The 122,370-nt window shown below is 43.1% G+C and overlaps 2 protein-coding genes across 2 annotated transcripts; both read right to left on the bottom strand.

The window, feature by feature from the left end:
- Positions 1-6,733: 6,733 nt before the first annotated feature.
- Positions 6,734-69,668, bottom strand: EP300 (EP300 lysine acetyltransferase). Its single transcript, XM_075078053.1, has 31 exons — positions 69,386-69,668; positions 55,464-56,122; positions 46,410-46,586; positions 43,959-44,220; positions 43,069-43,182; positions 41,906-42,142; positions 39,251-39,344; positions 38,409-38,543; positions 37,894-38,011; positions 37,197-37,371; positions 34,547-34,624; positions 33,577-33,686; positions 32,916-33,071; positions 31,410-31,850; positions 30,697-30,888; positions 29,841-29,997; positions 29,170-29,288; positions 27,699-27,938; positions 27,039-27,127; positions 24,509-24,589; positions 21,873-21,929; positions 20,351-20,428; positions 19,203-19,270; positions 17,449-17,599; positions 16,956-17,102; positions 16,435-16,548; positions 14,532-14,697; positions 13,698-13,862; positions 11,472-11,633; positions 10,757-11,038; positions 6,734-9,449 (listed from the first exon to the last, which is right to left on the bottom strand). The coding sequence occupies exons 1-31, from the start codon at positions 69,477-69,479 to the stop codon at positions 7,209-7,211; spliced, it is 7,359 nt and encodes a 2,452-aa protein (XP_074934154.1). The 5' UTR covers positions 69,480-69,668; the 3' UTR covers positions 6,734-7,208.
- Positions 69,669-101,788: 32,120 nt separating this feature from the next.
- Positions 101,789-114,402, bottom strand: RBX1 (ring-box 1). Its single transcript, XM_075078042.1, has 5 exons — positions 113,921-114,402; positions 111,435-111,513; positions 104,681-104,751; positions 103,308-103,393; positions 101,789-101,956 (listed from the first exon to the last, which is right to left on the bottom strand). The coding sequence occupies exons 1-5, from the start codon at positions 113,996-113,998 to the stop codon at positions 101,944-101,946; spliced, it is 327 nt and encodes a 108-aa protein (XP_074934143.1). The 5' UTR covers positions 113,999-114,402; the 3' UTR covers positions 101,789-101,943.
- Between the last annotated feature and the right edge of the window lie 7,968 nt (positions 114,403-122,370).

The raw sequence follows: 122,370 nt of genomic DNA, 5'->3' as shown, positions 1-122,370 counted from the left end.
TAAGGCAACTCAAGCAAGTCATCAAACCCCCATTTTTCTAAATGAAGTGCCAGACTGAAGTCGGACAGGCAGATTCCAATGCACACAGCATGCCTGTCAAGTCTGACGGAGCAGCTCTGTGGCTTTTCAACCGCAATGTAGGCATAGATCTGCCGAAACCGCTGCAGATGGAGCCCATTGTGCTCTCACACTTTCAGCGGCCAGGCTAGGCTCTGTCTCAGGCTGGCTTCTGTAGCACGTGATCTGTTTTGACAAGCAGAGGGAGGAAATGGCTCCTTGTGCAAACTGACATTTACCCAAGGGTTGTGTTGTATGAAGGCAGCTGCTAAGGGGGTTTGTAAAAACAAACATTCCCCAGCCAGGGCAATGTGTGGCTGTTCTTCAAAGAAAAGCTCATTTTAAGGGTAGGAGGCTGCTTCACACACTTAGGCAGAACCAGTCATTAGGAGCAGATTCTTCTGACCATGGCTGTCTTTCAATACAGGACCAGCTCTAGACTCGTCAGAGAGGCTGGGCCAGAGTCACTGAGTTTGGTTGGAACTGGGAGCAGCACAATCAAGGACATGGTGTGTATAAAAAGGCCATCTTGGAAACAGGAGGTGGTGTTTCTTGCAGAGGAACTAAGTGCGTATCAAACACCGGAAGAAGCACAGGAAAAGGAAGCAGAAGCTGCGATGGCCGTCACCATCATGTCGTGTACCTCAGCCTTGTCATGGTGCTGCTGCCGCCTGTAAGAGGCCACAAGCTCTGCGCTGTGTGAATAACTCGGGCCCTGTCAGGCTCTGTCTGGGCTTGTCTTGGCCTGCCAGGAGCTGTGTTGTAGCTCATTTTGCTGTTACAACAATTGTCTAATGACCAGGTGACTGTTACCAACATTGTTTTAGCTTTTGTACAACTATCTGGTGTGACACTTACTGCATATGTATTATTATAACGAATAGATGGCAGGTACTAGGGAGAAGCCTATGTAACTGCTGGGCCTAGAGCGCAACTCCTGAAGAGCAGCTAACAGACACAGGGGCTTGCACAGCGGGGTGTGCAGAGGGGGTCAGGGTCCCCGTGCTCAGCAATGGCGGTGACATACCACGTGGCGTGGTCTCATGCAGCCACTGGAACAGCTCTGCCTGTAATGTCAGAGCCTCTGCCCAGGCTGAGCTCTCCTGGACAGGGATACGGCTTTACTGATACTGAAGGCAGAGTCTGTGCTCATCCCATGATGATGAAGGCTGGAAGCCTGTGACTTCTGGCACTGGGAGGATATCTCCTGCTCCACCTGCACATGTACAGGACAACAGCTGAATTGGTTTAGTGCCCTCACAGCAGATGAGAGGCTGGGAGCTGTGTCCAGTGAAACATCTGAACTGCCGGAGCCCGAGCCACACAGCAGCACCACGCAGAAGTGGTGGGTGCTAGTAGTGACAGGGACATCCCCTGCTGCAGGGGATGGAGGTCCCCATCTACCAACCTGCCGACGGAGATGTGCTGCTTGCTGGGGTCTCAGATCTGGGATGTTATGGAGAGGCTGCCAAGGCTTGTCCAGCCCTCACACTGTTACCCGCCCTGCTGCTGCTCTTCCACGTAGGCATCAGCAATAATGCCAAGGGAGACCTGGAGCATATCAAGTGTGACTTCATGGCTTTGTATGCAATGGGCTTAAGTATGGGGGATGAGTGGTCTGCTGGTGAGGGTAAAGTACTTGAGGGGGAACGGATGCAGCCTGCAGGTCAACAACCGGTTGTGCAGCTGGTGTCCATGGGGGTTCAGCTTTTATAACCACAGGTCCATCTTCAAGGATCAAGGACTGCTATGAAGAGGCAGGATCCAACTGACCAAGGTGGCAAAAACATTTTTGCTAACAAAGGCTGCCCAACCTGTGGAGAAGAGCTTTAAACTAGGGACAACAGGTGAGGGACAGGAGAACTGACAATCAAGTGAGGACGTGATGGACTAGCTTGGCAAGCAAAGGTTGCAGTGTGATGTGGGCAGGAGAGATCTTGATACATGGCAAACGGGGGCCCAGCCCACATGTATGCATGAAAACAAGGACGTGCTGGGAGGACAGCTTCTGGGAGAGAGCTCTCATAACTTTTCTGGGAAATCAGCACATCTGGGTGCCGCTCTGAAGTTCCCTGCTTTCAGCAATGCCAGCTCTCTGAGACCAGTGGGAATATCTGGAGCAAGGGAGACACTCTCAGTGAAGCAGAATCGTGTTAGAGAACATTTAAACAAACTGGACATGCTCAAATCCACGGGCTTTGATGGCTGCACACCCAAGTGCTGAGGGAGCTGCCTGGTGTCATTACAAGGCCATGATCTGTTATCTCTGAAAGGTCATAGTGGCTGGGGGAATTTCCTGAAGAGTGGAAGAAGGAGACTCCTGTCTCGAGGGAGAATCTCAGGAACTACAGGCCAGTCAATCCCTGGGAAGGTGACAGGGAAAATCTTCCCAGAAGCCATTTCCAAACAAGGGCAAGAAGGTGTATGGGAGAAGTCACCATGGATTTTTGAAGGGGAAATCATCCTTAAGCAACCTTATGGCTTCTATGATTCTATGACTGTCTCAGTGAATGAGAAGAGGGCAGTGAACATAGTTCATCTTTAATTTACTTAAGGCTTTTGGCACCATCTCTGACAACTTCCTCACAAACTGAGGAAGTATGGGCTAGGTAAGTGCATAGCAAGGTGGATTGAAGGGTTGGGATCAGTGGCACAAGGTCCAGCAAGTCACTAGTGACGTACCCCAGGGGTTGGTACTGGGTCCAATACTGTTTAATGTCATCATCATTAGTGACCTGAATGATGGGGTAGAGTACACACACCCTCGGGAAGTTCAGAGATGGTACAAAACTGAGAGGAGTGGCAGATACAACAACGGGTTTTGCGGCCATGCAGAGGGACCTCAACAGGCAGAAGGAATGGGCTGACAGGAACTTCGTGAAGTTCAACAAAGGTAAATTTAACATCTTGCACCTGGAGCGGAACAACCCAATGCACCAGCACATGCTGGACATGCTGCTTGGAAGAAAAGGGCCTGGGGGATCCCAGTGGCAAGCTGAGTATGCCAACAACGTGCCCTTGTGGCAAAGGCAGCCAACAGCCTCCCCACTGCATTAGGAACATCACTGCCAGCAGGTGGAGGAAGGTGATACCCTCAGCACTGGAGAGACACATCTGGAGTGCTGTGTCCAGGTCTGGGCTCCCCAGTAAAAGAGATGGACATAGTGGAGCGAGTCTAGCAAAGGGCCAGGAAGATGATGAGGGGATTGGAGCATCTGTCATATGAGGAGAGGCTGGGAGATCTGGGACACTTCAGCCTGGAGAAGAGAAGGCTCGGGGGATCTTACCCATGTCTATAGATACCTGGTGGGGGGAGTACACAGAGAGGCTGTGTGTACCCCAGAGATACTCATCCGGACACAGCTGTGTGCAACCTGCTTTAGGTGACCCTGCTTTGAGCAGGGAGGGGGACTAGACAATCTCCAGAGTCGCCTGCCCACCTCAGCCATTCTGTTATTCTGTAATAACAACAGACTCTGTAGAATAGGGTGTCAATGATGCTAGAATTTGGAAAAAAAAAAAAAAAGCAGTGCAGACCCACAGAGTCACAGGATGATACTGCAGGCCCAGGGCTAGAAGCAATTCACTGATGGCCAAGTCATCCGAGTAACCAGGAGCTGGGTAAAACCAGTTTTAGGGATACCAAAGAACAAGCATGCAACATATATCAAACACCTCATAAACAGTAAATCTGTACATAGTGTGGAACAATGAACCAGGGGACAGCAAGGTGTAGAGAATTCTTTACAAACAGATGACCCCAAGACTGAGGGAGAAACCACAGTTATGCTCCTCCATGTGACTGTAAGCACTCCCCACCTGCAACTTCAGTCATCAACCCTAGGACGCAGAGGGGCACTGGAAGGAGTAGACATTGGAAAGTTTACTTCACTGAACTGCATATTATTTGGCTATAAGCATCAGCATCATTTTAACTGGACAATAAATCTTTGACTGAACTGCTAAAATGTTGGGTGTGAGTTCTGTTTGCTGGTGTAAGAAGTGAAACAACCTACTCTAACTTGGAAAAAACTAATTGGCAAGAGCACACTGCAGTGATACAAACGACATCCTGATTTTGTTGCCATTCTGAAGTCCTACTACTTCCCCAGTCAGCCACAGTATTTCCCCAACCAGTGCGTTCTGATTCTCCAGTAGAATCAGGGAAAGTAGAGGTGGAGGGATGTAAGGGAATGAAACCCCATGCAAATTCAAAACCCTTGATCACCCACACCACTTCAATAAATTCGGCTCAAGAGACAGCATCTACAAAGAGGGACACAGCAGCTTCTCTGTCACATAAAACGCCTTGTGGCATCTTTTAAGCAAGTCGCTATGCTGGCATTCTAAGTTGGAAGATCTGTAGCTCTTTGAATCCAAGCTGTCCTGCAAGGTCTCAAAGCTTCCCCACTCCAGCATGGACCAGATGGTCCCATGCAGGCAGGACAAATTCAAAACAGAATTTTTTGTGCTAACATAGCAAACAGCTTTCATTCATGCCTCTAAGCTGGGATGCACGAAGCGCATGCAAGCAGAAAGCTGGGTACACTTTACACTTCACTAGCTAGTATGTGGTCAGAAGGAATTTTATTTATACTCCAGCCTGAGAAGCCCCAAGGCTGAAAGTAAAACTAAGCTTTCTTGGGCGGGGGGGGGGGAGGAGGAAAGCTTGCCACAACTGGCACAGAGAATGCAGATCTAAACCATCCCAGCCTGCTGCTCCAGCGTTCAATGTGCGGTTCGTTGTTTTCTGCTCTCCTTTAGAGCAGGTCCTGCCAAAAGCAGCCGAGTAATTGTGGGCTTGGTGCAGAGCTGGTCTGCGCCACACAGGGCGATCGGGATGAGGATTACCTAAGGGAGAATGCCAAAGCACAGGCTGCTTTCCTTAAGCCTCCCAGGGACTTTCCACCATCTTGCTACCAAACACACCCTTTTTTATACAAGATTCACTGTCCTGCTTGTTTATACCCAAATATCAAGCATTTTACTCCCATTCTAACAGCCTTGTCCACGTCTCAATACACCATTACTTCTCTTTGGCACTTGGCCGAGGCTCCCACCTGCCCAGGTTCCCCCCCCTCCATCATCTTCCACCAGCAGTTTCCTGACAGGAGCTTGCTCACGTTATTTGCCTGGGATTTGTGGACATGCTGATGCTCAGAACACAGCTGGTATTACGCAGATGTTGTGCTCTGATCACATCTGGGTCTGCCAGGTGTGTAATGCCCAGGTACAAGTTACTCCCTGGGCTGTAGATACACACGCAGAGAAAGGCTGTATTTTGGGAAGCCCTCAAACAGACCAGCTGCATACATGGTGCCCAGCCAGCCCATGACAGAGAACATGTTCTTATATGATGGGATTAACTCTGTGTGCAGGCAGCTATGGGCAGCACTCAACTGGATTTACTACATAGTTGAAGAATCTCTGTTCAGGAAATCCCCAAAATATATATAATAGTAAGTGCTGCGCACACCCTACGTCTGGCTGATCACCAGATGCAACAGGGGGTGACCCACGCACCGTCTCAGTGCAGCACCTACGGGACGAGCACACAAGCTTACCTCATGCTCACACTTCGGTGCCAAAAGGTGGACAATGTATTCCAAGTGAAAGAGGATCTTTTAATATCGCATATCCAAACAATAGTTCTCATTTCAAAATGCAAAATAGGTCCTTTGAAGATCAGCCGCTCCCCGGCTGCGCGTGCAGGGTGAGGCACAGCCGACCGGCACAACTGCTGAGGTCAGACCTCATTTCTTTGGTAAGGTACATGCCAGGAACAAACACGAACGCAGAGTTGTACCAAAAGCGTCCACTGAGAAGACTAATTATTACTCCACGACCCTCAATAGAGATTTGCATTTTAAAACAGTCACAGAGCAAACACTGTAAGGAAGGAGCGTGTATTCTGCTACCCCCACCATTTTAAGAACAAGCAACACGTGGGTGAGAAGGGAAACATTAAAAACAGGCTGTCTGTCTCACACAGTTTATTTAACAATAGGTAATAAGAAATCAATTTTTAACAGTCTATACAGTGATTGAAAGTTCATATTTATAGGTAATCAACTTTAATTGCATGATTTACAACATTTGAGGGTTTTTTGCTTTCTATTTTCAAGTTTTACAGAAAGTGGAAGAGGGTGGGGAAAGGGGCATGGGAGAAAGCAAGCATAAAGAAGAAACCCCAGGGACTTTTTTTCTTAGTTAAAATCATCCCTTTGGAATTGTTTCTTACCCTCTTTTTTATTGTTTTTTTTTCCTTTGTTAGATGTAAAAATAACGAAAAAAATTCTTTCAAGAAAACAGAAACCACAATATATATACTACATCCATTTGGCAGCTGCCCCTGTGTATTTGCAAAAAATGTTGTCTTCTCTCTACATGTACAAATTATTTTAATACTTGAAGTTTTTTTACTTTTCAAGCTCCGACTCTTGTATAGAAAATTCTTGGAGGACAAAAGTAGACTTCAGGAGGGGAATGAGTTATTTAATATTTTTACATTTTTCAAAGAATTGACATATTTCCAACCAAAGAGGAAGAGATTGGTATTTATTTTAATATATATATATTTATATATGTAATGTATTTTTAAAGCAACATTAACCCCTTTTGTCCTCCGGTTTTAGGAAAAGGTTCTCCTGTGGGTTTGTTTTGTTTCTGTTGTGGTTTTCTTTTTTTTTTTTCAGTGACATGAAGAAAAACCAGAATAGGGAAAATGTTTACCATCTGCCTCAGTAAATAATAACTATCAATATTACATATTTTCATTAATTTAAAAAAAAAATAAAACCTATTGGAGGCATGAGTAGGGCATCCTTTGGTAAACAGCCAAAAGACCACCTGCTTCCCCCAACCTCCCCAACACACACAAGGAAAAAATAACCAAGAAAAAGGACTGGTTATGATTCCAGCCATAACAAAAATATATTCTTTGTACTCTACTGTCCCTCAGGTTCATTGTTGGTTTGTTTTTTAAAACCACAAACTACTGCTGCAGAGTTCAGATGTGTTCCAGGGAAAAATGTTGTTTTAGCTAAGAAAGATTCAAAAAAATTTGTCTTCAGTACAAAAAGTCTTGAGAAAATAAGTTTTTTCCTTTTTTTTTATTTTTTTTTTTTTGCTCCCAAAATGCTACAACGTGTCTAGTGTATGTCTAGTGTACTCTGTGAAAGGTTTGAATTCAAGTCTGAGTTCTCGGAGCTGAGCCCCAGTTCCGTGGCGCTTGTACCATGGAGGCCTGCCATGCCGGGATTGCTAGCAAGCTGGGAAAGCATTGCACTCTGGTCCGGGCCGGCAAAGTGCCCTTGATCCATGGGGTTAGCCTGGGCAGCTACCAGTCCTGGATGGGGGGAGCTGGTCTGCGGGGAGACGTGGTGTGGAGAAGGCTGAGGTTGCATCCGGGGGGACGGGCTGGAATGGGGGGGCTGGGACTGGGGCCGCGGTGAGGGTACGGGCTGCGGGGAACGCACTTGATTGGTGAGCGATGAAGGGAGCTGCTGGCCCTGTAGGTGCGGGGACTGGGCCTGACTGGGGAGCATGTGCTGTTGGGGGCTCATAGGATTGGGCTGAGCTGGGGACCCCATCTGCTGCTGAAGTAGCCTCTGCTGGAAAGCCTGCTGCAGACTGGCTCCTGTCTCTGCACTCATGGCCTGTGGAAGCTGGCTTATTTGTCCCATGTTTCCTTGCTGCAGCTGCTGCATGTGATGCTGCATTCGCTGCTGCTGTTGCTGTTGCTGCTGCTGGGGATACCCAACGCCCTGGGGCTGCTGAAACTGGTTGTGGTTGGCCATCCCCGGCCCCAGTGCTGGTCCTGCTCCCTGCTGCTGCTGTTGCTGCTGGTGGCGCTGCTGCTCAATCATCTGGTGCCGTCTTATCAGGAGGTCTCGGAACTGGGGAGCAATCCCCGAGTGATTCATATTCATCTGCTGCGCCTGAGGATTCATCCCAGCCATGGTCTGCTGCGGCTGCTGCTGCGGCTGCTGCTGGGGCATGCTGGGCCTCTGCACTCCCGCTTGCATGGGATTCATGTTCTGCATGGCCGGGTTGGGGTGCACCCCTCCTTGCTGCCCTTGCATGGCCTGCTGTGGCTGGAGACCCGGCTGACCCTGGGGAATGCCAGGCTGACCCGCCATCCCCTGGGGGTTCTGGGACCCCGCATACTTGGCCGCCCGCTGCTTGATGAAAGCGGCCAGCAGCTGAGGATTGGAGTGAAGGATGTTAAGCACCTGCTGCTGCTGCATGGGTGAGCTGGGAGACCTGAGAGTCCGCAGTAGGTTTTGTAAGGCCGCCTGGGGCAGAGGTGGTTGTTTGGGCTGAGCAGCGCCAGGTACCTGACCCATCCCTGGCTGAGGTGCCATGTTCATCGGCTGGCCTGGCTGGGCTACTGACATCATGGATGGCCTCTGCATTCCCGGCTGCAGCTGAGCTTGGGGTAAGCCCCCCTGCACCCACGGTGGCTGCTGCTGGATTCCTGCTGGCCCCATTCCTTGATCTATGTGACCACCAGGACCCCTGCCTAACTGTGGAGGGTTCATTCCCATAGGTGGCATCTGGGGCATCTGGTGCTGAATGGGCCTTTGGAAGATCTGAACCTGTGCCATCTGACGCTGGGTCTCTGCTGCCCGCTGGATCTGCATGGCCATTTCCACCGCTGCTGGAGGAGGACCCTGCACTGGTGGCTGAGGTGGCTGGGGTGGAGTTGGAGGAGTCACCTGGCCACCTGCCTTGCCCTGGGACACAGCGCTGGGCGGCTGAGTTCTTGCCATGGTGTAGGGTGGCATACTGTTGGGAGGTGCAGGTTGAGGCTGCGAGGCAGGCTGGGGTGGAGGCTGGGGTTGTGGGGTTTGCGGTGTTGTGGGCTGCTGGCCTGTTGGAGTTGTTGGGGTGGCTGGCGTTGGCGAGGGTAATCCTTGCTGCTGGCCTACCACACCGGTCCGCTGCATACTCGCCATCCTCCTTCGGAGCATCTGTGCCTGTTGCAGGCGGTGCTGGAGTTGCTGTTGACGGAGCTTGTGTTTAATGTTGAGGCAGAAGGGCACCGGGCACTTGTTCTCCTGGCAGTGCTTTGCATGGTAGCAGCAGAGAGCAATGAGTTGCTTGCAGATGGGGCACCCTCCGTTGGTTTTGCGTTTGCAGCCTTTGGTGTGTTGGACAACCCGTTTCATCTTCTGACAGGATGGCAGCGAGCAGTTGGCATTACGACACTGGCAGGCGTGGACCAGAGACTGGATACAGCGCTGAATGCTCAGGCGGCGGGAATCCCCAGGGCTCTGGGTAGTTGCAGTCTGCTGGTTGTTGCTCTCGTCATCTAGTCCGAGGCCTAATTTTTCCATCTTATGGTCATGGTTTTTAGTGTTATAGCAGGTGATGCACAGGTCATAATCCTAGAAAGACAATGAAGGAAAAGTTATCAGCGTTCCTGAAACTCCATACAGTAAATAAATGATGTCGTACCACGTCAACAGATTACTCCTAGTCTGCTCCAGACAAATTGTTGCTCTAGGGAAAAATTCAATCTTTCACACCATGTTGAAGTACTAGAGAAGGAATAAATCCAAATTATAGCCAGGGAAAGTGCGTGGGTGCCAGGGTGCCTGAAATCTACACATAAGTATCTTGAAAAACAAGTTTGCTCTGAGCTATGAAGTTAGATATCATTCAGCTGGGCCAGAAAAATCCCTTTCTTTCCTGATAGGAAAGGAGAAAAAGGCAAGGAATAAATCTGCCCATCTGCTGCTGCTTTAAAAGAAGAGGGCAAGAGCGGAAGTAGCACCAATTTTCGGGGGAGGGGAGGGAAGAAAGTATGAAAAATTCATTTTCAGTTTTCAGGCAAGTTAAACAGCAGAGTGTACCAGGCGGAAGAATAGAACAGCATTTACATTCTGTGAAAGCAACAGCACAAGAGCGTGGGCTCAATAATTGATCCAATTCCTCAGGATTCATTAACCCATAGGAAACTTCGAATTTATTTTCTGGTATATATGAGGAAATGGGAGCGTCAGATTTTGATCAGAGCTTTTCAGAACTGAATCTGAGACAGTAATTTACTTCCAGCAGGCTAAAAAATTAAGCTCCAAGCCAGATTCAAGGTTAGTCCAGCTTCTGGAGGGCTCAGCATTGACCCAGACCACTGGACTTGATCTTCAAACACACTGGTACTGCAAACACTTTCTGAAGACAAAAATGCTGTTTGCAGCATTCTACAGAGAGATGACAGGGTAGCAGATGAGTCACCCAAGCACACGAACCTGACTTCCACCACTGCAAAACCTCTATGCCTGTAAACCAGCAGAGAGCCCTATTTACAGGGACAGTGCAGCACAACACTTCTGACTCGAAGAAGAAAGGACGCATTGCTCTTCAGAAAAAGTCAGCTGATCCTACCATTACAGCTCAAGCAATTGCTGCAGTTCCCAACTGCTTAAGCAGCAGTACCTTAAGTGAACTACAAATACAATTCTACTTCAGGTTCTCCACAGCTTCAAAGTAGAAGACAAAAGTGACACCAAGAAGCGGATTAGGAGAATCGCTTGTTATGGAAAACATTTCTTCTCCTTTCTTTCTGAACTGCCAGAGGATGAGCTGTACAGATCTTTTGCTGTCAGTTAATACTGAGAAATTAGTTTAGGTGAAGAGCACTCTGGGCACAGAGGTATGGGGACGGAAGTAGCAAAAACTTCACGAAGCATACCTCACAAACAGTGCAGTGCCATCTGGTCTCCACGTGATGCTTGCACTCGTTGCAGGTGTAAACAAAGCGGTCTTGGCTCTGGGTATGCAGTTCCACCAGCATGCACATGGTTGACCACTGAGCCCTTCGTAGCGAGGAGAACTCCAGGTGCTTGTCTCTAGCAAGGGTTAGGAAAGCATCACGCCCATCCATCAGGTCACACGGAATGAGGGGGTCAGGCTCAACGATGGGGGGCAGGGAGTTGGCTGCAGGGCCAGCAATGAGGCGAATGACAAAGAAGACCTGAAAAGTAAAAAGACTCAATGCCAGCACTTATCAAGATGTGAAATTTGGCGACCAAAACTACACAGAACATGCAATTCCAGGACCAACTAACACTCGAATGATGTTCTGCCAGGGTGGTGGGCTTGTAAGGACTGGGAAGTTTCAAACCTCTGGGTTCCCTGCAGGTTCACCTTCTTCAGAAACATTAGCTAAGAACACTGGACTCAACAGTAACAGTAAAACTGTTTGACAGTCTAGACTGTTAGGAAATTCTGTACGAGCACAGCTGTATTTATCCCCATTGCCTGTGCAATACTGGTACTTGTCTGGTGTGCCACTCAATTCTCCAGCCAAACCTGCATAACTTACAGGGCACAACTTTGATATTTAACAGCTTTGTATACCCCTCTACTTAAGTAAAATATGTATTTCTCATGCTATCGACTCTTACCTCCTTGTGCTTCTCCATAGTGGCATACAGCTTTTGGGAGAGGTCATTGGACACATTGGGCATGCCAGGCTTTTTCTTATTGCCACGACTCAAGCTGCTTTTGTTCTTACTTGTCTTCTTATTGTTCTTCTTTTTGGCATTTTTGCTGTCTCCCTTGCTCACCTATAAATTTTAAAGGCATTTTATGTTGGTTATCCAAGTCACACCACATCAGCATTTTATTACTTTCACATCTTCTGTAACTGTAGGACAAAACACACCTCAATAATTTGCTCCAAAGACACTTACCAGGGTCCCCGAAACACTACTTCCATTAGAATCACTCCAGAAGATAAAGATCAGCAATATATTGTTCTAAAAATATTGTAAGCGTAAATGCTCAGGAGGTACAAGGGAAACGCCTCTACTGAAATCTGTTTGCCTGCTGTAGTTGAACACTGAAGAACCTCTTGGATAATTACAAAAGGGTTCGACAGACTGCTTCTCAATGCAATTCAAAACTAAAAATAACTGAAAACTGCAACTGATATTGCACTAACCAGAGGTAGGAAAGACTTAATTCACTTTCATTTTGTTTGTTACAGTTCTCTGACAGACTTATCTTTTATTTTAATAGACTGCATTAAACTGATTTTGATATAAAGCTGTTCTTCCGAGTCCAAAAGGCATTAGTGGCACAATTTCTAGTATGCACCTTCCTCCTGTCATATGCTACAACAGTCAAACAAAACGGGTCAGCTTAATTTCAACTATAATCAATTAGCAATGAACAGTGCTTCTCAGAGGGTCCCTCAAAACACTACAGCATCTGATGATCAAGGATCAAAGCAATTCTTATCCAAATAAGCATTTTTCCTGAGCTTAAAATAACTTTGTCAGGATGGAAATTTCCAGTGAACATGAATGACTACCACTTCATTTGAGAGTACAGTTTATATTGCCTCATTTTCAAGAGGTGAAACATGGGGCCGATAAAGAGTTGAAATTATTTTTAATAACAAAGGTTAAATAGTAACATGCTGCAAGCTTTCCCTACCACAGGATTTTGGGGCCAAACTGTTGGGAAGGATCAACTAAGTGTTGACCAACCTCACACTCAGAGCTCAGTCAGATTCCTCATGACTGGCTTCTGGTATATCAGAGAGATGGGAACTTGCAGCTATGCCAAGTGGAAAACAAACCTTTAAATAAAACCTTCCAAAGATGTCAGTTAATGTGAATTTGATATCAAGCTGCCTAATTCCTAGGTTACTCTTGCACTACTTAGTTTATTCAAAGTCCTTAGAAGGAGGTATTGCAAAGAGCAGCACAGGAGAACCACAAACTCTAGTTGTAATGTTAAGCTTCACTTTTTTGATCCAAAGGTCTTTTAGGGAAAAAGATTAATGCTAAACCCCAACAAAAATCTAATCTCTAATAAGGTGACGAAAGAGCAGTGTTTGTTTAAACAGAGTTAACTAACAAGTACTACCGTGTGAGAAGAACTACTAACCTAATCCTAGATTCACCACCTCTTCCATAAAAGCTCAGAAGATCCACGAATGGGCACATAAATTCTACATCCATTCATCTTCAAATTTATTGCTGAATTAAGAGGCTTTTTTTTTGTTCTTTAGGGAAAGTGAAAGCACAGTTGTTGCATGTTCTCCAAAAAAAATTGCACAAGGTACCAGCAAGAAATTTCTCTAGTTCAAGTAGCCCAGCAACAGTTCAGCAGTATTTTGTATTTTTGTATTTTGAGGCTTAAGATCCTCAATGCCTTAAAGCTTTCTACTAAAACCACCTATACCGAGTAAATTACTAAATCACACTGTTACCTTCTCAGAATGTTCTGCTAAGATTGGTATTATAACATCTAAGTTGGAGAGAAATGGAGTTAGCCACTGTACAAAATCTAAAGCTTAAGGAAAAAGCTTCCAAGTTAGCAGCAACATTGATAATTGGATTTCAGCAAAATATTTAAATAGCAGCTGTTTCAATCTTATTAACTTTGGTAATTAGTTAGGTATGTAGCCATATGAACAGTCACTGCTCATACAAATGTAGCTTAGTGGTATTTTAACAGCTTTAACTTAGAAAATGGAATATTGAAATATATATTAGAGTGAAGCTAGAAAGGTGAAAAAAGTCAGCTAACCAAAGTACCTGGGCCCTGCCCTTTTTAAAATTAGCCATACATAAGCACAACTTTTACATTACATCATGAAATAGCAGAAGCATTCTTACATCTGTGCTTTCATTACTAGTGTTTTCTTCTCTCTTCCGTTCTTCTTCCTCTTGCTCTAGTTCCTTAATGCTCTCCTCCAGAACGTTAGGCCAGAAATCCCCTTCAAAGTAAGGTAGCTCTTTTGCACTTGTTAGACGATCTTCTGTTGCCTGTTTAAATATATCCTGAAAAAGAGCAAAACACTTGGTTACCGCTATCGCAAGTCACCTAAGTAAAGGCAACTTTTTCAGTAAGTGATAAAAAGCGCAACAACAGATCAAAGGAAGGAGAGCTTACTTCAATATTTGAATTTTATGAGGGCACATTCTAAGTGCAGATTTAACACTGCATCGGTTACAGATGGTTTGTCAAATACATTTCAAATATTCCCACTCTGACGAAATAAATCATTACCATGTGCTAGACTTCAATATGCATACTTACCAAATGGGACAATATAATCACTATATTGGCGACACTAGCTGAAGTCCTGATAATTCCAAAGGTTTTACATACTTTTAACTGTGTCAGCAGCCTAACCCTGCAATTTTATTTAACACAGGAAGATTCCATATATTTTCTCTGTATTAATGAAATGAAATTTGCTCTTTTACAGTATTCCTCACGAATTCAGTTTGTTCTAAGGAATCATTTAATATCTCTTGCTAGAATGATTTCAGAAGCTATGTGCTTTGAAGAGGATATATTTTAACTCTAAGCTTCTAGTGCTCAATTCACTTAAAACGAATACAGTAAATTCCAGGAATCAGGCCTTGCATAAGGCAAGGAAGAAACCAAGATAAGACTGGCCAAGACACCACCCTCCCCACCCCCCAAACATGCACTTCACAAACCTTGTAATCATGGACAATGCGCTCCGACACAGATTTATCCAGCATCTTTTTGTACCACTCTTGCAGTCGTTTGGGTTTGGGTATCTTTTGGTCAGGAGGATGGCAATGGAAGATGTAGTCATCTCCTTCACTAGGTGGGCATGCCCAGATATGTCCAGTAGTATACCTAGCATCATTAGACAAAAACAGTCCATGTGGGCTCTGGCAATTAACACTAGAGCTTGCTCTCCTCTCTGCCACGAGATGGAGCCACCACAAAGTCAGCTGGTGTTAAGAGATTGGACAACAGATAGCTCTGAGATTTTAATTCTAGTGTTTATTCCAGCTTCATTCATGTGATAGCATTACCATCTTTTCACTAATTTTTTTAAAATTCAGTGCTGTATTTGGAGTAGTGTGCACGTTTTCCAGTCTAGGTAGAAATCAAAGCCTGATACAGACCTGCAATTACCACCTCCCAACTAAGTAGTAAGAGAAAGACGGGGACTAGGTATTTCAGTAGTGAAAGGCAGAATTCTTCTTCCTTGAGACAGTGCAGTCATTCATTATCTAGCAACATTTTAAAACCAGATTTACTTAAACACGCAATTCACTTTTCTGCTGCAAATCTTCTGGTTTTTAACTTTAAGGATCTGTTTTAAAAGGTTTCACAATTATATCTGGGCATAAACAGCACTGTCAACCTATGCTATTGGGTGTATGATCTAAGTACTATGAAGACAGATGACATCTAAATAGTAGCAGCTGCAGAGAAAATAATTCCACAAAAGATCACTTCTTCATCCTCAGCTCTTCTCTATTAGTTTTTAAAAAGAACTCCAGTAGGAGGAATAGTCAGATCTCAAGTTAGAGAAAAATAACCATCCTTGCCATGTTGAAAAATGTTTGCAGAACCCTACCCAAACCCTTGGAACTGCAGCCAGTTGTCATTCCTTCTACCCGAGAAGGGAGAGATGATATTGCATGACTGATATTGTTTTCCCAAAATGAGAACCTGATGTTACCCATTAGCACAGAAAACAGCATTAAGTAGAACTGAGCCTTGAGCTCTACGCAGCAATTTTACAGACTCACAGGTTATAAAATACACAAAAAAAGCAGAAAAGTTTAACATATGCCTTTGAAGTACTAAGGAATATATCGTCTCACTGAGGTACTGAAGACAGAATTGCCCACCTCCATTTTGACTCCCCTAATTCTTCTCATGCCAGTACTCTAAACATAGTCCCTAATGATTTCTTCATTAATAACCCTCTGCCAAGCTACACCAGATACATTTGACAGTAGATTGATGTTTACTTCACTGCCTTTTCTATTTCAGTAATCATGCTAATTTAATTTCCACCTCTCTCATTTCTTCAGTTGTTCTGTGTTCTCTTTTGCACTGTCTCAAATATACTCTCCTCATTCTAACTTTTCAGTTTCTCACAATTTCAACTACTAGTTCTAGAAGAGATTTCTTAGTGGCCTTACACAGCTGTTACAGAGTTAATTGGTACAGACAGAATATGCTTACCTTTCTCCTCAAAAACATGGGTAAGAACTTACTTGCCAGACCAAAGGAATGACCTGATTAAAGCAGTGCCGTTACACAAGGACTGCACTATCAACGAGCCCAGCAAAATGTTATAGTCCAGAAGAAAGGCTCACATTTTCTACTCAGACTTAAGAAGTTTTACCTAAGTTCAGAAACCTAAAATATCTGAAGCATAAACCTCTCCTGAAAAGCTTGCGATCCCTTTTTGTCTTTTCTCCTTTTCAACTATACACAGTTGCTGCCAAGTTATTCTATCACCAGTTGATATTTAGGCAACATATTCTGCACAATAGGATGTAGTAAATTGCAATAAGAACTACCTAGCACAAATGCTGCACAAACGAACATGTTAAAAAAAAGACTTACCCTAGTTTCTTGACGTATTCAAGATACCCAATTAGTATTTCATGATAGACAGCAGTCCTCAAGCATTTAGGGCGGAAGAAATGAACACTGTCAAGGTAAGATATATACACTCGCCTAAAAAAAAAAAGGCATGATGAGAAGCAGATATTTCCAAGTAGTTCTACAAGTTTATTCATGTTATTTTACACATTTGAAGCATCCAATACAATATTAATCTTCAGAGCCTCTGATCCTAATTTACCTCTAGAAACTCAGCTTTCTTTTGATATCCTAGCCACATCTCTCTAACTATCCAATCCCTTCCTTGAGAATCCTGACAACAGATCCTTAAGGCAACACTGCCAGCCAGCATCCCCAGTAAGAAGCAACTAACTGACCTATTCCTTACAGAAGCTGCTTTGTTCCTAGAAGCTAACAGCACTAAGAGTCCTATGCAACACTGAAGCTCTACACAGAGCTTCAGAAAGTTCACCCAACTGAGACAGTACCAAAATAAAATTAACTTTCACACAGCTCCTCACCTTTGATTGGGTGGAGGACAGTCTGAGCCATACTCCTGTACGTGCATCCCAAAGAAGCACAAATCCACACCATCGATCTCCTCAAAGGCAAAAAGCGCTTTTGTTCGGTAAGGGAAAGACTCGGCCATCTCTCCGCTGTCTACAAACCTGCGGATTACAGAGGGTGAAGAGGGATACCAAATAAAGTCACATATCAGAGAATACCCATCACTAAGTAAAGGCAACAATAATAAGGGTTATTCTAAGTGTAATTTTAGTGCAATTTTAAAGTTAAATGCTTACAGACTACTCAAAATACCATTCACTTTTTACTATGAAAAAGATGACAACACAACTGATTAATATGCTGCTATAACATCTGTTCGTCAAGAACTGTCAGTGGTAAGGTTTTGACTGCAGCAGTCTATTTTTTTTAAATAGTAACACATAAGTAAATTCAAATAGCTTCCACCTCCCCCAAAAGACAGCAAAATTAGAAATGGAGAGCGCATACCTTGCTTTCATTCCTGGTTTTACTTCGACAGTTTTGTCAGATGCATGTACCACCCTAACTGTAACCTCTCCTGCCTCAGGGTGATTCTGTCGTCTTAGGAAATCATTGACTCTGTTCTCTAAGAAGGTACCAAGTCTTGTAGCCGGTAACCCTTCAGGAAAAAAATAGAGCTCTGAATATATACAAAACTAAACCGTTGAAATGTGATTTCTCTATTCAGATGTTAATAGAACAGTAACTCTTAATGAATGCAGTATGTTACCATGAATTAAAGCTTTATCTTTAAACACTAACAGTTCTAGATGGGGTGAGCTGTATTTCACCTACAGGCATGTTTATGGTTTATACATTATTTAAACAAAGAAAGGATCTGTATTTCCAACCCAATTTCTATCTGTCTTAAAAGTCAATCACAATTCAGGCTCCTCCTGAACAGAAGCTATTAATTACTTAAACTAGATTACAACAAAACACTGCTCTCAGACAGAGCTTCAAGAGCAGACATTGCATTTGAAAGAATATTCTGTCTATAATGGCACACTAGCCAAGTTAGTCTCTCCACATACCAAAATAATATATTTCAATATTGGGAAGAACAATTAAATACAACTGTATCTTCAAGTAACCTACTTAGTTTAGAAGTATGAAGATTGTTTGAAAGTGAGAAACAAAAGTACAAGCATAATCCTAGCTGGCACAAAACCTAGAGCTGAAAGGGAGTTTAAGACTTCTGGTGCAACAGGGCCTGTCTCGTTGCTGTCCATTACTTCTGGTAGAGTTATATATCTGATGGTCGGCTTTTCCTTCTTCCAATTTGAAACCTTTCAGTAAAGCATCACTATGCTATGTTAAGTATGCAATACATAAAGATTGCTAGAAACAAAAGCTGATAAAAACTGTAAAAGAACCCTTGTATTCTTCCTGTATTCTCGGTGAATTGAGGAAGTTTTGATTTTGGAAAAAGACACAGATATTGAAACCATTAAGTGGTTTGCTTTTCGTTTCTTAAGAACAGTTGAAGCGAACGCTTTCTGTGACTGAACTGTAAGCCAACCCCCCCAAATTTCAAGACAATTTACAGTCTTTGATATCTTCCTTCATCTTTTTCCAAAGAAGGATCTTAAGAAGTAACTGCTTAACACTACAATTAACACTTGCTAGAATCTTGATGCTATTGGTTGGCTGGGGATTTTTTTTTTTAAGCAGAAATATACCTATTTTTAAGAAGTACACCAACCTAAGAAGGTTCTGAAAGAGTTATTTTGTCCATAGAACAGACAGACAATGACCACACCAATTTCCTCCTACATTGCCTTCAAATCAGCTGCCTTGATCAAGAGGAAATGTCTAGAGAGAGTTTTGTCACCACCTGATGCAACCTTTATCTCCATCAAAGCTTTTAAGAGCAGCAGCAGTCACGGTGACTTGAACATGTTATCATAAATTTAGGTTAGACTGCAGTCACACAGCAACTATTTCCCAATGCTATTAATACTGCAATTGAGATAAAAGGATGCGTATCTTGCAGTAGCAGTGCTCTAAAACAGTACGTTAACCCTCTACAACAGACTATTAACCAGTGACAACACCTGTGAATGCAAACATTCTGAACATCACAAAACTGATGTTCAGAACTGACCAAAAGTAACCTTTAATTCAAAAAATTGAAATAACTGAAAAGCAAGCAAAAAAAAAACCTCTTCCACATGCTTAACAAATTATTTAAGATTTGTTAGTGCATGTGTCAATCTTACTTTTAGCAGAGAATTTGTTCTCCTTCCTGGTTCGCCCTGTTTTCTTTAGGCAGCCATCACAGACAAAGCTGAAGCAAAAATAGGAGAAAGTGAAAAACCACCCCAAGTCAGACAGTGAAGTTCCTTAGCATCTTACGATTAAAAACAATCATTTACCAGATCTTATCTGGTCTGCAAAGTACCGTAACTGAAATTTTAAATACAAGACAGCACAAAGAACAGCGCCAGCAGAAATGGCTCAGCTGTTTCAGAGCTACAGAGGAGGATCTAAGCTCCAGGGGGCGCATCTCCTGTCAGTCACCCATGTCACCACCTGCAAGCCCAGGAAACAGGGTCTCCACTGGCAGGCCTAACAATATTGGGTTAAAGTGCTCTTGGAAGAAGTAGTCTCAAACTGCTGTCTCTGATGAATATCAGGATACTGCAATACATAAAGCAAGGGGCTGAATTTTTTTCTGACCGCCCAAGTACACTCTAGCATGAAATAACAGGCAGATCCTTTCTCTGTTACAGGATGTCTACCCTCTTTTGCAGCAGTGCAGATGGGACAACAGAATGGTAGACATCATAGCTTTCGTGTCAAGAAAGGGAACACTTGAACCCTTATTGAGCTTTATCTACACATCATTTATCAGCTTCTTTAAAAAGCTTTTCAAGTAATCAGAAAAATAAAAAGCAGTATTTTTATCAAGAACTATGGAGTATCTAAAGACTAGACTGTTTTTCAGATTTAATTTGATCACAGAGATCAAAAAAGTTATTTCACCTGTTAAATTCTTTAGCAGTTACTAATTTTTCTGAAGATGACAAAGTAATATGACTTGTACACAAAATAAACCAGTATGAAATTGTTGCCAGAACCAAAGCATCTTTTCATGAAGAACTAGTACCTTTAAACATAAAAGCTCAAATATAAGGCTGAAAGGCCCAATAAAGGAATGTCAGAAACATTTAAGATTAGAAACAACTCCACACCAAACACTAAGATGTGATGTTTAAATTTTATGTTATCCTATATATTCCATAAAATTTTCAGGTGAAAATGCAACTTTCATTAGACTCTCTTAAATATAACCAATACAAGGAAGTTTATGCACTGACTCTAGTAAATCCGTCATATACTCTCTACTTAAGGAGAAACACCTCACCCAGAAGGCCAGATTATCTCATTATGAAGAACACAGATCTGGTGCATTTTTCTTCCACACTCTATACATTCAACAAATCTGTCAAAGGAAAAAGAGGGAGAATGGAAGCAAGGTTAGTAATATCATTACTTGCTTGTATATCTTGTTACATTTTATTAGAGGAGTTCTAGCATTTAGGCTCTTGAGCCTGTTTAACATAGAGGGCACATCTATGCTGAGAACAGCCTCCAGAACGAGTTAAGAATTTGCCAGCTCAAGTCAGGTAGACTATGCAGGGACACATTATTATTACCATTTGCTTGCCTTACTGCCATCCACTCCACTCATTTTTTTAAAGTGAAGCCCTTCTAAGGATAAAATCTGTAAACTGCTTGTTGCTATAATGAAGAGAGGAAAATGGATTCACAGGTCTCAGAAGCGAAGAACCAGGAGAAATAGTTGGCTGTTAGTTGCCCCACTATGCTTGAAGCCTGGGGTACATTGCAAATATACTGCAGAAAGGTGGGAAGGAAGAAAACAGAAGCAATGTCAAAGTCACTTTCAGAAGACTAGCAGAGATTTAAGGACAACTGAGGTAAGTGATATGGTCTACTTCACAGATGTTGGTGAATGTAATTCCCCAAAATACTTAAGGTATCAGGACAATCCGACTCCTTTTAAACATGTCTGTCTACAAGAGTCTGAGACTTTGAATGAATAGCTGTCATTTATGTAGGGCATATGGTATCATACTGTAAGTTCGGCTTGTATTCTAGTATTAGACTGCATCTTCACTATAACAAAGGGAAAGAACAGTTATGAATCAAGTTACTATTCTCCTTCCCACAGCCCTTGTAAAACAGAAGAACTGGCTGACCCTTATGCCCACAGAAGGATGGTGTGGGAAGAATACATATCCTTTTTGCTCATTCATTTGAGAATGAAGGTAATGTTTGCAGAGTAACAGCATAGGTGTATAATGCAGGAATATGTAAAGTGGTTTCAAAAAACCCACCAAGACTATAAAGAAAAGCAGCTGAGTCACCATCATCTTAATTTTACTGAACATCTACAGTTCTGCTTCCAGAGAAGTGTAGAAGAACTGGCTGATTCAAATTTAACAACTTTCCCTTCTACTACAGCTGCCTGTAAAATATGACAACTAGAAAAGCCAACAGCACCAGAAGAGCTACTGCCAAATGACCCAAATCAGTTCTGAGACTTGAGCATTTGGCACAACAGGGTTTCAAAGCAGAGTTATCTGCATTCATCTTTCTGTTGAATCCACATTCAAGACAAAAAAAGCACTAATTTTGGCCCATATATACACCGTTACATATTTTTCAAGCACAGCTGTGGTGTTTTGGGTTCTCAGGACAGAATGCCAGATATGCTGCTTACTGAGCAGCCCCTGCCAGGTAACAGAGCTACATAAAATTTGAAAAACATCAAAAAACAAAGCTGATGGTGAATGAATAACATGTATTTTACAAAATAGTTATAATGAAATGAGGATTATTCAAAGTGTGACAGCATTACTTACAGTTCAGGGTCCAGTGTATCATTTTTCCTTTTTGAAAACTGTTCTTTGTTTATCGTGCTACAGAGAAACAGGCAATAAAACTCAGTTTTAACACAAGACGACATACATTCACGCCGTATCACACACATCCACACACCAAGACAAAACTTGCAAGCAGATTTTTTTAAACACTCACTGGAACTACAAGGAAAGGAATTGTGCTTCACAAAATGACAGACAACTAAAATACATGCCACCCTTTACTTTGCCCAAGGAAAACATTCTTTTCTATGGGACAATAGCTTATAGAGAACCACATTGCACCCTTATTCAGTTTTACTACAGGAAAAATGGTAAAACTTGCCGACGTTCAAGTTTTGGACCAGTCTGTCAGTATTTCATAGTGAAAGTACTATTTCATAGGCTTCTCTGATATTCTGAGGGCAGAGAATTTCAATTATCTTTGATTACTGAGAAAGGTAGGTGATCTTATTTCAGATTCCCCTAGCCCTCCTCCTAAATTTCAAATGATAAATTTCAGCTTCCAAACCCTACAACCCCAGCCCAGCCATTACTCTACATATCTTTACCTTCCCTACAGCATTTGCAAAGCTAGAAATCCCATATTTTTGACAGTGAGGTCCCAATTACCTTTTACACCAGTCTGGTTCAAAACAGTCAGGAACAATCATACAAGAATACCCAGATCTCTGAGAATTTACCCCAAAGAGGGTGCTGTAAAATGTGAGATGATCGGTATGTACCTCTCTAAGATGCAATGAGACCCCCAATGCAATTTGCATGAGGTGCATTAAACCTTCCTGTCCTTTTCTTTCAGTGTTTATTCTGAATAATGCCACCTGCAGAATACTTCAAGGTCCTTAGCAGACTAATGAGGAAGCTTCACTCAGTTACCTCAAACAACTATAATATGATGACCAGAACTGCAAACAGGACCTAACACACACATTACTGATTTCTTCTTTACTTTTGTTCATTTTAACTATAGGCTGTGGGAAGAAAGGAAGGGAGCAGGATCTCTATGCCCCAGTAAATTGTTCATTTTAACTATAGGTTGTGGGAAGAGAGGAAGGGAGCAGGATCTCTATGCCCCAGTAAAATGAGTTCCTAAGAGGAAGCCTGTAAGCAGGTGAGAGAACATTCAAAAGTGTACTTGCTCCTCATGTGCAGCCTATAGCCTCCATCCTCACTACACACAACCAAGCATTTCAATCAGCTACGAAAAGGAATACCAAGAGCTGGAAGTATATTCTTACCATTGCTTGTGTTCAAAAAACCTTTTTATTATTTTAATTATTGAAAAAGATTTGTATCTAGCACCTGTGTTTGATTTTTACACTAGATTTGAGAGAGTACTCTATGCTGCCTTCTATCCTGACCCAAAGGTTTGTGGCAAACCATTCCAACTTATGTGTATGAGAAAGATCATGCTCTCTCAGCAGCTAAACAAAAATTTATATATAAACATGAATATATCTGATTTTTATTTATACAGAGATTTACATGTATATAGATACTTGCTTCTCATATATAAGTACTTCATATCCTACATTTCATATTAACAAAACTGGACAATACTGATTAAACTTTGAGTCTTTGCTTCTAGTACAGTAGTAATCTGTACTACCCACGGGGGCGTGGCCCATTGTACTGACCAGTACACAAACATTATTTCTTCCCTTTTCCTTCCAGAAAGGCAGATGTACTCTTACATCTTCTCAAGCCCCAAGGGATTCTTTCACTGTTCTAGATATATCCATCAGCATTGCCAGGATTTAGTAACACGCTGCTGAAGACAACCTGTGCTTCCAGTGAAGATAAACTCCATTTGTCCAATTACCAACTTTGACAACTCACCCCCTGGCTTCAGACTTTCCCACGTTCCTCACTTACTTCTACCTGCGGTGTTCCTGCAACGCCCTCCCCCCAAAGAGCTTTCTTCAACAGCTCAAATAGTAACCGCTTGGCACTCATCCGCTCCTCAATGGATTCCTCCAAAAATTCCGTTTCAAGAATTTTTTGGGGAGGTGCGAGGAGGTTACAGCAGAATGAAAGACTGCCCCAACAGTTTGCCACCAGCCTGGAAAGGCAACTAAATCCATGCACTGCCTTTTACTGTGATCTCCTCAACAACTGCACAGTATTTCCTATAAGCAGATGGCACTCCAACAGTAAAATGTTTGTACGGCTTAAGGAAGTTGCCTGCTTCTGATTTGGATGAAAAACAATCTGAAGTTGAATACACGTTTAATAGGATAGCCAGTCTATAAACAGAATGGGGTACGCTTGACTCTTTCAAACTAAGTCTGACACCCACCTGCCTGCAGGCATGGTTGCTTTTCTGCAATAGAACACTTTCACATTTTTCAGGAAAAAAGTGGTTCTCCTTCCCCTCTATTGATATAGTTGTAATTTCAAGCACTAAGTGCTTATTTCTCATTACAGTTCAGTCAGTCCAGATTTAAAAAAATATCTAGAGCACAAGTCCAGGCTTTTATAAAGAATATCTGATCCAACTTCTGCTAGCCTACAAACAGCAAAGGTTACCTAAAACTAAACTCCTTCCCTTTGAGAAAGCACTATAGACCAACACAGAGCTTATGAACACACAGCCCAAGCAAACACAGGCAACTCACGTTTGAGGTTGTGATGGGTCATCTCCCAGAGAAACGCTCTCCCCTTGGATTTCGTTGAAGCACTTCTCACAGAAATGATACCTGTCAGCAAGAAGGCCATATTTGGGTGAACTGCTCCGTCCACACAACATAGCCCAAGCCAAGCAATGGAGCCACCAATCACAGCAGGCCAAGGAAGGGACAGGAGCAGAGAGCAGGTCATCAGCGGCGACAAGGATATTCAGTGATGCAGATTTATGGGCCCCACATTGTGTTTAGTTGGTTTGGTTTTTTGGTTTGTGGTTTTTTTTTGTGCAATCAAAGCCAAGTGCAGACAATGACAAGCATGAAGGGAAAATAAAAAGTAACACACACACAAAGAAATGGGGGTTTACAGGACAAAAACAAAAACATAGAAGCAGGACAAGACAACACAAAGCAGAAAGCCAAGGCAAAGCACAGATTAGCATTAAATCTCAAATGGGTTCACAAGCAGCATATGATTAAAACAAAATAAACAAGAGCATTCCATTTTAGCATACCCATACCCTCTTCATTTTAATAATCCATGCCATGTACAGCAAAGAATTAAAATGAGAAAGGGGAAAGAGCAGAAGGAAGGAAGAACTGCTACTCTGACTTGTGCATCAGCACAGCAGTTCTGCTGGCAGGAGGATCTGCAGGAGATCAATGGAAGAGGGGTAGTCTCCCATCTTAAATGTATAAATGCTGAAAGGCCACAGGATTCTCTCCCAGTTGAAAGGGAAAGCTAAACATCAGAAGCTTAAAGAACAATAAAATCTGTCCTCAAAATCTTACATGCATTAATTATATAACTGTCAAAATGTATGTTAACTAATACCTGACACTAACTACACATATAATGCTTTACATTGATATGACTCTGCCATAGCCCAGTTTGAGTGTAGAACAGTCTGGGTATCAATACAGCAAGCATTACAGAGAAAGATTTCATTTACAGTTGAACAAAATAGCAGTTAATTCAAGATTCTACCCCAGCCCTCACAAATGCACTAAAACTGCAGCCTCTTCATTACTAAGGCATGTTAATTGAGTGCATAAGACATCTAAAAATAAAAAGAAATAAAATTCAAACAAGTTTATTATAAAGCCATGCAAAGCAACACTATAGCAGCTGTTAAGCTAAAAAAATGAAACGCAGGTGTCTCAACCCTCTCAAAATTTTCATCTGAGATGATGCAGAGGATAGTCCTTCTAGAATTGTACATTTCAGTCTATAGATATATATGCTTGTGTGTATATAACAATTTACACATCACATGTATGCATGTGTTATAGTGCAAACATTCCTTTCTAAAGTTTGAAAACATGTAAAGCATGTCAGATTTTTGAACAACAGTCTTTTGGTCCATCTGATGCTTGCCCACATATAAGCATAAGCAGAAGATACTAACTAATGATACCAAAAGCTCTACACTATAGAAGTCTGAAACTACAATAGTTATTATGTGATACTATAAGCTTATTTTCTACTTTACACTCCTAAAAACCTCCATTCACTACTACAAACCTTTATGAAGCCTAAGACAGTTAAAATACAACTCCTGTAGCTCTTTGGTTGCTTTCACCTGACCAGGTGCATAAGCAAGCTACAATTCTTGCAACATCTTCTTGGCTTTCAGGTAAAAGCCTTCACATTTTTGTTGTTTGGGGATTGTTTTGTTTAAGGTGTTGGAAAGAATGGACAGCAGGAACTAAACTGATGGAGGTGACAGCGTTCGGAGGTAACCAGCCCTCTGCTCTAACAGATGCATTATGGTGACAGGCCAGGGGACATAGCCCTGTTATAGCATATATTATGTTATAGCATATATTCCCAATTCTTCCTACCTCACTTCCCCAGTTGACAGAGACACCTAGCAAGAAACCTTTCAGAAGTCAAATAGGTTTAAATCCCTTAATAAACCCAAAGACAAAAAAAAATTTTAAAAAAGCCATAGAAGTGACAGCACTTCACACAGCTGCTGACAGCTACTGCAAAGGAACTCCCTTAAGGAAACTTGGGAGCAAGCATCAATCTACTGAAGATCTGAATACACATATCTTCCAGTGAAGATCTGCACCACAAAAGTAAGTTTACTCTTCAGTGTTAACATCACGAGAAAAACAAAGACTTGCCAAGTATAGTATGTATTATGAGCATTAATATACTTGCTGCATAGTTTACTCAGTGTTCTGCATGAAAAATACTGCTGCATGGTAGGAAGGAAAAGACAAGACATATATATGATTTTTAGATAACTGAAGATTTAATTAACTGCAGGATCAAAGTTTAGTAAAACATCATGTTTCTGCAAACAGAAGAGGAAGAGCAAAAACTGCAGTGAACTTTTGCAGAAAGAAATCATGAACACACAAGGTAAACTATTAAAGAGAAATTCCAGCAAATTTTTATCTTAAAACACAAAGGTGTACACATATAAAGAGGGTGTACAGATAAATACACGCATGCCTTTTAACGGATTAATTGCAGCATGCAAAAAACCACACCAAGCGAGTTTTTCCTTACCTGTTCTGGTAACTGTAGTAAGTGGCATCTCGAGGGATTGTGCACAGCTGTTTGCCATAGCAACACAAAGTCTGTGGCGAGAACTCCAACTGCAAAGAGGAATGGGTTGTCTTAGTACTCGTACATGTTTTCACTTGCTCTCCATGGGAAGCAAGTGTGACCCAGACAATGATCATTTCCACCTTATTCTGTGCACAGATCTCACAGTACGGCAAGTGTATGAAGTACTAGCGTCATAAGATGTGTTCAATAATCTGTTGTTCTCAACTTAGCTCCTCTCCAAAGATAGAAAGCATATCAAAACAAGACAGTGGAAATACAGTCTCAATAACAGCGAAACAGAGAGCACTTCTGCAGTAACAAAACCAAATCTGTTCTATTTGCAATAGCAAACGGGTTCACCCTAATCAAAGTAAGTTAAGTCTTCAGCTACTGGCCTCTCCCCCTCCAAGGGCTTACATACAAATAGATGATTTAAGCACTAGATGGAATTAGAAGATCCATAAAAACCTCAAAAATCAGATCACTTGGGATTGCTAAATCCTGGTAAACTTTCAAAATTTTCAACACGCCATAACTGCTAACAACTTCAACTGCTGTATTCTTCCCCCGTTCAATACCAGGAACCAAACAGCAGAATAAAACTACTTATTTTCTTACCTTTCTTCCACAGCAATAACCAAGGCTCTGCATAACTGGGTCAATTTCTTGCTCAAACACCTCTGCCAGTTTGGAACAGTACTTATATACCCGGGATGTTTTACGATTATATAGCCAGGCATTATTGAACATGAGCCAGATGTCATCTACATATTGCCATGGCTCTTGATACTGTCCTGTGTCTAGCTTCCTCTTGATAGTAGAAAGGTCCATGGGGTTCTTCACTATGTCAAAATAATCCTGCAAAAATACGCAGCGTATCAACACACTACCACAGAACTACGCTGTGACATGACAGCATGTGGATTCTCAGCATATAAATTCTTCTGCAGTACATCAAGAAAAACAGGTTCCTCCCTGACTTGATTGTCAAACTGCTTGTGACATACAGCGTAATCTCTAAGCAATACTGTATCACTCTCCCAGTGCTTCCTTTTCATTATTCCTTTATTTCTCAGGCTTTATTGCTCTTCCACTCCTGATAAAATAAAGCCACTCTAATTTTAGTCAGAAAACAAGTATTACAGAAAGTAGGAAATGGCAATGTTTTTGTCGCTACTGTGGCCTGAGGAAATACACAAGAGCATTTACAGAAAGCAACTATTTTTAGTAGACCAGACAACCTATTAAACAAAAAGAAGTAACTTTATTAGATGACAAAAGAGAACATGTTTCCTCTAAAGAATGCCTTTTTCCAATTCCTCCCCCCCAGCAGTTGTAGAACCACTTCTCGTACAAAAGTCCTCAGAATATGAGAACATATGAGAATATGTTAAAGAATATTAGCAACATTTAGGCCTGCTTATAATGCAGCAGGTCTTGAATATTTGCAGTATCTAGCCTAAAAGAAACCAACATTGATACCAAACAAAACCTTCCAGGCAAAAAACATTGCCCAAACCACCTAAGCAAGACTTGTGTGTGTACATATTCGTATATAAATAGTAAACTTGTGTGGTCAAGAGTTTAACACACAGATCCTTGAAGGACAGTAATGTCTTCTGAAGACAATTCTAAAACAAGCAGAAAATTTGACCTAAACAAAAAGTAAAAGTTGAATAATGTCCTCCTTGCTCTTAACAGATTACTAATCACTGATGGATATATTTTTTTTAAGTGCTCTTGACCTGCCTAACTTCCCACATATTCAGCCAAGTTTATATTTGATGCGAAACACCTATGGAATTCAGCAATAGATGCATCATCCATAAAAAGCCCCCACAGAACTGGGGATCTGTCTGTAGTCACTTCCATGTATAAAACTTACTTATCAAAAGAAAAACAGAACAAACTTTTGAAAAAAACAAACTTCCCCAAGTCAGACATTATGTTCCACTGCCTAAGCTAAACTTCTTCAAATTCATCAACATAAAAATGTTAACAAGACAGGCTTAAGCTGTTCTCAGACAGGTATGTCATAACATAGTAGTTTTGAATTAAAGCCAGGAAAGTATCTTGCAATTCCACTCACAGGAATTCCTAGTAGTTGGGGATCCACAGGCTGTCGAAATGGAAGAGACTCTGGATCCTGACGGTAAAGTGCCTCCAGTGTTGGCATAAGCGCCTGCCGCAACTCTTCTGGCTTGAAAACTTTTGAAAAACAATCAATATTGGAAAGATAACAGAAACAGCTGTAAGCAAGAAACCTACTGGAAAATGTGAGGTCTGTGGAAAAAGACTACAGACAATGGGTATGAGTTACTCAGCAAGGCTTATTTATCCTCTGCAACACCGAGTTCTGAGGAGGATATTAAAAATGATCACCTGGACACAAGGAGGTGGCCAAAATATTAGAGAACCTTGTTTTTATCATAGGAAGATACTGCTAAATTTAACAGAGCTGGTTTACATTCCAAAATCGGCCCTTCTTTGAGGTCCCAGGAAAAAATTTGTCTAGAAAATGTAACTGAGGAGTATTTCAAATCTCTATTGTATTGACAATTTTATTAAGCCTTAATGTCTAACACTAAAGCCTTAACGAACTTGCCCAAAGCCAATTACAAGCACATTTTTGTCCAAAAGCCACAAAGAACAATCCATATAAGCCTACTCAGTACCAGTGAAGAAAGCTCAGGTTTTTTTCCCCAAAGGCTTCTCTAGGGAGATGCAGTGAATTTCAGCCAAAACCATGTTCCTACTCACTTTTTTTCTTAGACTGCCCAGCTGCTGGAGAAGACTGAGTAGCTGGAGTATTAGGTCTTTCTTCCCCCTCTGGTATTTCAGTCTTCACTTCAGATTTCTTCTCTTCTTGTTCCATTGGGTCTGGTTTACATTCCTCCATGACTGGTTCTACTTTAACCTGGAAAGTAGTTTGGAGCCTGTCACTTAGTCTCCTGTGAAGTCACCCATCCACATTTCTGTCCTTTAAACTTCTGTGCCACCCTGCCCACCTCTCTTCCCTAGGAATAAGGGTATCTACTTTGTAGTCATAACTTGCCTAAAACTTGAGCAGATGTGCTAGTACCCATTTAAACATTGCAGTAGTAGCAATGATGAGCTGCTAACCAGTTATGAGCTGCAAGCAGACACACAGGTACTCCTCTGGCTCTTCAGGCAGGTCTGACACTCTCTCCTACACTGGGGCTGCCAGGGTGGGGCTGCTGGTAGCCACACCCCTAAATGTCCTCAGTGTCGAGTTGTCAAAGCCCAGTAAAGCAGCCCATCACGTATAAATTGCTATTCTAACATTTAACAGCTGCCAATACCATCTGAAGGACTGACCTGAGTGCCCTCTTACACTGGTATTTATCAAAAAGCCTCCCAGCTGCAACCACATTATCATGGTTCTTCCTGTTGCCCCTGGCTTCTACCACCATTTCACCACAAAACAGAGACCCTTCTTTAGGAAGAATTAGAGGAAGACAACAATCAAAGCAGCAGCAGGGAGCACCTACAGCTCTCACTGAGCTCTGGAAGGAATGGGTTGCATGGAGACAGAAAGCACCTAGCAGCACTAGATAAAGATATTCTACACCCAACAACTAGCTGACAATCTCACCTCAGATTTCTCCTCCATTTGCAGCTCTGTTTGTTCTGGCTCCCCTTCCTCTGTTTTAATTTCCATTTTCACTTCCTGCAAGGGTGGCTGCTGCTGCTGCTCTGGAACAGTCTGCTGAGAGTTCACCTCTGTGCTGCTGGTGGATGGGGGATTGGATACCTGCCCATCAATGCTTACTGCTGGCTGTGAAAGCTGAGGGAGCAAAACACACATTACAAACAGGCTTCTAATGAAGATATTTTTCTCTAATCTACCTTTTACCTATACTATGTTTCCACCATGTTTATGTGTGCTCTAGTCCTACGTGCCTCACCTGATGAACATACTGCTACATACTAAAATTACAGAAAAAATGCAACAGCGACATGAACTGGAAGGCCTAATATATAGATAATTATATACTGTTGCCCTGTTTTACACAACCACTATACGTATGTAGACATAACTAAAGAAGTCATCCAAGTTTCACAGTGGATTTCAAAACACGTACTAGAATTCTGAAAAAAACTCCCTCTCTGGAAATGCCAGATTATCTATAGACCTGTCTTGATGCAAGAAGGTTACTTCCCAAATGCAGTAAAACTTATTTTGATATTAAACATGCCAGGAGCTACCTCCATTATCCTAGTCTCACACAAAAATAGAGACTAACTGAAAATTAAACCTTACACTTAAACAGTTGCAGGGAAAACACAATTGAAGTATTTCCTTACAGGTGTTGTGGGGTGCTGAGGCTGCAACGGCGCTGTTGGTGTGGGAACAGATGCAGTCGTGCTCTGCTGTGACAAGGGTTGCTGCTGTTGTTCTGCAGAAGGGGTAACTGGAACTGGAGGCTGGACTTGTGGAGGCAGCTGTGCCTGTGGAGGCGTTGGAGTCTGCCTTTGAGGGGGGTGCAGAGTTTGTGACTGTGGCCCAGGTGGCATTGCCTGAGGAGTAGGTGTGGGGGCAGTAGTGGCAGCTGCTGCTGCCTGCTGTTGCTGTGACCCCAAGCCTGGGGGCGTGTGGTGAGGTGTTGGGGTTCGACTAGGTACTGGAGAAGGAGAATTTCGGTGCATGGGAGGCTGTGGAAGAGGTGGGCAGTGAATATGGCTCCCTTGAGAACCTGGAGCCATGGCAGGAGAATTCACAGGACAGGAAGCACTGGTCATTTGTGCCTGTGGGAAAATAAGTACACATTTGCAATGATGTGGAATAGAAAAGAAGAGGAATTACTGTCAAATGGCTGTTTTCCTGCAGTTATTGGCATACTATTAATAATGCAACAAATTATCTGTTCGTTTTTTCTCTATTTCAAGAAGAGAAACAGTCTATTCAATTTCTTTTGCTCCACACGAACATAAAGTTGTTTTAAAGTTTATTCAGCTCTAAAAGAGATGTTTCAATAGAATAACTCATACTTCTTGATATGTTTAAAGAATGGCACCCCTACATTCCCCAGTTTGCAAAGCGCTTCTTTCTAAACCTGCAGATTTGTTCATCCTGGATATGTGACAATGCACCACAGTGAAAAACTGCATTCAAATACACTTAGTGTGCCCATGCCCCCACCCCCAAGACTAGAAACTGAATTTATCATCAGAAGAAGTACAGCCGTAACTGTACCATCAAGAGATTACAAAAAAATTGCATTCGTCAAGGAAAAAAAGCTGTCACTCCACAATAATCTTGCCTGCAAACTAGGAAGAAGCATCAATGAGAAGCAAACTGATGTTCCCTACTTCTTCCTGGCCTGAAAGGTTCTTGCTGAAAGGGGAGAGGGAAATGACAGAGAGGAAACTGCTAGACTGTAAGCTCAGATCTTTAGTAGTGATAACCCTCCTATTCCTGCAAAGCTAGTAACACACATTGGTCCTGGACAGACATGCCTTTTTATGACTTATTCTTCCACAATCTCTTAATTTCTCAGGCTCTGCTGCCTTACTATTAAGCAAGAAATTCTTAACTACTGCATGCTGAGTAACAATTTCTTCTTTGCACCCTAAAACCAAACTTAAATTCCTGTCACACTTAAACTTAAGCCTGAGCATAGGCCAACAATGTTTCACCCTTGCCATTCCCAGTGCCACAAGAGGAAAATGCAGAATCTCAATAAATTAATTCAGTTGACTATAATTCCAAAAGCATCTTAAGAAAACAAGTTCTTCATTACCACTAACTGAACAATGAAACTTGTATATGACAGAGCCCACTGATACCACTTCCAGAAATGAGAAGCTTACTTGAGAAACTGGTGTCTGATTGCCAGGCTGAGTCATAGGCATGCTCGCTGTGTTCATTCCCGGGGAAGAAGCAGGGAACTGGGTCTGTTGTAGAAACTGATTCTGACCAGGAGGCTGGCCGACTCCTGGCTGCTGAATACGTGAAGGAAATCCCATCTGTTAGGAAAGAAAGGAACTCATTTCACACAATGTGCGTACACCTCCGTAACATTTCACAAAAAAACACATTTATCTTGTTGCAGAAATTGATGCTTGCCGCTTATCTGTAGGATACAAGATGGAAAACCTGCTTATAGCTCCTCTCAAAAGACAGAAATAATGATGATTTTCCTTGTAAGCTAAGGAAAAGGATATTGATTTTAGATTGGGACTGTGACCTAAGATTTATCTTTGTTCCTTGTTTTAAAGATGCAACGGTTCAAAAAACCAATAAAAACTTAATTTTTAGGCAACTTTTACCACCAAGGTCTAAAGGCTTATCATAGACCAGACAGATTTTTCAGTGGAGGTGCAACAGAGGGAACCAAATGGTCAAAAGAATGAAGAAATAATGCTTGTTTTTTTAAAGTTTCTTTTAATTTTTTCATTTATTTATTTTAATGACACCACAGCCAACAGAAGCAAACCTGTGAGCTCAACACCCTGGATGAAAGACACTGACCTGGTTCATGGCCCCAGCCTGGCTTAGCTGTCCAGGGTGCTGAAGAGGAGGGGTTTGCCGGGGTCCCATCGGCGACAGCTGCATGTTCATCTGGCCAAACTGATTCATTCCTGTGCATTTGTGCCAAAAAAACCCAACAACTTATAAACAAAGGCCTGAATTCTCCTTTGGACAACATTCAACATTAGGAGAAGAAATGCTGTCAGTTTCCTCCCAATTTCATTTTCTAGCAACTAGTTTTCAAGCATACAATAGTATAAAGATTTCCTTCTATCAACCAGTTACATGGAACAATTTTAAATATCAAGTGTCCAAGCTTGATACTCCAGAACACAGACTAGTATGTTTCCCCCCCCACCCCCCCAAGACTTGTTTCCACTAACTATTATCAAAGCTCTGAAGTTTGAGAACTACGGGAGTACAAGATAAATAACCGAGTGTCACATCTGCTGCTGAAGATCAGCTTTTGAAGGGAAGTTGCACTATCTTAATTACATATTAGAAATTCATTTATTTAATCCCAAACTGCATCCTCACTACCTTAAGTACTTTGTATGTTGGCTAGAATACTCCTTGAATATGTAATAAAGGTTCCGTCCCTTCCTTCTGAGCAATAGTTCTCACCATCTTCCCACTGTAACCAAAACGTCCTCACCTAAGCTGGCTAGGCCCACCATGTTTGACTGACCCCACCATCCTACATTCACACAACTGGAAGTTCCAAAAGCATCAAGCTTTTATTTAACAAAGCAAGCAGCTAACATGCAGCTCTTAAATTCAAAACAACACGTAATGCTATTAGATATGTATTTTTATATATATAGTTAAGTATTTTGTTCAATAGAGATAGCTACTGTCTTAATCAAATTGGAAAACTGCAGGTGAAACAAGGGCTATGACACTTCAGCAAGAGCAGCCCAGTTGCAAGGTTCTTTCAAATCACAGTAGCAAATTTTCTTCAGACATTTACCTGGCTGTGCCTGCATGCGATTCATCATCTGGTTTGGCACATTGGCACGTATCAGGGTTGGGTCAGGAAGAGGACCATCTGGAAAAAAGATATTGGAACAAGATTATGGCATTTAGAAAACCACCAGGTTTTATCCACCAAACATTTTAGTGAGAGTTACACGCAAATCCATGTGTAAAAGGAAAAAAGATAATCCAAGCCTAGACAAAGGCCAGTAACTCTAAACTCCTGAAGAGTCCTCAAAGTGTGATGCAAAACCAGAAGCTTCCTTGAAAATATGAACACATCCCATTGACCGAAATATTCTATGACTTACAGAGTCAGCTTTCAGAAACTGAGGACAAATTTAAAGTATGTTACCAAGGTACAACAAACTCAGCAGCTCACAAACATTCCAGATCACAAGAACTTCTACCGACCACTCTACACTGTTACTGCACCTCTAGACTTAAAACATTATGAAAACTGTATTGTTCAACAGAGTAGTTATCAAAGCTCTGGGGTACTGGTCTGGGATAGCGTTAATTATCTTCACAGTAGCTAGTATGGGGCTATGGTTTGGATTTGTGCTGAAAACAATGCCGATAATGTGGAGATTTTTTAGTTGTTGTTAAGTAGTGCTTACACTAGTTAAGGACTTGAACTTCCCATGCCCCGTCACACGCACAAGAAGGGTGGGGGGGCACAGCCAGGACAGCTGAGCCCAACCGACCAAAGGGATATCCCCCACCATATGACATCATGCTCAGCATATAAAGCTGGGGGAAGAAGGAAGGGGGGAACATTCGGAGCGATGGCGTTTGCCTTCCCAAGTAACCATTACGCATGATGGAGCCCTGCTTTCCTGGACATGGCTGAACACCTGCCTGCCCATGGGAAGCAGTCAATTAATTCCTTGTTTTGCTTTACTTGCCTGCGCAGCTTTTGCTTTACTTATTAAGCTGTCTTTATCTCAACCCTTGAGTTCTCACTTTTACTGTTCTTATTCTCTCTGCCATCCCACCGGGGGGATTGAGCAAGTGGCTGTGTGGGGCTTGGTTGCCAGCTGGGGTTAAACCACAATTATGATAAAAAACCAAAAGTGTCACATGTACTGCTGACGATCAGCTTTTTACAGAAGTTACAGCATCAACCTTTAAGATTCTTTCTTGGATCTTGCTAATGCATCTCTCTAAATCTTGTTTTGACTTCAAGCAAAAAAAGGCCTAGAGCTGGATTTACCAAGATACACTCAAATTTAAGCAGGAGAAAAAGAACTCAGATTAAGATGCCTGTAGCATATGCCTGGAGCTACTGGATCTTTCTGCAGTGTTAGGAAAAAAGAGGAAACTTTGTCTCCTCAGCTGACTTACTCAAATTTTGACCCTAACTTCTTAAACAACTTATTACAGTGTCATTGACAGCTATACGTCTGTTCCCAAGAGGTGTCTTAAGAACCCAATTCTTAACTGTAAAGTATCTAAGAACATGCAGGACTGAATGAATGATGGAGAAAATCCTTTTCTTCTGATAAGGAAGTTGAGAGAGACAGGGGTGGGGTGGGGTGTCCTCTAGAAAATAGGTTTGCAGAACTGCTGCACTTTTTAAGAAAGTGTAGAACAAAAAAAATAATCTTAAAGCAGACTTTGGCTCAAAGAGTTAAAAAAGTTAGTTCTCTTTTGCAGTTAAATCAGAGTAAGGGATGCAATTCTACTTAGGAATGCACAGTTTTAAATCCTGTACTTCAATTATTTACAGAACTTAACTGGAAGTAGATTATAATGTTTATAAGATCATAAGTTGCCTTTTTCCACTTTCTATCATCCACAATAACTAGCATTACTTGTTTTTATCTGTTACCAAATAAAAATTTACTAGATACTTGACAGCCTACAGCACCTCATCCCTTCCTAATGTCATAAAGAAACATTACACTATTTAGCAGCATGAGTTTTAATCATTAACTCCTCTCCAAAGTCAATTTTATTCTAATATACAAATGCATGGTTAGCAAGGAATCTAATAGTAGTAATAATCTGTTTATCATTAGTTAGGAAGGACAATTCGTGTAACAGAACTAGTGTGAAATACAAGACAGCTGCATGGCAAAAAAGTGAAATCTGGTTTTCATTGCATGCCGGAAAGGCCACTTATCCAAAAAACCAAATGTGGCTTAGAGCAAGTACTATCTAAACTTTCAGAAGTATAAATAGCTAAGCATTCCAATCATCATATTCTCTGTTTAGCAACAATAGTAATAGTGATAATCATTTGAACACCACACAACTAAATATTGTGAAAATATATTTCTCTTACAATAACCAAAGTTATCTCTAAATTAATTAATTCTAGAAGTATATCTAATGAGACTGAAGTTCTATGACATTAAGAAAGCAACTTAATCTCCGTACCATCCACCTTCGAAGTATAGAAGCTTTCAATACTGCAATTTATTCAGAAGACTAAATGCTTTTTACATGATCTATCATCATTATTTAACCCATAAGCAAGGCAAACATTTTGCAAGTACTTCTGAACAGGAGAAAGTTCTGTTTAACATTGAGCAAGCCAGGTACCAGTAAAACAAGAAGGGCAAAATGGTCACGAGTCTACCAAAATAGCGGCACAGGACTCCCATGCACGAGGTAGTCAGTAACCCAACTGCTCTTACTTGCAGACATCCCTGGCTGGGGCTGTCCCATGTTGGGCCCTTGATTCATCGCAGCCTGGGGCATGCCCGGAGCATTTGGGATCATGTTTTGCTTCTGCAGCCTGGTTCTTCGTTTCTCCTCCAACTCCTTCTGGATCTTATAGATCTTCTCCGCTAGCAAGTGATAGTACTCTGCCTGTTGGGGAGGAATACACATCGGGAAATGAGATGACACACATTGAGGAAAGGCAACAGGGCCCAGTGATCCAAGCTTGGAAAAAAGAGCCTTACACACACACGTCTCGGCTTGGGTATGGGTGACTCTCCCTTTGCAGGGGCTGCAGGGCAGACAGCAGGGCAAAAAGGGCCACTGCTCAGGGCACTGCTCAGGGCATTGCTGGCAACCACTATGCCAACACTGGACATTTCTCGTGTCTAACACTTCTTTGGGAAAGTCACAGTGAAGAGCTTCACGCTGCCTTCAGGGGTCCCCAAGAAGTCTCAGGAACAGCACACCCCAACAGGTACCACCCTGACTCCAGGCACACCCAGGCAGAAACCTGGAGCTGGCTGGTCCCCAGACGCTATCCAGCAGCCCCTGAACACACGCCTCCTCAGCCTGGGACTCTCATCTGTGCTTTCACTCCTTTTCTTCCCCAACCACTACGGAATCAAGGCAAAGGCACACGCAACTGGACAACAGAAGATGGCATCTCACCCTGCTGTTTGCTGACTCATACATATCCCCTTCCACTTTCCGAGCATATGCCACCAGATTCTCCATACGCCGATCCTTCAGTGCTGCAGGGTCAGGAGTAGGAAATATGGCTTGGACTCTGAGAGGGGGGAAAAAAAAAAAAAAGGCACACAAGTGATCAGGATGTCCCCAGACTGGGACATGGGCACTAACCCCAGTGATCCGAACATAAAGCAGCAGGCAAATCTTCTGACAGGCTGCGGCATCGTTACTGCTCCTGGGAACACTGCCCCATGTAGATGGCTTGAGTACAGAGTGGGACTCTTCCAATACAACGGTCCCAAACCAGCAGGTGCAGCTCCATTAATGACCAGGGAAGCAAGAATGTCTCTGCTTTCTCTTCTCTCAGACCCTGACAAAACTCACACACTGACGCCCCCTGGTTTTGGAAGCCAGGCTTCCTCCTGCACCCTACACACACACCTTAAAGGCAGCAACTCATGCAACAGGAGACTGTTTTGATATTAGCTACTCACAATTTATGAACAAGGTGGTTTCGGAGATCCTGAGTAATGTCTTCATGCCACTGCTTTCGAATTCCGGTATTGGATGGCTGAGCTGTTGGCATGGCTCCCAAACTGGCAACGTTGGCGCTTTCACTCATCATGGGGCTTCAAAAACAGAGCAAGAATTGAGGGCAAAAGTCTAGCCCAAGCTTAGTCATGTTACAGTCATAGCTTCTTTTAGAATAATGTTAGGACAAAGTGCTAGTTCATCCATTCCCTAATCAATGGACAAACTCTGCAGAAATAGCTCCACAGACACCAAAACAATGCTGTGAAAAAGTACATGCTGTCCTACCCAAGGATTTGGGAAACTAACAAAAGCTACACAATCCAAAGGGAGAGACAGCCATCAATGGAATTTACCTCACTGTTTATGCAAGAAGTGCCATGAGATTATTAAGCACAAGGATCGCTTTTACACCTCAGTGAATAACTTGCCCCTTACTCCCACTGCAGCTCAATGTCAAGTTTGTGGTATGCCATCCTGATCAGTAAATGCACTGGAGCTTCAGATCTGCCCAGATACTAAAGCAGATAATGCCTGTAATGCTTGTAACCTCCGTGGCCTAAGGAAGTCAGTCTGCAAGTAGTGACTAAGTTAAAATGGACACCAAGACCTCTACAAAAGGTAAGAGCAAAGACATCAGAACTACAAAGCTTCTTTTCCAACTATCTTTTAGCAGCATCAGTTAGTCCCTCCAGTATAAGCATGCAATATCCTTATATGCACCCCCCTTCCATCCCATTTGTTATGGAAATCAGCATTTGCAGCTGAACAAAACCACTGGGGTGCAAAGAATAATTCAACTTACTTCTGAGAATTCATAGTTGAATGTAACATTGAATCAGGCAGCAGACTAGGGGTTTGAACCCCTACTCCTCCATTCACTCCCATTGGATTTGCACCTACAAAACAGAAGTATAAGTATTATATAATGAACAGCCCACTTACTCTGCAAAATCAGTAATTGTTCAGCAACAACAAGGGTCTAGTCTTTCAAGTACTTTGACTTTTGTGAAGGGAGTTTAATTAATCATTACTCTCTTCACCCTCCTTGTTTTACAAACTTAGAAGAAGTCTGAGACACAACACTGGTGACCTCCAAGTGAAGCATCACACCACATTACTCTTCTGCACTTCTTCCTGAACTTCTCAACAAACAAGCAATTTCAACTTGCTGCAAACATTATGTACCAGAGTCTCTTTCTGTGACTCCCTAACTAAAGATTCAGCATCACCAACCACTTCTGTGTTTTTGTTTAGAATCAGGGTTTTTGTTTGGTTGGTTGTGGGTTTTTTTGTTGTTTCTGTTTTGTTTTGTCATTCAGGGACTTAGGATATATATTCACAAAGGCTTCAAAAACTTAAAACATCAGCTACCACCTACATCTGACAAGGTCCCCTCTCACCCACTCCATATTTAAGGATCCTACAACTAACCAATGTTTGTACTGAGAAGCAAAATCTGACAATGCTTTGCAAGAAAAACCTCTAGTAATTTGTTACGTACCAAAATCTGCTTTTCTGAATCACAGCAGATTTCAGCCACCAAAAAAAACCAACGCATTCTCTTCACACAGTAAAGAATATTGAAGCAAAACGCAGCATATTTCTGCCTGGAACTTCCAAATAGATCACTTTCTGAAGTTGTGAGAGCAGCATGAAAGCCATTACCAAGCTTCACATGTATTTAGGACATCTGAATCCTACAGATTCTGTATTTCAAGCAAAATTAGGCACTGCATACTAGAGAAATCCACTGAAATTAAGTATATCAAGTCTAATACTCTACTATCACAACCAAGTATTTAACATCCTTTTCATAAAGCTGCCTCCAACCTCCCTTAGTCACTTTTTTCTCCTTCCCAAATTCACCTTGCCACCTGAGAGTAAGCTGATGTAGAAGACAACTGTCAACCTTTGCCTTAACTCTCCCTTTTCAACCACCTAAAACCAACATTTGTTTGGTCCACTTAGGACCGCATCTCTTCACATCGAGGCCTCACCAAATCCTGCTGTTTCTCCTGAACTAGCCCTGTTGTCATGTAGGCCATGACCTGATGATTCCTGTCTCACTTGTAATTCCCTCCCTAGCCACTTGCTCCTAATGACAAAACAACAGTCAAAAGCCTATGCTCTCTGTCCTTTCTACATTAAGCTTCAGTTCTTCACTAAGAGCTTTTCAACACCATCTCATTGGATTTTATCAGTGCTACAAGGAATGCCCTATAAGATGACACAGGCCAAACTCTGTGTGTATAAATAAATACAGACATAAATAAATAACCCCAGAACTGTTCTGCTTCAGAAAAATTGAAACATTCCTTTCAACCTTTCAAGGCCCTCACTATAACATTTTGGGGCTTCCAGAAACTCATCTCTTTGTAAAACACTAATGCATAGCAGAAAACCATATTTTAATTTGTTTTAAGACTAAGCTCTCAGGACCTCCCTCCTCCCCTCCTTTTTTAAAAAAAATGCTTTACGCACTGGAAGGCAAAGTTTTAGCAGTATACAAGTCGCATGCAACCTATGAAGATCGGTCATCTCATTAACAAGACTGCTCTACCTGACAGCCTCCTCCTGAGTAACTCAGGAGTAACATGTCCTTTGGTGCAGAAACAGCACAAACTGCAGCCTGCAGCCAACTGCTACTTTCCTCTGCAACCTCTCCGGTGCTTCCCCAAGGCATTCCTGTGCACTCATTCCGTACACATGCTTGTCATGGGGCATTTAGACAGGATCACTACAATCCCATACAAGCTTGTGATAAATCTCTACCAGCTCATCTTTCTTCTTCTCCATTAAAAACCCCACCTCTACTTAAGCAACTTAAGCAAAGAGCTGGGGGTCAAAGATTCCTGTGATATAATCTCAAACTATCAAAATTAGATTTGATGGTTAAAGGTTACTTCATTTGACACCAGCGATAGCGAGGTTAGAATTAACCGCACTTCAAATTAAAATTCTTCTGTTGTCTTTTGTGATTTTGCAATAAGCTACCTAAACAATTTAGTATGTGAGTCCACGTGACAGGATTCAGAAAACTCTTACTTTTTAAAACAAACATTACATATCTGACATACAACTGTAAAATGCTGCAGTCTGAGTGACAAGGAAATACACTTGAATACAGGCATTCCAATGCACGCATTTCCAATTAAAACCTCCTAAAAAGCCAAAACTTGCATTACAGTACAATTATAAAGCTACAAAACAACATTAAATAACATGCTTTGGAAAACTGGTTCTCAAAAAAAAATCCTGTCTTCCAAGAGAAGGCATCTGGGCCTCTAATGTTCCTATTCCACTCGGTAGCTTGCTATCTCAAGTCTAAAATATTGCAACGCCATACCTTTGCAAATTAATTAGCAGTATTAAGCTAGTAGGTTAAGAAAACTTGCGTTAGATATAATTTGGGAAAGTTGCCTGTAGTTTGTATTTTAACACTAAAAGATAAACTTACTCATAGGATTCATAGGGCGCAGACCCTGGGGTGACTGTCCTTGTTGCTGATTCTTCACTTGAGCCTGGGGCTGTGTCTGCATCTGGTTCCCTTGATAGGTCAGTCCAAGGGCTGCGTAGGCTCTCTCGATGGAGCTGGGGTCTATCTGACTGGTAGTGTTTATGCCAGGCGTTGTCTGCTGCCCCACGCCCACAGAGCCAGTATTTGCAAGTCCTACTGCAGCTCCGCCCAGCAGTGCTGGAAGAGACATACCAAGTTAATAAGGACAGCAGGAGGTAGCCAAAGGGGTCCACGAAGACAAGGAAAGAACGTAAAGACTACACCAGCTGTTCAGAACTAAAACATCCCCTTCTAGGAGCATACAGAGAAAAGGCCAGGTCTGGAAAACCCATCATGGAACAGAGAGACAAGTTTTGACCCGATCAGCCATTCCAACAACATGCTGTTTTCCCTTTAAGCTGCTGAGACAAAATCCCACTTTAAATATTTATGACACATTTGCTTCAAACTGAAAACAGAGGCAGACCATGTCACAGAGGCTAAAGGCAGAAGGGTACGCACAGCTCTTCTGCAGCCATTGCAATGCGCTTTTTTTTTTTTTTCTTAAAACAAGAAATCTCTCAGCTCACATTAGGCATGAGAAGAGCCCAAAGTAACATTATGAAAGGAGGGTGAAAAAAGAAAACCACCACAACCAAAACCACCCCAGAACAGGTAACACAATGACAAAAATCTTGCCGAAGATTTTGGCAGAAAGACCGAGGGGACACAAAGGAAAGGGGGAAGAAACATCTGATTGAAACAAAGGATAAAGACAGAACCAAGTATCATCAGCGCTGAAATGACACAACCTTCTGTGTGTGTGCACGTCTCCAGAACCTGGCCATGTGGAAGAGGTAGCAGTGAAAAGCCAACCATTTGAGCAAGCTATGACTTGCTCACCCTTACCACTCTCCCGCTAGGAAAATCCAACAGAATTGGAAAGCTTCCATAAACACTAGTGAGAGACAGAAAAATACTCTGACTCTAAAGCAAGAGGAAAATCATATTACATGTTCCCAGGCTCAAGAGCATCACCACTATCACCTGGGGTGCAAGAAAGTTTAACTCCTACCATGCATTTTATGGTTTATCCTACACATAGAATTCCCCAGTAGACTTACATTGTTGATTTCTTTTGTCCCCAGCATTTTTGAGAGGCAAACATACAGGACAGTCATGTCTTGTACAATTCTTCCAGTGCGAGATGATTTGTCGGGAAGACGCGCAATGTGCCACTGAGAAAGGCAGGGAAATGAAAAACTTTTACAAACTACTGCCGGTAGGCTCCACGTGGTCAACACAAACTGGGTAGGGAGCAACTATTTCTCTCAGGGTACACATCTGTATCACAGGTCAGTAAAGTATTACTTGAAAGAAGTTCAACACTAACTAGCCCTGAAAATGTAGCTAGATTTGTTCAAGTACTGTTGGCTCAACTAAAGCTTACTTGAAAGCTCTATGTTATACTCCCAAGCCTATGTCTCCCTAGCTCAAAGAATAACACTATATTCATCGGGCACACTGTACCAAGCAATTGAGATACCAGCAACTGGCACAACCCACGAGCCTAGGCTAGCAAAAAGGTAGCATTTTCCTTGGCTACTAGGATAGGCTAAGAGTTCACCAGTGCCAGCAGCAGCTTAATTCCTGGATAGCTATTGATTGAGACTTGTTTCTTCTGTTTAAGGGAGACAGGTAGACTCCTACTTGCAGATTCCTGCTTTGTATCTACCCTTATCAGAAGGCAGCATCCAAAAGATCTTACATTGAGTTACAAAGTTAAGCAAAAGATCTTCACTCATCTCTTCCTGCTATCTTGTCCCCTCTAACTTGCCCAAACTTTGAAGGCTCGTAAGTGGTATATGATTCCCGTTCTTAAGGAACGTCTTAAGGCAGATAAGTTAAACAAAATTCTACTTCCCGAGCCACCCACTAGTTCTCCTTCTCATTCTAGGAGCCCTTCTCATCCTGCAAATATTGACTATATCTATATAACCCCTCCTCCACTTACCCTGGCATGATTTGCCAGCCTGACAATGTGTCATGTGGTTCAGGACATTCTTCATGGTTCGGCAATGAGGGAGGTTGCACTGTCGCACCTCCCCATTGGCCTGTTCTCGCCGCTGACACTTGTGAGCGTGTAAGAGGAGAACTAGTTGCTGCTGAATGAGTTTGCGTTTTTCTGGATCTGCTGTCGGTGCTCCGGGTCCCATTCCTTGAGACGCTGCGGGCCCCATTCCAGCTTGCTGAACTTGGGGAGCCTGCTGCTGGCCCTAGAGAAGGTAGAAAGGAAATTCCCAGAAATAAATCTATTTTTGAGAATAATCCATTTCGCAAGTAAACAACATCATCATCATCTTCAAAGAAGAGAAACAATTACTATGTTCTGTGATTAAGGGAATAGCCCACCTGTCTGTAGTTCTGGACGACCTTATTAAATATGCCCCTTAGCAACAGTCCTGGCAATAATTCTCTTGCCAGGCACAATTTCTTCCCCATGTCACTCTCCTAGTCCTAGCTCTTGCCTTAAAGATCATCAGAACTTGGCAAATGCTCACAGTTTAATTTGTGGTGCTAGACCAATCAGCAAATATGAACAGCACTTAGAACTCAAATCTTATTTTGGAGGCTAGAAAGTTGCATCCACAATTCTTGCATTAATGGAAGAAAGCACCTTTTAGAGTGAATAGAGTTTTCCCTGTACTTCAGTATAAGGTGCCTCAATTTGACTGTTCCTAGAAAAGGAGAATGAAGGGGAAGTTCTGGGAACCTTCTTCTAACGGGGAACTTGCATGTAGGCACTCAAAACAAGCATCTCCTAGTCTTTGCTAGAGCTGAAGCACAACTTCAGGATAATACATGCTACAGATCTAATGTCAAGTATGACAACATCTAGTACTTCTTCTGTTCTTCTGTTTATTTCTTCAGACAACTTTGTATTTCTTCCAGGTGACATTTGAGAAGTACTCAGCAAAGAAGAGAGACTCAGGAACTCTATGTTGCTTGTATCACTTCAGTTCAACATCCTTCAGTTTCTAACAGACTCTTCACAGAGGGTTTTAGAGGGTGTTTCAAGAGGTCTCCAGTTTTTGAGCTCAGCCACCTGCATTCCTACATCCCAGTTCTCCTGTAGCTCTTCAATACTAGTATTAACCTTTCATTTTACAGTGAGACTTCACCAATTACTCAGTCCCCTCAGGGTTTGTACATGTTCCAATATGGCCATAACTGCCTTGTTCACAGCCTGTCATTCTAAACAACAACTGAACTGAGATAGCAACTTGTCGTTCCTAGGTTCAGCTGGGTAGCAGTTCAACTTCAAAAGAGTTAGATACTCTGCATTGAACACAAGGCTTGACAGGCAGAGTTCTGAACAGCAAGTTTTGGCTGCTTCTTTATTAGTTCATACAACCAACTGGTTTGCTGGACTTCCAATATTTCATGCTCAATTTAAACATTAAATAAAATTCACAGGACTGAGCTCTTTTTAATTCAAAGGTATGAAAGCCACCTGAAGATGGTTTTTCAGCAACAGTTACTAAGATCAAGAGACTGATCCTCCCAGGCGAAGGGGGGTGTGTGTAGAATTTGAAGCAGGGAGAAACACAAGCTATATTCAGAGATGTCAACTAGTTTCCCAAATAAAGAAAAAGACATATATGTAGGGGGAAAAAAGGAAGGACATGTTGCATGTCATACCCCTAACCAATTTAAGCTTCTAAAATAATGAGGCAAACACATTCAACCACCAGTGTTAAGCTCAAGCTAGGAAACCTAGTGTTAACGCCTGTCATTTATAAGCTCAGGCCATTCACTTTTTGGCCATCCACTTTTCCCACCACTCTTACTTCCTCTTTCCTTAAGTTCTGCTGAAAAAATTTGGGGGGAAGGGGTAAGCAACAGTGCTACTACAAAAACAACCGCCAGGGAGCCTCCAGCATCAGGACAGTTGTGTGTGTTCATGTAATTCAGAACATGAACGAACACTCAACTGGGGCTTCTAAGCCTTATCGTAGGTAATACCCCTTTGAGAAGAGATAATTCTCTCTCCCAGAAGTATCAGTGACTACAAGCAGGAAAACAATCCTCAAGACAAAGCTACACTGAGGAGAAGGGGCCAATACAGTAACCACAAGAGAAGGGATGGGAGAGGGGAGTAGAGGTGTCCAAACAGGTGGCAAAACTCACTTCAGTCAAGAAGCTCCATTTAATTTTCACTGATAACAGGGTTTGAATGGTGAAGAATGGAGGTGCAGCTTATTAACAGAGAAAGCACAACTCAGCCCTGTCCTTCATAACAGCCTTTTCAGGAGCTAAAGCAAGTGCATTATGTGTGGATTCAGAGCATACATTCACACTGGGTACAACAGCGGCCAAAACTTGGAACATAGCAACACCAAAGCATATTGCTTCATTTTGGTCTACTACAACATTTTCTGCAGACACCTTTCATTCTACTTACCATGTTAGGCATTCCTGCCCCAGGAACTGGCTTCTTGTCCATTGGAAACTGTGGTAAGCTATTCTGCAGTCCAGCTTTATTCTGCATCTGAGGCCCAAGTCCACTGGCTCCAATCTGCTGCCCAGTATTCTGACTGTATGGCTGGCCATAAGGGCTGGGATTGCTCATCATTCCCATCTAGGAAATAAAATGGTAGAGATGTTCAAGTAATATAGCTTAAGCTTACAATGTAAAAGGCAAAGGAATACTTCAGAGAAGCAAGAATGATCACAGCCATGAACCAGCTGCAATGAGATACTGATCCACATGCTTCCCCTCCTCCCTTATGTGCATGTATTTACCCATCACACAACATTAACTCCTCAACCAGACAGTTCATATCAACAGAGTGAGACCAGCTTACCAACCTCTGAGGTCAGACCAGTCAGAATTGGCCTGATTATTTCTTTACAAAATATCTTGGTCAACAGGTTCTCTCATTTCAGCTTTCCCAGTCACAGATTTGTACCATGGACTACATAGCTCACAATTCTGGAAGAATTTTTCGGCTCTCTGCATCTGTGGCAGACTCCAAATAAAGACAAATACCACCTTCATTCATATCAGCAGGGTTTAGCCCAAAAACCTCCTACCCAACTGTCAGCCCTCCCACAGCTCTTCCTAGACAGCCGTAACAATGCATGTCTGCATTTTCAGTACACAACTGTTTTAAATTTAAGAATACACCACAGGCATAGGTAACACCGCACACAATCACAGTAACTCATTTGCAGTGAGCAGTACTAGAGGTCAAAGGAGATGGTAGGAAGGAACTCTGCAAACAAAACAAAGCTAGTGAACCATTCATCCACAGGGGAGGTAGATACATATTTCACACAAGCTATATGCTCCTTTCTGTAATATGCGACACCTATTTGCATATTCAACTCTTCTAGCATACCAGAATATAAAATTTTTTAACCTTAGAATGCCCTAGAATCTAAAGAACAGTCAGGATTAATCTTGCCAATAAAAGTTTTTGTCCTCTGACATTTTTTTTTTCCATTCCTTGCATTCCCATCTATTTTTTTTAATGGGAAATTTGGCGTTTTAAGACCAAAACAACCAGCCATAGAGGACCAGGAAAACTGGAGATCTTTGTTAAAACTACCAAGCTCTCGCCATTACTCAAGACAGGATCTTAGAGGAGCTACAACTCATATCAATAAAGGCACAAAAACACTTCAAAAAACCTGTATTATTTCAAGTCACTTTAGCATTTGATTAGACAGTGTTCACTCTCCTTGATCCTTTTTGGTTCAAGCTTGGGCATTTTCCTGCATCCAAAAAAGTTCATACATGCTCCTATAACAGGTTTGCTTCCAATCACTCCCACATTTATTCTCAAAGCATCCTCCCCGAGTAGGAACACCTTGTTTCTGCTCCTTACCAAGCTTCTCCAACCTGCACAGGGAAGTAACCTACATGGCCAGATATTACCTGTCAGTAGTGTATCACTTTCCTTTTTCAGGTTGTAACATCTGCCAATCATTATTATAGCCTCCAGTTTGCATTTACAAAACACAGCAGGATCAAACCCAAGCTACTAGAAAAGGAGCACAAAACTCAAGAAAGAACCTGCCACTTTAGACATCTGATATGTACAAGTAAATTCCCTTGAGGACAGCCCCCCTGCCCCAGCAATAACCATAATCACACAGCAGTAATTCATTAGAGAGCAACGAAAACAGTCTCTATGCATAGCAGATAAACAAGTTATGCAATGATCAGGCAAAACTAAAAAGCTTCCTTTCCTCTGTCTCCTTTGGCACCACCCCTGCCGTGTCTCAACTATGATGAATATGCATATGGTGACCAATGAGGCAGCTGCTGCCAAAAACAGAACAGGTAGGACTCAAACCCTTCCTCCCTCTCCCTCAGAAGACTGACAAGATCTTACGTGCAAGCTGAGCAGAAGGGAAAAGGAAAAGAAAAACATAAGGAGTCAAACACATTTTCAGGACTCTTCCCCATCATCGTTACTGCCTCAAATTGACCAACAGGTTCAAGATTCAGTGAAGAACTGACAGTGGGAATTATTTCTTTAAGAAAACAAGATACTTTTTTCCTGTAAGACAGCCTGATCCTTTTGGCTCCAAAAAGGATTTTGAAAACTGGTACATCCCCAAAACCAAAAATTTCTAAGCAAAGTTTTCAAGTTCATTAACAGTCATAGCTCCCAAGGTTAGCTGACACCTGAGAGTACACTAAAGCACTGTGTTGACCATCACTAACACTGTCCCGTATGATTGCTGCAACTTATGCTGCTATGATAGCAGCATTTGAAAAAGACCTAACCAACCAATTCAGAATTCAAGGCTGAAGGCACATATACCGTGGCATCACAGGAAGAAATCAAGATGCCCAACTCAGACAACTGGGCCATTCACACACTGATACCAAAGGATTCTGAGTAACTGTGGCCTGAGCACTGCAGGAGGAGAAACCCAAACCTAGACTGAAAAAAGCATCTTTGCTATGTCACCCAAAATGGAAGCTTTCTGATGAAACTCAGGAATGAGGTTTGACCATGCCAGTCAACCTTTATATCTGCAACACAGCTGGACACAAATCTACGTGAAGCATCTGGCTTTTTCAAATGCAGTAATCGAGTTGGCCCAGAACAATATTTTCATTGGCACTGTTTGGGGTGCAAAACCAGCCCCCTCAAACAAGGCTGCGTCCATGGCAGAAACTCAGGGCTGTATTCTCCCTTGGGCTGAGGACCATCATCCACCTCACCAAGGGGACTTCCTCCACCCTGCTGTATGCAGGGACCTGGCAGCAGAAGACTACATGCCCAGCTCAGACCAGCTGCTCCCAACAGGGGTAATCCTCAGATCCCTGTCTCAGCCTACAGGAGAGGCAAAGACCAGATAAGCACAGGCTAGGCTGGAGAGCAAGTTGCCAAACTGACTCTGAAACCCCCACACTCAAGCAACACCTAAGAAGGACGCTAAAAAACAAATGCCACAAGATCTCCTGGAACAAATCAGCAGACATCACTTGGTCCATGTGAGACTGACACCTGCCAGATCCACAGCTGAACCTCACCACAATGCCACCCAGTCCTGCTGTCACACACCCGCTAACCTGACACCAACAATCTGCATGCAATTCTAGACTGAGTCAAGAGGAGCGTCATTTGGAAGATTCTTCACCTAGCACAAGGTGGCCTTGTGACCCTAGCACAAGAAGCAGGAGCATGCTCATGCCATTTGCTGTAACATGTTGTGAAACGTGAATAAAAGAAAACATCAAACAGGAAGAAATGGGTGACCTCATGACTACAGAAGGAAGATAAAAATAATCCTGTAGAATTTTATCAGTAGGAAACAACCGGAAAGACTGACATATAGTTCATCATCGTATTAATGATCTCTTGGGAGTGAGGGGGTAGATAAACAATCTGCAGATGAACCAGTCAAAGAAAGGTGGTGTTAGTTCCACTGCATGAGACAAGTACAAGGCTTCATCTGCAATACCATCAAAAACATATGTGGTCAAATCATAGCTATAAGTCAATGAGTGCAACCTCTACTAACTCCTTCCTGGCCACCACCTCCTTCCACTGCCCCTCCCATTTCTCTTATCCATCCCATCTATTGTTTTTCTTTCTCTCCTCACCTCACAGCCTCAACTTACTTTCATCACATATGCAAGGACTTGCACACAAGGAAGAGCGGACAAGAAATCCACATCACAGTAAAGGAGAACAGGAGGAAGAAACAAGCAGAAGATGATGATGCGTGTCTAATAGACAGCGAAGGTCATCTCAAATGGTTATACCTTCTACATATGCACTTGAAAACAACTTCACTTTCCTGCCTCTAATGGAAGCAGGGGCTGTCATTACCAGACTGGTGGAAGATGTGCACCTCTCTCCACGTAAAGGGCATGGATGACATGAGCTCAGGAAATATCCTCATTCACAGCACAAGCATGAGCAGCATCAGAGTGGGCTGTTCAGACCCTCCCCCATCTCAGAACAGCAACTACAGAAGTGGAGGAACTTTCCCACACTTATTCTAACAGCATGACACACATGCATGTTCACTTTGGAAGAAGGTCAAGTAACTAACTCTGCTTCTAGTTTTACTGTGAATACCAGAGAGTACAAATTGAGGTGGAATACCTGGTACAGCTATGCACATAGACATTACAATACTCCACTGTTTCTTTATAAAAAAAGAATGGCTTCACTGACAGTCTAATATATGAAAGACAACTAAGTATCAGCAATAGCATTGACCAATTACCAGTTTAATATTTGCAAAGATAAATTTAAGCATGGAGAAGAAATAGAATTATGTTTTAATAATGTTCCTCCAAATAATCCAACATTTGCAGTATCAGCTATGTGTATCTATCAGGGTAACTGCAGTGCATGCACTAGTTTAAGACCACACTGATGGTATTGAGTATCTTTCCATATCCACATGTTCACTAGTAGAAGTTAATTAACTTTCATGAAACTGGAAAGTTAATTTTATGAAGTTGCAGCTGGCTCTTTAAAAACAAGAGTTTATCATTGATAAATTGTACATCATTTTCTAGTGCCATTTTACTACACTGGTAGAGCATTACTGGGCCCAGACATAACGAACTTAAAATATTGCCAGTGGTATCTGCTGCATTCTTTGAGGACTATTATCAATCATTATTCTTTGCACTTGACTGCATTATGTTTTAAGATACCTATTGCAAGAAACTAGCATTATTTCACTGCCATCTGTGCAAGACACTCCCCTACCCACCCCAGAAACTCAAGGCAAATCTTTACTGCTCCATTTCTCCCTCAAACACACACATTCATCCCTTACACTGGGATAAGGTAAGAAATTATTTTTTCACCTAGTTCAAAGAAAAAGAAAAGGACCAGAACAGGCAACTACACTTTTTATGGATTAATACTTCATCATATGGTACACTTGGTACCACAGTCTAAACAGCATGGATATACCTACCTGTTGAACCAAACAGCTATTGAAAATAAGGCAATCAAGAACACTGACCTTCCACCTAAAATGTGTTACTGAACATGCTAACACTAAGGAACATCAGGCGCTTTTATTAAATTTTACAGTTTGAGGGTGACATCTTCAACCTCTCTGCAACTTTGAACAGGACTTAAAGTAAAACAAGAAATGTCAGAATAAAGGAAGTTATGGAGATTCTGAAGAACAATATTTGTCTTTGTAAAATACTGCCATCAATTCTTAACAGGGTTTAAAGTGATAAAACCAGGTGTATCCGTTATAATAGGAGAGAACCCTGTATATACTCAAACAGTAAGCCAAATGGCAAAGAATTGCTCCTGGAGCTCTAAATATTTCAAGTGATTTCACATGCAAGTGAAATACATAGCAGAGGCAGTAGTAATGCCCTTATTAATCTGAACCACCTTCACACCCATTTCATTACTTGAGTAACAGAACATTTCTTGAATCAATGGAGATTAGATCTAAATGACCTGAAGGCCAGGTGAACTTAGTCACTTTGTGATAAAGCACTGCTATCAGAGAAATACATACACCAGATTATACATAAAATACCCTCCTCCTCCCCTAATAAGAGGCTGGACAACAAGACCGAAACTGGGCACTCTTGACAGAACCCAGTGGAACAAAAACCTGAAGGTTTTAACTAGGTATCATTCCAAATGAAGAATGATTCAAAAACAGGAAACGTTAATTTGTTCTTAACATACTATACAGCTTGAATTCACTGTTTCCTTTGAAATTAATCAAAGCTGTAAAACTATCTAGTGAAACAAAAAGCCTGAAAAATGCTTAAACACTGAAAGAATCAAAGCATTACAAAACAATTTCCAACACTATTTTAAAGAGTAACCGGCATGTCTTTTGTCCTCATAACTTGCACACAACCAAGCACATAGAAAACAAAAAGCTATTCAAGAAAGCAAGACTTGTTACAATTCCTTTCTCCTCCAAACTTTAAACAGTTCCTTTCAGGCTAGACTTTCACAGGCATTTTTAAACTGGTACTGTCACCAAAGCAGGGTCCACACCCTTCTCTGACTGGCAACATCAACTCCTTTAATACGTCCCCTCCCTAGTGTCAGCACTAGCTTTCCAAATTATGAGTATAAATTGGACAAGAAAAACAATTTAAATAAAAGCCTTCCCCCCCCCCCCCTTTTTTTTTTTTAAAATAAGCATTTGAGTTTCAAGCCTGGATTAGTTCCTCAAGACAGCCTGTCATGCAACTGTCACAGAGATGGCATGCAGACAGAATTGCTTCTTTCTATGTCAGTGTCTGCTGACATCCTACATAAAACTACAACATTAGACCACAGGATGTAAGTGGCAGATTATGACAGTCCAAGTTGATGTATACCAGGTGACCCCAAACCATTTGCATTGATATTTGGGATTGAGCCCTAAAAAGTAACACGCACAACTAGAAAAGTTGGGAAGTACATGGCTAATGTGTAAAGCAAGCGTTCCACTCCACTGCTAGCCAATGTTTTGAGAGGAGGAGGAGAGGAAGAACACACTTGAGTAACTCCACAGGACAACAGAACAAAGCAGAAATGTAACTAATTTTGCTTTCCAAAATAACTAACCACTCAGAGCTCATCTTCACTGTTAGAAGAGCATAACATCCTCCCTCCCAATTAGTTAACATCACAGGAAACCTAAGCTATTCCCTTGTACAAATGACTGCAGTCAACACACCAAGGCAACCCTCCCTCCCATCACCTCCTAAAGGGTCTGACTTTGGCAAGCTAACACGAAGTTCCACACCACCAGTGTCTGGCCTATTTTTTCTCCTACTGAAGGACAGCTCCTGGATAATGCACATTTTTTGCAGCGATGAAGGAAACCTACAGAAGTTGTTACACAAACTCCCACGTTAACTGCAACACAGACCCTAAATTTACCAATTAAAAAAACTGGCTTTTAAAAACAACTGCTTAGGGTCCTCCGTTTTTATCTACTTTTTGAAGATTTGTAGGTGGGAAAAACAAAAGCAGATGGGTGAAGAGATAAAATGGTCAGAAATTACTGTTGTCAGATTTTGCTAACTCCACTGCATGAAGTGAAACGCAGGCTCCCTGCCAACAACCAAACCAATTGAAGACATTCTGGAATTTCAGCCTCCATTTCAGACTGTTCTTTCTCATCCGGCAGTTTCAACCCGTTTACGAGGGCTATACCCACTATACTTACACTAAATGTCTCAAGATTTTTTTTATCAGCAACTAAAGAACTCTGAGGTTTTTTTTTAACCAGTCTGGGACTATGAACTAAAACCCAGAAGTTATCACGTATTTGGTCTGAACATTCCCAAAAGCACAAAATGTTCTTACTTTATATGTACAGCACATTTCAGGATTTAAGCAAGGAAGACAATTTAATTTTGGACTACCTCAGCCAAAAGCTTGATTTTGTGTCCTTTCTTTAATTCTCCTAGATAAATGAGATTATAATTCATAACCCTACTTTAGCTCTGGTAAGTAAGGATTAAGAAGTTGCATCTCACCCAAATACCCAATACATCATTTTTTCACCTCTGATTACAGCATTCTGAAGAGCAAATTTTTTTGTACAGCAAAGTAATAACAAATGAGACATTATATAATTCCAATACAAGAATACTTCTAAGTAGTTACATATTTCTTGCCAAATGGCATACACGTTTTCTACTGTAGCAATCAAACTTTGCAACAACTTTCCTATCAGGCAAAAACATCTGAATTGACCAGACCACAAAATCAACTCATTACTACACGTAAATATATCAGAACCATTGTTAGCAGCACACTGAGCTTAAGCAAATAGTTAAGATCAAATAACTTCATAATAATGTTCATAATAATGTTCACAAGACACCAAAATAATTTTACTTAATACATTGAAGTATAGTAAAACCATTAATACAGAACATAATTTTCCTTTACGTTTCCAATACATTTATAGATTATGTTACTTATCATTCCAAGCCCTCGAAGTGGACTGACTTTAGGCATCCCAGGACGGATCTAAGCAGGTATTGCAAAGCACCTTAAGACAATATTTCTCCTCACTAGCCAAGAAACAAAATACCCATCTAAAGTGAATGGAAATATGCAAGTATGTTCTAGGCTTTTGACCAAAACACTAAAAACTTGAGAAGAAAAACTCAACTGGCTCCCTACTCTAAAAACCTAATTGTGCATGATGAAAATTTTAGACATCTTGTAACTTAAACCACTAGGTCTTCTCTCCCCTTTTCAGAGTGACCCACAACAACTTTCTTCCAAAATCCTAAATTATATGGAGGGGGAAATAGATGTGCTTTTGTAAAATGGGGCTTTTTTGCAGCTTTCTGGTTTACTCTCCTATACACAAAACCTTTCTAAATTTAAAACTAGAACTGGGTTGGATTAGCAGCCTTTAAGAATCCAACACTTGTCTTCAGGTGTTTACACAAGCATTCTTTCTGCACCAATAACTCAAATATTTTCTTAACAGGGTCAATGTATGTCTTAGCATACACAATGTATCAGTCCATTCAAACCTGTTTGTGCCTCTTCTCACATGCTACAGCATAAACAAATACTGGTCTCAGACAACAAATACCCTCACTAAGGGTCACACATTAAAAAAAGCACCACAACATCTAAACAGCCCTGATGGATTTCCATCACACTCACAATACCAGCATCATATTAGATGGGAAGATACGTTTGTACAAAGCATAAAACAGAATAAAATACAATCAAGTTACTTTCAATGTTGTTGATAATCTCTATTGCCACAAAATTTCTAAAACAGGCTTTTCAGTCTAGCAATTGTCTTGCTTGTTGGCCAAGACTCAATTTTCACCTCCCATGACTGCTACCAATTCCACTTTAGCAGCATATAAACTATTTACACATGATCCAGGACTCTTAAAAGAAAAAAAAAATCCTATTCTATAGAACCCATACAGCAGAGGAATACATCTTACAAAACAAAGTCAAATAAGAAGAAAGAAGGTAATAAAGTCAATCGTGGCTTGTCTTACCTTGTTCATGGCTCCAGGCTGTGGCCCTCTCAGTCCAGCCTGTCCTCCCATCTGTGGAGAGCCTTGTTGCAGTGTCTCAGCCAACAAGTTACCAGCACTACCCATGCCTGGGTTTGGGTACGGCATATTAGGTCGCCCTCTGCCTGCTCCAATTGAACCATTCATGACTTGCCCCTGCATCATCCCCTGTCCGTTGCCTGCTGCCAACATCCCAGGATTCATGCCAGCATTCATCCCTGTGTTCATTCCCATGCCAGGCTGATTAACTGGACTGTTTACTGTTGGCATCATTCCTGCAGTGGATTGCGCTGAAGGACCCTGGTTTGGTCCACTTGCACCCATCGCCATATTGGGAGAAGTCAACCCAGCCTGCGCCATGGGGCTTTTCACCATGCTGTTTAACATTCCCATTCCAGGACTGTTTTGTTGGGTTTGACTGGCCATGCCCTGGCCAGGGCCACCAACCCCCATATTGAGATTTGGGGAGCTACCAGCCCGTAAAAGTTCAGACAGCTGCTTGTGTTTAGAAGCAGCATCTTGTGCCAGGCCAAGGCTGGTCTGCAGCTGATTAATGTCACCACCATTGGTGAGTCCCAGTTCTGTGGAGCTGATCAGTTCATCTGGCAAGTCATGTTCCAGGTCAAAGAGTGATCCAAAATCTGAAAAACAAATTTATACAAGGTCAGAGCAATCAGTAGTGTCTTGAAGAAAAATCTTGTCCATTAGTTTTTTTTTATCTGAAGTAACTAGCAAAACTTCACTTTCTATGTACCAGCAAAATTCCTGTAACTGTCATTACTGAAAACTATCCAATTTGTTGTGATAAAACCAGTTTCTAACTTTACAGAGTCTAAACTAGAGAAGACCATTCTACTTCACTTTCCTACAACAGTCTGTTTTGAAAGATCACTGGGCATCTCAGGCTATGATCTCCAAACTTGAGAAATTTGACAAGGAAGGAGAGAAAAAAAAAGGTATTAAAAAGTCCCACAGAGTTAGCTAATGGAATTAGACAACAACTATTACAAAGAAGTAAAACGTTGATGGGAAAGCACTGCCTTTAATTTTTAACTTTCACTGAACTCTGTCACTTTTGGAACAGACATAACTAATATAATAATAATATAGTTTCCATAAAATGTTTACTATTTATAAAGTAATAAATAGAGGTTTGGCTGTGGGGTTTGGGTTTGTTGAGTTTTTTGTTGTTGGGTGTTTGTTTGGGTTTTTGTTTTTGTGGTTTTTTTTTTTTCTTTTTAAATCTTCCACATCCAGTTATTCCCAGCACAGAATTGCAAAATTCCACTGAACTTCACTGGACAGCAGTATTGTCCCACAACAAACACTGTCAGAAAACAAGCAAAGTAACCATCCTGGCCACAAAGCTGTGAAAAAACACTAAGATGAAAAAGTCAAACTCACATCTCAAGAGCCCATGCAAAGCAATCCCCAAGGTAACCAAGTTAAGAAATATTACTATTTGGGATATATAGATATAAGAATATTACACAGTACCCAAAATCAATTTGCTCAAGAAAACAAGTTCTTAGGTCTGCAGAAGCAGCTTGCACCTTGATCTGTATAGCTAATTTATGGTAGTTAAAAATAACTATAAAGTTTATGGCTAAAAGCTGAGCCACTGTGTGACGTAGCTATGCGCAGCTAGGCCATAAAGCTTAGCTTTGGAATCTGAGGATACCTAGTAAAGGGAGGGGTTTTTATTGTTGACTATTGGAACATTTCAGCACCACTTCTGCCAGAAAGGTCGTGGATGCTCTGTAGGAAGTATTTTAAAAAACTTCAGATCTAGACAATGACCTAAAATACTACTCATTATCTCAGCGACTGCATCTAAAAGGAAATGCCAATTACACTGAATTCTAGAGAGGCTGGCAAGATTACTTCATTCAAATATTAATGGAAAAAGACTACAGTTAAACAGGACATAAGTCAAAGCTCAGTGTTAGAAATCTGTTCAAAATGTTTCACGATACCATAACCAAACTACCAAATTCCAGTACTAACAGACTTTCTACAACTTCACAACTTATCACAGATAAGATCATTACTTTAAGAATTCTGAAAATATGGTACGAGGTTGGCAAGAATGCAGGTATACCACAACAGAGGACGCTTTATAACTCCATTTATATATTCTTCATTACTGCAAAGCACACCAGAGACAGAATGAAAATTTCCACTAAACAACTACCTTTTAAACAATTAAAATCAGATAGCCCATCCTTCATGAATGGAAATCTCATCATAAAAGTTATGCTTTGCAACACGTACTAAGGACTGATCTTTCATTTGCATCACTGGTATTCTTCAGCATGGCTGATATTTTTGAAGATTCAGAAGCGAAGGAAGAATCAGAGGAATAAAGCTTTGTCCAAGTTCTCAATTTAAAACGATTGCCTTAGAGTTTTCTGTCAGTAGACTTAACACCCCACCCCCTCCAAAAAAACCCTTACAATATTCAGCGGTTAGCTTAACAATTAAGTATTGATGAACACAGGAGGAGTTGCAGTGGAAGAGACCCTCAAATTAGAAGGGAGATGAAGGAAATGGAGAAAGCAATAAAAAAAATACATGACATTAAAATAGCTTCAACAGGCATCTTAAGATGCCTGTTAGGACACTTAACAGGCAAATGTTGAAGCACTACATCCATAAAACACTCTGGCTAATAACCTGACTAACAGCCCATGACTGAGGACAGAGTAAAAAGTATGATCAGTAACTCACAAGTTGTCTGCTGTCCAGAAAAAAAATTCTCCTTAATGATGAACACACAAAACTGAAAACTAAAGTATCTGGGAAGAACATGAGCCAGCACAAACCCTGTACCTACAACATAACCATAATGGCAGCATACAGCAACCTCCCATCAGCAAACTGGGAAACAGCTGTTGAGGCAAAGACATCCACACAGTTCAAAGGCCAGTTTTGTGACTGACTGTAGCGGGGAGGGGGGGAGGAAGGAATTCTGCTCTTGAAAAGACACAGCTTCCAGGACAGGGCAAGTCCCAAAACAAAAATCCCACTTCACTTTTCTTGAGATCAGACCACTGTATATTAAGCCTTTCACAAAACCACCTGGAAAGTGATCAGTAAATGTCTAACTACGAAGAACTAATTTGTTTTTCAAACCACCACAGAATATTTTCTCAGGAAGACCCATTTAGATTATTTCAGACACAACACTGCAAAGGAGCAGTGCAATTCTTGTTTTGAGAGACAAAGATTTGCTCATCTTTCTTCACAAGAAAATATTATTCTGGTTCACTGAAGACAATTCTTTTTGAAATTCCCTTCCTCATAAATGAGAAGATAATTCCAGCTTTAAGACTTACTTGCTCATATCCAACTGGAGGATCCAGAGACAAGCTACCTGAGCTCCTTGGCCTGGTCATTCTGTGTCACCCATGAACAGGAAGAAAAATGTCATAAAAACTCCAAGTGTTTAAAATAATTTTTAGTAATGTCTCAAAACACAACAAAATCAACTGCTACATTTAAAAAAAGGCAAAACTAAATGGTTGAGATATCCCAATTGCATTAGTTCTTTTATAGATAAAAAATGCAAATTGTTCTTTCCGTAGAAGACTAACTTGTTAATATTTTTAATCCTAGAGAATACACAACAGAAGATTAATAAAAGAACACTATCAGCTACAAGCCAAAATCGTAAGTAGTGAATACCAACAATGCAATATTCCGGTGTAAGTTTGCTCTTTTTCTAAGTCTTTTCCAAAAACAAAACTTCAAAGGCTTCTTCAGCCAGAAGACAAACAACAACCTGAAATAACTTTTAGTTGTCTGGGCAACTATGAAAATTACATTTTTATTCAACTGCCAGGAGGCAGAATTTTTCAAATACAGGACTAAAACACAAACAGTCTCCAAGGACCATAAAGATCAGTAAGACTTTGCGTTTATCTAGCAACATTTGCAACCCGTTTCACAGTCTTAAATAATATATATCCTAAAGCCCACTGTAGAGTTCTACCTACAACCAATGCAAAAAACTGACCAGGCTGGGCCAGACAGTATCTGGCCTAAGACCTCAAAAGCATCCAGTTATATGCAGGCAGTAAGTGGCAGAGCTAGATCTTGACCTCAATGGAGTGGCACAGAGTGATTCCACATAATGTTATTTATGGTATTTTAGTATATCTCTTTGCTTAGGTAACAAGAAGATATAGAATAGATTGCTACTGCCACCTAAGATTCAAAGGAAAGAGAAAGAAAGTATCTCCACAAAACAACATCCAAGCAGGTAATCAGAAAGTCTTAACCTGCGGTAGTCTCAACATGCAACGGCATAGAATAATTCCTTTTAGGAACTGTACCACTACTGAACACTTAAGCAAGCCTTTTTTTTTCTTGAGTCAAGAAACTGGCCTGACTTGCCCTGGCTACTTTAGATCTGTAGTGAGAAGGTAGGTCAGAAAAGACAGTAGATGGAGCAGGTCCACTTCTTTCAATGGCAGTCCAGTTAGACTGATTAAGTAATAGGAACTGCACCCTAAACTCTGAGAAAGCAACTTCAAAAACCAGTGTACTAACTTGTGTTCCATACTATGGATTATTTTCTTAGTTTTGGACCCTACTTCTATGAAGTCTGCCTTTGACAGAGTCTGATCTGCAAGAGGCAAGGAAACTGCCAGCCTGGGTTGGAAACCTGCCTGGCACCAAAATGCACTTCAAGCTAGTACAGATTCAGCATGTGCAATCAAAACCCTTAAGTCAGTAAGACACCGGTGCCTTATCAAGTGATCCATTTTCAAACCAGTGATGTAACAGCTCTCAAAGCATGCAAGCAAGGCAAGGTAGGGATTTCTGACAATGCTTACAATGCAACGAAAATATATCCATACTGAGTACTCCAAGAAATCCACATGTGGGTTCAAGTGACACATGCCAATTTCTTTTGCATGCTTTCTAGCCTGTAGTCACAGTTCAGTAATTTTCTCATTTCTGGATTAAGACAACAGACCTCTATTCACCTTTCAGAATAAAACAGGCATTTTTATCAATATGGAGATTATCTGGTTCTAGCAACAGGCTGCAGTGAATACTACTAGCTTTCTAAGAACTTGGCCACATGCTACAAAATAGCAAGAGTAGTAGTACCTTTACTCTCTTATGTACTGTAACCTCAGACTCAAGACATTCAAGCATTCAATCTCAAATAAGAATTGGTATATCTGAAAAAATGGCACCACATGTGAACAGTGACGCCTGAAGAACCCTGCATGCCAGACATGTAAGACTACAACTTACTTCAGTGCTTACCTCACTGCTGATCTTACAGAGGTAAGAGACTTAATAGTGTATGTCCCTACATCCCATTTATTATGTTATATTCTGAACATAGACATACCAAATTAGAAAGCTGCTGAACAGTCACCTCTTTGCACAAATGTTTCTGGGCTGCAGAAACATATCCGTGGATCAAATTATATCACAGTCATTAGGTTCACAATGATACAAGTGGACAAGGCTTAATACAGGACACTGAATACAAAGCATGCATGCGACAGGGTTGACAGGAGCCACAGATGATGTTGGACTACACAGAAAACATGATACCTTTGCTGTGCTTTCAGACAAAGAATAACAATAAGCTGCTGAGGTCAGTATCTTCCCTGCATGGCGACATGAAAGCTATCCAGGAATCGAACAGGGCCTCGCTGTAACAGAGAAAGAGCCCAGAGGATACAACCAATGTCCCAGAGAAATCAGCCATTCAATCTTGCAGTCAAGCACCAGCATTACAGACCCTAAAACAAGTTCTATAAAATGCCCTAAAAAACTAGAAGCCAGAACTCAAAACAAAACAAAAAACCCAGCAGAACAAGATAAGGAGACACATTCTCACAAGAGGACTCTCAGGTATCCATGAAAATGCCACAGCAAGGGTGAAGCACAGACATGAAACAAAGTACTAATAAAGAAAGTCATCAATTCCCAAGGCCTCTGCAATGGCAGAAAATTAAGTTAGACATGTTCAGATAGTTTTATCAAGGGAAATAAAACACATCTAAGGAGGAGGCAAAAAACCCTAAGATTCCTACCTGGGCATGAGAGAATTCTGCTACACAGCGTTTTGGACACGAGATTTATTCTTACCATTAAAGCCCTTTAAGGAGAAGGCTTTTTATGTAGGTCCTCTGTGAAGCCACAAAATTACCCAATGGTAACAGAAACTCTGCCCAACTGTTTGGTTTTTTTTTCTTATCAATCTACTAATTTGATACAACACAAAGGGGGGGAAAAAGTTCAACATCAGCCTAAAATACTCTCTAGATTCATCATTGAAACTACTGCTTCCAAAATCCTAGGACATCAGTCCCTGTATAACCCTAATCATCACTCATCCCCAAAGCACAAGTGTGATGTAGAGGTCTTCACTATTGCTTATGCAACAGCAGCTGAGAATTCTTTTTCTGTATTACACTATTTCGGTAACAGAATCTTCAGCATTAGACTTCAATATTAATTCCACTCCCTGCAAGAAACTGGGAAAGCACTACATCCTTCCTTCCCTGCTAATCCAGAAGAGACCTGAATTTGCTCACCACATCAAGAAACTTGATAATTTGAAGTAAGACTGCAAACGATACAAGCAGAAAACACATCTAAAAAGGACATACTCAAAAACTTACCACTCAACACCTATCAAAGACTATTTTACAACCTCAATTTTTTTTAACCTATCCTAATCTTTATTCGAACACTGATGTCGAAAACATCAACCCTTGCTTAAGGAGAGAAGTCTGAATTCTGCAAAGTCTCAATAATCTGCAAGTTTAAGTTTTACTTGTCTCAAACCAGTATCAACAGAAATGCCAGTTTCAATAGATTCTGGTTGATGCATGTTTTTTGCAACTTCAGAGGAAAATTGTACTTAAGCTTTTCATTTTCATATACATATTCTAAGTTCTTCAAAAAACAGTATTTAGAGACACACATGAGAGCAGGTGTTTACCACCGAAAGCCATTGTGAAAATTCAATGGTTTTGATTCTAGAATATGGAACTGTAACTGTTCTAGGGAAACAGAAGTGGTGTAATCATAGGGAAAAGACTGGATGCAAGAATCAAGATAGGGTACATTTAATGTTTAGCATTTTGCAGGCACTGTTTGTCTACCTGCCCATTCTCACTTTTACCTAACATAGTGCATGGCTACTAGTCTTGCCATCACTGATGGCCCAAGTAAGATGAAGTTTTGACATTTTAATTCCAAAATGCTGAAGTCACACAGTTAATTTCCTTGTGAACATGTTGCTGTTTGCATATGTTTCATTGGGCTACCTTTAACTGTAGTGAAAGACTTCTAAATTAGTATTCATATTCCCAAGACTATCCTGTGTATGCCACTGAAATTCCCATAAGACCACCTTAAGTTACCTACTGCTGGTCTGCTGTATCGTTAAATAGTAATAACAGCATTTCAGTTGGGAGTCTGATAAACTGTGGAGTGCTATGCACACAAGTCTGGAAAACTAGGAGTGTCTTGCTGATCTGGTGGGCAAAAAATGGGTACATGCAGGTAGGAGGGGAACACTTGTATGTGCAACACACACTGAATCAGTTTCCTTTTAGAAGTGACTATAAATCCATTTATATATGGTTCAAAACTCTACTTACACCTCTCATGGAAATGCAACAAAAGGTGCAGTACAGAGGTGTTTTGCACCATAAAATGGAAAAAAAAAAAGCAAAATCTTTCTCCACCCCATCTCACAACCACCAATAATAGAAACTAACTTGTCCTGGTTTTGAGGGTTCTGTACCTGAATCACCACACCTGACTCACTTTTTTGTGAAAATCCTAGTTTGGACCACAGATTCATCTCCTTGCTTGTTGGCACCTGACATCGCCAACTAAACCACAAGTTACTATGATTTGAGTTTATCAGAACTGAACACTCTTTTTTCTGATTTTCTTCCAAAAGTTTTGGAAGGAATGCATGCTTGAAGAAGAATATAGCACATGAAGTTTTTACAAGAACGTTAACTACATTCATATGCCAACCCATTTTAAGGAAACATTGCTATTTAGTAAGAGAACAAAATCATGTTGTCAGACACATCACTTACTGCCCAGGAAAAGGATTTCTGTGAAATGCCCTAGTTCAAGTTGTACTTTAAGTTCTACAAATTCAATGTAACCAGGGATGTTTTGTCAGTGCATACATCCGTATGCAGAAACAGATGTATTTTTACTTCAGCCTGCTGCTACAGTTTAAGTAAAGACAGAAAAGCCAAATCCACAGAGACAGGTGTGCACTGTTCATCTGTCAGTGAAATCCACGGAGCAAAATTACTTCATTTGTCAAATAACTCTAAATTACTTTTGGCCAAGCCCTCTCAGAGGGGGCATGACTTAGGGCGATGAGAAAGGTTATAAAGTAGTAGCACTACATTGTTGGAACAAGCACTGAAAGGCTGCTCCTGCTAGAGCAGCTAAGCAAGACACTGAGATTACACACCGGAGATAATCAAGCAGCCTACAGAGAAGATGCAAAAAATACATACTAAAGCATTAAAAAAAAAAATTTTCTCCAAGTTATAAAGGTTCAAAACCCTAGAATTGCTACAGTAGAAGTTCAGTGTTTATCCCCAGGACCTTACAAACCCACATCCCCTAAAAACTTACACTAAGCCTTAGAGTCCCCTAGACTCTTCCCAGATAAACTTTGGATTTCTGCAGATCGAGAAATGACCAATAATCTGATCTAGGGACCCTCTAGACTAAATCCAAACCCTGCTCTAGGACAGCAAGGGACAAGATACAAAATTTAGGGTTTTTTAAATCCAGGATTTAAATTTCCAAAGTTCAGCATCAAAAGTTTACCCTGCAAAATCAAACTTGTGAATCTGTATTTTTAAATTGTAACTGTACACTGGTTTTCTAGTCTCAAAGGTTTTTTAAGTGTTCGAGACTCAGTTTTATGTCACTGTACATACGGTCCCTGTGTTGTAGTGGATTTTTTTTTAATTAAGTACCTTTCTAACACTGCTTAGAAAACGTACATCCCTATGTCAGACACACACACAATCCACTGGGTGAATGGGGCAAAAAAAGCAGACATTTGGAGTTTGGAAATCTACAAGGCTCAAAAGTCTTCAAGATTTTCTTTAAAAAGTTACTAAGCACCATATAAATGATTGGTTTACTTTTTAACGAAGATTTTGCAGATTTAAATTCTCTTAAATTTATTCCTAATGCAGTTACTTCAAGAACCTACTTACAAGGCAAGGATGCCCATTTTTGCCACACAAGCATCCACCACTGGAATACCTGATTTACAGTATAAACCACTCATCAAACCATATTTTAAGGCATCTCCCATCTCTTAACAATAAATACTTGGGAAAAAAATGTGGCTCTCAACAAGAACGGTTAAAAAAACATTTAACTGATGGCAAGTTAAATATAGCTAATTACTTTGTCTTAAACATTAGCCAGAAAACAGATTTGTGAAAAGTATTTAATTTTAAAAGTCGGATGAGTATATACAAACACAAGGAACGAAACCATAGCTGTCTGAAAACAGACTTGAAAACTGTGCATATGCCTCTGGAAAAGGCAGTGAAACAAGATTAACATGATTCATTTCAAGCAAAGAAACACCCTGATACATTTGGAACAAATGAAAGACAAGCATTGGTGAAAATTGCAGTAGTCTGGGCAAGAAGTTTCATTACAAGTTTTAGACCTTTGATGTAAGGGAAAGTAAAGTTTTAAAGGTCAGAAGCAGTTCCTGAAAAAAAAGGAATGTACAAATTTTACAAAATATGGATACTGAAGGGGAGATTGAAGATGTGCTATTAATCAGACAAACATGACTTTTGGATATAGTAAACTGAAGGATGTTAAGGCATGTACCACAAACATGTACATTGATCTCTGATATAGCTAACACACGTGCCAACTAACTGTAGCAAACTGACTTCCAATGTTAACAGCAAGCCAGAAACACTAAGCACTTAAAATCCTATTGCCAGATCTAGCAACCCAAAGACATGATACCATACAACCACGCTGCAGCAGAGAGCATACTCCATTTTTATTCCTTGACAAAACACAGCAGTTCTCAACCCAGAGCCTGAAAAGCTTTCCTAGTTCACAGAATACAGGTTATTTCTAAGGGAGGGGGGCAGGCTGTAAAACATGATTAAACTCTCCCTGAATATACCATGTAGAAATCTGTAAGTGCCAATTTCAGCACATATGCATTACTGCAGGAAAAATTGAGGGCTTCACAAATAAAAAGGCCAAAATGAAAAAAAGTCACTGGCTTCAGGCACCCAGTTAAAAATGTATCTTTATGAAAGACTTGCACTCATTTTCTCAAGGAGATAACTCTTCAGGATGCAAGCAAATTATGTTATATTTGGGGGAAATAGACTGGTGTACCCCAGTTTGCTAATACAATGTGTAAGAAATGCGTTAGACTAGGCGCAACTATCAAAATTGTGTTTCTGCCAGGAAGGAAAAGTAAAATGAGCTACACTGGCGCAAAGTACTTATGTCAATGTAACCATGCTAGTACAGAGGAGCTGTGTGCTAGCATGGAGCGGCAGACTCACACCCCATACTAAGGATACTGTTGCGAAGGTGAGCCCCCCACTGTAAAGCAGTAATGGTCTTCAGAAAACTTAACATCTGGACAATATGTATAATTGCCATTCTTCTTTGCAACAAATTTAACATTTAAATAGAAAGAAGTTGTAGAAAAACCTCTGGCAGTTTAAGAGAATCCACATAGTCCTGTTCCTGAAGCTATTCTAGAGCTACGCAACATTTAACACAAAAAATGAAACCGTTCAAAAATTCTAATATACTACGTAACACTGACAATACCAATACTTTCTAAATTACTTTAAAATGTTTATTACAAAATGTGCTACAAACATTTCAGTTTCCCTGTAAGTCTATGTTATTCTTACCTCCTAAAGAAGGAATTGACATTAATAAAGCAACTCAAAGCTACGCTAACACAGTATGTTCCACAGCAAATCAAATTCTGAGAAGGGAACACAAGAACCATTTAAGACACTTAACACAGAAGGAGGTGCAGCACTGCAACAACAGTGGGGAATGAGCTATATTTGGCTGGTGCCAGTAAATGAAGTGTATTAGGATAATCTTTGCGGACCACTAACAAAACCACCCAACATTTGAGTTTAATACATTCCAAGCCCAGAACATCAGTATCATCCGGGTCTACAGTGAAAACTTGAGCTAATTAGAAACTCAACCCTTAAAAACTGACAGTTTGGGCATAAGCTACCTAGAGCCGGTCATTGGTTTTAGCTATCTAATAAGCTAAAACAGTATTTCAGATTAAGAAATGAGTCAAAAAGTTAAGAGCAAAAGAAACACTGAAGGATCCACTATGCAGATGTGCTGGAAAAAGTTTCAGCAACGGTGCAAGTTTATTATCTTTCTCCTTCCATCTCTCTAAGGATGCTGTGAATCTAAGTTTTAAAAAGAGCGCTTGAGTAAGTACATAAGCACCGTGTTATTTATTTTCTATAATTAACTAAGGAGTGGGTACAATACAACAGATTCTATAAGTGGAATTTACTTAATAAAAGCTGCTTGCACTATTTCAAAGCAAATTTAAGGAGCAGATAGGTTTAAAAAATGTAAACTTCAAAGCAGTTTCCCACAACAGGAAAAGTGGAACAAAAAAATGCAGTCTCTCAAGCAGCAAATGAAAAAATATAACCCTCAAAACATGCTTATTGGTTAAGAGGCTTGATTTTACTTAATTACACAGTCATGATATGTTAAAAAAAACACAGAAAGTGGAACTGTCTCAAATCCAGGTAATAATAAGTTGCCAACAAAAAAAAAAAAAATCCAGAAAAGTTGAACCCTGTAATAGTTTTTATGTAGCATACATAAAGTGTTTTCACCACTATAAACCTCTGCGTAGCTTCCAGATGATGAAAATCTCAATCACTTAGAGAAAAAATTACCCCATTTGTGCACTACTGAAACTGTCCAACAATCACTAGTGTTCCACTATAACTGTAAAAAGTTCATTCAGCTGTCCAGTAAGCTAGCAATTAAAATAAACTAAGTGTTCTATGAAAATCTGCACCTGTTAAACTGAAATACGTTCACAATTTATCCAAAACTTATTTGATCACAAATGTCTTCACTTAGATATGTGCGCTGATCGGAATCAAAATACGCCTTTAACTTTAATATTTCTCAAGTATCAGGACTTCTCTCATAAAACATTTATTTCACCTCTCTAAATAGAGCCAGCTAACCACTGTCAAGTCAAATTAAAAATGGTTACTACTGAATTAAGTACTGCTTTCCAAGCCTAGCACAAAATACCCAACAACTAGCTCTAGCTAAGAGCAGCTTCCCCAACCCTCTTCTACTCTCTTGGTAGCGACCTGTTGATATCAGCAATAGTCATGTCCTCCAGTTACAACATAACATTGCCTATATCTAATATGCTCTAGAAGTTACACACAAACTTTTCAAAACTAGCACGTCATTAACCAAGAATAGAGAAGGCAAAAAATCAAGTCTGAAGATTATTCCAAGTACAATCACGTCCACTGCTCACATCCACTGCTCAACCAAAAACTGTCTACTAAAACTTTCTGTTTACTGTCAAATTAAGCGCTTTTTTTAAAAAAAATAAAAACAAAAAACCCACACAACCCAACTCTTCCTTTTTCTTGCCAGCTGTAACTGCATTGAACAAGACCACCGGTGGCATCAGAAATGCCACCGCTCACTAGACTCTGGCAGGAGGCGGCCTCCTCCATACCCCATAGGCTAAGATGATTTAAAGTGAGTTCAAAAACTCCTGTGGGACAGGTAACCAAGTGCTCTCATAGCAAAATGACACCAAATACTCATCTCCTTCACCAGCAGCATTAAAAAGCTGAACAGCCATTTGTTACTCCTTCCCCCCCCCAATACAACCAGTTCATATTTGCTAGGGATTGGGATACCCTAAGACTTCCAACTTCTAGCTTGCCTTCATGGCATCACCAAAGACCTTTGCACGACTGCAGAGAAGCCACTTTATCTTCACAGCCCTTAAGTCTACAGGGGAATTTCAGACATTTTGGTCTCGCAGCAAAGAAATGAGAGATGCAAGATGAACTGCACTCCATATTGATTCTTAATGCAAATAAGGTGAAATAGCATTTCATTTTTAAGAAGGTAAGAGTCTCAATAAAACATATGCCCCAAGCTTGGGATCTGGATTTTGGTTTTAGCTGTTTTTTCCTAAAGTCGATGGTCTATCTGAATCAGAAAAGCCGTTTTTAAGATATCCTTCTGCAAGGAAGAGCAAGAAGGACTGTAAAATTAAATCAAATAAGCAGACTGCAAGAAGACAAAATAACAGAGAAATAAATCTCATTTCTAAACGAGCTGTACAAAAACCTTGTATATGCCAAATAAAATAAGAAACAAGACATATCTATGAGTACAAACGTACACATGTAATTCAACAATAAAGTGTACAAAAGCATCATCTTTAGCACTATTTCGTATTGCTGCAGCTGGCGTGAAAGGCATACGCTTAGCAAGGAGCTTCGTAATAACTACTATTGTGAAAGACACGAAAATGACAAACTGTTAAGTCTTATCTGCAGTTGATCAAAAACACAATAAACTACACAGCTTTGCTTTCAATCACTTCCAAAAAACCAGAAAGGCAGAAACATCCGAACACCCTCCCTATGCCGTTAACGCCAATAGGTTCAAACGGAACAAGAACGGGAGAAACGGAAAGGACGGAGGCAGGCACGAGTGAACAGCAGCAAAAGGGAGGAGAGATTTAAGCAGAAGAGGGGAGAAAAGAGCACTAATTGCGGCACCGGGAGATAGGGAGGGCCCGGGCCCCCGAGACTGACCTGTGCCGTCGCTGGCGGACACGGAGAGCGCCGGTGAGGAGAGTTTAGGCCGCTTGGCTGAAGGCGGGCCCGGCTCCACCACATTCTCGGCCATTTTTAATTCTTTTTTAGACAATCACTCCGAGCAGGGAGACAGGGGGATGGGGGGGGGGGAGTACCCCAAAACCTTCACCTTCTTCTGGGGCCCCGATTCAGCTGAAGAACAACAATAACGCCGAAAGCGAGCGAGTAGGATCCGGCGGAGGAGGGGGGCCAAGTTCCCCTTTTTCTGCCCCTCGGGCTCCGGGAGGGCGGCAGCGGGGAGAAGGTGGGAGCTGGGGCGGGGGAAAGAGGCCTCTTCCCCCAGACGAAAGGGCTGAGCCAAGATGGGAAGAGCAGGTAAAGCCCCCGCCAAAAAAAAAAAAAAATAAAAAAAAAAAAAGAGGCTGGTGGGGTTTGGGTTTTTTGTTGGGTTTTTTTTTTTTTTCGGTAAAATTAATTCCGGCTGTTGTGCTGCTGGTGCTTCTTCGCCGCCGCCACCATCATCATCTTCATCCTTCGGGGGGTCTCCTCCTCCTGCTGCTGCCTCCTCACCGCCGCCATCAGCCTCTTCCTCCTCGGCGCCGTCCTCCTCCTCCTCATCGCCACAAGGAGGCGGGCGAAGGAGGGGAGAGGAGGAGGAAAAAAGAAAAAAAGATCACCGTCCTCTAGCAGCAGCTCCTTCCCCCTCCAACACCACCCTGCAAAAAAATACCCACCGCCAGCGACAGGGCTGGGGGGGAGGCGGCGGAGAGAACGGCCAGGCGAGCGCGGGGTCCCCAGCTCCACTCGCTTCTTCCTCGCCCGTCGCTAATGGCTGCAGAAAGGGGAGCTGTAAGGATGAGGAGGGTGAGGATAAGTCCCAGGAGTCTCCGCTTCACATCTTGTTGTGCAGGGAAGGAGGAGGGGTTGTTGTCCTGATGGAGGCAGCACCGATCGCGGGATGGGAAGGTGGGGGGCGGGTTTCAACACCCTCTCTGCCCCCCCCCTCCTTCTTCTCTTCTTTCCCCTTCCTCTTTCTCTCGCTCTCAGTAGCAGGCTGCCCCCCCCTCCGGCACAGGCAGAGGGGCCGATCCCACAGCAGCGGCAGGAGGAGGAGAAGGAAGAAGCCGGCCCCTCCCCCCCCTCCCTGCCTACCTTCCCCCCTCCCGGGCGGCCGAGGATGGTTGCGAGCGCTGGCGCCGGGCAAGGAGGGGGCTGCCCGTCTCCGCTCCCGCGGACCCACGGGTTATGCGGGGCGCGGAAAGCGAGAAGGGGGGAAAAAAAACCTCGGCGGGCGCGGCGGGGACTCCCTCTTCGCCTCCGCGAGGGTGGGGAAGGAAGCGAAGAGGTTGGTAGCGGGGGTGGGGGGGCGGTCAGCGACCCCTCGGGGTAGGGGGGGTAAGATTAAAACAATAAAAAAGAAGAAAAATCACGCCGGGGAGAGACGGGGGACTCGCCCCGGGGTGGGTTAAATGGCCGGGAGGGGGAGGGGGTCCCCGGCGGCGGGGGGGGGGGTGGGGGGGGTGGGGCGGGACGGCGCAGGCAGCGCGGGGGCCGAGCGCAAGCTCCCTACTGCCCCTGCCTGGCGCCCGGCAGCGGCCGCTCCTCTGGCGTGTGTGGCGGAGCGGGGAGAAGCGGGAGAGCGGGGGAGAGGAAGAAGCCGGGGGAAAAGAGAGAAGAGAGAAAAATAGGGGAGAGAGCGGAGACGGGCAGGCAGGCGCGCGGGGAGGGGGGGGGCAGTCTCGGCTCCTCGCTTCTCTCCCCGTCCCCTGGCCAGGCCCCTGGGTCTCTCTGCGCTGCGCTACCCTCCCCCTGGCTCGCCCCGGCCGGCTCGGCCTCTCGCTCTCGCTCCCTCCCTCAGTCGCTCACACACAAACAAAATGGCGGCTGTTGTTTCTTCACTCTCCCGAGTCCTCGGAGGGAAGCGAGCGGCGGCGGCGGCGGCCGGAAATGAGCCAAGAGAAAAAAGGGGGCGGGGCCAGGCCTGGGGGGCGGGGCCCGGCGGCGCTGGCGCACACAATGGAACGCGGGGGGCGGGCGTGCCGCGGGGCAGGGGGGTAGAGGGGAATGGAACCGCCCGGCCGTCGTCACGAGACCGTGCCTGCCCAATCAGCGCACTCCTCTCGCTAGGCTCTTCCGCAAACTCTCCTGGCTCCGCCCCTTAAAGGCGAAGGGTTTTTTAATTAAAAAAAAAAAAAAAGGGCTCTTTTTTCCTCCTCCTCCCCTCACGCACTTTCCTGTCGGCCGAAAAGCGCACGGCGGCGGCCCGGGGATGCCGACCGTAACCTGCAGCCCAGGGCAGGGAGCGAGGCCGCCGCCCTGCCCCGCCACCCTCCCCGGTACCCGGCCGGCTGAGGGGCCGGCGGGCGGAGCGGGTTCATGCTACCGTGCTCCCTCACGGGGACCGGTACCCGGTCGGTTCCCCGCGGTGCCGACGGGCGGGGCGCTACTCTCGCCGGTCCCGGGCCTTGCTGCGCCACAGACATGGCAGCCCGGGGCGGTCGGCAGGCCCCGGGTAGCCCCGGCGGGGGTGCAGACCCCCCACCCCATCCCGGGAGGGGAGGGGATTGGGCGGGGGGCAGCATCTCCGTCCGCTAGCCTGGCGGGCCGTTAGCCTGGCGGGCCGCGAACGTACGAGATGTAGGGCACACGGCTTCGCCCTGGGACGCGAGAGCTGCTGCAGGATTCCATCGACATTGCGAAAAAATAAGGAACCGCAATAAAACCCCACACACTTTACACCAAAGACTAAATAAACCCACAAAACCGCACTTTATACCCCAAAAATGCCGCGTGTGTTGAGGAAGGAGATATTACGTGGTACAGCAGCATCTTGCACTTGCTCATGCAAGGCCAGGCAGGGGCTGGCTCTTGGGCTGTAGGTAGGGGCAGGTAATATTTACCTTGTCCTTCATAAGCCTTCACGGCCCTGGAGCTGTTTCGGAGCTTAGGATTGCTGATCCACCAAGCGTTTTCCTCCAGTCTTTTAAGGACTCATCAGCCATCATCAGCAAGAAAATGCCCCACCACAGCTTTTCCTTTTGGTATGTTTGGGCTCTTTTCGGGTTGTACACTGTTACAGGATAGGGGTGGAAGGGAAACATGGCCCTGCATATGTTTTCAATGGAAAAGAAGTTTCATTTGATCCAAGTGAGGCATTTGCAAGGATGTGTCTCCCCACCCACCCTCAGGCCTGAGCTCTCTGCAATCCTGCAGAATTGAAGCAGGTATTTGGGAAGAGCCTAGCCTAAACATCAGAATAAGTACCACAGGCAACGAGAGAAAGCACGAGCAGAGATTCACAGGCCTGTAGCAGTTATCCACCAGCTCCCTCACATACTCCCACACTTCAGCTTCCCTTGTTTGGGTTTTATTTCCAGCAAGATTGTTGTTGTCACCCCCATCACAAAAGGGAAAATGCAAATAGGGTTACACTCAAATCTCTTCAGAAGTGCTTAAAGATTGTACATATATTGGCCTTCAAGAAAAGTCTTGGAGCCACAGGTAGTATGCAAATCTATGTTTTAAAACAAGAGAGGTGGTGGGAGCCTTACAAGGACAAATAAGCAATAGGAAAATAGTCTGGAGAGCAGAAAGTCTCAGAACTAAAGCTGTCAGGGTTAACAGCATCAAACCCAAAAGCATCACCTTAGAAATTATGTTACGGTTCTCACAGGATTTTTGCCTCTTATTGCTGCTAAATACCCCAAATATTCCAGTTAAAGAAGTCTTGTATTATCTCAATTTATTTATTTTGTCAGTTTGACTGTTTCCCCTTGCTTGTGAAGCACTTTTAAAATACAGCTGAGACTAATTTTAACTTTTTTTTTTTAAAGTCTTCTTAGAATTAAAAGTTGACTGAAATAAGTCTATATAAGGTTTTCAGACTCTCTAGAGGCCTTTAATCCATAGTTCAATAAGGAATTAGTGCCAGCTTTATAAAGACACCAAGGTGCACATAAACACCTAAATGCTCTTAAAAGTCAGGCAACTAAACAAGAAGTTTGGAGCAAAGCAGATGTTTCAAATAAGAGTTTCATGACACTAGTTCCTATCTAGAGACTTGCTCCTACCAAGAGTTGCATGTGCGCTTAGTTTTATATAGCATGTAGTTCCACTGAAATCACGCTATACTACTCACCATAGTAAAACTAAGCACACGTGTGCTTGCTGGAGCACAGCCTAAGAGATAAAGAACTGGGTAGTTATTTGCTACTCCAGAGAGTACTATATGGATCGGTTAGTTTTGTTAAGTACCAGAAAAATCTGACAAAGTCCTTTTTTGGGGGGGCAGCTTCCCCTCTGGTCTGGCTACCTGTTTGTCTACCCTTCAAATGAGTTCAGGGAAGCATACCTGAACTGTGGGAAGCATATACATTTTGGTGAATGCTACCAAACTAGCATATATCTTCTGAATATGAATTACAAATATAAGTAGTTAACAAATACATTGGTAAAACCATACCTCTGCCTTACCAGCTTCACAGACAGTACAATATCTTAGTTCTTCATGTATTAGAAAGTCATATTCAGTCAGCTTTCCATACGAGAGACTTAAATGCAAGCTGAAGTATATGAAAAATAGAAAAGAATGCTACTTGCAGTTTTTTTCTGAAAAAGGTCATCTAAAATACAAGAATAAGGAAGAAAAAGGAAAACCCAGGAAAACAGGGTTAAGATTAATTCAATATATATAAAAAAATCCCTGCAGCATCTGTTAATTTTTCTAAAAACACTGCAGTTTTCTTAAATGAACCTTAGTACATACACACAACCAACTGTTGCTAAATGCTATCTACCAAAACAATAACATACACAATTACTGGAAAGCAATAACAGAACACAAAACATACTAAGAAGCAAATAAATAAACTTATACAAATTAAACCAGGAAAGGATAATACTATTAAAAGTGGAACAAACCTATTTACCCAACAACTACTCCTCCTTGCCTCAGTTTCCCTATTCTTACAGCAAGGATAGTAGTATTTATCTCTTGAAAATAATACCCAGAAGAATTAATTAGCTTATTATTGCTAATAATTGTAGCAGTCATTATGTACTTTGAGAAAACTGGATGAAAGCATTTTAAGTCTGATTAAAATGAGAATCTGCTCAGGAAAGCAATAAGAAGAGGAATGCAGGGCCTTTAACTTTTATCATGGGATCTCGTTTGGCCTTAGCTGGTAGTTACTGAAATTTGTAAATATGCCCAGCTGTTTTGAGAGCTACAAGGAACAAGATAAGATCCCCTGGTACTGTAGGAGTCAACATGATGCCCAGAGGTCAGCATCCTGGTGTCAGTGAGAGGAGCAAGCAGAGGAATAATCAGTTCCCTCAGCTCGGAGGGAGCTGGGGCTGTGGCCTTTCCCTTCCAGCTGCTGGATGGAGAAGCAGCATCTGATCTCAAAGTCACCCAACCAACCTCCTCCCCTCCCTAAAGCCATTTGGGAAATCACTTATACTAAATAAAACTTCCCCGCTCCCCTTTGGCAGTATTTGCCCCGCAGCCCTGAGGCCACACAAGCATCTGAAAGAGGGTGGCTTGAGGAACTGGGTGCAGGGAATGGGGCACTCCCATCTTCTCAGCCCTGTTTCTGCCTGCAGTTTCCAGCTGTATTATCCTTTTTTCCTGAGCTTTCCAGGGTTGCTGCCTGTGTCTGGTAGGTAATTTCTTCTTTTTCCCCAGCTACCTCCTGCCACTGCAGATCTCTGCTCACGCAATGCCGCTGCTGGGGAGTGAAGGAGGAATGACCCCCTTCTCCATACCAGCGGGGAGATCAGCGTGTGGAGAGTCCTTCCTGGAACAGGTCAGAGGGGCGAGGAAATGATTTAAGGCTGCAATTTTTGCAAGTAATGCCAGGGCGCAGCTATATTTCTGGAAAGCGAGAGCCAGCTGTACCAAAGCAGAGAATGTCACTCAGTGCAGCGTCAACATTAAAACCCAGCAGCATTTTGTTACAAGACGAGTTTTATTAAAACCATAAGAAGTAACCATCCAATAGCTGGTTCTTGCATCTAGCGTATACATAAAAGAAAGGGCTGGCTTTCTGACAGCAAGCAAAATGCTTTCAGTCCTCGGCCCTAGAAACACAAGCTTCCTCAGTCACAGTTTTCAATAGCTGCAAACACAGAGTTATGTTGCTAAATGTTAAGGGCTCAGCTGTTTACCAGAAGAATGTTTCCTCCCTGGAACACATGGTTTTGCTTAAAAGAAGTTCTCAAAAAAACCCACTTTATTTCATTAGCGAAAGCAACGTTATAGTCCTAACAAACATGCCATACAGTCTCCCCTTGCAAGAATGAAATAGAAAGAGAAGACAAAAATTGACCTCTCAGTTTAAGAGGGGCAGAGGTACACTGCTTAGTAAATACTGCAGCTTTGAGGTCTGGTGATCTAGAGCTGAATCTCATGCTCTGAAATGTATATATCTTCATACACTGTTTTCCTAGTCCAGTTCACACTGAAAGCACAATCATGGAATAGGAGTGAGAGGCTTGCGTGCTCCCCCAGCTTTACCAAGGGCTAGCCAAATCGCTGCCTTTCACTTTCCAGGTTCAGCTCTCCCCTCTGCAACAGGGAGTTAATGCTACTCCCTGCCTTACAGAAAGCACATCCAAGTCATTGAACGAAAATGCAACACTCTTCTATCTTCTGAGTAAAATTACACTGAAATTAATACATTTACATCAGCAGTTGATTTTTCCCAGGGTATTATGGGGACACAAGCAAGAGGTTCTAGAGTGAAAGTATAATATTTTCAATTAAGAGCCCTTGAACTTGCCGCGTGCTTTGAGCTTGTGGAAGGTGAAAGGATGGCAAATTTCTGAACAACTCAGTCAGATCAGCACTATATTTACAATGATCTGCTAGAAAGTATCATTGTGCAATGGAGCTCAGGCTAACATGGGGAATCTGTGCTGAAAGTTTTACATTTATTGTAACTACCCAGAGGAAGCATGCTGCTCACCTTCCTCTTACTTCTTTCACTCTGGTATCCAATGGAAAAGTTCTTGATAAGCTTTATTGCACTGCAGAAGGTATAAACAATGTGCATTGAAATCTGCTGAGCTTAAACTCAAAACTTATCTTTTCATTTGTTTCCTGAATTGTCCCACAGACACAAATCCACTGTCCACATGTGCTTATAAAAAACAAAATACAATTATTTCTATTGTACCTCCAGTTCCTTTGCTGTTTTTTCACACAATGTTCTTTAATTCAGATTTTTTTTAATGTGCTACAACATTCTACTATAGACTGAACTGCAATGTGCTATTTGATGTCTGCAATCAAAATTCAAAGAGGGAAAAAGTATTTTTTTCCGATTGATTAGTTTTCATGCTTCAAGGTATAAAGTGATTCCTTCGTTGGGGTCAGCCAGGAATTTAATCTGCAGCGGGAGAAACGTACTGAATCAAGAGGTTTTAAGTACAGATTGTATTGGCCTTCTGACGGAGCTAATGGGACCCTGTTGTTCACGGTATAATACATTAAGATATTCAACACAATCTGAGCTGTTTTTGCAGTTGCCATGGAAGAAAAATTTTACACAGGAAATATAGGTCTGGTTGGGTTTTTTCTTTTTCTGCTCTTCTCTAAAAAGATCTTGTACTTTCTTGGCTTTTTGGCAATGCCTTCATGAGTGCTTTCCTTCTACACAAAGATAAAAGTCAGTAATTAACCACAAACACCAAAGCTGGTTGATTCTAAGGTGACGACAATGTGTAAAACGATAGGGTTAATCCTCAATTCCTTACCTTCCTAATTAATATGGGCTTATCACTTCTCTTCACAGAAGTTCCCTCGCAAACCCTCACATTTCAGTGCCTTTTAGGTACTTTTTCTCTTGGTCTCTTCGAGCAAGGGACACCGACATCAGGCAGCCCTGGACTTTCTGTTTGCATCTTCTGACTGCCCTGTACACGAGACCTGTGAGTTCTGGAGAAGAGAGCATCAGCCCCTGACGGTGCTATGCTATTAAAAGCCACCAAGAGAGCAGCAAAAAGGCAGAAGCTGTAGCAGCCCTTAGCAGCACACATTTCCTCAAGATGCTCTCACCTTGCTTGAAACCCTGGAAAGATCATTTCTGCAGAGCAGGGCTTGTTTATGAGCAGCTTTGTGATATTTACTCCAACCTCTTTTGCCATCTCAGACGCCTTCCCTTTGATCTCAGGACAGGCATGGGAGAGGGATACCACAGCGCACACCAGATTAAATGCACAGAGGTGGACACAAACAGCCCATCGGTGGGATGTCAGGGGAGGGCCGGATGCCTGGTCCAGCGCAAGCACTGCAATAAGGATGCAACCACCTGGCAGTAAAGCTGGAAACTTTTGAGGTGGCTGAGCCAGTCATTAAAAAACTTTCATACACTGACAGGCCCGGATGAGAAGTGAAAGTCATGGTTGGCGCGATATTTTGGCAGCATGGACTTATTTATCTTTCATTAAATCTGAAGAAACATTTAGCTAACTTTTGGGGGAAGGTAGAGAGCTTTTCTAGTGACCAGAAAAGTAACAATTTCAAGGTCAATGTTACTCCTCTTTTGTCAATATTTCTATGACTGCAATTTGTTGCTCTTTAAGAACCAGCTTCAAGAAAGCCAAATGAAAAGTGTGAGGTACAAAATTGACACTACAAAATGACAGAAAGTTTGGTTCTTTCATTGCCGTATATGTGATGAGTAAATGTTTTGTTTAGGTATTTGGGGCCCGTACAAAGTGGCTTGGCCACGGCCGTTCTGTGTGTTGCTGCAGAGTCAAGCACAAAGCCCCAGGAGAAGCTTCCCCAGGTGACCAGGGCACTGAGCTCCCCTGGGCAGAGAAAATTAGTTGTCTCAGCAGGAGGAAAAAGGGTTGTAACATCAACCCTACAACAAATCTTTGTGACACCAACAACCCTCAGCTTCTGCTGCTGCTGCCCTGTGTGGTGATCATCAGCCCTGTGTTTGGGAACGGACAGAGGGGACTGTGCCTGGCCATGCTGGATGTGCTTCCAGTGTGCCTGCTGCCTGCCTCCCTGGGGACATCCTGGTGGTCATGTCTCAGACAGCTGCTCCAGGAAAAAGGACAGTGCTGCTGGGCATATGGAAATGCAAAACTTAAAACATCGGAGTGAGTAGCGTAGCAAAAAGTCTGGCAGCTGGATGTGCCGGTTGTCTTGGTAGCTATGCAGTTTTTTTCTCGTTGCTCTGCTAGATGTAGGCATCTGAATTCCTGCTGAAAAGAAACAGAGGTGCCTGAGGCCTCTTGCAATTCTGCAGTTTGCTGGTTCATGTGTCTTCCTATCTGTGGCACTGTCACAGATATATAAATATATGTACATATGTTTCTATACCTTGGGGGTATAGAAATTAAATGTGTATTGTTTAGAATATTCAAGCTATCCCAGCATATTTAGCCCCTGCAAGAAAAATCTTTAAAAATTATTTGCACTGAGCTGAGAGTGTCTGTATTCACGGAGGAGTGCACCAGCTGCCAGAAGGTGAGACATGTGTGGAAGATTCCCAGTTCCCATTTGAAGGAGCCGAGCCAAGGTCTAACAATGGTGGCCTGACACTACGATACAAAGGGTAAGCGTGTCTGTGCTCACATGTGAGTACCCCGCAGTGGTGCAAAACGGGCCCGTGGATTCCTACGTTCCTCCTGAGTATTTCAATTAAAGGCCAGGGAGGAAGTCCAAGAGAATGCCTAAAATGGCTTGAGTCCTTCCTTATGATCTGGAAATGGAAGTTGGCGGTGACTAACTCCAGCCCAGCCACCAAACCCCTCCCTCCCTGACTCTGCATCACTCTGTTCTTTCCCAGCTCCTCTCCTGCATTTGCAAACAGTCGGCAGCAGAAACAGCGAAGCAGCCTGGCTTCGAATGCCAGGAACGCACAAGAGGTATGCGACTGCATGCGATGCAGTGACCATCATCCACCCGTCCTAGTGTCTAACATAGGAAGAAGTGATTAAAATATGACAGGGACAAGTCTTGATTATAAGCAGAGGAATGATTTTTAAAGAGGCTGCCGCCAAGCCTGCAAACAAAGCCCAATTAAATCCTGCCACTGACTTAAATTGGCTTCAAACCAGGCCTCTAACAGTTTCTCCAGCAAAAAAAATAAAAATGCTTGTTTATAATTTTTTAAGCCAGTTCAGGCAATGTCTTCTGACCTCCTCACAAAGCTAATAGATAGCAATATCCATAAAGAGCAAGATTTACTAGCTGAGTGGTCAGGAAAGCCCATACTCACTCACGGAGTGATGGCCTCTGTAATAGCTGTGTTTTTGCTGTTGATTCAGTTGTGGTTATGCAGTTGACTCCCATCCTGCGCCAAGTGTGAAGTCTTAGCTCTTCTGCTCAAAATTTCTAACCGTCTCAGTGCAAATACCCAACGGAGAGCCTTTTTGTGGGATTTCAGCTGCCACTTTCCTTCTACCACCTGTCCATCTCACATAAAAGTCCATCAACTCTTGCTCTTCATATGGTACCTACCCCACGGGGGTTGTGATCTCTCCTGGTATATAAGAACTATGATAATGTAAAAAATAAAGAACAGAATGGGAGGCTTATGATCCCAGCCACGTGTTACTCAGAATCTTACAGTTCAAAATCTCACCTTCTCTTTTGGTTTACTTCGGTCACAGCTCTCTCACCAAGAACTTCAAAAGAGTCAGAGCTCTGCATGCTCACGAGTGAAGGCTGAGGGAGGATAAATCATCTGGTGTGGGGCCCAGGTTGCCCTGTTCTCTCCTCAGTGGTGCAGTGTGGAGAAAGATGTCCTCAAAAAGTTTGTCCACTTCTGAGATTAAGCCCTCCACGCCCCTTGTTCAGCAGTGCCGCAGGGTGTCTTTGGGAGGTTCTGGAGACCGAACGTGCTTGGAGATTACCTTATTCACAGGGTGTGTGAAGTGTTGGCTGGAGAGCTGCAGAGCTGAGCTGCCTGCATATGCCTTACACAGATTTACCGCTGCACTCAGGTTTCTGACCTCAGTTACTGTGCAATAGGGTAAACCTACCTTGGATATTCCCTGCAGAGGTGATTAAAAATGATGAGTGGATGAAGGCACACCTGAGCAAGGATATTGCTAAACTAATTCATTATTTCTACTAAGCTAATTAAACACAGACCAATGAAGTGATCACACAAAGATCATGATTAAGATCAAATCAACAAATCAATAGATTCAAATGATTGGTCATCAGTTTATATATCTGTCTATCAAAATTATTTGTGAAGTTGCCACTGAAGGCATTACTTAGATTTAATCTTGCCTAGGGAGATTTTGAGGAGGAGGCAGAGTCTTTTGAGGCTAAAACCCCAGCAAGCTTCCCAGCAGATGCAGTGACCCCCCTGCTGAAGAACATAGGTCTTCAAAGGATATAAGGATATATATCCCCCCTTCAAAAGATAAAGCTCCCCAGCTTTGAATGGGGATGTAGCTGTCCATTCTTGTTTGGATTTTTTGCCAAGCTATATGACCCAGGTCATGCAGTAATCTTGTCTTAGCTCTGTTTGGGGGTGTAATATGATAGGTATCTCCACAGTAACTTTCCTTTAACACATCTTCCTTAAACCTTAAACTTATGTCATAGAATCATAGAATGTCCTGAGTGGGAAGGGACCCACAAGGATCATTGAGTCCAACTGTTCCTGTACAACACAAGCCCAAAATTCACACCGTGTCTCTGAGGGCATTGTCCAAGTTCTTCTTTGATATTGCCAGGCTTGGCACCGTGACTGCCTCCTTGGGGAGCCTGTTCCAGTGCTCCACCACCATCTGGGTGAAGAACCTTTTCCTAACATCCAGCCTAATCCTCCTCTGGCACATCTTCCTGCCATTCCCTCAGGTCCTGTCATTGGTCACCAGAGAGAAGAGACCAGCACCTGCCCCTCCTCCTCCCCTTGTAACGAAGCTGTAGACCACGATGAGGTCTCCCCCCCAGCCTTCTTTTCTCCAGGCTGAACTGACTGAGTGACTGTAGCTGCTCCTCGTGCGGTTTCTCCTTTAAACCCTTCACCAACTTTGTGGCCCTTCTCTGGACACTTTCTAGTAGCTTTATATCCTTAATGTACTGCGGCGCCCAAAACTGCACACGGTACTCAAGGTGAGGCTGCACCAGCGCAGAGTAGAGCATGACAGTCACCTCCCTTGACCGGCTGCAATACAATGCAGGGCTTGATGCACCCCAGGACATGGTTGGCCCCTTTTGCTGCCAGAGCACACTGTTGGCTCATGTTCAACTTGCCATCAACCAGAACCCCCAGGTCCCTTTCTGCAGAGCTGCTCTCCAGCCTCTCATTACCCCGTCTGTATGTACATCCAGGGTTGCCGTGCCCCGGGTGCAAAATCTGGCACTTGCCCTTCTTAAACTTTATATGGTTGGTGATTGCTGAGCTCTCCAGTCTGTCCAGATCTCTCTGCAGGGCCTCTCTGCCCTCGAGGGTGCCAACAACAATTTTTAAATGTATTAGCATTTATTGACTGTATATTCCCCATTTCACAAATGGCCCAGTTTTCCTCCACTGCTAAAGCAGAGGGAGTGGTCAGGGCAAACCCAGCTACTTCTGAATAATCTTGTTTTCAAAGATTGCCACCCTAATTCACTTACAACTTAATTTTAGTAGTCCTCCAAGCATATTTTTCCCGCCAACACATCTGTTGACATTCATACTAACAGAAAATGGGAAAAACAAGGAGTGAGGAAATCAGTTCATTAAAACAAAGGTAAAAATAAACAAAGTAATTTTGTCTGCATCATTCCTTGGGATTTTTAATTTTGGTCTCAGTTTCTTTGTTATGCTGAGCAGTGCTAAAGGCTTCCTCTGGGCGCACAGCCTGGAGCCTGACGTGGTCCCAGAGCAGGCTGCAGCCTGCCTGGCCCAGTGAGAGCCTTTGCTTGAGTGCAGTTCATCTTCCTCTGCATGGGTTATCCAGTGCAAGGCAGAGAGGTGATGGTGTTTTTGTTTTGGGGAATGGATAATACAGAAAGAACCATGTTTCCTGCATCATTATCATTTGTATAGGTGTAACTTCTGTTTAGATCGGGCTATATGGCTGGTGGACCAGTTGTGAACCCTGGTATTTTGGATGGTATCTGTCATCCAGGTCGCTCAGAAGTTGTCCCATCAGCAAGTGACCCTTCATTTTACCTGATCATGCCTTATATATATATAGTATAAAATATAGACATGTATGGGAGGAAGCCTTGTCAGTAAGGCAGATGACAGTTTCACAGCAGAGGCAAAGGAACTATAACATGCTGTCAGCAGAAATCAGCTTTCAAAAGAATATCCTGCTCAACACGCTTTCTGCTAAATATGTTTTCCTTGTGCCAGTTCTTCCTCCAGTGTTGTCAGCAGTTGTTAAAATACTGTGAACTTTTTAATGGAAAAGAATTGGGAACTAACTTTGGGTGAATTTTCTACTTACTCTCATGGCTTCTGACCTAAAACTACAAAATGCTGTTACATTAATCAGTATTCGACCGTTAAAGTTTTCTCAGGATTGACTCTAATTTGGGCCTATTTTCATCCCACAACCTCCAGTCCAAGCAAGGGTCAAAATGCATTTGAATTCCCAATTCATGGAGGCTCCAGACTTGCTGGTAATGCAGTGAAGGCTTTTCACATTTCTTTGTCACCGATGTGAATTATAGCGTGCCTGAGGCAAAATGGAGGCCTTAAAAATAAAAAATGAAAATGTACAATAAAAGATGCTCTGGTTCCCCTTTTACAGAGACAGCACAGATTGGGAGGTGAGCTCTGCATGGTGCTCTGGTAGAAAGCAATTTCCTGATTTAGGGTGATATGTAGCGAAGTATTTTGACTGATCTCATCTATATGTATATTCAGTCTTTCCAAGATGCTATTAGTAAACATACCTGAAATTTGAATGTCTTATTTTATTTTATAAAGCCCCATTTTATGTTATTTTTAGGGAGAGTTATCTGTGTTACTTGCAGCCTGACAGAGCTTGGGGTCATCTGCAGGTTTAGCAAACCTAATCTTTCTTCTTTCAGGCAGATAATTTATATGAAAGCCGTGTACAGGCCTGTACCTGGGATGGATCCTGGCTCACCCTCACTCCATACAGCCTTTCATTTTGAAAATGAATCACTGCTAAAGACCAAAATAGCACAGGGGTTTGCCACCCATCCTCTACTAGTTTGATTCAGCAAGTTTCTCTGCCTGCTTTAGGAGAGCACTGCGTGAGACCATGCTAAAGCCTGGCTGGAGCCAAGCTGCAGCATATCTGGAGCTTCTCTTTTTGCCCCAGAGCCTGCTGCTAGCCTGCTTTAGGAGGAAAACAGGTTGGTTTGATATGGTTTGCTCTGGACAAATCCAAGTTGGCTGCGTCTCATCTTGTTGCCATCTCCTGGATGTTTACAAATAAATTATTTGTTCCAGAGAGTTAAAGTTAAGCTGACTGGTCTGCAATTCCCCTGGATCCTCTCATTTTCCCTTTTCTGTTGATAGGAAGGAATTCCTTTGCCCTTTTCCAATCTTGGGGTGCCCTGACATGTCCGTCACAAATTCCCCAAATTAACCACCTACCGTTCTGAGGTAATGTCAGTCAGTGCTGGGTGAAACTCCTCCTGCACAATGAGACTGAAAACATTTACCTCACCCAGGTGCTCTCTAACCACTTCTTTCTTCCAGGCTTGCATCTCATTCCCTTTCTTGGCTGCCTGCTCAGCAGCAATATATTCACTGAAGTCCAATAATAAAAAAGTATTAGGCACTTTGACTTTATTGACGTTATTTATCAATAGTATTTTCTATTTATTGAGTAGCAGAGCAACACTTTTCCTTACTCATTTTCTTAGTAAGATGATGACTTCAGCATCAGGTAAAGTCCTCTGTGAACTGTGCCCTGTGCTGGAGTCAGGGGCATCCAACACTGTTTTTTTTATCAGTTTATGACAGGAAAGATTGTGTGGAGCCAAGCTGGTTTGCTCTGGCCTCCGTTTGGTTTTTAATATATTTTTTTAAAGTTGTTCTGGACTCACTCTCAAATAGAAATTTAGGCTGGTAAAGACACTGAGTTCACCTCTCTTCCCCAGTGCTTGTGTTAAGCTTGGACGACTCAATGGCTGTCCTAAGGCCACATTTCTGAAGGTCCCCTCCCAAGATCCAAAATCCTCACATCTGCCCAATGACTCCTTTGGCAAGGGGGCTGGCAAGGAGGACCCTGTCTGTGCAACTTCCCACCTGCCCCCCGATGACTCCCTGTGAAAGACAGCCCTGACACCCCCATCGGGATGCTCGTGCTTCTCCTGGAGCTGTAGATGCTGGTGGTGCTCTTGGAGGCTGAGGCTCCTCTGCATCCTTTTGGAAGCCCTGTCGCTATGGCGACTGTGTGCAGCTTTACAATCTGTTTGTTGTCCACCTATTTCAATCAGAAACACTTCTGGAGCTTTTATGTTTTCAGCGATTTTAATTCAAATCTCCAGTGGGTGGTTTTGAATTCAAGAGGGAAACAATGCAATGTGAGGAAAAACTTTCAGAAACCTTTGTGGCCCGCTGTTGCATTAATTTTTTTTTAATGATTAGAAGAGACTTTTTGCCAATTTTATATCTATTTTGTGTCATTGTCACAGTGCTCTGAGAACATTGGAAAGAAATAGAAAAATCTTTGCTTCACCTCCTGGTTTTGGTGCAAGACCCACCAAATCACTCTTTATGACCCAGGCAGGGTGGCCTGTGGCAGCAAGAGGAGCGGCAGACCTGCCCAGGCTCTCCCCTGCCCCAATTCCTGGAGGACTGGCAGGAGTCCGGCAGGACAGGACAGGAGCCCTTCAGGGTCTGCAGCCTAAAGGCAGTTTTGGCCTGGAGTGGGCCTGCAGGTGGCCTTTGGGGATCGCCCTCTTGGTGCTCCCAGTTCAACTAGGGGACAGATGGAGAGAAGCAATGAAGGTGAAGCCTCAGAGTGTGCACATGGTAACTTCACCCACCTTTGCTCACCTGCAGATGCTTGTTTATCATGGAGGGACATTTCAGACCCCGGCAGTTGCTCCTTCTGGATAAGCAGTTAATGCTTTTACCTGCCAGATTTTAGCAATTTGGAACTGATGACTATTTTAATGAAGGACCATGTCTTGCATCTGCATTCTTCTTGGCCTCTCCCCAACCAGGGTTTCTGCCTCTGTTTGGCAGGGAGAGGTTTTATTCCTAGCCTTCTGCGTGTTCCTCCAGCTGCTCTGACTGCCTCGTCAGCCACAGCAGTCCCTCAACACCCCTCCAGGTATCTCCCTCTCCTTTTCAGTACATATTAGGAGGTGAAGATCTGTTCAACTTTGACAAATAGTAGTACTTCTGCATTTAATAGTAATATTTTAAATATTTTCAATGCCTTTGCTTTCAAAGGCATTGAAATATCGCTCTCTACCTTTGTTGCATTTCAAACTTTTGCATCCTGGTGCTGACACGGGAAGAGGTGTTTGGTTGGAAAGTTTGCTCTGTAGGTTTGAGACTATCAATGAGGTAATCTTATTTCTCAACATGTAGTTTAATAAGAGCTACCAGGTGACTAGTAATGAAAATATTATGAAATCAAGAGATTATTGGGGAGATCATAATCAAGAGATTATAATAATCAAGAGATCATTGGGGAGAAAAACTGAACTCTGCTCAGAACGCTTTCAAATAAAGAAAATAAGGACTATGTTTTTAGTTGTGTTTTCTTGTAGTTTGGTTACTAACCTTCATTTGTTCTGGACAGACAAAATAAACTACTTTCTTTTTAGATTTCCTAACATTTTTACTTATAGACAAATGTATAAGTTTTCTATATATTTCTTGGATTTGGTTTTCTAAAACAGCAGCATCTTAAATAAAGCTGTTTAAATGGCAGAGGGCTTCCCAGGTACTTCAATGTTTTGATAAAATGTTTCAGTTTTATGGACAGAATCAAGATGGTGGGAAGCTTTTTGCAGGAGTCCCTGTGGAAAGGATCTTTCTTTTTCATATAGCGCTTGGTGTGGTGCTGACAAGAAGTCTGGGACAAGGGATGGAGGGACAGATTTGCACCCAGAACCCCAGGAGCCGGGGATCTCACTGGGATGCTCCTCTCCTCCCTGGGTACGGGGCAGAGCTATGATGGGAGCAGAGGGTCACAGTAGCTCACGCTACCAAGTAACCTTTTCTAATAGGCTGGGGATAAAAAAAGGGGTCTGTGACATTCACCATTTTCAGCCACAGCCAGCCCTTTGCAGGCAGCTTTGCTCCATGCTGCTGAGCTTGCTGGCAATGGCAGCCTGCCCCAAGCCCACTGAATCCTCCAAGCGCCAATTGCAATCCTGCAGGGAGATGCTGAACTGTGGGGTGGTGGCTGCCAAGACTGGCTCCTTGAAGGAAGTATCTTCCCTATTTACACCAGCAAATACCTGGCAGAAGCCTGCCCCAATGGCTGTGCCTGTCCTCAGGATACCCTCCACCTGCAAATGGGAACATGGAAAAAGGTCGGTCTTCTCACCTTGCCACAGGTCTAAGACCAAGGCCCAGTGCTGCCCCTCAGAGAGAAAAGAAACAAAATACTGAGATGGCACAGAAATGCTCAGACAAAGAGAAAGCATTGCCTTAAGTTCCTAGACAACACAAATACAAATGTGGAAAAGCTGGCTGGATGCCCGGGATAACTAGGGCTGGTCCGAGGTGCTTCAGCTGATCATCCCCCGCACACTGGGGGCCCTGACATGCATCAGCAGGTCAAAGGGTAATGGTGGGTGCTTTGAAAACCTGCAAATGAGGTCCAGCCCTTGGCTTGAGGTTTGCAGGGAGCAATGCTTGGTATTTGCCCTCGCTGAAGAAGGTGGTGATGAAAAGTCTCCTCCCTGTTCTGGTGGCACAGTGTTGACTTTTGGGAGGCTGTTCCTACCAGTGACAAGCATGCTCAAGTTAGCCCAGACATTATTAGAAAACTATTCCAAGTGCTCTGGCTGGCTGTATGCATTAGTGACAAGATTATTAGCGTCCGAGGAAATCCCAGCTTTTGTTAGGAAGAATGTAAACAAGTGCTGTTCACAAAAGAGCTGCTTCATTCAGCATCCAGGAAAGAAAAAAGATAAAACCTTCTCAGGCTGTTGCTGCACAGCTGGCATCCTGCTCCTAAGCAAAGGGCCTGAAGGCTGTTTAGGGACTAACAACAGGGAAAAAAACATAAGCTTAAATGCAGCATTTCACATGAAAAATGCCTGCGTAGAAGTTTAGATGTCATCCCACCCCAAAGCCAACCCCTGCACCCCATCAGTTGAGCTCCGAGCATCATTTACATATATAACAAAAGTTATAAGTGGACATAGCATTTTGTGAGCCTCCAGAGATTTGGGATATCTGAAGGACTGTAAATATGAGAAGTGTTGAACTTGTTGCAGCCTAGGGTCCTCCCACCCATGATCTTGTGGCAGAGCTCAGGATACTGGCTCATCATTGCCCTTATCCTCTACTATGAAGAAAAGGAGTCAGTTTGAAAAAAATCCCTATTTTACTGAATTTTTCATCTTAGGGAGTTGAAAGAACAGCAGTTGAATTCGGAGCAAAGCAAAGAATTATCACATCATTGAGGTTTTTTTTCTTTCTTCTTGTAAATAGCTTGTCTCCAACTATAAAAGCAACCATCTTCTGGTCACCCATCTTTGCTGAAGGACCCAGTTTCAAACTAAAATTGGCCCAACCACAAACTACCATTTAATTGGGGTGAGTCACAAGGTCACCTTGCAGCAGCCCTTCAAATGTTTTTCTGGAGCTACAAGTAGGTCCCAGAGTGGTGTCAGCAGGATGTCCAGGAGCAGACGGTGATGGCTCTGGATGCGGCAGGCTCTGTGGCTATTACTAATCCCAGCTTTCATGGCACAGCAGGGCATGAAACTGTCCTAGAGGGCCAGGGGGACGCTGTGCAGAGCAGAGGAGGACACCTCTGCCAACCACATTCTTTAGCAGCGCATGTGCCAAGCAGGGAAATAATTTGCAGAATGCTGCCAGTGGGAGACCTCAATGATGAGTGTGTTTGGCCCCTTACTGCCCAGAGATGTCTCAGGTTTGGGGTCACTTATGGGATCAGGACAAAGGAGGGATGAGCTGGGATGCTGCAGTCCGGTCCCTGTGCAAATATCTAGGCTCAGCTCCTCTGAAACACCCCATGAACATTTTAAACCCAAGCACCAGCCGGCAGCCAGTGATATGGGTGGCACAGGAACAGGTTCCACAATTGTTTGGAATTTTGAGCCACTTCTCAAGATCACCCTTACCTTGTGATCTGTGTTTCAGTGCTTTTCTGAGTGAGGCTGATCCCACAGCCCTTTTTACTCCAGTTGGGAGTTTATTGCTTTTAGGGTCATTGAATCACTCTGCCTCTCTAGAGAACAGCAGTGTCCAATGGTGGCAGATACTGCTCTCACAAAACTGCATGGGCTCAGGGCAACCCAGAGCTAGTCTAGAGACACCCCCCAAGACCTCCCAGGTAGAGATTATCTCTCCTGTCGACCTGGTGCCAACTAGTAAGTCCATGCAATGTCCCACTGTGCCAGACAGGCTCCAGGCTTCATGCCGGAGCCATGGGAAGAGCCAAGCACTTGTGGCTCTGCGGTACCCACGCTGCTGCTGCTGGCTAAAACTTCATCTGAAGATGGGAAAGGCCATGGCGAAGGCAGTGGGAGGGCTCCGGCGGCAGCACAGCAGCCCCCTCCCTGCTCTGCTGCAGCTGCCTGAGGTTGCAGCAGCTCCAAGGTGATTCATCCCAGACCGGGAGTAATTGGTGTTGGCTGCTGAAATGTTTCGTCATATTTAGCATTTCCCGCTATATGAAATGCAACTTTACAAAGTGCTCTGCTTGGTGTTTGTGCTGTAGCAGAGCCCTTAGTCACCTCCAGGTCCCAGCAGTGGTGTGTCAGTTCTGGGGAAGGAGTGGGCAAAACAGGCAAATTACTTTCACTTGCTTAAGGAAAAAAAAAAAGAAGATAGTAAGAGGAAGTGAATAATTTTAAAGCAGCAGTATCCAAAATGAGTTCCTTTATTATAGAAAAGCCTGAATCATCTGCCGGCGTGGTATGGGGGGTTGCAAGTGCCCAAGTGATGGCAGGAAGTTCTTTTTTTGCAAGAAGGCGCACGTACTGACAGCAAAACAACTAAACTAGACCTTGCTAACTGCTTACTGTGGTTTTTATCTGACTGGGTTCCTCACTCAGAGCTGAGAAAATTACTGCCCTGGGGCTGCCTTTCCCCAACGAACCTCCACAGGACCCAGAGAACTGACAAGTCCAGGCTCCAACATTCTCTAAGAGGAAAATAATCCTGTAGAGAAGATCTTCTACTGAGAACATTTAGCATTGTGTGTTTTAAGTTGTTTGGTTGCCTAAAATATTGGTGGATTTGTTTTCCAAGTCAGGCATTTTGCCCATGGGCACCTGGAGAGCTTTATCAGTGTTTTTTGCACCCCGCACCACCATCTCCGTCACCGACCCTGAAAAATTCACCCCCAGAAATGAACAGGTAGGTGTTGCAGTCATTGTAGTGCTTCTGATGGGAGGCATCAAGGAGGTGCTCTTGAAAATAGCCAGGTCTTCCTATACAGGACTTCCTGTACTGTAACCAGCCCCCTGAAAGAGGCTGCAGCATGACCCCCCTCAGCATGGTACAGTGTCTTTGCAGGGCTCTCTCCCCTGTGCTGGCAGCCAGCTGCAGTCTGCAATTTGCTGTAGCCTCCACATCATCTCCAAAGGTGATCCCGAGTACCCCCATTGGCAATTCAGTGGTGGGGAGTCCACCATCCTTGGTATGATGTTAAACCCCTCATCAGGTTGTGAGGCTCCCGCATCTCTGGCAGTAAGAGAGACTTCTGCAAAAACTCCCACCCCAGCAGCCAGATTTATGGGCTGGTAAAAGGCTGGACCTGCCATGCTCCTCTCCAGCCATAAACCAAGCAGCCTTTGTAGAAATAAGCCTTGACATTAAGTCCCGATTGAGACGCACAGTGCAGTGCATCTCTTCTTTGAGCTGCACCTCCAGCATCTCCAAAGACTGCAGCCAACATCTTCTAGGCAATGTTTTCAAATTTCCTCTCAGTATGATGAAAGACTGGAAGTTCAATTTATTAAAAGAAATAATCTCAGCTCCTGGAGCTGAGATTTTGATTTCGTCACCTCGCTCCAGGAGCTGGGACCTTGGCACAGATGGATAGTGCCTATCTGTTAATCCAGCAACAGAGAGAAGAAAGGAAGAAAAAGGTTGTCATTTTGTAGAAACCAAAGAGAGAAGTCATGTTGGGGCCCTGCTCCTACCCAAGACTCAAAGAGCACTGATGTACTGAGGCCTTAGAGTGGTTTTTTTTTGCAAAGGTCATGGAATGAGCGGAATAAAAATTGGCATTAAATTCTGTGTGACTAAAACCTTGATGCAGAGTCACTGTGACTGAAAACCCCAGAGAACATGAAATGCTGTTGTAGTTGTACTACAAGGCTTTGGAATTTTTTTTCCTCTACCCCTCTGGTGCCTGATGTTCCTGCAATTAATTTCATCTGTGTTTCTAGCAGTGTGTGTGCAGAAGGAGGGGACAGGAATGGAGTGTGAAGCACATTGATTTTTGGTTTTCCTTGTATCCAAACAGTGCAACTTGTTAAAAGAAGAGCTTACATTTTAGCTCCAGCATAAATCTCTCTTACTTTCTGGGTAATCCATGAAAAGAAAACCCAAAGAGTACATTTTGGGGAGGAAAAAAGACACATGCACAGAGGCACGCAGAGGGACCCGTGTACTGTGATGAGCAGAAGACAGGTGAGGCTGTGCGTGGGGATGCTGGATGCTGGCACCGGCAGCGGGTGGCTGCCTGGAGGCCATCCAGTGGGATGGGAAGTGGCTGCTCAGGACAGACTACCGAGGACAGGAAGCCACTAATAAATTACTTCTGATCTCGCTGTGACTCACTACAGAAACTTCCCTATCTTAGCCTGTCTTTTCAAGACAGCTTCGCTGAGACTGATTCGTGGTGTTTTGGGTTTTTTTTAAACCAAACTTAGAAAGCAACCCAAACACATCAGCACTGAATAATTACCGTACATGTTTAGCACCTACATAATAAAAGTGCTTGCGCGGCACTTTTTTGATCTGGAGTGCCGTAGACTCTGAGTAATCGCTTCTAACCCCATGCTACCGATGTTCGTGTTGCCTTCCCAGGCCCACCAACAAGAAAGCCGAGGCAGAGGATGAACCCAATGTCCTGGAAAGGTTGTAGAGTCAGACTGAAACAGTGCGGGTGTCGCTGAGATTTTCAGTTCCCGCCTACACACAGTCTTTTCAAAAAGGCAGAGCCAGGACTCGTTGCCTGTATTTCTCTTCCTGCTGTCCCTTTGAACACCATTCTGCATGCAAACATGCCCATGGATTAAATATCTTGGAGCTCATCCTTGCCAGTAGCCATACATTACCTTGTCTTCTTCAAGCCTCCATGTGGCTTATGCTGCAGCTGAACCCAAAGCAGCAGTGTGGAGAAAGATGGTGATGGAGATAATTTGAGGAAAGAAGGAAGCCAGAGCAGCTCTGCCAGCTTTTATATCTCCTCGTGAATTTGGCATGAACATACACAGCTTGGAGGAAGCACATGCAGCCATGTTCATGCTCACAGCAGCTTTGAATGGGGGCAGGTGGGCCTGTTGCCCCAAAAGCGGAGCAATTTTCTGGGGCAAAGTGTGTTGGAAGGTTGGCGGCACAGCCTGGCACACCATAGTGCCTGTTGGGATGCTCTCCGTGCCAGTCCCTGGAGCTGTTGGAGATCTTCGGTGCTCACCTCCCATAGCCATCTCCTGGCTTGCCAGGCCAGGTGGTTGCAGGGGCTCCTCCGGCAGTGCCTGCAAGTGCATGGGAAGCGAGTGGAGGCACAGACAGGGAAACGGGGAGGTGCAGAGTGGGGCAGATGGACCGAGTGTCCACCACATGGAGAGAAAATTGAAATCCTACAAAGGGACGGGTTCCTCACTTGGAAGGCTGTTTTAAAAGATTTCTCCAGTGGACTGCAGAGGAAGAAGGCAACATTTCAGCTGCTCTAGGTACAGCACGTATTGCTTTCAGGTATGTTCATGGGGGATTTAGGGACAGCTTGATCTACTTAAGATGCAAAAGATAGTCCAAGATAGACTGAAAATTTGGAACAAAATTGAAGGATGTTGTTACAATCAGATAAACACTCTGTTCCTCTTTCAAAGATAAGCAGATTTTACTGCAGATCTTTCTACTTTTTATCCTCATGTTTTGTACTTCTGATGAACTGTTCTCTCAAGAGAAGGCAACCCCTCCTTGTCCATGTTGCTGTGGGGAGCTGCTCCAGGTCCGGCTGGGGAATGAAGTCTCCTCCTCGAAAGAAGTTACCCATAATCAGTGAAAAGACTTCTCAAAATTGTATGGAGAGCTTTTTAACAAAACAAAACAAAACAAAACAAAACAAAACAAAACAAAACTGGTTATGTTAGTCCCATGATAAGGAATTCAGCCTACTCTTACTTTACTCCACCTGCAGCTCTTCAGCTCTGCTTTTTCAATGGCTGGGAATGGAAACATGAATTTGATGCCATTCCTGGTTCCAGAACTGTAGTCAGTCCAAAATGTAGTAGTTTTAGCTCCTTCTTCAGTCTCCAGCCTTTAAACATTCACTTGTCAGTGAAGTGCCAGTGTTCAGCCCCCGGCCCTCATCTGAAGGCACCTCCTCAGGATATCAGAGGTTTGCAGTCAGATGTTGGGTAAAATCCAGCTTTTCAAGGAGCCTCACAAGCTGTTGGAGCTTTCTGAGCCTACTTTGTCCATGAAAAATTATATTAGATCCATAATAAGGAGTTTATTCCAGGTCTTTTTCTATTTTGTATGCAATATTTTATTTCTGGCTCTACCCTTGCCAAAACCATGGGCTGCTATTTTGTTGTCATTCCTGCTAATGAAGTAAATAGCTTTGCGTTCCAGCTCGTGATAATAACACAGCTATATTTCTAGTTGGCCTTGGCCAAGACAAGCTATTAAAATGAGTTTTGTTTTGTCACGTTTCATTTTCTGAATCACCTTCAGGAGGCGTGGAGCTGGTGGAAAGGCACCAAACAGGCTGAGAGTCAAAGGCAGGAACAACATCTGAGATGAACCTGCTGCGCTGGGCTCTGCTGGGACAAAAGCAATAATGTTGCTTGTTTCCTAATGCCTTGCAAAGACACGTGTAAGAAAAGGCTCATTTTTTTCCTGTGTTTGAAGTACAGCCCCTTTTGTTTTTTTAATCTGCCACTTGTAACTCATGGTGAAATGCCTGTGCAGACTGTCTGCTGGCTTTTGCTGCAAGGAGGTGGGCAGTGGAAAACACAGCACTGGGCTTTGCTGAGTACTTCCCCATTACTGGAGTAATTTTGCTCAGCGCTGTCTGTTCTGATAGGAGAAAAAAAAAGATTATTTCACATGACTTGAACTCTGCAGCCTGATATGATCATTAGAAAGCTCTGACTGTGTTATAAATAACTTTTTATGCTAGCACAGCTTTGTGCAGGCTCCTCTCTGAAGTGCCTACTTTGCAGCCACCATCAGCAGCCTTGCCTAATGTGGATGCATCCATGATGGCAGTCGCTGGTGGGGATGGTGGGCTGAAGAGATTATCTTTGTGTTCACCGTGTGATGCTGCCGCCTTCTGCTTTGCTGGGGATGAGGAAGGCTTGAGCCCTTTCCTCTCCCTACATCCACCACCCCATGCGCTCCTTGACACAGGCTTGTTTCTTTCACTGTGTAGGGTTGCATCCATGCTTGGATCCCATAGGACCGTGGTATGGCTCCAGCGTCACTCATTGCATGGGCACACTTTTTTGAAAGGGACTAGCAAATTTCAGGGCAGACAGGAAAAAAGCCTTCTCTTCAGCAAAATAAGTCTCTAAGCATCTGCCAATTAGGTGCTGCAGCAGCTCATGATGTCAGGTAGTGTTTGAAAGCCAGAGATTTATAATCCAGGGTCACGTAAAGTCTATGGCAAATGAAATCTGTGATGAAAAAAAGCCTGTAATAAAAAGGTTCAACACAGGAAGTGTGATAAACTGTTTGTTTTACTTAGGATAATTACAGTATTTATGTCTAGGTAGCACTGACAGTTCAGGGCTTTGATATACTCTGATGTGATTTAAGGGCAGCAGAAGGGAGCTAGGTTGAGGTCACCATCATCCTCCCAGAAACATCTGCTCTCTGTGCAAAGCTCTGGAGACCATGTGCCACCCCAGCAGATACAATTGACCACAGGTGCCTCCCATCTGAAGCATGGCATCTTCATGGGCTGCTGCTCAGATATGACCCTGTATCATGCTGACTAAATGCTAATGAAGATAATATATTTATAGACAACTCCAAAAGCTTGACAAAGAGCCCAAGGGAATAAGCCAAAAATGGTGTACTGACCCCAGAAGAGACAGGTGGGAAAGGAGAAGGGAAATGAGGCTGCTTCATCTTCCAGGAGCTGCTTTTTGTGCTTCAGTAGATGGTTCAGCAACAGTGGCCACAAGCCCAGGTATAAAAGAGGCCACCATCATCACCCATAGCTCCATTCTGCCAGCACAACCTACAGCACTGGGCTGAGGGAACAGCTGCAAAATGAGCAATGGCTGGGGCTCTTAACATCGATTTTCAGCACAAATGCTGCAGCTGCCTATGTTTTTGAGGATTTACTGTGTCCCTCTCTCATGGATCCCATCCTCCCCCTTGGAGGTCTCCAGCTGTAAGCAGGACAAGCTGTGGTGAGGTGGTGGAGACAGTCGAAACCAAGGACAGAAATGTTGCATGAGCACCATGGTGGCCAAAACAGTAACAGCAATTTTTGAGAGAGATGTTGTATGTAGTATGGGAATGGAATAAGGATGGGCTCCATTTCTCCATCACCAGAAGGAGCATTTCTGGGTGCCAGTCTCAGGTTTTAAATGTGAGTAGCATCTGGACCAAAAAAAAAAAAAAGAGACATTTGTTCGGCTTTATCAATAGCTGGTGACTGTCTGAAAACAGGCTGATGTTCGTGGGTGATGCCAGTGGGGATGGGGACAAGGTCTGGGAAATAGGTAGAAACCTCCTGAAGGAAATGCAGCACAGGCCTTTCTGAGTTTTACCCTCCTGGAAGTGGTGTCTGGTAGACCCATTGGGATTCACATTTACCTCATCCCTCTCAAGAAGGTCCCACATGGATAAAACGAAATCCATCTTAAAATGCCAAAAAAAGGATGGGTATCTCATTCTGCCTCCTACCTGGGAGCAACACCTCTTTGCCATCTCACTGCCCCACAAGAACAATACACAGTGGCACCGAGTGACATCCGAAATATCTGCTTGGGAATACAAGTCTGGGTTGTTCCTCACACCAGCCTGTTTAGGGAATGGTTTGTCTTGTTGGAAGGTTTCTGGAGTAACCAGAGGCTCAGTGACAACCCTCACAGAGCTGTTGCCCTTCTTCATAGGCTTTCATCTCTGAATAGTTTGGAGATCAGTGATTATGACTATTTTAACTGCTCAGCCTCTGCTTAGCTGAGCAGGGAGATATATGCCACTCGCTCTGTGTGGAGCCTCGGTATGTAGGAGCCTTGGTACCTGGAGCCAGCTCTCACCCCAAAACCAAACACGAGTGAAAGGGTTTTGTGACAAGCATAATGACTTACACACCGAAACCGTACAAAACTGAGCGTTTTACAGTGAAGGCTGCAGTTCTGGGATGAATTTTGGCAAACACAGGCCCTTCAAAAAAAACACAATACTGACATTTGGGGGGGCGGGAAGAAGTACAAAAGCATCTAAGTCTATTATTTTAATTAAAAATCATAATGTTTCATGTCTAAAAAGTTAGAATTAATCATTATAATGCGTCTGATATGATCAGGATGAAGAGACTGCTCCAACAGCATGCCACCTCTCTCAGCAGGCGGATGAGAGACTAATGCCGCTTTTGATTTGCTTGTAGATGATGTCTTCTAGGACATGGAAGAGGAAGCGGGATGAAAAGGACACTAAGCAGGCTGCATCTCTAGAGAAGAAAACCTCCTTTAATCCCCTTCCCCAGCACATAAGCATCCATTTGAGACCCAGCACAGGAAGACGAAGAGGTGAGAGTACCAAGGAAAAACAGCACAACCAGAAGAAGAGGACATGTTCTCAGAGGCACTGCCAGTGTGCTGCCACCTAGGATCATCTGCCCGTGCCAGCAGATCAACTGAAAATACCTACCTGATGCTCCACGGACAGAAAATCCTGATGCTCCAGGGTCATACTGCTTTGCAATCCCATCCTGAGTTTTGATACCTACCATGCTGGTACCTCTGGTGCCTTTCCAGAGGCAACTGCAGTGCCCTGCTCCTGGCTTATGTGCTGGAGCAATAAAGCCATGACTCACTTTTCATGCAAGGACCAAGAAATCAGGTGACTGAGCCATGTTCGCAGTCATGTGGAAAGAAATGTCAGGCTGCTGCAGTGGAGCAGGTATATTCAGCAAGGTGGCAGGCAATGGTGTGTCCCCACAACCCGATCTGGCCTTTCCAGAATCAGTTGGTGCTAATTTTCAACAGACTTTTAAACTGCAAACTCAAATGCTGCTTTTTTTTCTTTTGCAGCCAGGACTGTTGCTGGCAATGGCACAGTAGGAAGGCCCAGTGAGCTGCTCCATCACGGGCCTGAGCTTTGGGCAGCACTCCCTTCTGGGTCCAATTGGGAGAGGCTGGAAAACAGCTAAAAAAAAGTGAGACAACAGGCCAATGACCTACTGTTGCAAAGGAGTTCAGTGACAGAGAGACAAAGCAGACCTTCCAGCAACTTGTCGATTGACTTCTGGGATTGGATGCAACTTTAGCCCAGGTGAACCAAAAATCATCCCACCAACCCCCTTCCCAGGCTGCAGAGGGAGGAACACACCGTTGATGCCTCAGGATCTCCATGGGAACTGCATCAGAGAGGTGGGAAGTGGAAGAGGAGAACAGAGTGCAGACTAAAGCGAGCAGCGGGGAACAGGGAGGTGGTGGCAGTAGGGATGAATGGCACGTGGAAGCCCTCCATGTGCCCGAGGCACCCCGTGGTGAGCAATAACAGGCTTGCTGCAAAACCTGCTGCATTGGGGAAGAAAACAAAGCAACATATAGTGCACATGGTGGGGGATGGCATGTTTCCTCACAGCACATTAAAGCCGGCATCAATAACAGCAGAGCAAGCTGGTGGGGAAAATCAAAAGCAGGCAAGAAGAGCTTGCTCTTCCCACAGGTTTTGTGGGGAGGAAAACAGAGGGTGAGCAAGGCAGGGAGACAAGGAATGCTTCTCTGCCCACATCCTCCTCCCCTTCAGCCCCCTGGGGAACCTGCAGTAGGAAAATAGCTTCAGCAGAGTCGCCTCCTCTGGTCTGCTCTCTAGCCGTGGCCTGGGGGTCTGTGGGCAGTGGTGGCTTTCATCTGGGCTGGGGTGAGCAGCGTGGGGTGCCAGTGCCCACTGAGCTCACCCAGAGCCTCATCGTTCACCACTGAGGGGCCCACCCCTTCACTGGGTGGCAAAGCAGCTGCCACAGGGCAGAAGCACAGGAGTTCATGGCAGGCCAGGGGAAGGACTGGCAGTGGGCTGGCCAAGCACTGCTCATAGGCATCAGCTCTGCACCTTGCAATCCCCTCTCTGCTGTCCCATGATGGCACCATGTTCCTGCTGCCCAAGAACAATGTGGGAGCATTCCTGCACTGCTGAAAGGAAGAGCTTGTGCTCTCTGCCAACACCTGCACTGGTAGCCCACACTCGCTGGGATGTCTCCTCACGTGCCTCCTGATGGGAGCGGTGTCCTGGGCAAGCACAGGCAGCAACTTGATCTTGGTCTGCCTCTGTCCATCTCTTCTTCACGTTATCTTCCCGAGCAGTCTTCTCCCCTGCTCCTTTCTAGCTGCAGGAATGACACCCACAGTGGTGTCCATCAGGGAAGTGGTGGTGTTGCCATACTCTGCCCTGATACCTTTGGAGGAGGGAGTTTTCCAGAAACAGTGCAGGTCTCCCTGCCATGGAAGCTCAGTCTTGCCTGCACTGGCTCTCACACCACCAATGCTGTCTGGGTCATCTTCACATCAGCTTTACTGAGCATTCTGTGGCCCCAGACTACTTGGGGATGCCATTAGCTTCTTCACAAGGAGCTAGTGGGAGAGGACTGATGGATGCCGGTGTCTTTGCTTGCCTACACACAGATGCAGATTGCTACTCCTGCCTCCCCTCTTGAAGGTGTATTTTCACCTGTGTGAGTGGGCTTCACCATTGTGCCTGACTGCACAGTAGTGGGAGCAGCTCCCAGGGCTCCCCCATGAGGGGTATGGGCACGAGGCAGCACAGAGCAGTTACAAAGCTTCCTCATCCCAATCCAAACATCTGCATCTCCGCAGATATTCCTTCCCCATCCAACTGAGGCGGGGGACACAACTGTGAAGTTCACTCCACGGTGTGTTGCTACAAGCCTGGCAAACTGGTTGAGGCTTCAGCCATTCCTCTCAGACAACAGATACTTTTCAACCAGCAGACTCCTGATGGCCTGCTGTTATTTTAACAGGCCTGTAAGGTGATTTTGAGGGGGAAACTCGACACCCTGAGTTTCCGCCTCAAACTGCTGCTCAGTTTGGTTGCTGTCCGTCCCCTCCTACTTCTGCACAGCCCAACATGCCATCTCGGCACCACATCATCCCAATTCTGGTACTTCAATGCAAGAGCGGCAAGGCATTTGGTGCACGAGATACAGCCGATGCCACCCAGCACCTGGAGCTCATTGCCTCCCTTCCAAAAGGAAGAGAAGGAAGCTGCTGTCTGGTCATTTTGGCCTGCTCTCCGCTAGGGCCTGCTCAGCAATGCAGCTCGCCTCGGCTGACAAACTTGTGGAAAGCATCAGAAATGTCAGAATTGCCTTCTGGTCTGCAGCAGGTCTACCAATGATTTGTTTTCCTCTAAGCCAGGCAGCTGCAGGATACACTACTCTGCAGTTTTAACCGTCACGTCCTCCTGACTGTATTTTTGGATCCACAGCTCAGATGCATCCTCCACTTATAGGATGAGCAAACAGCACTGACATGGTCATTGCTTCTCCCCTACACACCACCTTCCCCCTGGAATGCTTAGAAATGCATCCAACTCCTCCTTCCACTCCAAAAAGCTGCCTGTGTTTTGCAAGAAGGGGAAGCTATAGTCGAAAATGATTGTTGCTTCAGGAAAACAGAAAAAGGCGGTGGGGAGGAACAGGCTTTCCCCCTCCCACCACATCCAGTGGAGATGGAGGCCAAACCATAAAAGCCAGGACTGAGTGATGTCAGCCTGAGCGAGCAACCATGCCCCAGGAAAAATGGGGCTCTGTGCCTTTGGATAAAATACATCCTTCGTACCTTCACTTGACTCTGCCTGCGCTGTGGAGATTCTCTTCAGTCACTTGCTGAAGCTTTTCTTTCTCCCCCTCAGACACAACCCTTAACCCGTGCTACAGAAGCAGGGCTGCCAGCAGCCCTGTGCTGGAGCCGCTGTGGGTCGTCACAGAGCTCGGGCCCTTTGCAGTAGGGGAACAGCAGGAGAGCTGTTTCAATGGGCAGCAGCTGAAAAAGGATTTTCTTTCCCAGGTCTGTAAGCATTTGCTGCTTTACAGTCCATATTTTCCCATCTGAAATAAAATCTGAAATCAAATTTAAGTTACAGCTTTACACACTGCACCAGAAGAGAGGTTCAAAGAGTGTGGGGGTAGAGCACCTGTAGCCTGCCATTTGGAGGGATCCATTAAAAAAAAAAAACACAAAAGCAATAAAAAATACAAAAAGAAACTCTCTTCATTGAGGCACAGCCTCAAGCAAATGCACACAAAGCCATGAAGGAGAGGGAAATGCCTACACTGATCTGTCTGTCCCCATCCAAACACATATGCTCAGGGCAATATGCACAGACTGAAGGGAGAATTGGAATGATGTAGCTGGACCCAAAACAAAGTTCTCAAGGAAATAATTTTCCCCATCAGTGAGCATCTGGATTCCAGGTTCTGAAAAGTCAAACACTGTACACAAAATGGACTATCATAAACAGGGACATCTGACATTTTACTCAGCTGGACAGGACATTCAAATGCGAGTTCAAATCCCAGAGAATGGCATTTAACCTGGATACCCCGCTGCCTGGATGAATGCTTTTACCACTGTTGAGAAGATCAGCTTTCCCTCACCCGTCCTTGTGTCCTGTTCCCACCCATTCCTGCCCCCATCACCAAAACCACCTTGCAAATTCCAGATGCGATTTCTACCAGCTAAACCTGGTCAATAAACTGTCCAGATATAAACTCTCTGGATTCTAGTTGTTCCTTTTTTCTTCTTCAGGGCTGAAAACAGCAAACCGTATCACTTCAGAGCACTGACACCAGCTGATAAAATAATCCTGACATTTGCTTACTGCAGATTAAAGTAAGCCCCAGCAATTACTCAAAAACCTTCAAGTTTTGGTTCTGTCAATGACCATCTTTATTCCCTATCGCTATAGCACACTAATGTTTAAAACCAGCTATCAAATTTCCCATCTGCATTAACTAGCAAAAAAGTGTTGACCCAAAGGTGGCATCACGAAAAACCAATGAAAGAAATATACTGTATCTGTCACTGCTGAGATGAAGGGACGCAGCCTCTTGTAGCAGGAATTTCTTTGACCTTATTTGAGTTCCCGGCATCTGCTGAGGCTGTCAACATAGGGGCTAAAATTTGGTGCAGTGAGGAGGATAACCAGCCATTTGGCACAGGAGATACCGAACAAAACATTATGTAGTTTTCAGAATGGCGATTTTTGGCCAGTAAGAACTAGAGCTTGGCTTGAACTGGGAAAATACCAGTAGAAACCCAACCAAGAATTAGTTTGTTCATACACTGATTATTTTTAGCTTTCCAGCCAATCTAGCACGTGAATCTCCTGAGTTTACTTTCACCTGACACATGAAAGTACTTTATGAGCAATGATAAAAACTTAACATTCAGGTAATGTCCCCCAAACTAAACAGATGGAACGGGGAACAGTTAGTGAAATACCCCTCTGCAGGGGAGCTGGTATAGTCAAATGCAAGAGCAGAAGCAAGAGAGGGTCGTTTCTAGTAATGACACAACCCCTAATTGTATAGATCATCATTTCAACTCAGCTGCAATAAAGCATGTCCACATGAAGTGTTATTTGCATAAATTACACTTAGCCAGGGCAAGTCCTGCACCCATTGCACTACACAACAGAGCTTAGCACCGACCTCAGTGAGCCAGAGGTGTGGTTCCCAAGTGCGTGGGAGTAAGACCAAACCCACAGTCAAAACCCAGCCATAACAAGAAGAGCTTCCCAGCTTAAGGGTTGCCTAGGTTAAGTCCCCAGTCTCCAGCTAATTCTCCTCCCTCATTCACTGACTTCCCACTCCTGAACACAAGACAAAAAACTTCAAAAGGAAGCTACAGCAAGGTTTTATTCAATGGTACACAATAGGGAGAAGTTAAGATTAAAGAAGGCTCGTATACATTACTGATTTTTCAAGTTATTAAAACAAAACCACAGTGGCACAAACAGGCTGCTGACATAACAAGAAGCGTGGTCTCCATCTGTCTAGTGTCCATACCTGCAAATATACAATATGTTAATGCTTTTTAAAAGAATATGTTTCATACTAGTTCTGATTTGGGCAGATTTATTATTCTCATTCTACCATGATGTAATTAACACGTAAACCAGGTGAAGGTGAATTGCTGTGGTATGGAAACCTTAGGAAGTTCTCCACATTTCACTTCCTCCAAAAGTCTATCCAGATACTAGTTAAAAGAGAGACTGAGCAATCCACAATATCATATGCAAGAGATCCTCAGTATCATCATCTTTCACCTGGAACCCCACTTCAAATATACCCTGGGTGAAAACAAGGCCAAAGCCTGTCCTAGGCCCACGCATGTTACTGAGCACCCACAAGAAGATACTCATTCACGTCTCCATTTCTCATCACGCTGCCCATACAATATTGAGTCACTAGCCAAGCAACACGGGCTCAGTTTTCATTAAGTGTTCATTAAAACATCTTAATATCAAAACTATGGTGCTCAAGTTGTCCTGACGATGATGATGTGCACAACTGATTGTGAACCAGATCCCAGAGACAATCCTGAAGAGTTATAGTATCTGTTTTGCTTTGTTTTAATCTGGTCTCTGGTTAAAAGAAAACAACAACATTAATTCTAAATGCGGTGGGGAGAGGGAAAACCCACAGCTAAGAAAAGATTAATGGATAAATGGTGCAGCAAAAAGCAAGTGACAGGCAAACTTCCTAACTACTCTCAATGTACAATTACCCCTCAAAACCCCATCCATGGACCTCCTATTAGTATTCTAACAACAGACCTTTGAAAAACACAAAACAAAGAATATAGAAATTATTAATAAATGGGCCAATGCTGTAGCATTAGCTACATGGATATTTGATTTCCAGATGCTAGGAAATGAGCTGTATTAATCTCCAAGCCTATGAGAATTATAAAACAAATCACCAAGATACAGGGGGACCTAATGAGACATCTGGCACATCAGCAGAAATGCTTTGGAACACAAGTGGCTAAATTCAGGTCATTTTCTAAACCCAAATTGCTCATGTCCCAGTATAGTATTCACCTGAGGCTCCACTTTCAGTGAATTCCATTTCTCTTCTGCCCTCCATTCTTCCAAGAGAATGTCAATAGGAATCGATACTTTTTAGCAACTCCCACTTACCCTACAGCTCTTCAGGCTTCCTTCAGAGCTCATTTAACACCAGGTGACTAAGGAAAGGTCCCTATACAGCAAGGCGGAGAAGAAACCTTTCCCAACAGCAACTATGCCGTCAGACCCACAAATGAGAGAGAGAACCCACATATCTGACATTGATCGTTTCTATTGACAGAAGGACAACTGGATCTTTCATCTTGAAATCTGTGCAGGATACCTACTTTTGGAACTCCCATTCCCTGTTGTCCAGTGGACATACTTGGCGAGTTTTGAGCCAGCGGGAGATGCAGTGGAAGTGGAAAGCATGCTGGAAGAGAAAGTTCAGATCACATCATTTCAGAACACACGAATATATCTCAATGTGAAAACTACCACTGAAAGCATCATGGTGAGAAAAGAGTAGCAAGTGTTTGCAGACAAAGGTGGGGAGGACTTCTCAGCCAGCTCACTGGTAAACACCAAGGAACTGATCCACATTTTCAGACAGGAAGGGAACATCAGTAAAACGGCAGCAGAGAGCCTGTTCCACAGTGCATGCAGTGCCAAGCAACTGACTTCTGGTGAAGGAGAGAACACAGAGTTTAGCAGCTGCTAAAACTGGCAGAGGAGATGCTGATAAGAAGTATAATCAGAAAGACAAGAAAGAGGATTTCACAGCGAGTAGCATTGATGATATGTATGTATGCATGCTGAACCAGTATGTATGCATTTCTGCCAGTCTTCTGGACAAACCAAACCCTGAATAAAAAGGAACTGGCAAAATTAGAAAGGAAAAAAAAAAAATCTCTATTATGTGTTTAATAAGGACAGCCTTTTCCATACCCCATACAGCTACTTAAAAACAAGGTTCCACTTGTGGTAACTCTCGCACACAAAACCATAATTTTGACACTAGAATATTCTGACATGGTTAAAAAACTTACTCTTGTCTTCTATAAACAGAATTGCAACATTTATAATCCCGTTCCAGCATTATCACGCTGTAACTTGATCTCACAGCATAGTGAGGATGGGACTGAGGAACAGGTAGTTACTCCATTATGGAAAATTTTATCTTCCAACTTCAGGCCCGGGCTAGCTAAGAGGTATGCAAGTTTGAGTTCTCATGCTAGTGAGGCCATGTATGAAGACGTGCAGATGGCAACAAACTGAAGGGTGAGAGATTATACACTAGAACCAATTTGATTGTCCTCCAAAAGGGGAAGCGAATCACCTAGTTACCCCATATTAACTTCTTGAATCAGCCTGTACAAAGACAAATCAAGCAGGCTGACATCCAAGTAATCCTACTACCAGGAAAGAAAAGAAAAAAAAAAAGCTTAGCTACTAGGCAGAACCTTGATCAGGAAGATGCTGCCCAAAAATAAATATCTATCGTGCTTCGAAAAAATATGGGTAAAGGCCTATCTTCCCCCCTTCTCTTCTGTATCTTCCCTGTCACACCTCTCCAACTTTCACTCTTTCTTATTTTTCTTCAAAATTCTTTTTTCTGGTGGGTTATCTGAAACATTTTCTAGAATTTGTTTTGTTAGTCATGAAAAAAAGGAGATAGCATCATCACACATGAGCTCAGCAATAAAAGAGTTTTTCTTACATTGCAGACGCCCCATGCAACTGTGCACTCTTCAGAGGTAGCTGATGCTTGGTTTGCTTGACATTCTATGCCTGTGAAAACAAAGATTGAACACATATATGCAGGAGTAGAAGACATACATGCAACACCAACTGGTAGATTTCTTCATAATAGCAAGGGCTGGGGAGAGAACAGCTCTTTGTTTTGTTGCATTTATTACATAAGGAAGTGTCAAGAGCTGGTGGTTTAATGTGTACTGTTTTCCCAGAATTATCAGATAAAAATACACTTCATCCAGCTCCCCTCCTTTCTCTACATTTTTAGTATTCCAAGTTCTCAGAAGGCAAGAGCACACAGCTCATCTACCAGTAACACATCTGCTTCCCAAATTTTAAGGGTAAATATTTTTAATTTGTTCTCCTGTGTTTTAATAAATGTTTTTTATGATCATTTGCAGTAGCAGAGCTGTGAAAGAAAGTTTACCTAAATTTCTTACACAGGTTTCTCTAAATATAAATTCACTGTCTTTTCAGACATTTTGAACTATCAGTTATATTTAAATTAATTTGCTCGTGTAATGCTGGAGTTTGCTGGTCTGCCTTCTATAGTCTTGTGACAGGTAAGCACAGCCACAGAAAACGCAATAGAGAAGACAGTTTAAAATTTATTTTTTTAACTTTTTACACCTTAGAGCTGAGTACCTAGGATGATCCCAAAGATAGATAAATACTATTTATGGGTTTGGGTTATGTTCCACTTTTTGTGTTAGATGACATGGACAAAGGAGACGAGAGAGAGAAAAGAAGGGAGAACAGCACTGAGAAAATAAACCCAGCAACCTGGTTGTCTGTTCTAGTGCCTGAAAAAAAATAAGTTCTGCTCCAGCTCAAGAAGAAACTTCAGGAGAAAAAAAAAAAAAAAAATTATATTTTCAACTTCTCCACAGCCAGCAGCACAAACGTATGAGACCAACCTTCTACTTCCTGCAGAAGGATGCTTTCTTTAAAAGTCACACCCAAGTGGTTTAAAAAGACATGCTGATAGAAGATCAGCTTAGAACACGATACAAGGGCTTGTTGCTTGCTTGTTTTGCAGATCTTTTTTTCCTGGCAATGAAAAAGTCTGAACGAGCTCCAATTCTCTGTTCACTTTTAATGTGCCCAAATATGCTCAGAGGAAAAGGAATTTGATTCACCAATTAAAGATTCAAAAACTTTCAAACCCCACAGGTTTGGCTGAAAAATATTATTTTTATTTGCTCTGTCCTATTCATCCCTCACTCCATTTTTCACTCTCAGGTGAGGAGATGAACAAAATAAAAGGCCCATTTTTTCTGAGATGTGAGAGATCAGTTAACGTTGGTCACGAAGAGCTACTCAAAACAAGACTAAGGTCTAAAGAAACTCAGTAGCAACAACTGTTACACAAAATTTGAATGGATGTGTTATGGTTTACATCAAGATATGATATACCACAGCAGGAAGTCCAAAGCTCAAACCCTGGCCTGCCTACAGAGAAGAACAAAATCCAGTGCACTTGAAACATCTGATGTCTTAATTCCTTAAGCCCTCAACATATACAGCACTAAAAATCTGATTAAGAAAATGGAAGATGCTCAAGAACCTTCAAGAGCTTCAGTTACTTTGGACATTTGCTTAAAATTTGACACCCAAGATTGCTGCAACAATTTTACTGTTATGGCAGTACAGACCCATGATCTTGCTGAGTACCACGGGGCATACTGTATTAACTTTTATATCTTTGGCATGAGTCTGTACGGTAACAGAAAATGGTGACAAGATGAGTAGTAGGAAATGGAGAGGAAATTCATTTGAAGGAAGAGAAGTCAACTGGTAAGCAAACTTTAACTCAGGAAATCTGTGTCTGCTGAAAGCAAGGAAAATATTCCAGCACACAGTATACTCGTTTCTTCTCCTCTTTCCCTGCTGGAAACAGGATATTGGGCATATTATATCTGACATCCATCTAGCCCATTTTAATTTCATTTTGTCTTTTTTGTGTTCCACACCCCCCCCCCCTCCAAGCAGCCCTAACCTGTGAGCTGTATGCTTTGGAACACAATACAGGTTTTTTTTTCCCTGCTTCAAAGGACTCTTTTGACTGGGAGTGAGAGGGAAGAAAGGTGGTTTAAGTAAGAAAGAAAAGCAGCACTGAAATTCATTTTAGTGTTACTCAAACATTTGCTGAAGAGTAAGCACAGTCTAAAACACAACAGTCGCAAAAGCTTAAGAGGACAGATGAACTTGTGCAGAAATAGCTGAGGAGGAGTTCTCTGGTGGTGATGTAAGGCCCTTCCACCAACACACCCAGATTTAACTCCCTCATCAAACAGGCTGGAGACTACTGCTGGCACTACTACCTTTGACAGCCAAAAATGGGTCTCCTAAAAGCTGAAGCACTTTTTAGTCTCCTACCTGCCTCATTTCAAAAAAGAACAATATACCAACAAAGAAATTAAATTAACATTCTCCGTCAGAGAGCGAAAGCTGATGATCCTGGCTCTTGAAAGAAAGAGAAGCTATTTACCGGCTGCTGACCCAAAAGAAGCTATAAGAGTCAGACTGTAACAGGTACTGGCAGATACTGAATGGCTCTTCTTTTGCCTTGCTTTTGACCGAGTATCTGTAGGTGAGGGCAGAAAGATTCAGCTAAAACCTGAAATACCTGTAAATAATTGTGAAAGATGCAATGGAAGCGTTTCAACTCAGGCAGTTACAGAAATGCATATTACATAAAGGTAACTTCTGAATCTTGGCATCTATTAAGAACTATCCCTCTTCCCATACGTTTTCTATTGCAGAAATTTTCTGTGTATTTACGTAAGAAGAAAAGGAGCCCAAGATTTAAGTGGCCCTAATGGCAGGTAACAGAAATAAAGTATGTCTCTCTTGTTCGCAGCTACAGTAACACCCCAGTGCACTGGTAAATTTGAAGATAGGAGCTCTTCAAAGCAGCTTCCACTTGAGCAAGGGTAACCACTGTATGGATTCCCCCTTCTCTTCACATGTTGCCTTCTAAATTTGTCATAAAGGGATCAAGTTATTGGGAAGAAGAGCTTGGCTAACACACCACATCACATACTCAGAAAACAGAGACAGAAAAAACACATAACCAGGCTAATAAACTTGAAGTACACTTGTTACTTGTCCTATGAGGAATGACTGTCCTTTGTGGAGCAGCTAAGGACTTTCAGCTTGTCTAGTTTGGAGAAAAGGAGTCTGAGGGGTGACCTCATTGCTCTCTAAAGCTTCCTGAGGAGGGGAAGTGGAGAAGGAGGTGCTCATCTCTTCTCCCTGGTATCCAGTGACAGGACGTGTGGGAATGGTTCAAAGCCGCACGAGGGGAGGTTTAGACTGGACATTAGGAAGCATTTCTTTACCAAGAGGGTGCTCAAACACTGCAATAGGCTTCCTATAGAGGTAGTTGATGCCCCAAGCCTGTCAGTGTTTAAGAGGCATTTGGACAATGCCCTTAATAACATGCTTTAGCTTTTGGTCAGCTCTGAAGTGGTCAGGCAGTGGGACTAGATGATCACTGTAGGTCCCTTCCAGCTGAAATATTCTATTCTATACCCCCGAAATGTAGAATGAGCTCTCCAATTTAGTTTTTCAAACTTCAGAGGAATTTCAGAATTTTCCCCTTGCAGTTCTCTCCAGGAATTATTGGCAGATTTTACTGAATAATTACCCTAACTTTCCCCATCATATCATCATATGACATCTTCTACCTATAACCCCCCTGTATGACACTCAGTGCTTCCTGTTAGTATCACATTCTCAAAATATACGTACACAGCTATCATCTTCCACTCCTACTTAGGACTTAGCAAACTATATATACTTGATTCTGTTCTTTTATTCTTCTCATAAATCCGAAACCATTCAACAATCATAACATTTCTCTTTGGATTCTATCTCATCGATCTTTGTGAAACTGGAATATCAAACGAGGTACTTTGCATCTTACTAACAAAGAAAGGGGATGGTATTTTGATGGCACATTTTACACAGCTCAAAATTATACTGTTTACTTTACTAAGATACTACATTCCATGTTTCAGACCAGAAGGTAATCCACTGTAATAAACACAGTGTTTAGTTAATACTCCCCAATTTACCATGTTGCAATGACAGGACCAGAGAGCAAGCCTTTGAAGAAATCAAAATAGGACCTGGGTCTTTCTAGAGAAGAAAGAAAACAAAACACTGCAAATTTACTCATTCCTTCTGTACACTGAATATAAACCATACTGGGAGGGTGGGGGAATCCTTTGACCATATTATTACTAAGTCATAATGTACACACATGAGAACTGCATGACACCTTAAGATTGTTATATCCTAGCTTTTGGATGCCTGACTTTATGATGTTAACAGTCTTCCATTAGCATGACTGGCATTACTTATCACTCTTTTAATGTTTTCCCTTTCAAGGTTTCTCTTCATCCCTAGGAGAGGGAGACATCTGTATTCTCCATTTTATCAAACTGAATCTTGTGTTGTTCTTCCCTGCACATTCTATTCATTTTTCCTCAGTTTCCCATCACTTCACATCCTATGTTTGAAAATCTACTTAAAGTGTTGTCTAACAACATTAGTGCTCTGTAACAAGGAAGTAAGTAAATCCAGAGTCAACACTGATCTGGGAACACCCATTTAGATACCCCTTCTACTCTGTGTACTGTCAATTTTAGTCTGTCATTTGCAGTCCAGGCTTTTTAAAACATTGCTCACTCAAACTAATAACGTGTTATGCTTGAGTAACTCAAAAAATAAAAAAGTTACCTATGCCCTCTTCCTTCACTGTTTTTCCTAATCCACTTATACACTCTCAAACACCCCCACCCACCCCCCACCCCCTTTTTGTTAGGATTTTTTTTTCCTTAAAAAGAACTGACATACAAAATTCACTACTGGAAAATAACATCTGTCCCTTCTTCTTCCAGATCCTCCACATCTCTTCTTCATCCTTACATGTCCTATTTGTCATTTATAAAAAATAGCAAATATATGAGACTGTATTTGGTCTCTTATGGGAGGCACTATTAATTTTTGCGGCAGATTAATAGAATGAAACACACCAGCATCCATTATCTTACCACATATCCCACTTACCATGAATAATTACCTTGAATTACAGGATTTTATCTATTTATTCTATACATTTGTAAATTATGTAAATGTAACTTATGTTCTAACAAATCTTTAGAATTCCATTTGCCTGTCAGCAACATGCTTTCCTCTCTAATATATCATAAATCTGAGACACTAAGTAGTAGCCCAGTGTCCACCTCAACTACCTTTCAAGATGGTACAGGTTAGAGGTACTTAAAAAGGAAATCTTTACATCAAAGGACCTCAGCATATTTCATAGTCCCTATTCTCACTTGCTTGTCTTTAGTGTTATCACTCCATTTCTAATAACCACGAATAAACTGAGGCATGGATAGGGAGTAGCTGGCTCAAAATACAAACAAATCTGTCCCAAAGCAAAGAATTAAGCTTGTTTAACTCATTTCTAGCTCTGTGTGATACAGTGTTTTCTCTATATTAAAAAAAAAACAACAAACCAAACCAAAGCAAACTTCTGAAAGTAGTTTTGTACTTATTTAAACATGATGTAAATTCAGGTGCATCTCTCACTAGTTGTTACTACAAACTCAAGGTCTCATTTTTCTGAAGTGTTTTATTTTCATATAGGCTTACTGACTGTCAGTTACCATTACCAGTAGTTCCAAGGGCTACTGTATAAAAACAAAGTGCAACAAAACTATCACAATGGGATCATGACAGGCCATTTACAGACACTGTAGCTGTACCTGCTCTTGTTTTGGGGGGGGTTTCCACATTTTAGTAGTACTGGCAAATTTCTGTCTGTGGTATTGTAAAAGGTCTTCTGTCCTTCATGACTCAAACAAGATGGACAGTTATGGTGCCAACAATATCTTGTCAGTTTGGGGCAGGGGGAAGACGGTATTGTACTCATTACCAATCATTTATGGGACTCAAACCAGTGACTTCATGTATACCTATTTCACAACAGAAATTTGTACACTTAATTCCATTATTTTCCTACAGAGCAAGGACATTTGTTAACTGAACCATCTAGATTATACAGCAAAAACTCAAACCAATACTAGCAATATTTTGGTTTTTATTTCAGTGTTTGACTATTCTCCTTTGTAAACAAACAATTAACTCTCTAGGTGGCTATAAAATTCCCCATACTATAACGTTAACTAACTTATGCAAGGTAGTTTTTGTAGGTGAGGAATCAAATGAAGTCAGTGGTCCAAGCCTTTCCGGGCCAGACACAGAAAGTGTTCCAACTTTTCACCCTAGTGAGTGTCATCAAAAAGTTGATACCTATAGCAACATCCCCAACTGTAAAATCTAATACTTCTCTCTGTGAGCAATACCTGTCAACCCTGAATAATTTCAGTTCCTCCTGCATCTTTATTATTACTCCTTCTCTTCTTTGTTGCACCCCAAATACACTCCGCAACATCATCTTGTCTGTAGATGTGTTACCAAGTGATTCTACTCTTTATAAGAAAAAGGTGAGGGAAAAGCAGTATAGTGACAGAGGTCACAAAAATAGATTATAGGACTTCAGCATTACATAAAACAGAGCTTAGTATTTGCACTGCAAAGACTTAGTTCCTAACTGGAAGCTGCATTTGCTGAGTTATACCCTCAGCTGTGCATCATGTACAAGTCAAAACCATCAACTGTCTTCCCCACCATTTACTTACATAGATCCATAATATGGTTTCTGCAAATGGCACAGTTATCAACCACAATGTCCCATGCCCACAGAGCTACTGCATTCCACTAGAGAGAGGGGGAAAAAAAAGAAAAAGAGAAACATAGTTTTGATTTAATTTACAGCACATAGAAACCCTTGTTATTCCTCAAGATCCCATGTGTTTTTTTTAAATGGAAGGGTTGGGATAGCTAAAAAAAAAAAATCTTATAAATCCAGAGTAATTCTTTATCAGAAGCTTACTAGAAAGCAGTGGTACATTCCTCTCACATACCTCCCAGACCCAGTGTCTCCTTCCAACTTCAGAAATAACAAGGTAACTCCCATAGTCCCCTTTTTTGTGAAACAAATGCAAACATCTGCGTTTCTATTCAAGATCCAGAGGCAAGGATGCAGCTTATCCCACATCCTCAATTCTGATGGAAAGGACAGTGCCTTGCAGAAAGGCCAATCCAGTTGCCGTTTTGTAAAGAGCAATTTCCACATTATTCACAGCAGTTCTAGAAATCACCCCCTCAGAGCAGTTGGGGCCAAGAATTAAAATATTCTCTAATGCTACCCTTTGCTAACTCCTGAACAATCTTCTCTGCAAAAAGGTTACTGAGCAATGACCTATCAGCAAGGCTGAACATAAAAATTTGAACATCCTACCAAATTAACCTTTCAAAGACTTTGTTTATTTATAAAAGAAGAACAAAATAATTAATATTTCTGTCCCATGTTACTTCAGGGGAAGGGTTAACTACAAATTCCATGACGATTTTAGAAAACTGATTCAGAATGAGGACTTTAAGACAAGCTATACAGAAAAGCATAGCACCTTTTTCTTCCTCCCTACAAAAAAACCATAATCAGGTCTTTTGTAAATTAATTAAATAGGTGGGCTTGCCTTCAATATTCAAAGCAATCCAATAGCATATTGGTAACCGGGATAATCTTAATTTCCTACTTAAGTAATCTAGATATTTTGTTTCCTTCCATTTTTTTCAGTATATGATTGTATTGCCTGTACTACAGTAATTCTCTATTCTATCTACATCTTAATGTCTTCATTGCTTCCCCCTCAGTTTAGGATTCTGAAGAAGGAATGCAGATTGCCAAGTATCAACAGGCAGTATCAATTTTGATAAGCACTTCAATTTTTCATTAATACTGATGTAAAAAGTCATGACAATACTACTAGATCTTTCAGAAATGGGGCAGTAGTGATTTCATTTTTTTCTCCCTATCTTCTACCTTCAAGCCTAGCCAGTCGTCTGGCTGAGGTACTCATCTCTCAGGGACTTAATTCACACTTCAAGGCAGCTAGGATAAAAGTTCCCAGTGCCCTTATCTCTCCCATACTCTGAGATACTTAATCCCTTGTCTCAACACAAGCTACTCTTGTGACCCACAGACCTGTACTGAGCCACACATGCGACAATTGTACCTTGGTACCTTGTTCAGGAGGAGGAATGCCACTGACACATAAAAGGTGCTGCCTCCTGCTCCTCTCACATGCTATTATATCCGTCCCTATTTCCAAAGAACAAGCAATCATGTCACCCAAACACCTCCTTCTGCATAGACCTGCAGCCCTATACAGAGATACAGGTTTCCATCATCACTGATGACAGTTGTATTTCAAATAAGCTACACCTGGAAACCACACTTCGAGCAGGAATAACTGTTTGGAAATGCTTGTTGATATCCAGCCCAGAGATCATTTTTCCTCAAATTCTACCTTGATGCGAGCCCACACAGCCTCTCTACTTCCTCTTGTGCAACAGATTTGGATTATTACCAGGATACAGCTGACCAACTGGTGGTGCTGGACAGTACTATGGCTGTTTTGGGGATGCAAATAAAACCAGGGTGATAGGAGAGTATTCGCTGACTACACACGCGTTCTTATGCCTTGATTTAAAGGAGAAGAAAGAAAAAAAAACCGGCCACGCAAATTTGTGCGGAACGTGTTACGGAGGACACGGGGCAGCTCGGGTGACAGGGCCAGAGCGGCCGGGGCTGAAGCAGAGGCAGTCCTCCACGCCTACTCCCCGCTCTGAGCTGCCCCGAGGCTCGGCGTAAGGCAGCCCAGTCGGGGAGGGGAGGGGAGGGGAGAGCGCAGCCGAGGCCCGGCGGGTCGGCAACGCGAGCGGCGAAGCCCCCTGACAGGGGCAGCCCTTCTCAGGCCTCCCTCCTCCCGCCCGCGCGGCCCATACCAGCCACGCCCGCTGATTGGTCAGCCCCCACTCCACGTGCAGCGGCCCGCCTCAGCCATTGGCCCGGACGCACGCCAAGATTCCCTGCAGTCCCGCCCCGTCCATCCCCTCTCGCAGCACCGGTACGGAACCGGCCGCCCGGCTGCGTGAGGGGAACGGCAAGTCGCCCTGTCCTCCCCCCCCGCCTCGCCCCGCCCCGCCCCGCTCGCCACCGGCAGGCTGGCCCCGCCCCCCGTCCCTCTGAGAGCAGGAGGAGCGCGCCGGTAGGCCTCACTTTCTTCACTTCGAAGCGCTTCTTGCCGGCGCCGCTGTTAGTGCCGCTGGGGGTGTCCACATCCATCGCGGCCGCCATTTTGCATACGTGAATCGTCCCTCCCGCTCCGCGCGCATGCGTGGCAGGGAAGAGCAGGGTGAACCCGACGGGTGGGCGGGGCTCCCTGCGGGCCCACCCCCTCGCTCGCCCTGCCTCCGCCACCAACAGGTGCGGGGAGGGCAGAGAGCGCCTCGCCGGGGGGAGAGTAAGGGTGCGGTCACGTGAGGAGGGCTCTTAAAGGCGCCGGTCCGGGCGGGGCTGCGCGCCCCCGCCGCCGTTACCTCATCCCCCCTTCCCCCCCCCCACCCGATTGCACAACCCCGGGGAGGGGGCGCGCGCAAGAGCGGAGCCAGTGGGGGAGGTGCGCTTAAAGGGGTACGCACCCAGTGCGGTCGGGGGAGAGCCGGGTTGCCGGTGTCCGGCCTCACCTCGCCGCGAGGGGCGAGAGGCGAGCGGTGCCCGGTGCCCGGGAGGCGGCGCTGGGGCGGGGCCCGGGCGGGGCGGGTGACGGGAAACAGGCGGCTCCGCAGCCCTTACCGCGGCGGGGGCTCCCCCGGTTGGGTTCCGTGACCCGCAGGCGGGGCCGATCCCGCGAAATGGGCGCGCAGACCCCGCGAGCTGCTTTGCGCGCTCGAGCTCCGAGTCTTGTTCAGCCCTTCCCTAAAACCGCTTAGGACTTGTCCCTCTGCCCTACTGTGAAGGGCTTCTGCCCTTCGTAAACTTTTTTTTTCTCGTTTTCTTGCGTCCCAGTTGATCTCCAGCAAGTGCAGAATGAAGGAGGGTCGTCGGTGTTGCTACCGTCGCCCTTTTGTTCACTATCAGTCCAGTTTTTCCCAAATGCAGTGTCAGAATCACCAGAGAAAGAGATTGCGTGGTCCAGACTCCTCGGTTTAGCACGCAAATTAGGCTAACAGTAATTTTGATCAACATGGATTTTACTTGTGGTGCTAGAGCTGCCCAAACCCTACCTATTCTGTTGCAAAGAAAGACAACAGGCCTGAGAGCTAGTACTGGGAGCTCCTCTCTCCTCAGTACAGCTCAAAGTACTTTTCTGAGACAGACAGTAGTAGTATTTCCCAAAATGTGGAAACTGAGGGGAAGATACTCCCCAGCAGGTTTTGAAAGGTCACCCAGCTTTGCAGGTCCTTGTAGACGTGCTGTCTTCTTAGAGAATCAACCCTTTCAAATCGGGTTTTACACCATGTTGCTGCATAGATGCAGGAAGGAGGAGGTGGTAGAATCATAGAAAAGGCATTCCCTTGCATATATACAGGCAAGCAATATCTGTACTGTACCTATCTTAAGCATTGTGCCAAATGGCACCGTTCCAGTCTGGCTCCATCATATCCATCTTGCTGTATGCATATAGCTTTTTACCTGTGATCCGGTGCCTGCTGGGATGGGATGTCTGGCAGTCTCCACAGAAACTTTAGCGTGAAGTAGGGGCCTGCGGTAAGGACAAGATGATGTTGTCATTGGATGTGTTGGAATAATTTTCAATGGGATTCATATTTGAAAGACGTGTAGCACTTGTGCCTTGAGTTAAGCACATACCTAAACATTTGCAGGGTCAGGTTGAGCCTGAAAGTTGCACACACAGAGGAAAGGTAAGTTTGAAGAAGAAAAGCACCTTCTTTCATTTATATACCCTTTTATTGCCTCTAGTTACCTACATGGAAAGTTTCCATTTCAGTTAATTGCCCCTTTCCCCAGGTGCTGCTCAGTTATGGTGTGTCTCTAATTGCTAACAATAAAATGAAGCTGCACAGATTTAGATTTTTGTCCTACTGCTCCATATTCAGGACTGTAGTGTGAAGGCCATTGCAAAGGAGTGTTTTGAAAATGAGAGGTGAGTGCTTGAGAAAATTGATTTTTCTCTTTCAAGAAAATAGCTTTCTTCAAAGGAGAATTTGCAAGATTTTCTTCCTAATAGAAATATGAATTTTAACCCTAAATCTGTATGGTAATGTCCCCAGTAGGATATTACTCAGTAGGAATCCAGGACATTCAAGAAACAGGTACAGTAGGGCATATGCATACCAGAGAAATGTTAACATTCATTTTCACTTTAAATGACTAGTGCATTATAAAATTACAGTCTTCCCACCTCAGCTGATGTCACCACGGAGAGATGGTTGCCAATGGGTAAAAGCCATGCAGCCAGCCATCATATGGTCTGGATTTATCTTTCTGTATCTGGCAGCAAAAAGAATATAGCGATGCAGATCTTGAGTCAAGTCTTGCTAAAAAGGTGATGGTGTTTTGGGGAAAAAAGGTAATAAACATGGTGCAGAACAGAACATATATCTGCATGCTTATTTATTTAATATTATTGATTCAGGTATGCAGATATATAATACCAACACCGGGAAGTACCTCCAGTCTGCTTCACGAAGTGAAATTAGTGAAAGTATACCCTAATAGTCCTGCACTTGATAAAAAGGTCTGAGCTATGCTCTTTACTGTACATGAAATTATCTGTTTTCTGATTATTTTAGTGCCATGTCTAATGTCTTTCCTCCTAGGAAAAGTGTAGCCTCTCAGACCTGTTTTCCCCTTCCTAGGGCTATATGTTATAGAGAGGTGTCAGTAGCTGCTGCAGAAAGAAAGGGTGCAGCTTTGAAAAGCCTGAAAAGAAATATAACTCTGTGGTCCAAATATCCAGGGATGCTGTGAAGAATGGGTCATTTTTCAAATCACCAGGACACACAAGGGAAAAACAGGAGACTGCCAAGCTGAAAAGGCAGGGGGCCAGACAGACAAGGCGACAGAGGACAGCTGCTCTGAGTATGGTTAGTCCCAATTAAATGAGACAAACTCCCTCTCAGTTATCAAAAACTCTTCCAAAAGGCAAGGTATCAACACCCTGCTGACTCCAGTGCAATTCCCTTCCAAAACCAGTGTCTTTCACTCTGGTTATTGGCTTTCTCCTTTACAGCCCTTCTGTTAGTGTGGTTTTTTTTTCTACAGCCACCAACATTGTCCTATGCGGGATTTATTCCCCCAAATGATCCCACCTCACACCCCCCATGCATGCACCCTTTGAAAGTGTGTGCCTGTCTGGCCTGCTGTGGAACTGCGAGTGGAGGAGCGCTGCTTGCAGCCCTGGGTCTCCACAACTGCACCCATGCAGGGACCAGGCAGAAGGTCTGGTGGTGGTACTGACAAAACTTGTTCCTCCAAGGCACCAGAACAGAGGGATCCATGTGGCAGGGAGAGGATCCCCCAGAACTAACTGAGTCAGAAGGAAAATGCATGCAGGAAAGGTTGCTTTGCAGTCCTTGCTGGCTGAACCTTTTGCATTCCACTTCCCAGCCCCACAGCCAAGATGAGCAGTGCATCCTCTGTTATCAAGACTCATCCTCAGTGTGCACACCAGCGCCACAGGATCATTCTGGGCCACTCAGGGCACTCTCGGGAGCAAAACTGTTCTGAAAGAGAGGGGAGAATTGCAATACTTTCAAACACTCTTCAGAGCATCACCTTTCCTTCACTGTACAGTCATGAGAGTAGGGATGGGCCTTCCAAGACTGCCAGGAGTAAAGAGCAGGGAAAAAAGGGAGGGGGCCCCTTTCTAAGTGCTTACAAACCTCAAGTTCTTCTGCTGCCTTTCTGTGCTTCACCCTCTCAGTGCTGCCTGCATAAGGTGTGATTTCAGTGGTGCCCTAAGCAGCGTCAAGCAGGAATTACCTGGTATATGAGACTAGTTCCCACTCAGTGGCTCCAAACCAAGGAGTAAAAATCAAGTGCATTTTATGACTTTTTAAAGAACTGTAGGGCTGGCTGGCTGCCCTCCAGTTGCTGATGCTACTAAAACCATTTGAATTGACTAAGCTGGGATTTCTAGCACCCTTTGCTTTTGGATGCCTAAACCCACAGAGAGCATTCACAAATTACTATCGGGGCAAAAACTGAATCTACCATCTTTCTGTGTTGCCACAAAGCTTCTCAAAAATCATGAAATAAGCAAACAACCTCCCACCAAGGCTCTGTAGCATCCCCAGCTGATTCAGTGTGTTTGGCATAGGAAAGATGAATTCAAAGAACAGAGCCAGAGGGGTAGATTAAACAATATATCCCATAGGTTTTTGGACTAGACTGTGCTTGGTTTCTGCAGAAACCCAAACCCCCTGCCTCTGTGCATGTTTTCCAGATGATGGTCACATTATACCCCATATAGTAACCCTGGCTTTGCAAGCCATTACTAAAACCTCAGGTGAGAAATGGAGCCTCCAGCCCCCAGTGATCCAGCTAAGAAGAACAGATGAGATTCTGAGATAGGAGCAGGTTCTGCCATTTCACAGGATGGTGACTGATTGTTGCTCTTCCTTTCTCATGGCATTCTACCTAAGCTGCTTGATAACTTGCAGATAAAATAATGTACAACCATCGTGGCAGCCTGCAGGTAAGTAGGTGCTTGCAAAAACCATGATACTTAATGACTGTGCCCAAGCTCCTGCAGACAGCCTTTCCCCACACATGAGAAAGAGCAGCTGAAAGCATGGCTGTAGGCTCAACAAACAACACTGTCCCCACAGTGGGTATCCCAGCTCCACATCATGCCTGACAATCAGCTGCAGCTGATACAGAGAAACATGATCAGGATAGATGGACCCCAGTGCATTACGGTGAGGATGTTGGGCTGATTCCACTCTGCTTCAAGAAAGGGTTTGAAGCCATCCTTCCTATCAACACCCCCACAGTCCCCATCCTAATCCTTGCCCCCTACTGAGGAGCTCCACCTCAGAAGGAATCCAGCACCAACACCACCTCCTCCCTGCCACTCCCTTTGCAGTTCTGGGTGCAGAGCTGCAGATGCTGACCGCATCTGGCTGTGCTGCCTCCTCCCAAGAGGCTCACAGCCTGTGCAGAGGTCCCCAGGGAAGCCAGGGCTCTCCATGGCGCCTGTAGCCTGGGGAGACAAGAGTCACCATACCTCTAGGTCAGCTGCAGCCTGGCTGCCTTTTATTCACAAGGCTGAAGAAGAGGTGGGAGGGTGACACTGCCTACAAGAACCGAGACAAAAAAGGCACACACATAGGAAAGCATGAGGACTTGAGAGAGAAAGAGTCCTGCTTTAACATGTGCTGGGATCCTGAAGAGATGTCAGAGACAGAGGCTGAGACTGTAATTCAGAGAGAGGGCAAGTCTTTCAGAGGGTAACAGGAAAGTGGTAGCAGGGGATTGATTTGGTTTTAACCTGAACATCCCAGAAGAACTGCATAGGGTCTTGTCAAAGGCTATGGGATAGTCTGAGTGCAGGAGACAACCACCACTAACCACACTAGAGACATCATCTGAGTACCAGGTCGAAGTCTGGATCTTCTTCGTTGCTTAGACAAGAGTTTTCAAAGTGCCTGTTGTCCTTCGAAGGAGAATGCAAAGAAGGAGAATGTTATGATAGCTCAATACAAGTAGTTCTATTCATCTACTGCTGTGTGTAAGCAACATTGGAAGATCTGCCAGGCTAACTAACAGTAGCCGGGAAAAAACCATGAGAGTAACCGAAGTAGTAACACAAGCTTGCCTGCATATAAATCAATGAACTCCTACTGATTTGGGAAATCCATGAACCTTCAGTAATATGAGGAGAGCAGTTCCAGACTGCTGTGTGGGAGACACTAAAACACTGTTTACAGATATTCCTATCTACAACTTCTCCCTGACAGTCTTGAATGTGGGGAGAGTGTCACAGAGAGGGAATAAGAACTAAAATCAGAAAAAAAACATCAGCAAAGGGAGGTTTGGAAGCTACCTATACCAAGTCAAAGGTTTTGATGCTGTTTGAAAGGAGCTGAGAACCATCAGGCTACAGCTTTGCATTTGTCTTCCCCCATTAATTCTTTGGCCTTCTTCCAAAAACTATAGTACCCCAAAATTCTTCCAAAGATCTCTTCTAACTGAATAAAATTCCTAACTGCAGGCCCCGCTCAACAAGATGCAATTCGTTAGCCTTTGCCATCCTTCTTTGTCACAGTATGAGAGATGCTGCTGTCAATAAAAACATTTTGTTGAAGTCCCTGGTAGTCATACAAAAGCACCGTTTGGCAACTGAAAACTTTAAAAATAATAATAAAAAAAGAAAACTGTAAAAATCCACGTTTTTTGTGTGTGTTTTTGTGGGGGCCAGAATTTGAAGGTGGAGTTCATATGTGATTTCAGGGCTAAAAAATAACTAATTTTATACCACTCCTTCTTGGAAAGACACAAAGGAATGGAAAAAAACAAAATAGGTGGCCCACAGATGTGGCAATTACTCGTGCAAAAACTATATGGATATTACAAAAGAAGCTAAGAGTAAGGGAGTCAGCAGTCCCCTGCCTCCCATAACAGCATAAGCAGGAACAAAAAATTATGGTAGCTAACTCAAATAGTTCTCAGAAGGCAGGATTTCAACTATTTTTGGCATTTAACTGCTCTCTGTTGTGAATGCCTAGATAAAGACAATATACTGAGTTTAGCTTTACTTTGGACTCCACTGGAAAGTTCACTACAGCATCTAGGTCAGTGAATCCTGCAAGAGCGAATCCCTGCCTGACAGTTCTATACTGAACAATACAATAAATTAATAAACTGTCATACTTCTTTACAGGTTCATATACCTTGAACACATCTTTTTGTGTCAAACATCCTTTTCTTTAATTTCAAAGCTCAGCCTAACTGGATCTCCAGAACCCCAATGGAAAGAAACAGTGAGCTTTCACTGATCAGAAAGCACAAGCTCCTCAGTCCTGACAGCTTTGGGAAATGCAGAAAATAGGAATGAACAGAGAAACAAGTGTAAAGTGTAGGGCCTAGTGCTTTAGTAATTTTTGCTTTTGATAATATACCACTGCAAAGTGATGTAGTCCCTTCTTCTCCCGTCTCCAGTCACTGTGGGTTTTTTTGTTTTTTTCTTTCTCCCTCTGCTCGCCACATTAATAAATCATATCTCTCAACCCAGTTTAAGGATTCACCGATTCTTACCTACAATAGATGGAAGGGGAAAGAGCCATATCCAGCACTAGGAATACTTTCCCACCCACCTGTAGTCTCAGCAAGACTTCTTTTTTTTAAAAAAAAAAAACAGGTCAAGATGCAACAGCTTCAGGGATAGTTTAGCAAGACACATAGAAAGTTCTGTATTGGGTGAGAGTTTAATACAACCACCAAGGCGTTAGCTTCTCTACCTCAATATATAGAAATATTCATGAGTTAATCATGGAAGATCTTTATGTTCACATTCACTCACATCCCATAACCCTCTTTTGCAAGTCTGCAATCTTTCAAGACAACTGGTTGCACAGGTCTGAATTGGAATATTATAAGTAAATTTGAGGAACCAGGAAAGCTGGAAAAAGAAAGGCCAGAGATCTGGCAATACCACACATATACAAACCATCACCAGTTACTAAAGGCTTTTCATTCCCTGGAGGAGAAAAAACAATGCCCCATTCTCTTACCTTCCGTTGTTCATACAAGTGACAAAGCACCTACCTTTGCTTTTAGATACATTTCTCCTGCTGGGGCTTGGACTGGCAGACAGCTTCCCCAAATGCCCATCAGACAACAGCCTTTGGTTGGAAAGCGGCCTGAAGCTGAGGAAGAGCCCTTATAACGCTTCTTTCACAGAGCAAAACTGTCAATTAATTAAAACATTTTGGAGAGTATAAGGAAAACTGTTCATTTTGTCTTTCTTCAGTTCTAGGACAGGGGAAAATGGAGCAAATGATGATTTATCAGAGTAAGAGTGGGGTGGAGAAGTTGAGGGACCAATAGCCCGCAGAAGCTCACGAGTGCAGCTTGCATTCCCATATTATCTGATTAATAATTAAGGTAGTTGCTTATGCTAAACCAGTTTTCCCTCAATTTATTTTACTATTTCCTTCTATTTAACTCTTCTCACCTGTGCTTTCTCTCACAGTGAATTTTATTGTATGATTCCATGATTGTATGCTCATATTTCACTCTATTTTTAAACTCAATCATTAAAAGCCATGTTGCAGGTTTGTTGATGTGTAGAAATTGTCAGGTAACCCGCCACTTCTACAAACACCCGTTTCATTCCATCTTATTTGTATTACGAATCAATATGGGGTGCGGTTCATTTTGCATCTCCCATTTCTTTGCTTCTGGAGCAAAATCTCTGAATTCCCCTGTAGGCTTATGGGTTGAGAAGATAAATGGGCTTCTCTCCAGTCCTGCAGAGGTCTTTGGTGAAGTTTCAGGGGAGAGGAATAATCTACTCTGTGAAAACACCAGAGCTGCTGTGAAGGCAAGCAAAGGTTGGAAACCTTAGGTGTCCCAATCCCTAGCAAGCACGAAGGAGAGGGGATTTCCTTTAAACTCACTTTGGATCTTTTTAGCCTCTGGGATATGGAGGAGGCCTCCTCCTGCTGGAGTCTGGTGGGTGGTGCTATTCCTGATGCCAC

This window comes from Phalacrocorax aristotelis, chromosome 1, assembly GCF_949628215.1.
Source record: "Phalacrocorax aristotelis chromosome 1, bGulAri2.1, whole genome shotgun sequence".
Lineage (NCBI taxonomy): Eukaryota > Metazoa > Chordata > Aves > Suliformes > Phalacrocoracidae > Phalacrocorax > Phalacrocorax aristotelis.
The sequence above is the reverse complement of the archived record's forward strand: the minus strand, read 5'-3'. Positions and strand labels throughout refer to the sequence as shown.

What these genes read in the sequence shown, in the direction of transcription:
- EP300 (XM_075078053.1), bottom strand. Translation starts at nt 69,479, where the DNA reads ATGGCCGAGAATGTGGTGGAGCCGGGCCCGCCTTCAGCCAAGCGGCCT. An exon ending in GTCCGCCAGCGACGGCACAG is followed by an intron (nt 56,123 to 69,385) that starts GTCAGTCTCGGG and finishes TTTGTTTTTCAG; the next exon opens with ATTTTGGATCACTCTTTGAC. An exon ending in GCGCCCTATGAATCCTATGA is followed by an intron (nt 39,345 to 41,905) that starts GTAAGTTTATCT and finishes TCTGTTTTGTAG; the next exon opens with GTGCAAATCCAATGGGAGTG.
- RBX1 (XM_075078042.1), bottom strand. Translation starts at nt 113,998, where the DNA reads ATGGCGGCCGCGATGGATGTGGACACCCCCAGCGGCACTAACAGCGGC. An exon ending in AAACCATATTATGGATCTAT is followed by an intron (nt 104,752 to 111,434) that starts GTAAGTAAATGG and finishes TTGTTTTCACAG; the next exon opens with GCATAGAATGTCAAGCAAAC. An exon ending in TTGCATGGGGCGTCTGCAAT is followed by an intron (nt 103,394 to 104,680) that starts GTAAGAAAAACT and finishes TTTCTCTTCCAG; the next exon opens with CATGCTTTCCACTTCCACTG.